At 45.6% G+C, this 144,179-nt stretch overlaps 3 protein-coding genes across 8 annotated transcripts in view; 1 reads left to right on the top strand and 2 right to left on the bottom strand.

Annotated features, from left to right (window-relative positions):
- Nucleotides 1–40,235, bottom strand: part of rab3ip (RAB3A interacting protein (rabin3)) — an 86,345-nt gene extending 46,110 nt beyond the window's left edge. For 2 of the 6 annotated variants that reach the window (XR_011936541.1, XM_072485098.1), the window contains exons 1-5: nucleotides 40,020–40,234; nucleotides 21,813–21,905; nucleotides 19,496–19,765; nucleotides 17,997–18,252; nucleotides 7,717–7,812 (exon numbers count right to left, since the gene is read on the bottom strand). Coding sequence is in view for 5 of the 6 variants with exons in the window: in XM_072485098.1 (XP_072341199.1) it covers nucleotides 7,717–7,812; nucleotides 17,997–18,252; nucleotides 19,496–19,740 (597 nt within the window). In the remaining variant the exon portion in view is untranslated. Of the gene's footprint in view, nucleotides 1–7,716; nucleotides 7,813–17,996; nucleotides 18,253–19,495; nucleotides 19,766–21,812; nucleotides 21,906–40,019 lie in introns of all 6 variants that reach the window. The other 4 variants (XM_072485094.1, XM_072485095.1, XM_072485096.1 and 1 more) reach the window with 4 other exon arrangements.
- A 28,082-nt stretch (nucleotides 40,236–68,317) lies between these two features.
- Nucleotides 68,318–122,657, bottom strand: LOC140395968 (cathepsin E-B-like). Its single transcript, XM_072483995.1, has 9 exons — nucleotides 122,571–122,657; nucleotides 96,588–96,771; nucleotides 89,858–89,975; nucleotides 87,451–87,569; nucleotides 80,109–80,308; nucleotides 77,790–77,912; nucleotides 74,387–74,528; nucleotides 68,755–68,943; nucleotides 68,318–68,640 (listed from the first exon to the last, which is right to left on the bottom strand). The coding sequence occupies exons 1-9, from the start codon at nucleotides 122,624–122,626 to the stop codon at nucleotides 68,449–68,451; spliced, it is 1,323 nt and encodes a 440-aa protein (XP_072340096.1). The 5' UTR covers nucleotides 122,627–122,657; the 3' UTR covers nucleotides 68,318–68,448.
- An 8,330-nt stretch (nucleotides 122,658–130,987) lies between these two features.
- lrrc10 (leucine rich repeat containing 10) lies at nucleotides 130,988–135,731 on the top strand. The gene has a single exon (XM_072485091.1). The coding sequence runs from the start codon at nucleotides 131,174–131,176 to the stop codon at nucleotides 132,002–132,004; it is 831 nt and encodes a 276-aa protein (XP_072341192.1). The 5' UTR covers nucleotides 130,988–131,173; the 3' UTR covers nucleotides 132,005–135,731.
- The last annotated feature ends 8,448 nt before the right edge of the window (nucleotides 135,732–144,179 follow it).

Below are 144,179 nucleotides of genomic sequence, written 5' to 3'. Positions count from 1 at the left end.
GCCACGGAGCAGTTCATTAGCCACAAAGAAACTCACTGCTAGGAATTCTGGGAAGGAGGATTGTAAAACTCCATTAGATGGAAATTATTTGTATGGATTTCAGAATCAAAGAGTTATGTTGAAGGTATAATAATTGATTTACATTTCTGTTTGCTGCATTGTCATAGAGAAGGGCTATGGGAGTAGAAGGTTATTTTGTTTAGTTATCTGGGTGCTTCCTTAGAAAGCAGGCAGGTGCAATTCTTCTTTGGTCTAAACTACATTTCACTGAATTGAGTGTGCAACCAGAGGTGATTCTCAGTCAGGCCTGAGCTTTAAACAGAGAAAATATAACTTCACCATGCCAGATGCAGAAAGGCTCAGTTTGAATAGAAGGAAAAAGCAGCTGGAAAATATGTCTATTTTGCAGCTAGAAGAAGAAATCTACAGTGGTCCTCACAGAACCTTGTGGCAGAAATCAGTTAGCAGAATTAGCCTGGAAGCGGTGAGAAGACAGCTGGGTATCTGCTTGCAACCAGAACATGGAGCTGAGGCATTCACAGTTGTGTGGTATTAAATAAAGGTTGGAGAGTCACTAAGCCAAAAAGCTAATGGAAGGATCCCCATAAAATATTACCGTGGAGAATATCTGAAACACGGAGGAGAATTAAAGTGAATTCAGGAAGACTGTGTCATATCTTGTGAGTTGGTCCAGAAAGAAGTGAGTGAACTTTCAAGATTCTTGTAATTTACACAGGAAGGGGTTTTTTGGGGGGTTTTAGAGCATAGGCTTTATAAACTATAGTGTTAGGTTAGTGGTACTTGTTTGGTAAATGTCTTTCTGTAATACAATAACATTTGTTTTCTTTTAAGAATGTGAAAAAGAGCATGATAGTTATGTCAACTTCAGATGTTTCTTTAAATGTCTCTAACAGGATCATAACACAAACCAATGGCAGATGGCAACCATGAAACATTATTACAGGGATACAGTGGTGCCAATGCTATACTTTTTTGAAATTTAAAATCAAGGTCGATAATGTTAACACTGGAAAATGTAACACTACATCCATTTCAGAAGCCAATGTCAGCATCAAACATTGCAGGATCAACAGAGCATGTTTAGTTGTAGAGCATATAGAGCACAACAAAATAAGCTTTTAGAAAGCATTGCGTTCCCAAGTGTTTTTGTACCTTCTATTATATAATTTAAGTATGCCGTTAAAATATTGTGAATTTTTGACATGAAACTGTATCATAGTATAAGCCAAACTCAATCACCTGGTTAAAATGTGGACTCAGGTTGTTGCCAAGATAAAAAGCAGGGACCATTTGCCAGGTGTACACGCTGTGTGGACCAATTAGATTGGTACGGGTATTTGGCTCCTCAAGAGGAGGAAAGAGGAATAGCTTTGGACATTGTTAGCAAGTTCCAGGGAAGGACGAGACAAGAGAGGATCCAAAAGAACAAAAGGCAATAACCAAATGCTGCTGATTGACTACTGCCGTTTATGTATCGATTTGTGTTTATTAACGGAACTCAAAAAATTTGTTTTGATAAAAAATATCATTCAGTATCTGTACCAGTGGGTTTGAGAGGGGTCAAGATCCTGAAATCTTACAAACATACTTTTTCCTCAAAATAGGGAATAAATCGCAATGTATCAACAAGACATTGTCCATGTGGAAAAAACAAATGCTAGTGAGAACAATGAAATTAGTGGTGAAGAATTCTATAATTAAGGAGATTGATAGCCTGTTTTGGAGCTGTGCCCAGGAGTCTTAGATGGTCTGGTACCTCCCAGATGTTAGGTTATGTAACAGCGCAGGTGAAAACATTTTTGCAAAAAGAACATTTCTATCAATTTATTTTCATTTCTTACATGGATCTGTTTTTCCATCGCCATTATGCCCCTCCTCCTATCCCACCTGGCTGGCCACCTGCTCCCTGTTCCTAGTTTTTAAAAAAAAATTAAATTTAACGTACCCATTTTTTTTTTTCCAATTAAGGGGCAATTTAGCTACCCTGCACATCTTTGGGTTGAGGGGATGAGACCCACAGACACAGGGAGAATGTGCAAACTTACACAGTGACCCGGGGGCAGGGTCGAACCCAGGTCCTCGGCGCCGTGAGACAGCAGTGCTAACCACTACCCACTATGTCACCCTCCCTGCTCCTAGTTGTTCTTTGACACACTGCTTACCTTTGTCCTGCCACTAACATATTCTAATCTGTTAACGTGCTACTATCAGCACCCTTCTTAGCCTTGACCAGTCTTGTACATTCCCTTTGCCTTTCTGTCCATGACATGTTTGTCAATCTCTACCTATCGCTGATCTACTATCCAGCGCCCCTTTGTCTGAAATAGATAGAACAGGGATGGAATAATTTGGTCTGGTGCAGATAAAATGAAATGGGGTGAGATGCAAGATTACCTGCAGACTACTAAGTTAAGAGGAAGCAGGGACCAAAAACATTGTCGCTAATTAGAGGACGCGCATGCAGGAAGAGATTTACGAGGCATAGACAGGGAAATCTATAAAGAATACATCACGATCGTGAACACATCACTGGACTCTGGCATAGAATAACTCGTCATGGAACCTACCCAAGTTGGGACACTACTGGTCCTGATATTAAGTAACAATATATGGTGGAGTAGGTCAGCCTCAAAGCAACTTAGGAAGCATGACCACAACTTATGAAATTTGTCAGACTGACAATGGAAAGGAAATGGAAACATTCAAAAGATTTAAAGGTACGAATAAAGGAAATTTGACTATCAACACTGCCAAAGGGAAAAAGCATGGAAGGAAAATGGATATTTAGTACACACAAAGCACAACAGCTCTATGTTATTACAAAAAAAAATGCAAAAAAATGTAATGTACACAATCATGGAAGGAATACATATTGTACATGCATGTAAGTGTACAGCAGTGGGTAGCATGGTGGACCAAGTTAAAAATATAAAAGCAAGGCAAAATAAACTGGTCTGGTGAACACAAATTTTTTAAAATAGTAAAATAAATTATAAAAACTTCTGAAAGTAGAGGTAAGCAGAATTAAAAAAACATTGAAGCTACTGAAAGATAAAAAGTGACACGAGTATGGGCTTTGTCTGGGTGGGGAAGTCCCCGTGGGTGAGGAGGGCGATGCTCAAGAGGAACCGTAGCGAGGGGGGGCTGGCGATGCCGAACCTCAGCAACTACTACTGGGCGGCCAACATAGCCATGGTAAGGAGTTGGATGGTGGGTACGGGGTCTATTTGGGAGCGAGTGGAGGCAGCTTCGTGCAGGGGCACCAGTTTGGCAGCCATCGGTCTGGTCTCCGATATGCGACAACCACCGATTTGCCCCTGGGAGTATGGACGGTGGATTCAGTGTGGCGACGGGCGGGGGTAGGAAGGATGGGCGATATGTTCTTGGGGGGGGATCTTCTCGAGCATGAAGGTCTTGGAGGAGAAATTTGGACTAGTCAGAGGGAATGACTTTCGGTACTTGCAAGCGCATGACTTCATACGTAGAACGGTCCCATCCTTCCCACGCCTCCCGCCAAATGGTATCCAGAACAGAGCAGTGTCTTGGGGAGAGATAGGAGAGGGGAAAGTCTCGGATATTTACTGTGAACTTATGAAAGGGGAGGAGTCCCAGAGGAACTGAAGCTCAAGTGGGAGGAGGAACTCGGCGAGGAGATGGAGGAGGGGGCATAGGCGGAAGTCCCGAGTAGGGTAAATTCAACTGCAACATGTGCTAGGCTCAGCCAGATTCAGTTCAAGGTCGTCCACGGTGGCCCACATGAGTAAATTTTTTGGGGTGGAGGATAAATGCGCTAGGTGTGCAGGAGGGCCAGCGAATCACGTCCACATGTTCTGGGCATGCCCAAAACTTAGGAGATACTGGGAGGGATTTGCAGACGTCATGTCCCAGGTACTGAAAACTAGGGTGGTGATGAGTCCAGTGGTGGCAATGTTTGGGGTCTTGGAAGACCCGGGGGTCCAGGAGGAGAGGCCGACGTCTTGGCCTTTGCTTCCCTGGTAGCCCGGCGACATATACTGCTGGCATGGAGGGACTCAAAGCCCCCAAAGACCGAAGCATGGCTCTCGGACAGGTTGAGCTTTTTAGGGCTGGAAAAAATTAAGTTCACCTCAAGAGGATCTGTATTAGAGTTCGCCCAAAGGTGCCAACCATTCATCGACTTCTTCGCAGGGAATTAAATGTCAGCGTAGAATAGGAGGGATAAGTAGGTGGGTACTGTTTATGAGAAAGGAGTGGTCTTTTGCACTATGTTTCTGCTTTGTGTTGATATTTGCACATTGCACGTATACTGTAACTGTTTACAATGCCAAAAATACCTCAATAAAATTGTTTATTAAAAAAAAGTGACATGAGGGAAATTATATAAAAATAGATTCTCCTTTGCAATGATTCCCCAGCATAAAAGTTACATTTCTTTGGGGTGGAGATGAGTCAGTCATAACAGAAATAGCATGAGCATAAAATACATTTCAGATAAGACAGTACCAACAGACTAAGGAACTTAAAGGAAAACATTGCACCAGGCACAGATGGGCTTCATACAAAAATGTGCAATAATGTTTCAATCCCAGTGTTGGAGGGGCTGTTCGTCGCGGGGATGCGGGGGAGGGGGCGTGAAACTGTACAGACTGTATAGTTCATTGTTGGGAAGTATGTTTCCCTGGGTGTTTATTCGCTGTAACCTGTTTTGATACAGGTTTGTAATAAAATGCATTTTTTAAAAAATGTTTCAATCCAAAAGGCACAATTCCAGAATCTAGTGAATTTAGGAAAATTATGACTGACCCATCTACAATTTCTTCTCTTTCTGGTGTGGAAACCATCAGGACCCAAGAGATTTGTCCATCTTAAGGCCCATTATTTTATTCCATGACTTTTTTGCTGATATTAAATCGACCGCGTTTTTTTTAAAACTTAAATCCCCCGGTTTTTTTCACCATTGTGAAAATAAATGCAAAAAACTCCTAACCAGGCTTCCACTTCCATACTGTTCAGTACTGTGTAGCATCTGTCTTCAAAGGGCCCACATTATTCTCTGTCACTCTCTTTTCACATAATACATTTCTAAAAACACTTGCCATGAGTTTAGATATGCCGTACAAGTTTATTTTCCATTTTTGCACCTCAAAATTGTATACCATAGTTGGCTTAACAGCTCTCATCCACCACATCTTCACTTTCCCTTGCATTTGCTTTTTATCTTCTTATTGTTACTTACCTCATTATTATTGACCTTGGTTACTTTTTAAAAAAAATATTTTTTATTCTCCTTTTTCACATTTTCTCCCAAATTTACACCCAACAACATTAAACAATAATCAGTAACAAATATGTCAATCCCCATATCAATAACGATCCCATCCTCCCAGCAAACCTCAAACATTACCCGCATGTTCACATAAACAAATAACAAAAAGGAATCAGGAATCACCCATAGTCACCATTAACACACACCGCCCCCTCCCCCAATCCTCCCACCCACCCCCCCCAACTAATGTTCGATGTTATCCAGTTCTTGAAAGTGCACAATGAATAATGCCGATGAATTGTAGAACCCCTCCATCCTTCCCTTCAGTTCAAACTTGACCTTCTCAAAAGTCAAAAATTCCCAACAGGTCCCCCCCCGCCACGCCAGGGCACAGGGTGGAGAGGTTGCTCTCCAACCCATCAGGATCCGCCTTCGGGCGATCAACGAGGCGGAGGCTACAACATCTGCCTCCGCACCCGTTTCCAACCCTGGCTGGTCCGACACCCCGAATATGGCCTCCCGGAGGCCCAGGTCCAGTTTCACGTGCACCACTTTAGAAATGACCCTAAAAACCTCCTTCCAGTAATCCTCTAGCTTTGGACAGGACCAAAACATATGATTAGTGCACCCCTCCTGCCCCTCAACGTTCACACATCTTCTATTCCTTCAAAGAATCGGCTCATCCTCCCCCTCGTGAGGTGTGCTCTGTGTACCACCTTCAGCTGTATCAGCCCCAACCTCGCACACGAGGTGGAGGCATTCACTCTCCGGAGCACCTCACACCAGAACCTCTTCTCCATATCCTCTCCCAACTCTTCCTCCCACTTTGCTTTGATCCCTTCCAGTGGTGCCTTCTCCTCTTCCAAAATAGCTCCGCAAACTGCCGACACTACCCCCTTCTCCAGTCTCCCTGTCGTCAGTACCTCCTCCAGCAATGTGGAGGTCATCTCCACCGGGAAGCCTTATATTTCCTTTCTGGCAAAATCTCGAACCTGCATGTTCTAAACATTTCCCCTTGCTCCAGCCTATACTTCGCTTCCAGCTCCCTCAGTCCTGCAAACCGACCCCTAAGAAACAAATCTTTTAGTGTCTTAATCCCCTTCTTGTCCCATTTCCGAAAATTTCCATCCCACCTCCCTAGCTCAAATCTGTGGTTCCCCCAAATCGGCATTTCCCTTGACCCATCCCCAACCCAAAGTGTTGGCAGAACTGCCTCCACATTCTCAGTGAAGCTATTATTACCGGACTCCCTGCTGCTAATGCTTTCAATCCCGACCCCCTGCGCAAACTCTCCTCCATTCTGACCCATGGAAATTAACCCCTCTGACCCAGCTCCGCACCTTCTCCACATTCGCCGCCCAGTAGTAATACATCAGGTTCGGAAGTCCCAAACCCCCTGCCTGCCTTCCCCTCTATAGCAGCACCTTTCTAACTCTGGCCACCTTCCCTCCCCATATGAACGACGTAATCCCTCCCTCAATCTCTCTGAAAAAAGCCTTTGGCAAGAAAATCGGCAGGAATTAAAAAGTAAACAGAAATTGCGGCAACACGTTCATTTTAACCGCCTGTACCCGACCCACCAGTGACAGAGGGAGATCATCACACCTTCCCAGATCAGCTTTCACTCTCCCCACCAAACTAGAAATGTTGTACCTGCGGAGCCCCCCCCCCCCCCCCCCCCCCCCCCCCCCCCAACGCCCGGGCAACCTAAAGTGAGTCCCTGCCCTACGGAATGACAGCCCCCCCCCCACGCCCCCCGATTACTTAACTACACAAGGAACCTTTGCTTTTCTGGATATGGATTGATTTTGTATCATATCTCATGTTTTTTAATACTAATAATCTTTATTGTCACAAGTAGACTTATATTAATACTGCAATAAAGTTACTGTGAAAAGCCCCGAGTTGCCACATTCCAGTGCCTGTTCCGGTACACTGAGGGAGAATTCAGAATGTCCAACTCACCTAACAAGCACGTCTTTTGGGACTTGTGGCAGGAAACTGGAGCACCCGGAGGAAACCCACACAGACACAGGGAGAACTTGCAGACTCCGCACCGTAACCCAAGAAGAAAATCGAACTTGGGCTCCTGGCGCTGTGAAGCAACAGTGCTAACCACTGTGCTACCGTGCCGCCCATTTGAATACTCTCCAGTTTGTTTGTAGGTTTACTCATTAACAGTTTATTCCAGTTTACTGTAGTTTCTTAATCTATTATGGTCGGATTCTAGTCAATTCCAAAAATATAATTCTAGAAAAAAAACTTCCCGACCATAATCAGTTCAATCAAACCGAGATATTAGCAGGAAGTAAGCACATCTGACACTCAATCTCACTGCATAGTGCACAAAACTGAGGTTTTGTAAAGGTGATGTCAAACTGAATGATATAGAATCAGTTCTATTCAACATGGCCTAGGTCATTGCTCAGCTTGTACTGGTTAATACAAACCTCAAACAAACTAGCCGTAAGTTCTTCTAACTCTTGGCCCAGTTGGTCTCTAACTTTGGATAATCGCTCACATTCTTCATCTTTTAATTTCAGCTCCTGTAATGCAGCAATTACAAATAATTAACATTTTATAATTTATAAGTTCTTCTACTTCGAAATACATGCAATTGTGGAATTTTTATAACTTTATCTAAATATTTGAATCCTCAAAGAGGAGATTGTCACTTCAATATTTTTATATGGTTTTTGTCTTTAAGAAAGAACGAGCGACACAGTAGCACAGTGGTTAGCACTGCTGTCTCTCAACGCCAGGGACCTGGGTTTGATTCCAACCTTGGGTGACTGTCTGTGTGGATTTTTCACATTTTCCAGTGCCTGCGTGGGTTTCCTCCAGGTGCTCTGGTTTCCTCCACAGTCAAAAGATGTGCATGTTAGATGAATTGGCCATGCTAAGTTGCCCCTTAGAGTCAAATTGTTAGGTGAGGTTACAGGGATAGTGTGGAGGAATGGGCCTAGGTGGGGTGCTCTTTCAGAGGGTCAGTGTAGACTGGATGGGCCGAATGGCCCTCTTCTGCCCTGTAGGGATTCTACGAAAGATAGAGGAATATAAAGCCATCTTGGTACCCCTTTCCCTCTACGAAAGAAATTCCAAACATTGAGGTTTCAAATTGCTTTCATATTAAATTTTCAGTTAATAGCAAAAATTGCAAAACCATGGCTACCCTTCATTCCTCTGGGAATAAAGCATAACATTTGTGCATACACTATACAAGAAAGAAAATATCTCAAATACCAAGTCTTATACCCTATTTTGTTTAAACAAATACCAAAAGAGAGAAAATATACCTCCTCTGTTAAAATCAGTACAAGTGCAATCTTTTTGTTTAAAGAAAGGAATATAGTTACCTTATCTTTCAATATTTTAAAATTATCTTTTACTTTAAAGAAAACACAGTACCTAATCTCCCAGACCAGGTCTGCCAATTTAAGGCAAGACATGGAGTATCTTCACCTAGACTGGACTCCCTATATCTTTCTCCTCAGCACTTTTGAAAGCACTTTCTAAATTGCATGATCTTAGTCAGTGGGAAACAGACAGCTTCACTGTCCCTTACACAATGAAAAATGCAGTTAATAGAGAACAAAAACAGCACAGTACCCTGCACAGTGCTAGCAATGTGTCTTCATCAGTCTGTGAGGATCTTTACTCTCAGAAAAAGAGTCTGAACCAGGGTGTCTTAAGTTTAAAAAGCTAATTCAATGTTAAATATATCAAAATAGGAGAAGCGAAAATAGTGAGAAAGGAAAAAAGCAGAGGCAAGGAGAGAGGAGACGGAAACAGACAAGAAAATGAAATTTTAATTGATCATTTTAAAAATCTTGAACAGCAATTAAAATCGCCACACTCTTTCAGGGGCAGCACGGTGGTGCAGTGGTTAGCACTGCTGCCCCTCGGCCCCAAGTTCGATCTCAGCCCTGGGTCACTGTCCATGAGGAGTTTGCACATTTTCCCTGTGTTTGCGTGGGTTTCGCCCCCATCAAAGATGTGCAGGACAGGTGGATTGGCCGTGCTAAATTGCTCCTTAACTGGAAGAAATGAATTGGTACTCTAAATTTATTTTTACAAAAGTACATTTTCAGTGCCAGAGAAGTTGCTTGGTAGTAATTAGGATTTACAGTTAAAAACTCACTTACATGTGAATGGACAAGACCAAATCTTTTCTGGTGAGCTTATGTAGGTAAGTACCATAACTTCCCTTCCAATTATTTGAATACCAAATCTCATCAAGGTACCTGTAGAGCATAGCTTCTGGAGGGTAATCAACCGCATTTCCAAATTTAACTGCACATGTTAGAAACTGCTATCGGATTTGCTCTTTAATAAAAAGGGGAGTATGCATAGCCACACTGTTATCCTTACTGGAAAATCTAAATCATTGACTATTCTTCGGAATAAAGACAATGTTTAAAATATAGATTAAACAATAGGAAATAGTTTTCCTGAAGTCTGTTGAGGATAAATTTAAGTAGACAGATCCATTAGTAGATTCGCTGAACAGTAGAAAAAGTTGTATTTATTTTAGATGCCAATTTTAATCTCAAATTCACAGGAAGAACTGGATACGAAACATTATACAGGGTGAAGAAACCCTACTTCCATTCCATTCGAAATTTTTGCCCCGAGGCAAGAATAAGACCTTGCGACTAATCACCTCTTGCTAATCATGTCAAATATGTGCTAAGTAGGAGTGGCACATCAGGTGACTAATTCCTTTGATTACATGCTTCCTTTATATATTTCCAAAGTTAGATTGACGGTTAACATTTTGAGATGTGCTGTTAATCAGTACAAGCGTTCCGCAAACTACATTACATTACTACAACTACATAAAGGCTACATTATGAAATAAAAAGGCTATTTCACTACTGTAAAAATTACATTCGGAGATGAAAAATGCTTATCTATAATAAACTTGTTTTATGAACTTGTGTACATGTGAGGATATTAGTGTGACAAATTTAGCTGCATCTGTCTCTGTTTATTTTGTTCTAATACACTGGTAATTTTCAGCAGTAATTACAGCAACTTTGCGATGAAATAAAACATATTTTTATGACACCTTTATCATATTGACACATCACAAGGTGATTCACAAGTCCATTATAAAACACAAAAAAAATGGAGATTTAGGTCAGATGACCAAAAGGAAGGCAGGTGTAGGAGGCAGAGCTGCAACTGAAGGGAAAGCTGCTAATGGTGGAGCAATTACAAAATAAATTGGGGATTCTTAAAAGAGCAATACTTGGATGGGAGTAGATATCTTGGATTACAGAGATAGTGAGAGGGGAGATTACAGAGAGATTTGAAAACAGGATGAGAATTTTAAAATAAGACATCACTTGATCAGGAACCAATTTAGGTCAGTGAGAACAGGGCTGGGACTTGGTTCGAGTTAAGACACAGACAGCAGAGTTTTGGAGGACCTCAAATGGATCTAGAGAAGGCAAATATGGGAGACCAGCTAGGAGTACTGCAGAAGTCTAGGAGGTAACAAAAGCACAATTGAAGATTTCAACAATGGATGAGCTGATGCAGGGGTGAAGTTTCAAAGGTGGAAAATGGCAGTCTTAGTGATGGTACGAATGCATGTTTTGGAAGCTCATCTCATGGTCAAATATAACGCCAAAGGTTGCACAAAAGACTGATATAGTCTCAGACTGTTGCTAAGGAGGAGGGATGCAGTTGTCAGCTAGGGCACAGAGTTTACGCAGAGATTGAAAATAAAAGCTTCAGCTTCCCAATATTTAATTGACCTAATTTTCTGCTCATCCAGTACTGAACCAAAAATTAAAATGTGAAGGGCGTAAACTTCCCATTTGCACAGCCTTGGCTAAATCTCTCGTTTTAAAAAAATTACATGGGGCATGGGCCTCGCTGGCAAGACTAGCATTTATACAGCCCTTCCCTAATTGCCCTTGAGGTGGTGATGGTCAGTTGCCTTCCTGAACCGCTGCAGCATGTGGTGTAGGTACACCCAGTCTTGTCAGGGAGGGAGTTTCAGGATTTTGACCCAGCAACAGTGTGGGACAATGATATAGTTAGATTTGTATGTAGTTTGGAGGGGAACATGTAGGTGATGGTGTTTCCATGCATCTGCTGCCCCTGGCCTTCTAGGTGGTAAGCGGTCACGGGTCTGGAAGGTGCTGTTGAAGGAGCTATCAGAGATGTTACATTGCACCTTACACATGGTATGCACTCTGCTGACACTGTGCATCAGTGGGGTAGGTGAAGGTGTTCGATGGTATGCTAACCAAGTGAGCTGCTTTGTCCTGGATGGCGTCAGGTATCTTGAAATGTTGTTGGAGCTGAACTCATCCACACATGTAGACTTCCGCTTGTGACCATAGAATGATTGGTCACATAAAGGGCTGTTACTGTTCAAAGTCACAGAAAAGGGCTCTTTTTACCCAGATCCGGGTGGAATTTTGATGAAAAGGCGTAGGTGAATGATAGAGGAGTAGTTTACCCCTGGAATGGTAGGTCTTCTGATCACCGGACCCGGCAGTCAACAGTGAGGGGTTTGGCTGGAAAGTTGAAACAGTCTTGTGCTTCACAGACAGTCTCTTCCAGCATGCAGGCAGGGGAGGGGCAAGCTGCAAGGCCCCAGATACAGGAACTGATGACATTTATCAAGGAGGAATTCCATAAACAGAGGAACGAAATGCATGAGGATCATGCAAAGGCCATTGCAAAAGCTGTGGCACCCCTGAAGAGTACTTTGGAGCGAATGGAGAGGTATTTGGAGGTCCAGGGATCACAGTTTCGGGAGATTGAAGGAGTGATCTCAGACCACAGCGGTCGTGTGGTGGCTCTGGAGGCGGAAGTGGGGCTCCTAGGAGACCTTTGTAAAACGCTGAGGGCAAAGGTGGAGCAGGAGAATGCCTCGAGAAAGCAAAACCTGCGAATAATAGTGCGCCTGCCTGAAGGAGTGGAAGGTGTGAGTGCCACGAGGTACGTCTCGAGGATGCTGGTGGGACTGGTGGCAGAAGGGGTGCTAGATAAGGCACCTGAAGTGGACCGAGCGCGAAGGTCTCGGAGGCAAAAGCCTAGAGCTGGGGAGCCGCCGCGGGCAGTGATCGTGAGGCTCCATAAATTTGTGGAGAAAGAGAAAATTCTACGGTGGGCCAGGGAAAAGCGTAGCTGCGACTGGGAGGGAAATAACGTCAGGACATTGGAGCAGAGTTAGCAAAACGGCGGGCAGGTTTCAACAAGGCCAAGGCGGTGCTGTACGGACGGCGACAGATCAGATTTGGGGTGCTCTAACCAGCAAAATTATGGGTCACGTTCGGAGGCCGGGAGTATTATTTCGAGACCCCAGAAGCGGCCGAAGACTTCATTAAGGAGCATAAACTGGGGGAGAACTGAGTGGACAATGCTTGGGAACCGGGGTGCTGGCACTATGTAATGGCCGGGAGCATGTTTGAAGTGGGTGAGGGATTGGGGAATTTTTGCCTTTTTTTGTGGAGGGCGGGGTTTCTGTTCAATGTTGAGAGTGTAAGGAGTTGTAGGGGTGAAAAGTTTATGTGGGGATGGATGTTCCCATCCCCCTTCCTGTTTTATGGGACTGTTTGTGTTTAACATCGGTTTGTTTGCTTTTGGAGAAGGCTACCTGGAGTTCAGGAGAAGTCCCTTGTTTTGGTGGGGGAAGGAGAAGGCCAGCAGGAGGCCTTCTTCTTTGAGTGGAGGAGCGGGATGGGGGTCTTTAGGATGTGCTTTTGGACAGGGGCAGCCATGCTAGCAGGTTATGCTAGTGAACGGAAGTGAGGTGGTGGGGAGAAGGCCAAGGGGGGTGGGGATTTCTGCGATGCGGCAGGGGGTGAGAAATGACATGGTCAAGGGCGAAGAAAGGGGCCACCTGGGATGGGCTAGGTACAGAATGGATTAAAGGGGCAGGAGTTAAGTGGGGAAGATGATGGACGGTAGAGCGGATTGGAGGCGCAAGCCTCGGGTAAGGTTGGTAACGTGGAACGTCCGGGACTGAATAGGCCGGTTAAAAGGTCGAGGGTGTTCACGCACCTCAGGAGCTTGAAAGCGGGGGTTGTCTTTTTGCAGGAGATACACCTCTGTGTGAAGGACCAGGTTAGGTTAAGGAAGGGGTGGGTCGGGCAGGTTTTTCACTCGGGGTTTGATTTGAAATGGAGGGAGGGGTGTGGCGATTTTGATGAGCAAAACAATGGGATTCGTGAGTGCGAAGGAGGTGAGGGATCCAGGTGGGAGATATGTGATTGTGAGTGGGGTATTGGAAGGGGCACCGGTAGTGTTGGTAAATGTGTATGCCCCAAATTGGGATGATGTGGGTTTTATGAGGGAGTTGCTGGCAGCAATCCCGGATTTGGCCACGTACCAGTTGATCATGGGAGGAGATTTTAACTGTGTCCTGGAGCCGAGGGTGGATAGATCGAGCCCTAGGTCGATGGGTAGGGTACGAATGGCAAGGGAGCTGGGGGGGGGGGGTTTATGGAGAGGATGGGTATGGTGAATCCATGGCGTTTTCAGAACCCAGCGGGAAGGGAGTATTCCTTCTTTTCACACGTCTATACGGTGTATTCGAGGATTGATTACTTTGAGTGAGTCGGGAGATTTTGGTTGGGGTGGAGGGGGCAGAGTATGCGGGGATAGTTATCTCGGACCATGCACCCCACTGGCTGGATATTCGGTTCAGTACGGGACGAGAGCAGAGGCCGGGGTGGAGGTTTGACTCGGGGCTGTTGGCGGTTTTTGTGACAAGGTGCGGTTGGCGATTAGGGATTATGTGGAGTTCAATCAGAATGGGGAGGTGTCGGCGGGCATTTTTTGGGAAGCACTGAAGGCAGTGGTCCGGGAGAAATTCTTATTTACGGTTCATGCGAATAAGGAAAGGAGGACAGAACATGACCGTCTAGTGAGCGAGATAGTGGAGGTGGACAGGGAATATTCGAGGGTGCCACTTTGGAGGGATTGGCGAGGAGGAAAAAGTTGCAGGGGCAATTTGACAGGCTGACAACAGGGAGGGCGGTAGGGCAACTGCATAGGGCAAAAGGGGTGCAATAGGAGTATGGGGAGAAGGCGAGCCGCATGCTGGCGCACCAGCAGCGGAGGCAGGCTGCGTCCAGGGAAATATTGAAGATCCGGACTGGGGATGTGGTGTCAGAGCCAGGGAAGATAAATGAGGCATTTAGAGAGTGAGTATTACCAGGGACTTTATGAGGCAGACCCAGGAGGAGAGGAGGGGGACATGGGGTGGTTTCTGGACGAGCTGGAATTTCCCCAGGTGGAGGAAGCAAAGAGGCAGGCGTTGGAGGAGCCCCTGGGGCTGAGGGAGGTGCTGGGTAGTATCAGGGGTATGAAGTCGGGGAAGGCCCCTGGGCCAGATGGGTACCCGGCAGAATTTTATAAGGAATTTGCAGCGGACCTGGCACCACATCTGTTGGGGGCGTTTAATGAAGCACTGGAGAAGGGCGAGTTGCCGGAGACGATGAAGCAGGCAGTAATCACACTAATCCCAAAAAATGGGACGGATCCGGTGGAATTGGGTCGTATAGACCCAAATCACTATCGAACACGGATGTGAAAGTATTGGCTAAGTTGTTGGCGAGGAGGATGGAGGATTGTGTCCCGGGGGTGGTTGCAGAAGATCATACAGGCTTCGTGAAGGGCAGGCAGCTCGCGAGTAATATAAGATGGCTGTTGAATGTGATGATGAATCCGTCGAGAGCTCTGGTACCGGAGGTGGTGGAGTCCATGGACGCGGAGAAAGCATATGATCGGGTGGAGTGGCGGTACCTGTTCGAAGTTTTGAGACGGTTTGGGTCGAGATTTGTGGCATGGTTGCGGTTGCTGTAAGTGGTGCCAAGAGCGAGGGTGAGGACGAATGACATGAGCTCACAAAGCTTTGACTTACACAGGGGTACGAGGCAGGGGTGCCCACTGTCAACACTGTTGTTTGCGCAGGCAATAGAGCCATTGGCGATGGCTCTCAGGGGGTCGGCAGAGTGGCAGGGGATAATGAGGGGACAGAGGGAACATCGGGTGTCGTCCTATGCCGATGACCTCTTGCTGTATGTTTCGGATCCGTTGGAGAGTATGGGAAGGATTATGGGCCTGTTGGGGAGGTTTGGAGGGTTCTCGGGGTACAAGCTAAATGTAAGGAAAAGCAAGGTATTCCCGGTGAATGAGCTGGCACAGCGGGCTAATTTAGGGGGGGATCCCATTTACGGTAGCGAGGGATAGGTTTAGGTACTTGGGGATTCAGGTAGCGAGGGAATGGACGGGGCTCCATAAGTGGAACTTAACGAAGCTGGTGGAGGAGGCCAGGGAGCATCTTAAGAGGTGGGATACATTGCACTTAATGTAGGCGGGGAGGATCCAAGTGGTGAAAATGAATATTCTGCCGATGTTCTTGTTCATCTGTCAGGCTCTCCCGATCTTTATACCAAAGGCCTTTTTTCAGAAAGTGGACACAATCATCTCTGACTTTGTATGGGCGGGGAAAGTGCCGAGGGTGGGGAGGACCCTGCTACAGAGGCAGAAGTGCGGGTTGGCTTTGCCAAACTTGCTTCATTATTATTGGGCGGCGAATGTTGACAAGGTGCGACGGTGGTAGGAAGCAGAAGGGGTAGATTGGGTTAGGGTGGAGGAGGAATCTTGTAAGGGGTCTAGTTTGAGGGCTATGGTGACGGCAGCATTGCCAATGCCTCCGAGTAGGTATTCAGGGAGCCCAGTGGTGCAGTCCACGGTGAAGATATAGAATCAGCTGAGGAGGCATTTTAGGGTGGAAGGGATGTCGGTGCTAATGCCGCTGTGCGAGAATCATGGGTTTGAGCCGGGGAGGATGGATAGTGTATACAGCAGGTGGAGGGAAGTGGGGCTGGTCAAGGTGAGGGATTTGTATTTGGAGGAAGGGTTCGCCAGTCTGGAGGAGCTAAGGGAGAGGGTAGAGCTGCCGAGGGGTGGTGAGTTCAGGTATCTATAGGTTAGGGACTTTGCACAAAAGGTCTGGAAGGGGTTCCCTAGATTGCCGGGATACACCCTGCTGGAGCGACTGCTGCTTCCGGATGTGGAAGGGGAGGGAAGAGGGTGGTGAATCCAAACTAAGCATTAATGGGCAGGCTATTTCTATGCAAGAACCATTTAATAGCACTGTCGACGACCCCTTCCATCACTTTGCTGATAGTCAAGAGTAGACTGATGGGACAGTAATAGGCCAGGTTAGATTTGTGCTGTTTTTTGTCAACAGAACATACCAGAGCAGTTCTCCACAGTGTAGATGCCAGTATCATAGCTGTTATGGAACAGTTGGTTAAGGATGCAGGTAGTTCTGGAGCAAGTCTTCAGTACTATTACCAGAATGTTGTCAGGGTTCATAGCCCGTCTCTTGACATCATCAGCAGTCTCTTGATATCATGTGGAGTGGAGTCAAATCAAATTGACCGAAGACTGGCAAACATTCACTCGGCACTTCTGGCTGAACACAGTTGCAAATTCTTCAGCCTTGTCTTTTGCATTGATGCGCTGGGCTCGTCTGCCATTGAGGATGGAGATACTTGGGAAGCCTCCTCTTCCGAGCAACGGTCTCCCAGGCATTGAAGTCATGTTGCATGAAGAGGGATGTCTTCAGGGTATCTCCGAAGACCTTCCTTTGTCTCCCTCGTGTTTGGGAGCCTTCATGAGTTCCACAATGAAGATTTGTTTTGGCAGTCGGGGCTTTGATATCCTAAGCACATGGCCAGCCCAGGAAGTTGGTATCGGATGATCATGGCCTCGATGCTGGTGCTCTTGGCTCCTTCAAGGATGCTGATGCTAGTACACCTGCCCTCCCAGCTGATGCAGAGAATTGTCTCAGACAGTGTTGATTGTACCTCTCCAGAGTCTTGAGGTGATGTCTGTATGTAGTCCAAATTTCTGTGCTGGATGGAAGAGTTTGAGAGGATGACCGCCTTGCACACGAGGATCTTGGTGTCAGTATGGATGTTGTGGTCATCAAAGGAGGCACTCGTGGATCAGATACGATGTTGGATATCTGGATCGATGTCAGTCTTAGATGAGAGATGGCTCCCCAGATATGCGCAATGTTCCACGTTTGGTAGAGTTTCTCCTTGATCTTGGAGGGAGACCAGATCTTGCCCTGGGGCAGGTTGGTAAAGGACTCAAGTCTTTTTTGAGTTTGAGACGGAGACCGGTTCTTTGGTATGCTTCCGCGAAGGCATCAAGCATGACTTAGAGATTCTCTTTTGAGTGGAGATGGCAATGTCATCCGCATAATGAGGTTCCACAAGCAAAGTCAGTGTGGTTCTCTTCTTGGATTTCAACTCCAGGTTAAAGTCCAACAGGTTTGTTTAAAATCACTAGCTTTCGGAGCTCGACTCTTTCATCAGGTGAATGAAGAGGTGGGTTCCACAAACACATATATAGACAAATTCAATGATGCAAGATGATACTTTGAATGAGAGTCTTTGACGCTAAAGTAAGTCTTTACAGGTCCAGACAGTTCGGCGGTCAAGTGTTTAATGGTCTGGGCCTCTGGATTACTAGTCAAGTGACATCATCACTATATGTTACTGCCTTCCCCTTATACCAACAATGGTGCAGAAGAAAGAAAAATAAAGGCATGATAAATCCTTCAATTTGTATTCATGTCAGCCGTATTAAAGTCTGATCCTGAAACATTGTGACTAACATTTATAATAATCCTTATATTAAATATACTTTTAAATATTGACAATTAAGCAGTTAGCCTTACCCTCTGAGCCTTGGCAAGTTCTTCTTTCAGTCTTTCATAGCCCTTCTCCCTTACTTCCAGTACAAACGGACTTCTCAAATGAGACAGACTGTCTGTACTTTGTCCCAAAGCATCCTCTGCGTCTTCTTGCACTTCATTTGCTAGCACACCTTGCAAAAACTCCACCTCCGCACGATGGTTGCCAATCTCACTTGCCTGCTGTTTTGATGAGCCATGCACTGCTTCAGTGGTGGCACATGACATTGAGAATGGATTGCTGGAATCATTAATACCATTATGAAAAGATGACAAACACCTATATTTAAAAAATGAACTAACTGATTTCAGCCTAGTCAGTCTGAAGTGCAGAACCATTGAATTAAAGGGATAAATTGCACAGTAAGGTTAGCAACAGGTTGCTGCAGCACAGCAATTGCCTCTGTGTTGTAAACTTTTACAGTCTATATGTGCAACATAATTATAGTTGTATTTAGAAGCAGATTGTGAGCAAAACGTCAGAATTCCTTAGACCGAGGACACACATTTAGTATTTGACAGCTGCACAAAACAAATTTCAAGTCTCAAGTAGACAAACTAAAAGAACATTCTGCAGGTGAAAGCCGAACAATGCATAAAGTTAATGCACCTGGACTCCAATAAACAGTATGAAAGACATTCGCAGTGCACAATTATAACAGTAATGAATCTCAAGTCTCCTAAACAAGTAAAGGCACGTAATTTATTCAGCAAATTGCCATTTTTTTTTTTTAATTGCCATTTTTTTTTTTTAAAAGCAACTTTCTCTCCTGTTCTACTAAAGGTTTTAACATTTAGGACAGTATAGATCCATAAGTGCCCACTTAATTTAATAACATTTGGCAAGCTCTAATGATGGGTAATTTAGTAAAGTAAAGGTGCAATGAAGTTGCATAAGTGCCCTCTGGTACCTCACACGTGTTTTTTTTTAAATGAATGTGCTTGAAATTAGGATAAAGATTATATCTGCCATAAGGGACATCACAACCAAATGTAACCTAGTCCTCACCTGCTGTGCATAGAAGTGACTTTGTGGATAAGATAGGAATGAGTGGGAAACCTGCTATCATTTTGTGCTCCATAGCCCAAGGGTGCTAAAAGACAACTAGCTTTTTATGGCCACCCCATGGAATCATTCCTGGGACCTTCCACCTTCGTTGCACCTTTACTTTGCTAAATTACACATCATTAGAGCTTGGCAAAAATTAAATTAAGATACCACCCTTTTACTACTGGTCCAGAATAACATTATAATTTAAAGGTTAATATGTTACATTAAACTAATCAAATACTGTACCTGTTATAAAGTAGCCAAAATAAAGGCTAAGTTCTAAAGTTCTAATTCTAAAGAACCCCTATATGCCTCCTAAACCTATGCTTTCTCAACATGAACATAGATTGTTTTGGGGTTTTTTTATTTTATTTTACACAGCAGTGCAGTAGCATAGCAAAAACTAATAATCAAACCTGGAAGTTATACATACCTAACATTTCTTGATTCTCCACTACTAAGATGTTGAGAGGATGGATAAATTGGCTGTGTTGGAAGGTCTACAGCAATCAATGCACTGGTTTGAACTGGGGTTGAGCTCACCAATGAGTGAGGGTGATAAGAAAGGCCTGACTCAGCAGTTTCTGCAGCTTCGAGTTGAGCCAGTTCGGAATAATCTGGAGAGGAAGGCGAAGCCAAGTTCACTTCATGGAAGCCTTCAAGAGCGTTGCTTGCCATAGCAGTAGGTTCATTATTTAAAGCCCTATGCACATAAAAAAAGAAAATTTAGGAAGTTCGAGAAAAATTAGGCCCCTGATAAAATCCAATTACTTTCAATATGGTCTTTTAGCTCTTAATTCTGGAATGCTGGTGCACTTAACTGGTACAAAACAAACACCAAAGATTTATTCCGAAATAAGAGATCGAATTAGTAAAGCTATTCTAAGAAAAAGAGCAACAGAAATTCAAATTATGCAGCAGACCAGCCAAAGTGGCCACGATAAAAGTATGATCAGATAGGTAACATCCTAACATCTCGACATCATGGTCTATTAAAGGGAATGCTTCCTTATTTCCATGGTTGACAACTGAGCTGGATTCTATTAAAGGGAATGCTTCCTTATTTCCATGGTTGACAACTGAGCTGGATTCTGGGGGTATAATACTCGAGAAGAATACATTTTCCCTATCACGCTAGTACTTCTACCATAAAGACCATGGTTCTTTCTTAATGTAGCAGCTACTAATCTATTGAGTACCCAATTCATTTTTTCCAATTAAGTGGCAATTTAGAGTGGCCAATCTACCTAGCCTGCATACCTTTGGGTTGTGGGGGCAAAGCCCACGCAAACATGGGGAGAATGTGCAAACTCCACACAGACAGTGACCCAGAGCCGGGACTGAACCTGACTAAATAATTAATTGTCACATTTCCTCCATTAGTGAAAGACAAGGGGGCATGCAGATCAAGTATTCAACAACTAAACCATGGGATTGTCATACCACTCTTATAGTCTCTGAAGTATCATTACAGTTAATGTAATGAGGGGGAGAAGCAGTTTTACTGTTACAAAGTGCTACTCACACTGCAGAGTAACAAAACTAAAAGTGACATGGAACCTCAGTATTACTAGATTAAAATTTTAACAACCAATGCTTAAACTAATTTCCTTCACTCCTGAAGGTTTGAACTGTCACTATTAAAGTTCGAAAGCACTAGTGAACTTTCATGATATCACATTGTAGCTAGCTATTAGTCAGAACATTGTTGATACAATAAAACGACAGATCAGTGTTTTAGCAAACATTCATTCAAATTGTTACATCACATTATTATTCTTAGACTCAATTTACTTAACAAAGGATTAAACAAGGGTTTTATCAGAGACAACCTTGCAAACTGGCAAGATCACCAGTAGGACCAAAGCACATCTCTGTAAGGAGTTATGCCAGGTTCTCCTAAACCTTCAATACTGCATGGCAAAAATAAACAGCTGGAATTGCTAGCATTTAGATCAATGGTTCTACATTTGGCTGTAAATACTGTCTGCATGAGCCAGGAATTAATTTTGTGCATTGAAGGCTTGTATGGACCTTTCCCTGACTCCAAGAAGGTCCTAATCAAACATACAAGGTTGTAAATGCATGTTGAACAGCAAATGAATCACACAAAAGCATGAACTAAGTATTTTCTCTTCCATCCATCTCAATTAAAATCTCTAAAGTCCATTAATACCACTTATATTTTCCTAAGATTGCAGCTTTGGTACTATTAATAAGTTTTATATAAATGAAGCTTTGATAGTAAAAGTCATATAAGTGAGATATGACTTAACCACAACATGGCTCCAGCAAGAACTTCATTTTCAAGGTTTAAACGTTTAAAAACACAGTCACTCATTTTATCAGTGCAATCTGGGCAAAATTGGCTGAAACAATGTGAAAAAAAATTGGGTAATTTTAAATGTATTACTTCAAGCATGAATGGAGTATTAAAACTCATTTTCTGAAATCCAATCCAGCCACAGATCAAAATATGAAGATGGCGCATTTCTGTGTACTGAATACTGATGAGAGTAATTTTAAATCAGGTTGTTCAGTGGAGCACTAGACACATGTTGAGAATATTTGTAACAAACTTACCTTCAGTTTACCAACATAACTGTTTCAAGTTAATGCTGTCAAACACATGTATATCTTTTAAATGCAAATAAGTAACAATTGGATTCTTTTACATTAGTCCATTGCTCTGGTTCATAGAAAATTACACGTTTATACAAGCACATTTTAATACAAACTTGAACACTAACCTCACCAGTGCACACTGTTCAACCAAGTGGTGCTGAATATGCCAATAATTTTAGATTATCCTGATGAAATTGCTTTCAAGATGATCATTGACCCTGTTAGGAAAACAAAGGTAATTTTAATGGATTTGTAAACATTAGAAATAAAGTACAGTTTTTAAAGTGGGCTTAATTTAAGGTTTCTATGGCTGGAAGGGTAAAACCTATCGTTAGATTAAAGCTGGACAATGGTGTTTTGTATGTGTGGGAGTTGGTTAAGTTCCAACTGTGTTTCTATTGTGCTTAGAGAGGACTACGGCATGAACAATAAGTAAAAGGCCCAAGCATGTTGGTGTTGCTTAGCAACTGGGGACTTGTAAGGGAGAGAAGCTTTCCAGTTTTAGTTTAGCTAATTGATGTTAGTTGGAGACATGTAGCGAGTGAGAAGGCAGCTCTCACAGCTCTGCTGGAAGCAGTTGGTTTAGAAGGCTGGAGAGGGAACATCTCATTCAGCGTTGCGAGAAAAGCCATACCATGGAATAATGGTTAAAATAAGTGCAGAGATTTTAAGAGCAACTAGTTAAGGAAACTAGAGAAATACAGAGAAGTTTCCAAGAAGTTTGATGTTAAATGTACTAGAACAGAGAACTGCTCAGTAAAGTCACAGTTTAAAAGGCACCTCCCCGCTCCCTTAGAGCCAATCTGTTTTGGGGTATATTTGAATTAAGAATCTGTGTCTTCATCCTTCTTTGGCCTGGACGAAGGGGCGGCACGGTAGCACAGTGGTTAGCATTGTTGCTTCACAGCGCCAGGGTCCCAGGTTCGATTCCCGGCTTGGGTCATTGTCTGTGCGGAGTCTGCACATTCTCATTGTGTCTACGTGGGTTTTCTCTGGGCGCTCTGGTTTCCTTCCACAGTCCGAAGATGTGCAGGTTAGGTAGATTGGCCATGATAAATTGCCCTTAGTGTCCAAAAAGGTTAGGTGGGGTTACTGGGTTGCAGGGATAGGGTGGAGTGGGCTTAAGTAGGGTGCTCTTTCCAAGGGCCAGTTCAGACTAGATGGGCAGAATGGCCTTCTTCTGCACTGTAAATTCTGTGGGGTTTATATCCTGGAGAGGACTGTGTTCCTTTTGTCTCCTTCTTGAGGCTAAGTTGTTCCTTCTTCTCTTGGCGTCCCTCTTCATGTTCCTCCCTTGGGTTTCTGTGGTGGTCAGGCACGTGGAGTGGGAGGTTGCTCTGGGTATCCCTTTTGCGATGGTGGCTGCTAGGCTAAGTGTCTGTTCTCTGGGGTTTTCTAATCAGCTCTCTGGGGTTTTCTGATCATCTCTTCATTCAAGTGAGTATGGTGTCGATCTTGGGGGTGATCTCGGTTTGTGTCGGGGAGGATGGAGTCGGCTCTTTCTCCCCCGCCCCCCCCCCCCCCCACCCCCCCCCCCTAACCCGAACACCTAATTTTTGGGTGTCGACAATTCCTCTTCTGCTCGGGCGAGAGCACACACACCCTGCCTCTGGGACAATCTTATGATCCATTGCTCTGGGTAGGGCTGGAAAGGTACGTGCGCAACTAAGGTGTAGGTTTTTTCTTCTTAGGTGTGCGGAGGGTTTCGTTTTATGTATCGGTTGGTGCTAGGCTAGGCCAGGTCCAGTGCTGTGTTCTGTTCAATGGTACCTCTCATCAGAATTGGTCACCAAAACCAAAAAAGCAACAAACACTTTCCCAGATTTTTAATCAACTAGGATCAGCAACATGGTATTGTTTTGCTACCCCATGCTTTATCGAATTGAATATATTCCATTAGAATGTTGGCTAGGCATTTACCAACAAGAGTCAAAACTCCAAATATATAAATTAACTTGTTTGTGACTATAGTTAATGGGTTGCTCAGTGCTATACATAGTAAAAGCGGCCAGAGAACATGACCTACATCCTACAATATAAAACATGTTTTTGACGAAGTTTGGCAAAGGTTTGAAAATAAAACTAGATTGGATTTCACACACAAGTGAAAACAGGCTCGTTTTTGAACAGCGATTAGAGGAGTTTTCCCCATTCACTCAGCTGTTTTGGTTATTACTGTAATGGCAACAGGGATCATAACACATCATGGAATTTCACGTACAGAAGACAGCTACCCAGCAACAGAGAGAACTATAATGCATGATATAGAGAGCTATAATGCAACAAATTGTTTTTTTAATTCTGTGAATGAAACGGACTACAAAGTAATCTGTCCATAGTTAACTGCTAATAATCAAACCACAATAGCCATTTTAAGTCAAATAAAATTTGTAAAGAAAATCACTGATTCTGCAAGAATTTTATGATCTTTCAAACTATTCTTTTAAGCATTACCACTTTTATACAGATCGAACCATTTGATTCAGACAGACAATGATTCCATCCAGTTTTATACAGATCGAACCATTTGATTCAGACAGACAATGATTCCATCCAGTTAAAAAATTCCTACTTAATATGTACAGGGAACAGGAACCTGAAAAAAATCATATGAGAATAACTCAGCTTGCTTCGAAGTCAGATAACTCACTCCAGAACTTCAACAAGTGATCTCGCCTTACCAGTACAATAATGTATGAAGAGACTAGTGTACTTAACTTGAGACATTAAACCAAGGCCAGTCGGTTCTGGTTAAAAATCGAATTCCACCATTCAGGAGTGAGCAAGAAGCTCCCCTGATATTTCAACAAACATTTATTCCTCAAACACCTCCAAAATGCAGTTAACCAGTCATTTATCTCAGAACAGTTTATAGTGATTGTGCAGTGCACAAAATGACTGCTTTGGTTTGTCTTCATGATAGGTTCACTCCAAAAAAAGTTATTCATGGTGAAGTGGTTTGAAATGCACAATATAAAGCTTTATTTAGAAAGTCCTTCTTTTTTATAAAACTGGGATTCTCTACCATGGGAAATAATTCACAATCAAACTTATCCCCATGGGTAGAAGTGAAAGCTATACCTGTGGGGAGGAGCGAAAGCTGTAGCAGTAGGTTACATGATCAACTCTGTTGGGTGTGTCGGCATCTACCTTTCAGTTATCCTTCATTGCACAAGACCAACAAGAGCCTGGTACGTTTGACAGATCCAAGTAGCCAATAAGAATAAAGGTAGTGAGTCGATATTCCACCTAAAACATCTGTTATTCCTCAACAGACTCTCCCCCCCCCCCCCACCTTTCCCCAGATAAAGGCTTCTACAATGGGAAAATATCAACAAGGTTCCACTTTTTATTTTCTGCTATATTTCACACAAAGTGAGAAAATACCAGGTGTGAAATGCAAGCATCCCATCTCAGATTTCCAGAAAAAGGTGAGAAATTGTTATTTCGGGATTTTATCAACTTTTAAGACACCTTGGGCGGTCAATTCCAGTTCCATGTGTCCCAGAGTCACAACACAAAAGTGAATTAACCAATAATTCTTATAAAAATGCCCGAGGCGTTTGGCTGCCCAATAATTACAGGTTTATACATTTACACACAATTACTGTTTTATGTTTAACAAGAAATATGAAATAATTGCAGTAAATACAACTGGTTAATCCCCTACTCAGACTAACTGCCCCACCCTCTATCCACACACACAAGACAGACAAGCACAGGGGGTGCTGAAACAAATAATATGGATGAGTCAAAAGAGTCTTTGCTTCAGATGGTGATTCTTCAGCACACTTTCTTCACAGCAAGCTTGCAGATGAAAGTCCTTGGTTTGCAGCCTGTAGTTATCTTCTTTGTAGATTGATTCACTCAGGGGCCCTGCAATTTAGAAAAGTGCAGTACGCACAGGTAGCAGGCTTTCTGGAGAGGCACCCAATTGCTGTGTTTTCAGTTCAAGGTTCACATTCAGGCCTCTATCTTTCTGTAGAGAGAGTTGGTTGGTTCTGCCTTTGCCTTTTAGGAAAGTGTAGGTTAGTTCTGGAACCTGCCTGTACATGAATTCATCCAGGCTCTCTATCAGTTCAGGAACACAGCCTTTCTGGAGAAAAACGAGAGGAGAGGATAGCAGACCTTCCTCAGGGCTGCCAGGAGTCAAAATGAAACCAACACAACCCTTGAAGCTCTGAAAAACATTCCAATGGATCAGATCCAATCACCACCTGTTACCAGGCAGAGCACAGCCTTTTGGGATAATTCACTGGCCAACTTGTCACCTTAGTACTGCCAGTGCCAGGGTGCCCCAGTGGCACCAGCAGTATCAGGGTGCCAGGCCTAGCCAGAGGCCCACTACCCAAGAGCCTCCGATCGCCTGAAAGACCTCCACCCAAGTGTTGTTTCACCTAGTCCCTATTCAAGACCTTATAATAGAGTGAAGATCATTGATGGAGTTTCAGAAGATGGTGGGATTAGGATACAGTACTACCCTGTAGAAACTCGGGAGTGATGTTCTGGGGATCAGATGATTGACCTGACCTCCAACAAGCACAACCATCTTCCTTTGTGCGAGGTAGGACTCCAGCCAGTGGAAAGTATTCCCCTCAATTCCCATTGACTTCAATTTTACTGGAACTCCTTGATGCCATACTTGGTCAAACACTGCCTTGATATCAAGGGCGTTCACTCTCGCCGACACTTCTGGGAGTTCAGTATTTTCCATGTTTGGATCAAGGTTAGAATGAGGTCCTGAGCCGATAGGCCCTGGCAGAACCAAAACTGAGCATTAGTGAGCAGACCATTGCTGAGCAAATGTTGCTTGATATCACAGTTAACGACCCCTTCCATCACTTTGCTGCTGATCGAAAGTAGAATGATGGGGCGGTAATTGGCCAGGTTGGATTTGGCTTGCTTTTTGTGGACAGGGCACCTAGGCAACTCCCCGCATTGTCAGGTAAATGTCAGTAATTCTACTAGAACACCTTTGCAAGGGATGAGGCTAGCTCAGAAGCACAATACTTCAGTACTATTCCTAGAATGTTGTTAGGGAATAGATACCTTTGCAGTATCTAATGCCCTCAGCAATGTAGTGAATCAAATTGGCTGAAAGACTGGCATCCGATGCTGGGGACCTCGGGAGTCAATGAGATGGATCATCCACTTGGCATTTCTGGCTGAAGATTGTTGCAAATGCTTCAGCTTCATCTTTTCCACTGAAGTCCTGGACTCCCCCTTTATTGAGGGGGATATTTGTTGCAATTCCTCGTCTAGCTAGTTGTTCATTTGTACACCACCATTTACGAGATATGGCAGGAGTGCAGAACATAGATCTGATCTGTTGGACTCAATCTCTCACATGCTGCTTCCGCTGTTTGGCATGCTAACAATTCTGTATTGTAGCTTCACCAGGTTGGCACTTCATTTTTAGGTTTGCCCAGTGCTGCACCTGACAAGCCCTCTGGCACTCTTTATCGAACCTGGGTCATCCGCTGGCTTGACAGTAATGATAGTGTGGGGGATTTACCGGGCCAAAAGGTTACAGATTGTGGTTGTATTCGATTCTGGTGCTGCTGATGCCCACAGCACCACTTGTATGTTCAGTTTTGATTGGCTGGATCAGTTTGAAATCTATCTTATTCAGCATGGTGGTGGTGTCATACAAAGGAGGGTATCCAAAATGTGATGGAGGAACCTCGTCTCCACAAGAACAGTGTGGTGGTCACTCATATCAATGTCGTCATGGACAGATGCATCTACGACAGATAGAAAGTTGGTGAGGCCAAGATCAAATAGGTTTTTCCCTCTTGTTGGCTACCTCATCACCTGTCGCGGACCCAGTCTCATAGCGGTGTCATTTTGGACTCGGTCAGCTCTGTCAATAGTGGTGCTCCCAAGCCTTTCTTAGTGATGGACATTGAAGTCCTCCACCCAGAGTACATTCCGTGCCCATCTCACTATCAGTGCTCCTGAGATTTTTGTTTGTTTTCCAGTGCCTCCCTATTTTTATACCAAAGGCCTTTTTTTAAACTGAATAGGGTGATCTCTGGTTTTGTGTGGGCAGGTAAAACCCTGCAAGTAAACAAAGTGCTGCTGGAGAAGAGTCGAGGGATAGGTGGGCTGGCACTGCCTAACTTTAGTAACTATAGCCACGATCAGGTAGTGGGTGGGGAATCAGTATGGGAGCGGGAACGAGTAGAGGCTGCATTGTGTAAGGACACAAGTTTGGGGGCATTGGTAACGGCTCCTCTACCGTTCTCTTCGGCCTGGTATTCCACAAGCCAGTGATAGTGGCAACCCTGAGAGTCTGGGGGCAGTGGAGGAAGCATATGGGAGTGGGGGGAGCATCGGTGTGGGCTCCAATTAGTGATAATCACCGGTTTATTCCGGGGAGGTTTCGGAGATGGCAGAGAACAGGAATTGAGAGGATGGGAGATCTATTTATTGATGGGAGCTTTCCCTGTTTGGAGGAGGAGTTTGAATTGCCGGGAAGGAATGGGTTTTGATAGAGAAGGGATTCTGTGCGAAGGCAGGTTTCGACCTTTCCGCTCCTGCCACAGGGGATACAGGACAGGGTAGTTTCTGGAACGGAGATGGGGGAGGGGAAGGTTTTGGATATCTACAAAGCTTGTGGAGTGAGAGGAAACCCAGATAGATGAGCTAAAGGGTAAATGGGAAAAGATCCATCATCTGCCAGTCCCCTGTCCTTGACAAAGTTCATTGCCTCATCTGGCGTTCGGAAGTAAAGTTGCTGGCCCTCCTAAGTAATCCACAAATGTGCTGGGTACAGCATACCAAACTTCACCCCCTTTTTTTAAAAATATAAAACATTTTATTGAGGAATTTGTTATTTTGTAAAAACAGAAGAAACCGTGTACATACAAATATAAACATAGTGCAAAGGCCGTCTTCCTCCCTCACAGGTCTCACCTTTCTTACACAATAATTTGAGCTAAAAAATAAACTTCCAGAATGACGGGGAGTGGGATAGCTTGATCTTAGTTTCGGACAATGCTCGGCACAACATCGAGGGCCAAAGGGCCTGTTCTGTGCTGTACTGTTCGATGTTCTAAACTAGATTCTTGGATAACACGGCCAATGTCTGCAAAGGCCATTAGATTTAATGCAACAGGCCCCTTTCAGGCCAGAGCAGGCAACATCAGTGACAGGTCCCAGTTTTCTGTTCATTGTAACAGAGAAATCACTACAGAATGCTAACATTTCCTTACAGAGGAAAGCAGGGTCAGGCTACTCCAGGTTGCCAGGTACCACAGACTGCACCCACATAGCCTTGTGTGTGTCCTATCACAGTTCGGATAGCTTTTATGAATAGAAAAATATTCCACTCCCTCAACATCAAGTTGTTTGTTTGTGACAGGCAGTACCTCATATAGGCTTGCAGCCAATAGTGTGGATGGTGCTGGTTGCTTTCCTAATAAAAATAAAATTGCAACTAGAAGTGTGTTATCCCTGGGGCCCCATTAATGGAAATTTTCATTATTGAATTTCTATCTCCCATGCTTTGATTTACTCTTTAATTTTATAAACCTTCTTTCTATTCCTTCATAATTTCAAAAAGAAAGCATTTTGCAAGGAACAGCAATTTCAAAAGTAATTCTGAAAAGTAAAAAATTAACACCGACAATAGCAATTAATGGTATTAATCTCAAAACAAGTGGCAGCACGGTGGCGCAGTGGGTTAGCCCTGCCGCCTCACGGTGCCGATATCCCAGGGTCGATCCCGGATCTGGGTCACTGTCCGTGTGGAGTTTGCACATTATCCCCGTGTTTGCGTGGGTTTCACCCCCACAACCCAAAGATGTGCAGGCTAGGTGGATTGGCCATGCTAAACTGCCCCTTAATTGGAAAAAAAAAATTAATTGGGTACTCTAAATTTATTAAAAACTAATCTCAAAACATCAAACTCTTCAATTCTTACCACTATATCCACTTTTTAAACCAATATTTCCAAGTCATTAACTGTGCCTGCTTTCAACAGGTTACAAATGCCAGCTGTCACACAAGCTTATGTGCCTTCTTTATTTATTTAAAAGCATGAAGAATAGAAAATAAATTATTTACAGTTCAGTACAAAGAATTGGTATAAACACTCAATTACCAAATGCAAATTAGAATGTAAAAGAAACCACTATATACAAATACATATTGTCCATTTAAGATAGAAAACATCTCACCACTATAGTATTCAGGAAGCAGTGTATTAATGAAAATTAGCAGCAGCAGCAGCAACCTTGGGGGGGGGGGGGGGGGGGGGGGGGGGGGGGGGTGGTGAGCAAGAGATAACATGAAGGGTTGGGGAAACTGGCACGTACGGGTGAGGGCCAGTGTACAAAGCTGTGTAAATATATAATTTTGCCATGTATATATCTTGCTCTGCGCGATTTCTCGTTTGTTTTTTTTGTTGCGGGGGGGGGTTATTGTTTGTAAGGGAGAAAAATTGTGTTAAAAAACTTTAATAAATATATTTTAACTAAAAAAATTAATGAAAATTAGTTTGAGAGAGATCAGGAAGAACTTTGAAAATGTCACAATTGACAAAAAAATGGGCTGTTTTATTAAGTAGGTACACATCATTCCAAAGGAAATTAAACTTAAAATCATATAAAACGCCCTCCAATCATATAAAATACTCCTCCAGAACACGTGCAGAATAAAACTTCCTTTCACACTCCAATAGGAGCAGTAATTTTTATCTCCAATGACGGTTGTTACCCAACCTGGTATTTCCGTCACCCGCAGTCAATTCTTGTGGTTTCTAAACGATATTGGCAATTCAAACAAAGCCATACTGGATATATCCTCAAAATAATGTATCTGTAGCAGTAATTAATTATAAAATAGACCATTTTGAAGCGATTGTCCCCATTTAAACAGGATATATCCATGTTTCTGCGGCAATAATTAATTATAAAATGGACCATTTTGAAGTGACTGTCCCCAATTCGTTTAAAGAAAACTTATCAGACAAGGTGTTAAGCCACCAATTTCTAAGGTTTCCCATGATAGTGTACCTAGAGTCAAGAGCAAGTGCAGTCTTCACGCAAAGCACAGTTAGAGAGTGGGAGATTATTAGACTAGAGCATAGAGAGATACGTCAGCTCCTATTTTGAATAGTTCCATCCTCTGGCCTTATTTTTACAGTTTGTGTCCACACTTATAAGGATAACTGCCAATGGACATTTTTCACACTTACAAAAGGTGTTTTCCATTATAAATGTGCACATCAAAAATTACTGTAGAGATTTTTATTATAGGTGCAGATACATAGCATATAGGTCGATAGAAATATATATACAATTCCTCGGGGTGGGGGGGGGCGTACTTTATCATTAAATAACTGAGAAATCAATCCTACTTCCTTTGACCCAGCTCTAAGTCTGATGAAGTGAGACATAATCAAGGCGATTACTGCCCGAAAAACACATTTAAACTGAAAATCACCAGAAATGAGCAGCTGCAGCCTACTGGGTAAAGCTAGCAGGAGTGCTACAGTGTTTCCAATTTTTAATTCCCACCTTTTCATTAAAGGAATGGGGTGAAGGGAGTGACAATATGTAACGAATAGCAAGATATACTGATCATTTAAAATTTGTTCTGAGTTTTAATATTTAAAAACTTGCATTTAATTAGCATATTTAATTAGTAAAGTCTCAAAAAGGTGTATCTGTAAAGGAGTTTTATCAAACAAAATTTGACACTTGAGTCATAAGGATAATAGGACAGGTATCCAAACGTTTAGTCGAAGACATGTTTCTTAAAGGAATGTTTTAAAGGAGAAAAGAGGTAGTAGAGAGCTTAGGAGAGTGAATTCCAGAACATAAGGCAGAAGCTGCTAAATGCGAGGCGCCAATAGTGAAGTGATTCAAATCAGGGATGCTCAAGGGAAAAGAATTGGAGGAATGCAAAGATCTGAGGATTACAGTGCTAGAGGAGGTTTCCGAGATAGAAAGGAATGAGGCCATGGAAGAATTTTAAAACAAGGATGAGAATATCAAAATGGGATTTGGTGCAAATTAGGAGGTGGGCAGAGTTTGAGATGAGTTCAAGTTTTATATCGAGTCAAAGATGGGAGGTCTACCAGGAAAGCACTGGAATTGTTAAGTCTAAAGATAACAGAGACATAAAAGGCATGCATGAAGGTTTCAGCAGCCAATATGCTAAGGCAAGGCAGAGATGAGCAATGTTCTGGAGGTGGAGGTAGGTAGCCTTAGTTATTGAATTAATGTGGTTGTGAGCTGGAGAAATCAAATACGACACTATGATTATCAAGAGTTTGTTTCAGCCTCAGATATAGTCAGTGGCTCAGAAACAGAGACCAAAGAAAAATAAGTAAAAATACATACTATAGTAGCTGACAGGCTATTTAAAAAAATTCAGCTTAGAATAAAATACACTCTTAACTCAACACAAAAGACAATTCTTTAAATTTGTATGAAAGGGAAAAATTAAATAGAAAAAAGTGAAAGGGAAAAGCTGCAGCTGCTCTTTTTCAGGTATTTGTTTCTTAGACAATGATAGACCTGATGGCCTTTTTAGCCATGCTTCAGACAAGTCCCAAGATGGGATGAACGGGATGTGGAATGATTTCAGGTTTAATATTTTAAAGCACCATAATGCAGGAAATGAAATTAAATGAAAATCGCTTATTGTCATAAGTAGGCTTCAAATGAAGTTACTGTGAAAAGCCCCTAGTCGCCACATTCCGGTGCCTGTTCGGGGAGGCTGGTACGGGAAATGAACCGCGCTGCTGGCCTGCCTTGGTCTGCTTTAAAAGCCAGCTCTTTAGCCCTGTGCTAAACCAGCCCCAGGAGTATATTGTTCTTGTATATTTAATTTTTAGAGCTACTACATTCTTGTGCTGGAACGATCGTGGTTTTCACATTTCCCATTATGACGTGAATTTGATAGAACACAAGAAATAGGAGCACACCATGTGGCCCCACGAGCCTGCTCTCCTTCAATAAGATCTGGCTAATCTGATAGTAACCTCAACTCCACTTTCCTGCCTGCCCTCAGAAATCCTCAGCTTCCTTGAATTTCAAAAACTAATGACCCTCAGAGGAAACTCCTCAATTCCACCTTAAATGAAAGATCCCTTATGTTAAACTGCGCCCCTAGTTCTAGGTTCCTCAAGTGGAAACTTTCTCTCAGCATCCGGCCTGCCAAGCACCCTCAGAATCTGTTTTAACAAGATCACCTCTTATTCTTTTAAATGCCAGCGAGTACAGACATCACCTGCTCAATCTTTCTTCCTGAGTCAACCCCTACATCCTGGGAATCAACCCAGTAAATCTTCTTTGAACTGACTCCAATGCAGGTTTATCCCTCCTCAAGTAAGGAGACCAAAGCTGTACACAATGCTTTAGGAGTGATCTTACCAATGCACTGTACATTTGTAGCAAGACGTCCCTACTTTTATACTCCATCCCCAATGTTAGTAATAAAGACCAACATTCCATTTGCCTTCCTAATTACTTGCTGATAGTAAAAGGGTCAGTCTTACTATAAGACTGCATTTCCCATTTTGCCGTTGGTTCTCAACGCTAAAGTATGAACAAATCTCAATAATAGTACAGAATAATCATTCATTAAAATAAATCAGAGGGGAGACTCCAGTAGAACATTAGTTTATGACACTGACTTGCTTTTTTACTGATGATTTCCTGCTAAAAGAATACGTTTCTCACCTTAAAACAATAGTAATTTAAGTGAGTGGCGAGACACTTTTGATTAAGTTGAACTGGACTACAGATATTGTTAGATCAGGAATTATTTTTCACAAGTCTATGGTAAAGGCGTGAAGAATGGATGTGCACACTATTGAGAAGGCTACTGGAAATTATTGAGTTATAGCCAATAATCTTGAATAAATTAATAATGTCTGATAAGAACATATTTTAAATTTAAACTTCTCATATATTGTCTAGATTACTTCCGAGCAATGTGCTTATGCATAATTAAATTCTAACAGATCAATGTTTGCCTCGGCAGCCACAGTAATCAAAAATGGTCCACAACTTCAAAGTCATCACAGGATCGCAGTAACCAAATGTTGGATCACACAAGATTAGGGTAATATCACAATTTTAAATCATTGAACATCATCCAGAAGCAGTGAGAGTGAAACTACAAATGATAACAAAAAGGTGTATATTCCACAATTCCAATACAAGGAAATTCACAATATAGATCATAATATGTTGTGATAATCTCATTACTCCTATTGCCCAAGCCTCCCAAACCTAACCTAATGTATTTCAGCTCTACTCTTGACTATTAATAGGGTTTTTTTTAATTTATACAGCATACACAGACATATCTATTACAATCTATTACATAAAGGACAAATAAAAGACTCTGTAATATAGTTTGCGTACATGCATCACAAAAGCTTTATTTTCATTGATGTCAACAAATGAAAGCCTTGAAAGCCCTATTACACAATCGTTATTCTAACATATTAGAAATAAAGAGGGGCCCATTTCCCTCCTGAATGTGGATGCTAAGATTCTGGCCAAGGTAATGGCAATGAGGATAGAGGATTGTGTCCTGGGGGTGGTCCATGAGGACCAAACGGGGTTTGTGAAGGGGAGACAGCTAAATACAAATATACGGAGGCTGCTAGGGGTAATGATGATGCCCCCACCAGAGGGGGAAGCGGAGATAGTGGTGGCGATGGATGCCGAGAAAGCATTTGATAGAGTGGAGTGGGATTATTTGTGGGAGGTGTTGAGGAGATTTGGCTTTGGGGACGGGTATATCAGGTGGGTACAGTTGCTGTATAGGGCCCCGATGGCGAGCGTGGTCACAAATGGACGGGGGTCTGACTATTTTCGGCTCCATAGAGGGACGAGGCAGGGATGTCCTCTGTCCCCGTTATTGTTTGCATTGGCGATTGAACCCCTGGCCATAGCACTGAGGGGTTCCAGGAAGTGGAGGGGAGTACTTGGGGGGGGGGGGGGGGAGAACACCAGGTATCTCTGTATGCGGATGATTTGTTGCTATATGTGGCGGACCCAGCGGAGGGGATGCCAGAGATAATGCGGATACTTGGGGAGTTTGGGGATTTTTCAGGGCATAAACTGAACATGGGGAAAAGTGAGTTATTTGTGGTGCATCCGGGGGAGCAGAGCAGAGAGATAGAGGATTTACCGTTGAGGAAGGTAACAAGGGACTTCCGGTACCTGGGGATCCAGATAGCCAAGAATTGGGGTACATTACATAGGCTTAATTTAACACGGTTGGTGGAACAGATGGAGGAGGATTTCAAGAGATGGGACATGGTGTCCCCGTCATTGGCAGGTAGGGTGCATGAGGTTAAAATGGTGGTCCTCCCGAGATTCCTTTTTGTGTTCCAGTGCCTCCCGGTGGTGATCACGAAGGCTTTTTTCAAAAGAATTGAGAAGAGCATTATGAGTTTTGTGTGGGCTGGGAAGACCCCGAGAGTGAGGCGGGGATTCTTGCAGCGTAGTAGGGACAGGGGGGGGCTGGCACTACCGAGCCTAAGTGAGTACTACTGGGCCGCCAATGTTTCAACGGTGTGTAAGTGGATGGGAGAAGGGGAGGGAGCGGCGTGGAAGAGATTGGAGAGGGCGTCCTGCAGGGGGACTAGCCTGCAAGCAATGGTGACGGCGCCGTTGCCGTTCTCACCAAAGAAATACACCACAAGCCCGGTGGTGGTGGCTACATTGAAAATTTGGGGGCAGTGGAGACGGCATAGGGGAGGGACGGGAGCTTCGGTGCAGTCCCCGATAAGAAACAATCATAGGTTCGTTCCGGCGAGAATGGATGGGGGATTTGGAACATGGCAAAGAGCTGGGGTAGTACAACTAAGAGATCTATTTGTAGATGGGACGTTTGCGAGTCTGGGAGCACTGACGGAGAAATATGGGTTGCCCCAAGGGAATGCATTTCGGTATATACAATTGAGGGCTTTTGCGAGGCAACAGGTGAGGGAATTCCCGCAGCTCCCGACGCAGGAAGTGCAGGATAGAGTGATCTCAGAGACATGGGTAGGGGGCGGTAAGGTGGAGGACATATACAGGGAGATGAGGGACGAGGGGGAGATCATGGTAGATGAGCTGAAAGGGAAATGGGAAGAGGAACTGGGGGAGGAGATTGAGGAGGGATGTGGGCTGATGCACTACGTAGGGTAAACTCATCATCCTCGTGTGCCAGGCTAAGCCTGATACCATTGAAGGTGCTACACAGGGCGCATATGACTGGAGCACGGCTTAGTAAATTTTTCGGGGTAGAGGATAGGTGTGCGAGATGCTCGAGAGGCCCAGCGAATCACACCCACATGTTCTGGTCATGCCCGGCACTACAAGGGTTCTGGGTGGGGGGTGGCAAAGGTGCTTTCGAAGGTGGTGGGGGTCCGGGTCGAACCAAGCTGGGGTTGGCTATATTTGGGGTTGCAGAAGAGCCGGGAGTGCAGGAGGCGAGAGAGGCTGACGTGTTGGCCTTTGCGTCCCTTGTAGCCCGGCGTAGGATATTGTTAATGTAGAAGGAAGCCAAACCCCCGGGGGTGGAGACCTGGATAAACGATATGGCATGGTTTATAAAGTAAGAACGGATTAAGTTCATGTTAAGGGGTTCGGCTCAGGGGTTCACCAGGCGGTGGCAACCGTTCGTCGACTACCTCACAGAAAGATAGAGGGAATGGAAAAGAAGTAGACAACAGCAGCAACCCAGGGGGGAGGGCGGGGGGGAGGAATCGGACGGTCTCTCAGGGATGTTATTGTATATGTGTAGGTATTTGGTATATGCAATTGTATATTGGATTGTTGGATTGTATTTTGAGTGTATTTATTTTGGACAAGGCAGTTGCCATTTAGTTTTTTTTTATATATTACTTATTTATTTGTTTAAAACTGGCCACGGTTATTTATATTGCTTTATTGTTGTGTAAAAGAAACACTACGTATTGTTATGTTTGGCCAAAAAACTTGAATAAAATATATTTTTTTTAAAAAAGAAATAAAGAGGGGTTGCCACATGATACAAGAGCGAGAGCGGCTGCGTTTGAAAGCTCCGGCGCTGCTCATCATTCAATCTTTTTAAGTGAATCCGCAACCCATAATTATTTGTTCACAGTGTGTATACCCTCTATGTTCCTGGAAGATCCTGGCTAGATTTCGCCAATCAGGAGCAGAGTTAAATCGAAAAATCCTTATTTGACTGGAGTGGTCGAAGGCGACTGGGGTGGTCGGAAGTGACCAAGTTGGGGCCCGACTTGCAGTGGTGGTTTTGCTGGTGAGCAAGCCCGGTTTTGTTGGTTAACCCTTTATCAGCCAGGCTTTCTTGGGTTGGTCATGGTTAGTGGCAATGGTCGTTTGATTGAGTAGGTTGTGGCAGTGGTAACTCTGCTTAACTGGGTAGGGTAGAGGGTATGATGGGTGGTAGAGAAGGTTACCCTTTCCCTACTTGTCTCCTTTTGGGGGTTCCAGGTCTTCTCCCCTTCTCGAAACAGGGTTCCATTTGGGAGGCTTTTAAATACGAGTAGCGCCACTGCCAGGAGGTCGGCGAGTGGTGCAAGTCTTCATTGATAGGGTCAAAATGCAGAAAGGGCACTTAGTACCATTCCCACATTCTGGCTTTCCATTTTTTTTGTCTTGTGCACCATAAGGCCAGGTGCTCATGGCTATGCTTCTGGTAACCTGAGACCCCCTGCTCTGGGTAGTATCTTCTTATCCTGTCATTGTAGGGTTGAGGGAAATGCCAACTGCAATGATTCCAATCTGAACCAAATGTATGAATATTTGCTGGTCTTTATGTATAAATATGTGAAACAATGATCGCTCTGTACTGTGCTGATATTTTGGGATTTTTTGCACCAAAATGTAAAATATATCCTTTTAGAAGTAATTTTTTTTCTGTATTTCATTCAGTTATTTTTGGGTTAAAATATTATTGACTAGTTCCTGCAAAAGTTCAGGCAGGTCTTTACCTGAGAAAATTATGTTATAATGTGGTATTGTTGCCTCTAGTATAATTGGAGTTGGAGGAGGTGCGTACTTGTGAGCACATAAACCGGCACGGAAATCTTATCCTATATATTCTTTGGCTAAACGAACGTTCGTTATATGTGAAGGTGTGTGTTGGTTGACCATATTTTCATGGCTTTAATCCTCCTTTTCCTTAGTCTTCAGTTTATCCATATATTGGGCAGAATTCTCCGAGCCTCCGCGTGCGAAATTGCAATCGGCGTGGGGGCGGAGAATGGGCTTTGACACCAAAAACCAGCGCAACGCCGCTCCCGCAATTCTCCGGTCCCTGGAGAATCGCCGCAAATCGTGCGATTGGTCTACGCAGCGAGGGTAGAGGGCCATTGACAGAGGCAATTCACCGAAGAAAACTGGCCGAGTTCCCGACGGCTTGGTTCTAACCACATTTTGCCTGTCGGGAACGGTCTCAGTCCACGGCCACCCTGGGGGGGGGGGGCCTCAGGGATGGCCAGGCTAGCGATCGGGGGCCACCAATCCACGGGCGCATGCGATCTCAGGAGGGCCTATATGTTTTCGCCCGCTCCGTGTTGTGAGTCCATCATGTCACGCTGGGCAGCCTCCAAAGGCCGCCGCCGTGCGCAGACTCTCGACCGGAGTGCAGGGCCCCGGATCGACAGGCAGAGCTGGGAGGAGTACTGCGGGGCCCTGGTAGCCCCCTTCAGGTAGGAGAATCACTCTGCATTTCTTGAAGAAACGCCTGCGTTTTGATGGAGTGGGGAGATAGCCCCATTGTTTCTCCTTATGTAAACGCAGGCACTAGCTTTAATGATTGAGCGAGATCAACTGTTTTGTTGTTCTCCTATCTACTTCTGTATTAGATAATAGAATTTACAGTGCAGAAGGAGGCCATTCAGCCCATCAAGTCTGCACCGGCTCTTGGAAAGAGCACCCTACCCAAGGTCAACACCTCCACCCTATCCCCATAACCCAGTAACCCCACCCAACACTAAGGGCAATTTATCAGGGCCAATCCACCTAACCTGCACATCTTTGGACTGTGGGAGGAAACCGGAGCACCCGGAGGAAACCCACGCACACACGGGAAGAACGTGCAGACTCCACACAGACAGTGATCCAAGCTGGGAATCGAACCTGAGACCCAGGAGCTGTGAAGCAATTGTGCTAATCACCATGCTACCGTGCTGCCCCCCTATTCCGGTATGCTGAAGCATTTATATTGTGCTGTCCTAATCTTGAGGATTTGTGTTATTTATAAAAAGGGAAAAAGCCTGAAATATATTTTTAAAAAAGAATATTGTGATAAAAGATGACAACAGCCACACAGAACTTCCATGCAGTGAGGAAGCGGTTTATAAACAAAGATCAAGTGGATTCAGAAAGCCTAAAGGTTTGTCATCAAATACGGTCATAAAGCTATCCCACCAAGGATTCGCACAAGAATGCAAGGACATGCAAAACACTACAATTGTACTGTAAGGAAATGTTCCAAATTTATGGATGATCCAGAAATCTAACCTCAAGTGTGTTTTGTTAACTATTCAAAGAAAAATGAAATTGCATACTGTTAATATTTTAGACACACTTCTTGTCAACAGAGCAGGAGGGGGACTGCATGCAGAAATTATGTGCAGTGTGACTGGGTGATTTTTTTTTTTTCTTTGCAGTCAACTAACCTGAATCCATTCGCCTTCCTGATGCCTACACCACTCTGCCAACGTACAGCAAGGTTTGCAACATCCCAGAATTCTCGCAACTCTCATTAACTGCAAATCCTTTGCAGGTGATCCTCTCCTTTCATCAATCGCGCTGCTAAAACACATTTGCTTTTACAAACCGCCCCCCCCCCCCTTTCAATTCATAATAGAAAACAGATTCTTTCTCGGGAACTGCTGGGTTTTTACACATAATCTCCCCCCCCCCCCCCCCCCCCCAAAAAAGAAAAACCTTCGTTCAACCTGATGCACCATCATAAATTGACAGGACATTTCCAGCGGGCAGCGGGCTTTGACCGCTGACACAAGGCCGGGAGATGCGAGAGGCAGCAGGAGGGCTGGATCGACCAGGCTCGGCTGCTGGCAGCATCTCCGCGGCGGCCAACAGCTCGGTCCATTCATTATGAAATAAATCAGAACCCCGCCACTTCCCCTCCAATGGAACCAAGTTGGAAAATAATGGAACCTCACACCGTTAAAACCGTTGGTCGCGCGGCAGGTCCCGGATCCTGCAGACGGATGGACACAAACAGGGCCCCGCGGATGCTTCCCGGGACTCTCCAGGTAAAAAAAACATCAGGTTTCATCTAACGTCACAGCCGTTTCCTCATCTGACACCTGTCGAACAACAAACCTTCCTCACCGTAAACCGCCGTGAGGGGGACAAAAACGTCCAGAGTCGATGTTGCAGTCACTGATTTGTTTTCATCTCGGACGCGCTATCGTTGTGCCCGGCCACAGACTCAACTTTCCTCCACCGGCTCTCCCCGTTTCCTCTCTCGGCTTCGAGACTTCAACACCTCAGCGACCGGCTGCGCAGTACCGGCTGTCCGCTGTCCCCTTTGCGGTTGCGCGGCACCGGCTGGCTTCCCCTCCTCCACCCTCTGCGGCTGCGCATCATCGGCTGTTTCTCTCTCTCTCTCTCTCTCTCTCCCCCCCCCGGTACCAGCAGCCTCCTTGCGGCTGCGCAAATCCGACTGCTTCCTCCTCCCCCTGCCCCTGCGACAGCGTTTAACCAGCTGGATTTTACCTTTACCTCTGCGGTTGCGCATGCGCAATACAGGACGCATCCCCCCCCCCCTTCACCTCTGCGGCTGCGCGGCAGGGTCTGTCTTTCCACCTTTGATGTGGAGATGCCGGCGTTGGACTGGGGTGAGCACAGTAAACCTGTTGGACTTTAACCTGGTGTTGTAAGACTTCGTACTGTTTCCACCTTTGGTGTGCACAGTACGAAGACTTACAACACCAGGTTAAAGTCCAACAGGTTTGTTTCGATGTCACTAGCTTTTGGAGCGCTGCTCCTTCCTCAGGTGAATGAAGAGGTTTGTTCCAGAAACACATATATAGACAAATTCAAAGATGCCAAACAATGCTTGGAATGCGACCATTAGCAGGTGATTAAATCTTTACAGATCCAGAGATGGGGTAACCCCAGGTTAAAAGAGGTGTGAATTGAACTTCCGGGTGCGGCGATGACCAGCTGAGTCGCACGTTTCGGCAGCTCCCGGTGGAACGGACTTTTGGGCTCTTAATAAGAGCCCCAACGGCAATTTTAACGGCTAAAAGTACTGTGCGGTGAACCAGAAGGGAATCCCCCCTGGATACAGATGAAAAAAGGAGAGGAAGGTGGCCGGATTGCGGTGGATCCTTTAGAGCAGCGGCAAGGAAGGCCAGCAAAAACCAAGATGGCGTCGGAAGGTGGCAGTTTAATATGGGGCCCTGAACAACACGAGTTTTTGAAATGCTGCGTGGAAGAACTCAAAAAGGAAATGAAGAAGGAGCTGTTGGCCCCGATATTACAGGCGATCGAAGGGCTAAAGGAGGAGCAAAAGACCCAGGAGCGAGAGCTTCGGGTCGTGAAGGCAAAGGCTGCCGGGAATGAGGACGACATACAGGGCCTGGTGGTGAAGACGGAGATGCACGAGGCACACCATAAACGATGTGTGGAAAGGCTGGAGGCGCTGGAGAACAACGCGAGGAGGAACAACCTAAGGATTCTTGGTCTTCCTGAAGGTGCGGAGGGAGCGGTCGTCGGGGCATATGTGAGCACGATGCTGCACTCGTTAATGGGAGCGGAGGCCCCGGCGGGTCCGCTGGAGGTGGAGGGAGCATAACGAGTGATGGCGCGAGGACCGAGAGCAGGAGAAATTCCCAGAGCCATAGTGGTGAGATTCCTCCGTTTTAAGGACAAAGAGATGGTCCTTAGATGGGCAAAGAAAACTCGGAGCAGTAAGTGGGAGAACGCGGTGATCCGCGTATACCAAGACTGGAGTGCAGAGGTGGCGAGAAGGAGGGCGAGCTTTAATCGGGCCAAGGCGGTGCTTCACAAAAAGAAGATAAAATTCGGAATGCTGCAACCGGCAAGACTGTGGGTCACATATCAAGGGAGGCACCACTACTTTGAGACGGCGGATGAGGCGTGGACTTTTATCGTGGAAGAAAAATTGGAATGAGCGGGTTATTAAAAAAAAGAACGTTTGAAACAAAGTGGTGGGGCGAGTATGGGGGGCGAAGAGGTGGGTAAAAAAGGGGGGAAAGAGGAGTTTTATGTTATTAATCCTGCGATGTGGTAACTTTTCTCTCTTCCACAGGAGGTGGTGGGGGGAGGAAAGGAGGTGGAGGAGATGGGGCGTTGACCATTGGGGGCGGGGCCAAGGGGGAAGCGCGGGCTCGGTTCCCGCGCTATGATAATCATGGTGGGAATAGGGAAGCAGGAAGGACGGGGCGTCGCACGGTGCGAGCCGAGGTCACGGGGGGAAGCCAAGGTCGGCCAGAGTTTGCTGACTTCTGGGAGCAACATGGGGGGAGTAATTACGCTAGTGGGGGATCTAGCGGGGGAGGGTGGGAGGGGGAACTATTGGGCTGCTGCTGCTGGGGAGAGGGGGGAGCTGGTATGGGGTGGGATGGGCGGGGGGGCACCGCCAGGGGGGGACACAGCTGAGTGGGAACCGGGTGAGGAGCTGGAAAAAGGGGATGGCTAATCGACAAGGGGGGGGGGGTAAAAAGCCCCCCAACCCGGCTGATCACGTGGAACGTGAGAGGGCTGAACGGGCCGATAAAGAGGGCACGGGTACTCGCACACCTTAAGAAACTTAAGGCAGACGTGGTTATGTTACAGGAAACGCACTTGAAACTGATAGACCAGGTGAGACTACGCAAAGGTTGGGTGGGGCAGGTGTTCCATTCGGGGCTAGATGCGAAAAACAGGGGGGTGGCTATATTAGTGGGGAAGCGGGTAATGTTTGAGGCAAAGACTAGTGGCGGATAGCGGGGGCAGATACGTGATGGTGAGTGGCAAACTACAGGAGGAGACGGTGGTTTTGGTAAACGTATATGCCCCGAACTGGGATGATGCCAATTTTATGAGGCGTATGCTGGGACGCATCCCAGACCTAGAGGTGGGAAAGTTGGTAATGGGGGGAGATTTCAATACGGTGTTGGAACCAGGGCTGGACAGGTCGAGGTCCAGGACTGGAAGGAGGCCGGCAGCAGCCAAGGTGCTTAAAGATTTTATGGAGCAGATGGGAGGAGTAGACCCGTGGAGATTTAGCAGACCTAGGAGTAAAGAGTTTTCGTTTTTCTCCTATGTCCACAAGGTCTATTCGCGAATAGATTTTTTGTTTTGGGAAGGGCGTTGATCCCGAAGGTGAGGGGAACGGAGTATACGGCTATAGCCATTTCGGATCACGCTCCACATTGGGTGGACTTGGAGATAGGGGAGGAAACAGAAGGGCGCCCACCCTGGAGAATGGACATGGGACTAATGGCAGATGAGGGGGGGTGTCTAAGGGTGAGGGGGTGCATTGAAAAGTACTTGGAACTCAATGATAATGGGGAGGTCCAGGTGGGAGTGGTCTGGGAAGCGCTGAAGGCAGTGGTTAGAGGGGAGCTGATATCAATAAGGGCACATAAAGGAAAGCAGGAGAGTAGGGAACGGGAGCGGTTGCTGCAAGAACTTCTGAGGGTGGACAGGCAATATGCGGAGGCACCGGAGGAGGGACTGTACAGGGAAAGGCAAAGGCTACACGTAGAATTTGACTTGCTGACAACGGGTACTGCAGAGGCACAGTGGAGGAAGGCACAGGGTGTACAGTACGAATATGGGGAGAAGGCGAGCAGGTTGCTGGCCCACCAATTGAGGAAAAGGGGAGAAGCGAGGGAAATAGGGGGAGTGAGGGATGAGGCAGGAGAGATGGAGCGGGGAGCGGAGAGAGTGAATGGAGTGTTCAAGGCATTTTATAAAAAATTATTTGAAGCTCAACCCCCGGATGGGAGGGAGAGAATGATGGGCTTTCTGGACCGGCTGGAATTTCCCAAGGTGGAGGAGCAGGAAAGGGTGGGACTGGGAGCACAGATTGAAATAGAGGAAATAGTGAAAGGAATTAGGAGCATGCAGGCGGGGAAGGCTCCGGGACCGGATGGATTCCCAGTTGAATTTTACAGGAAATATGTGGACTTGCTCGCCCCGCTACTGATGAGGACCTTTAATGAGGCAAAGGAAAGGGGACAGCTGCCCCCGACTATGTCTGAGGCAATGATATCGCTTCTCCTAAAGAAGGAAAAGGACCCGCTGCAATGCGGGTCCTATAGACCTATTTCCCTCCTAAATGTAGACGCTAAGATTCTGGCCAAGGTAATGGCAATGAGGATAGAGGATTGTGTCCCGAGGGTGGTCCATGAGGACCAAACTGGGTTTGTGAAGGGGAGACAGCTGAACACGAATATACGGAGGCTGCTAGGGGTAATGATGATGCCCCCACCAGAGGGGGAAGCGGAGATAGTGGTGGCGATGGATGCCGAGAAAGCATTTGATAAGAGTGGAGTGGGATTATCTGTGGGAGGTGCTGAGGAGATTTGGTTTTGGAGATGAATATGTTGGATGGGTGCAGCTGTTGTATAGGGCCTCAGTGGCGAGTGTGGTCACGAATGGACGGGGATCTGCATACTTTCGGCTCCATAGAGGGACAAGGCAGGGATGCCCTCTGTCCCCATTATTGTTTGCACTGGCGATTGAGCCCCTGGCAATAGCATTGAGGGGTTCCAAGAAGTGGAGGGAAGTACTTAGAGGAGGAGAAGAACACCGGGTATCTCTGTATGCGGATGATTTGTTGTTATATGTAGCGGACCCGGCGGAGGGGATGCCAGAGATAATGCGGACACTTCGGGAGTTTGGAGAATTCTCAGGATATAAACTGAACATGGGGAAAAGTGAGTTGTTTGTGGTGCATCCAGGGGAGCAGAGCAGAGAAATAGAGGACTTTCCGCTGAGGAAGGTAACAAGGGACTTTCGTTACTTGGTGATCCAGATAGCCAAGAATTGGGGTACATTGCATCGGTTAAATTTAACGCGATTGGTGGAACAAATGGAGGAGGACTTCAAGAGATGGGACATGGTATCCCTGTCACTGGCAGGGAGGGTGCAGGCGGTTAAAATGGTAGTCCTCCCGAGATTTCTCTTTGTGTTTCAGTGCCTCTCGGTGGTGATCACGAAGGCTTTTTTCAAAAGGATCGAAAAGAGTATCATGAGTTTTGTGTGGGCCGGGAAGACCCCGAGAGTGAGGAAGGGATTCTTACAGCATAGTAGGGATAGGGGGGGCTGGCACTACCGAGCCTAAGTGAGTACTACTGGGCCGCCAATATCTCATTGGTGAGTAAGTGGATGGGAGAAGAGGAGGGAGCGGCGTGGAAGAGATTGGAGAGGGCGTCCGTAGGGGGACTAGCCTACAAGCTATGGTGACGGCCCCATTGCCGTTCTCACCGAAGAAATACACCACAAGCCCGGTGGTGGTGGCGACTTTGAAAATTTGGGGACAGTGGAGACGGCATAGGGGAAAGACGGGAGCCTTGGTGGGGTCCCCGATAAGAAATAACCATAGGTTTGCCCCGGGGAGAATGGATGGGGGATTTGGAATATGGCAAAGAGCAGGAGTAACGCAACTGGAAGATCTGTTTGTGGATGGGAAGTTCGCAAGTCTGGGAGCGCTGACCGAGAAATATGGGTTGCCCCAAGGGAATGCATTCCGGTATATGCAACTGAGGGCTTTTGCGAGGCAACAGGTGAGGGAATTCCCGCAGCTCCCGACGAATGAGGTGCAGGACAGAGTGATCTCAAAGACATGGGTGGGGGACGGTAAGGTGTCAGATATATATAGGGAAATGAGGGACGAGGGGGAGATTATGGTAGATGAGCTGAAAGGGAAATGGGAAGAAGAGCTGGGGGAGGAGATTGAGGAGGGGCTGTGGGCGGATGCCCTAAGTAGGGTAAACTCATCGTCCTCGTGTGCCAGGCTAAGCCTGATTCAATTTAAGGTGTTACACAGGGCGCATATGACTGGAGCACGGCTCAGTAAATTTTTGGGGGTAGAGGATAGGTGTGCGAGATGCTCGAGAAGCCCAGCGAATCACACCCACATGTTCTGGTCATGTCCGGCACTACAGGGGTTCTGGATGGGGGTGACAAAGGTGCTTTCGAAAGTAGTGGCGGTCCAGGTCGAACCAAGCTGGGGGTTGGCTATATTTGGGGTTGCACAAGAGCCGGGAGTGCAGGAGGCGAGAGAGGCCGATGTTTTGGCCTTTGCGTCCCTAGTAGCCCGGCGCAGGATACTGTTGATGTGGAAGAAAGCCAAGCCCCCGGGTGTGGAGACCTGGATAAATGACATGGCAGGGTTTATAAAGCTGGAACGGATTAAGTTCGTCCTAAGGGGATCGGCTCAAGGGTTCACCAGGCGGTGGCAACCGTTCGTTGAATACCTCACAGAAAGATAGAGGGAATGGAAAAGAAGAAGGTAGCAGCAGCAGCCCAGGGGGGGGAGGGGGGGAGGGGGGAGGGAGGAACCAGAAGGACTCTCAGGGTTGTTAATATATATGTATAATATGTATAGGTCGTTGCTATAAATAATTGTACATTGGACTGTTAAATCATATTTTTGGAGAGTGTTTATCTGAGACAAGGCAGTTGCCATTTAGTTTTAGTTTTCGTTTTTGTTATATATTATTTATTCTTTGTTTATAAAACAGGTCATTGTTATTTATACGGTTATATTATTGTGTAAAGGATACACAATGTACTGTGATGGTTGACCAAAAATTTTCAATAAAATATTTTTTTTTAAAAAAGAGGTGTGAATTGTGTCAAGCCAGGACAGTTGGTAGGATTTCACAGGCCAGATGGTGGGGGATGAATGTCCACCTTTGGGGCTGCGCAGGCACATACTTGTAGTTCCGGTGTAAGCACAGGAATAAAATATTGGGGATGCTGGAAATCTGAATTTGTTATATTTCTTTGTATAAAGAGAAAAGGTATGGAGATGCCCACACAAACACTCTGCTGACATCACTACACATCTCGTGACGCAGAACCTGCAAGAATGTAATCCCAGATACAGAACACGGATCCCTCTTCATTAGAGCAATGACAACAATTAACATTAATACAATTAACAGATCTCCTGACATGTTATGTCTATGCAGGTGTACATTTCAAAGCGACAGTCTGTGTGGCAACAGACGTCTATTCTTTTTTGGTAGAATTTGGTATTCTTGAACTTGGCTACTTGCGACTCTTAAGTGTCTTCATTCTTTTCTGTAGATGGTACTTCTTGAGTAGTTATTTCTGTCACTATAGGCATTGAAAAGTCCTCAGAAACAGAATCTAAACTCATCACTGTCTCTGGTCCCCATTCCAAAGTATAGTTTTAGATCTTCTAAAGATATTTTTGCAAACTCACTTTGTGCAGCAAGTAACACATCAATATGACATCACCAAACTCTTTAATCATCCATCTGTACAGTGGATCATATTGGACCTGTCTTTGCTATGATCATAGCTGGTACCCATTTCTCGTTACTGGTGTGTCTCCTAGCTAGCATTTTCTCTCCCTGTTTGAATACTCACTTTTTAGAGATTTTCTCCCTCCTTTCAATTTGGATTGGATTTGTTTATTGTCACGTGTACCGAGGTACAGTGAAAAGTATTTTTCTGCGAGCAGCTCAACAGGTCATTAAGTACATGAGAAGAAAAGGGAATAAAAGTAAATACATAATAGGGCAACACAACATATACAATGTAACTACATAAGCACTGGCATCAGATGAAGCAAACAGGGTGATAATGAAGTCAGTCCATAAGAGGGTCATTTAGGAGTCTGGTGACTTTGTGCTTGTTGTTGTCGTTTCTCTGAAGTATCTGAGTTAACAAAGCAATCTTGTTTTTAGTTTCTTCTTAACCAACAACATTATTGGTGAACATTGCATGGTAGTATGTACAGTGTTCCGATACGATATTAGAAATTTGTTTACTTTTCCTGCTGATATCCCTTGGTCCTTCAAGATACTCAGTGATTTGGCCTCCACAGCCTTCTGCGGCAAAGAGTTCCTGATCCTTCAACGCATTGATAGAATGCTTTATTGATTGCACAAAAATGTTCGACCGACCTATTCCTTGCTGGATGGTTTGGAGCTAACCTGAAATGATGGAACTCATTCCCTTTCAAGTAGTTCTTAACTCCTTCGAAGTAAACTGCAAACCATTATCACTGACAATCTGCTCCGGTGTTCCAAATCTTGCAAATATTTTGTATAGTTTTTCAGTGGTCTGCTCAGTCGTCATTGACTTCATTATCGCGACTTCTGGCCATTTCAAGTATGCGTCCACAATCACTAAGAACAATTGTCCCTCCAGTGGACCAACAGTATCAATATGTATCCTCAACGCGGTGAGCGGCGAGATAAAGGGGGACTCCCGTCTGCACCAGGAAACTTCTCTCCCAAACCCCCTTGAGAAGGATGGGGGGGGGGAGAAGGGGGAAAAATAAAAGTAAATAAATAAAGAGGCAAGGAAAAAGAGAGAAAGGAAGGAAGGGAGGAACGGAACCAAACACAACCCCCCACCCCCCCCAACAAAAAAAAAGGAAACCCGAAGCCCGAAAAGACCCAGCGAGAGCAGAGGAGCGGGGGAAGTGAGAGCAAACTCACGGTAAGGAACAGCAGCGGCGAAAGAGACAGACAGATGGCTGGAGGAAAGAAAAACGCGAAGGCGAAGGGATATTGAGACGCAAGCAGCAGCAGCGAGGGAAAGCACATGAGTGGCGGACGCGCAGGCAGGCGGCCCCACAAGACGAGACGGAGGTACAGGCAAGCCTGAAAGGGAAAACGATGGCGGGCCAAGCAGCGGAGCGTGAGCTGGATGAAGGAGGTGCTCTGGTCGGAGTCCAAGCAATGATGAAGGAGACGACGCACAAAATGCAGCAGAACATCGAAGGCCTGGAAAGGGAAGTCAAGGCGCATAAAAAACGATTCTGGAGTTGGAGAAAGCCGCCTCGGACCAGAGTGACAGGGTGATAACCCTAGAAGCCGAGGTCAAAAGGTTAGTAATGGTCCAGGGGAGCCTAAGAAGGAAAGTGGGGAAAAGTGTGACTTTTTCAAATCATTGACAAAGACGGTTTACACAAAAACCGAGGAAATGTCAGCAATCTTAGAAGCACTACACCCTCATAATGTGACACAATTAAGATCGATTTGGGATTGATCAATTATTATGGTAAATTTGTGCCGAATTTAGCAATATGATTGAAGCCTTTACTACCGTTACTATGTGTCAGACAGGCTTGACACTCGTCCCCAAGGAGTCAATTCTCTAAACGCTGACATCCCTCAAAGATCTGTGGCACCTGTGAGTGAGTCAAGATATAAGAGTTCTGAGACCTCCCTGGGTATGTAGCATGCAGGATTTGCCTTCTGTGATCACAGATTAGCTGGACATTCAGAGAGTGAAATCCTTATCTGTATATGAATATCACTGGCTGTCGTCAGGGAGCTCTCAAATTTACAGGAAACCTGAGATTGCAGCGAATCCAATGGTTCCGGAAGCCAGGCTTGCATCATCCATGTGGAACTGGGGGTATTGATGAGCTTTATTGAGAAGAGTATTTGTCACCTCTTATGCATTTGTATGTCGCCAGTGGGGCCCTGGAAGGATTCACAGGCAAAAATGTGGCAGTCACCTTCAAAGCAGCTGGCATGGGATGCCCACCAAGTCCTTTTGGCATGTGTTTCTCATGGTAAAGGTAGCAAATATGAACTACCACTTCCCTAGACAAGGGAAAGTGCCTGCGGCACTGTCTTTCGCTCATCTCTGTGTGTAAGCTGTGTCTTCTGTAGACCCTTGGTTGTGCCAAACATCTTCAATGGCTGTTCCCCTCTTTGGCATCATCTGGAACTTCTTGGGGCCCTGCTGCCTCTTGCTGCTCAGACAAGACTTTCTTCCCAGAGCTGTGCCAATTAATGCTGGGCTCTTCTCCTCACTTAAATCACAGCTAGCAACAATCTAGTATTGCATTGCCTGCATTCTCCACTCCTGCTTGGAACAGTGAATTGAGACATTATTGCAAATTCCCCTTGAATGGTTTCTCTCCATCTCAAAGAATCCATCTCAAGCCTGCCTTATAGAACATAGAAAATACAGCACAGAACAGGCCCTTCGACCCACGATGTTGTACCGAACATTTGTCCTAGATTAAGAACAAATTAATCTACACCCCATCATTCTACCGTAATCTATGTATCTATCCAATAGCTGCTTGAAGGTCCCGAATGTTTCCGACTCAACTACTTCCACAGGCCGTGCATTCCATGCCCCCACTACTCTCTGGGTAAAGAACCTACCTCTGACATCCCCCTATATCTTCCACCATTCACCTTAAATTTATGTCCCCTTGTAATGGTTTGTTCTACCCAGGGGAAAAGTCTCTGACTGTCTACTCTATCTATTCCCCTGATCATTTTATAAACCTCTATCAAGTCGCCCCTCATACTTCTCCGTTCTAATGAAAAAAGGCCTAGCACCCTCAAGATTTCCTCTTAAGATCTACTCTCCATTCCAGGAAACATCCTGGTAAATCTCCTTTGCATCTTTTCCAAAGCTTCCACATCCTTCCTAAAATGAGGCGACCAGAACTGCACACAGTACTCCAAATGTGGCCTTACCAAGGTTTTGTACAGCTGCATCATCACCTCAAGGCTCTTAAATTCAATCCCTCTGCTAATGAACGCTAGCACACCATAGGCCTTCTTCACAGCTCTATCCACTTGAGTGGCAACTTTCAAAGATCTATGAACATAGACCCCAAGATCTCTCTGTTCCTCCACATTGCCAAGAACCCTACCGTTAACCCTGTATTCCGCATTCATATTTGTCCTTCCAAAATGGACAACCTCACACTTTTCAGGGTTAAACTCCATCTGCCACTTCTCAGCCCAGCTCTGCATCCTATCTATGTCTCTTTGCAGCCGACAACAGCCCTCCTCACTAGCCACAACTCCACCAATCTTCGTATCGTCTGAAAATTTACTGACCCACCCTTCAACTCCCTCATCCAAGTCATTAATGAAAATCACAAACAACTGATCCCTGCAGTATGCCACTGGTAACTGGGTTCCAGGCTGAATATTTGCCATCCACCACCACTCTCTGACTTCTATCGGTTAGCCAGTTCGTTATCCAACTGGCCAAATTTCCCACTATCCCATGCCTCCTTACTTTCTGCAGAAGCCTACCATGGGGAACCTTATCAAATGCCTTACTAAAATCCATGTACACTACATCCACTGCTTTACCTTCATCTGCGTGCTTGGTCACCTCCTCAAAGAAGTCAATAAGACTTGTGAGGCAAGACCTACCCCTCACAATTCCGTGCTGACTATCCCTAATCAAGCAGTGTCTTTTCCAGGTGCTCAGAAATCCTATCCCTCAGTGCCCTTTCCATTACTTTGCCTACCACCGAAGTAAGACTAACTGGCCTGTAATTCCCAGTGTTATCCCTATTCCCTTTTTTGAACAGGGGCACGACATTCGCCACTCTCCAATCCCCTGGTACCACCACTGTTGACAGTGAGGATGAAAAGATCATTGCCAACGGCTCTGCAATTTCATCTCTTGCTTCCCATAGAATCCTTAGTCTAGCGATGACATCCCCAAGCCACCCCTTACTGGGTAATAATGTCCTGGAGGTCCTCAGGCGGCTGCGCATTCCATCAGACATGGCTGAACATTTACAATGAGGTTCTTGATTAAGGTGAATGCATCCATAACCCTCAGTCAGGCAATTGTCAGATCGCCTCTGGTATCCTAGACGCTAACGATCAATACATCAGCCTTGTACCAATGTCATGACTGGAAGAATGATGCCTTGTAAACCATGACCTGTACAATGGAAATATTGAAGCTTGTAGTGTGCATGGAGCTTCTATCCAGCAACCGTGGCCCTGGATTGTTTGGGAGAAGCCCAAATCGGGCTTCGTGCCAGTCACCGGGCCAATCGTGAGTTACTCGACGCTACCTGTTTCACGCCCTCACTATGTATGATCCATATAATGATATTTAAATATCCGGACGCCATATTTACTTCGGCCCAGGAATCAACAGCTGTGCCTGCAAGGCCTCAACCGACGCTGTTTAGCATTGGTTTCCACAATCGTCGACCAGGTGTGATGGCAACCGGGCACCTTGGTACCAGCTTGGCAGACGGGCAGTTCGGCCATTTCAGAGGACATTTTAAGAGTCAACCACACTGCTGTGGGTCTGGAGTCACATGTAGGCCAGACCAGGTGAGGACAGCAGATTTCCTTCCCTAAAGGGCATTAGTAAACTAGGGGCGGGATTCTCTGAGACCCACTCTGGGCCAGAGAATCGCCGCAACCACGCCACGCAGCCCCGATGGCGGCATGCGATTCTCCAAGGAGCGGAGAATCGGCGCTATTAGTGCTGCCGCGTTTAGCGCGGCACCGGTCACTGTCCGCGGCCGGGCTGCCGATTCTCCAACCTTGTGGGCTGAGGGACAGAATCCCGCCGGCGTCGCCCATACCTGCTCGCGGCTGGCGGGAACTCTGCGCGCAGGGTCGGAGCACGGCCTGTGGGGAGGGGAGGGGGCTCCTTCACCGGAGGGGGGGTGGCTCCAATGGGGTCTGGCCCGCGATCGGGGCCCACCGATCGGCGGGCCGGCCTCTCCAGCCCCGGCCCTATTTTGTTAGCGGCCGGCCCCTGAACGCCCGAGCCATGTTGCGTCGGGGCCGCCGCGTTGAGGAAGTCCCCCGCGCATGCACGGGTTGGCGTGGCACCACTGCGCATGCGCTGGTTGGCGCGGTGCCTGGTTGGCGCCGGGAAGGGAGGCTGGAGCGGCTTTTACGATGGCGCGGACACTCTACCTCCATTTCGGAGAATCCCACCCAAGATGTTTTTTTAATGGGTTTTTCAGGGTCATCATTAGACTTTTAATGAATTTAAATTTCACCATCTGCCATGATGGGATTCAAACACAGGTCCCCAGAGTTTTACCCCAGGTCTCTGGATTAACTTGCCCAGTAACAATACTGTGGTGATATGAAATGAAATTAAATGAAAATCACTTATTGTCACAAGTAGGCTTCAAATGAAGTTACTGTGAAAAGCCCCTAGTCGCCACATTCCGGCACCTGTTCGGGGAGGCTGATACGGGAATTGAACCGTGCTGCTGGCCTGCCTTGGTGTGCTTTAAAAGCCAACGATTTAGCCCAGTGTGCTAACATCACTGTAAGTACACAAGGGGTTAATGTAAATACACGTAGACTAGATAGACACTAGAGGGAGCACTAGAGACATGACACACAGACAGTCAATCAATAGGTCAGTAAGATAGGACACGACCAATGGGCATTCACGATACACACAGAGGTGACACTACCACAGGAGGGCATTACACCAACCCATATAAAAGGACACACCACACATGCTCAGTCTCTTTCCAGTGGAGACACTCAGTGTGTACACAGGGTTGATTTGAAACACATCACACCCACCACATGGATTGTAGCAGACTGGTTTGTCAGTCTGACTAGCTATAGCAGGATCAACAGTAGAGTTGATTCCAAGTAGGAGAATTGTTAACAGTTTAATAAACATGTTAAAGCTATCTCCAAGTCTGAACCTTCCTTTGTCAGAGTGCACATCAAGGAAGCAGCTTATGCCACGTCAAGAGCATAACAAAACAAATACCACTATGCCACTGCCTCTGCGGCACAGTGGTTAGCACTGCTGTCTCACAGCACCATGGACCCAGGTTCAAATCTGGTCTCGGATGACTGTCTGTATGGAGTTGGCACTTCCTCCCCATGTCTGCGTGGATTTCCTCCAGGTGCTCCGGTTTCCTCCCACAGACCAATGATGTGCAAGTTAGGTGGACTGGCCATGCTAAATTGCCCGTTAGTGCCCCAAAGGTAAGGTTAGGTGGGGTTATTGGGGTAACGTGGATAGGGTGAAGGCGTGGGCCTAAGCAGGGTGCTCTTTCCAAGGGCCAGTGCAGACACAATGGGCCAAATTGCCTCCTTCTGCACTGGAGGGATTCTATGATTTCCCCTATAAATTGGCAAGATGAATCAGAGGACTGACTTAGGTCAGCGACTTTTTTCTGATTTTCCTTCGATTATTTTGAAATTGTGATAAAGGATGACATTTTGAGGTGCAAGGACTTTCCTTTTTCTTTTGGTAATTCGCTGCCAAATGGTAACACAGGAACTGAGCTATAAGCATTATGTAGTGCCACATGGCATCAGTTCCTCCATAACCACTGTTTTTACCATTTAATTGATGGTTTTTTGCCTCTACAATCTTTGGCCTCCCTGTTGTATATTAATTTTTATAAATTATTTTTCATATAAATTATAAACTCCATAGCATGAGGACAGCAACTATTTGCTACATACACCTGCAACAACCATAGATTCACACCAGCGCTGACAGACACCACCTTCAAAAAGTGGGGACAGGACGGAGGGACGCTGACAGTCAGGGACCTATATACTGACGGCAGGATCGCAACACTGGACGAACTGACAGAAATTCCAGCTAACTAGGGAGAACGAACTAAGGTACCTGCAACTCAAAAACTTCCTACGAAAGGAGACAAGGACGTACCCACAACCACCACGACAGACGATACAGGAAGAGTTACTGGATGCAAGTATCCTAGATAAAGGGAACTGTAGAGACATGTATGACCGACTGGTAGAAGGGCTGACACCAGACTGGACGCAACAAGAAATAAATGGGAGGAAGACCTGGGGACCGAAATAGGGTGGGGACTCTGGAGAGAAGCACTGCATAGGGTCAACTCCACCTCCACTTGCGCAAGGCTCAGCCTGATGCAACTAAAAGTGGTAGTAGAGCCCACTTAACAAGAACTCGTATGAGTAGGATCTTCCCGGAGGTGGAGGATAGATGCGAACGGTGCCAAGGAGACCCTGCCAACCACGCCCACATGTTCTGGTCTTGCCCCAAACTTGCGGGGTACTGGACAGCCTTCTTCAAAGCAATGTCCAAGGTGTTGGGCATGAGGGTGGAGACATGCCCGAAAGTGGCAGTCTTTGGGGTATCTGACCAGCCAGATCTATTCCTGGGGAGGAGGGCGGACGCGCCCTTGCCTTTGCCTTCCTGATCGCCCGCCGTAGAATCCTGTTCAGTTGGCGGTCGACAGCACCACCCAAAGCTGCAGATTGGCTGTCCGACCTCCTAGAATCTCTCCAAATGGATAAACCTAAGAGGAAGGAAAGGCGAACCACAGGAGGGGGGGAGGGGGGAAGAGTGAGGAGACAGGGAACAATAGAGGGGAACCAGAGAGGTGGGGGGGAGGCAGAGGAATGATAGCCGGAAGGAAGGCACGGGAAACAATAACAAACTTGGCATCTACAGGGACAGAGATCAAGGTAAATCCGAGCGAAAGGCGGGACGAACGGCTGAAGCGGAGGTGAACGTGAGACGGCAACGGCAGCGAGATCCATCCGGGAGAAGCAAGTGACAACACCAGCACCAGACTCACTCGTGTATTACCCCCTGTAATTGTTTCTCTGGCACCCAAATCTACCTCCCAAGTCTCCCCCCCCCCCCCCCCCCACACACACAAACAGATGCTTACTTGTGTGTCAAAAATAATATTGCTAATAGTACAGAGTTGCTGCTGTTGTGCATAATACCCGACCAGTTATTTTATTGGTTTGTTATTTTTGTGGTATGTTTGTGTGTGCTCTTCTATATATAAATATATATATATATCTTATTCTGTGTACATAATGGTAAATATACTTTGTTCAAAAGCCCAATAAAAAACATTTATTAAAAAAAAAAGAATTTATTACCTCCCATTCATTTTTCATGAATATGCCAATGCAAGTTCTTGCTTCATGAGGTCCTAGTTTAAGCTTTGCAATTAAAAGGTGGAACCAAGTTGAGATCAGGTGCTTCCAAGCACACAGCAAAGGAAAATTCCAGGTCAATTCAGCCTAAGCTGCAAGCATGTTGCTCACGGCAATCAATTCCTGATCCTTGGCAGAGACCTTGGATCAGGTTGCCTGCCAACCATCTCAGCTGACTAATGGTGAACGATGAAACCCAAAGACAAAAGGGAGGAGAAAGTACCAGTAAGTAGTTTCTGTGTAAAATCAAATGTAAAATGTGACACTTTATTTTCAGCCCACTTTGTTTATTTATAACAGAAACAGTCATTGAAGGATTCCTCTGTAATGATCATGTGGTAACCAATACACAGGAGAGAAATGAACCAGATGTGCTCCAATTATGTCAGCCAGTAGAATAGCCCAGGGAATTAATTAAACTATTTTGTAACTGAGCAGAGTTAAGTTAAGCAGAAGTTCAGGTGCAAATGTAGAGTGCAGTGCATTTTCATACTCTGCCTAGTTGAGCCAGGCATTGGACACCCTAATTAGCGATCCTTGAAGAGACTTTGGAGGCCACTCAAAGAAAAGTGCCGGAAATACTCCTCATGAACCCTGCCTGCTGCCAGCGGGATGGAGGCTCACCCCGGGAATGCTTCAGCTCCTCCCCAGGCCAGATCTGACCTGCTGTCCAGCTCAGTGTGGCAACCAACCAGTTTCCTGCCTTTTCCCCTGATTAATGAGCTGCACCACAGCTCACTGGCAGCATTTAAACGAGACCTAATGCCATATCTAATCTGAACCACAGGCCCGCATGGACTACCAATTTTGCACCAACTTTGAATTTGTCTTCTGATGAGTTTTCAGACTTTCGAAAATATTAACAATTTACTCACCGAATATTCTGCCCTGCCAAGTCCCTGATTTCTACTATTTTAACAACTAATTTCATATCCACGGGTCTAAATCAATTTTAGCTAATAATCTCTGGTGCAGAAATTTGTCTTCTATAATTATGATGTGTTAATGATGTATGCACTGGACAATCATATTGCTGTATATAAATTGGAAGATATGCATGTTGCTAGAAACGTGGGAACTGAAGTAGGCCATTCTTCAAGGCCTTCAAGCCTGTTCTGCTATACAATGAGATCATGGTTGGTCTGTGATCTAACTCCATACACCTCCCTTTGCTGACAGAAATGTATCAATTACAGTTTTCAAAGTTAACAATTAATCTAGCATGTATCAAGGGAGGCAATGACGTAGTGGTATTGTCACTAGACTAGTAATCCAGAGACCCAGGGTAATTCTCTGGGGACCCAGGTTTGAATTCCACCAAGGCAGATTGTGAAATTTGAATTCAATTTAAAGATCTAATGATGACCATGAAATGATTCCGATTTAAAAAAAAAAAACATCTCATTCACTAGGGAAGGAAATCTTTCATCTTTACCTGATGTGGCCTACATGCGACTCCAAATTCACAGCAATGTGCTTGACTCTTGAATGACCTCTTAACGCCAGTTAGGGATGGGCAATGAATGCTAGCCCAGTGAGCGATGCCTACATCCAATTAAAGAATTTTGAAAACATTGACATTTGGCAATTTGGAAGGAAGTTCCAGTCTTCTACCACCCTTTTCATGAAGATATGTTTCCTAATTTCTCTCCTGAAAACTCTGGCTCTAATTTTAGATGATGTCCCCAATTCCAAGATGCCCCAGCGAGTAGAAATAGTTTCTTCCCATCTACCGCATCTTAAAATCTACAATCAAATTATTCCTTCAACTTCTAGGTTCCACTGGACTCTAATTTCTGTAATCTGTCCTCGTACTTTAACCCTTGGTCTTCAGGTACCATTCTGGTAAATCTATGCTACACTCCCTGGCCAATAAATCTTTCCTAAGATGTCATGCCCAGAACGTCTGACAGTACACTATGTATGGCCTGACCAGGGCTTTATATAGCTGAAGCATGATTTCTATCCCTTGGATTCTATTCATGGACTTTCGAAAGGCATTCGATACTGTGCCACACAACAGATTTGTTAGAAAGGTTACAGCACATGGAATAAAAGGACATGAGCTGTATGTATACAAAATTGGATGAATAATGGGAAGCAGAGAGAAATGGTCAATCGATATTTTTCAGGATGGAGGAAGATTTGTAGTGGCAATCCCCAGGGGTTGGTATTGGGACGCTAGCTTTTCCTGATATATATTAATGACCTAGATCTTGGTGTGCAAAGGACAATTTCAAAGTTTGAGGATGACACTAAACTTGGAAATATTGTAAAAATATTAAGAGGACAGTGCAAAACTTCAAAAGGACAAAGACAAATTGGTGTAGTGGGTAGATAGGCGGCAGATGAAGTTTAGTGTGGAGAGATGTGAGGTGATGCATTTTGGTAGGAAGCACATGGAGAGACAATATAAAATAAGGGTAAAATTCTTATAAGGGTGCAGAAGCAGAGGGACCTAGGCACAGATATTCATAGACCATTGAAGGAGAGAGCAGTTAATAAAGCATACAGTAGTCTGGGCTTTAATAGGGGCATAGAGTACAAGAGCAAGGAGATTATGCTGAACTTGTACAAGTCACTCGTTAGACCTCAGCTGGAATAGAGTGTACAGTTCTGTGTGCCACACTATAGGAAAGATGTGAATGCATTGAAGAGAGTGCAGAAACGGTTCAAAGAATGGTTCCAGGGATGAGAAACTTCAGTCATGAGGATAGTTTGGAATGGTTGGGACAATTCTCCTGTGCTGTACTTTTCTTCCTGTGCTGTACTTTTCTTTGTTCTTTTAGAAGATTGTAGTTTAGTCGGGCAGCATGGTCGGCACGGGCTTGGAGGGCCAAAGGGCCTGTTCCTGTGCTGTACTTTTCTTTGTTCTTTGTTGTTCTTTGTTAATTCTCCTTGGAGAGAAGACAGCTCAGAGGAGATTTGATAGAGATGTTCAAAATCATAAGGGGATTGTCAGAATAGATGAGAAACTGTTCTCACCCGTAACCGGGTCAAGAATGAGGGGGCACAGATTTAAAGTGATTTGCAAAAGAAATAAATGTGATATGAGAAAAAGCGTTTTCACACAACGAGTGGTTCGGATCTGGAATGCACTGCCTGGAAGTGTGGTGGAGGCAGGTTCAATCTAGGCATTCAAGAAGGTATTAGATGACTATTTGTTCAATGTGCAGGGTACGGGGAAGGGACAGGGGAATGGCACCATGTCATGCTGTCCACGATAGGCCAAATGGCCTCATTCTGCACTGTAACAATTCTATGATTCTGTATTAGGGGCAGCACGGTAGCATGGTGGTTAGCACAATTGCTTCACAGCTCCAGGGTCCCAGGTTCGGTTCCCCGCTGGGTCACTGTCTGTGCGGAGTGTGCACGTTCTCCCCGTGTGTGCGTGGGTTTCCTCCGGGTGCTCCGGTTTCCTCTCACAGTCCAAAGATGTGCAGGTTAGGTGGATTGGCCAAGCTAAATTGCCCTTAGTGTCCAAAATTGCCCTTAGTGCTGGGTGGGGTTACTGGGTTATGGGGATAGGGTGGAGGTGTGGACTTGGGTAGGGTGCTCTTTCCAAGAGCCGGTGCAGACTCGATGGGCTGAATGGCCTCCTTCTGCATTGTAAATTCTATGTATTCCTCTTGATATAAAGTCAATCGTCCATTAACTTTAATAACTAAGTCGTACTCCAATTAAAACCATGTTGTTTAAAATAAATCACTTCTGATCAATTTTTAATTTTAGTCAGTAAGGGAATCAAGGATTATGGGGATAAGGCAGGAAAGTGGAGTTGAGGATTATCATTTCAGATCAGTCATGATCTCATTGAATGGCAGAACAGACACAATAGGCCAAATGACCTGCTTCTGTCCCTACGATTCATGGTCTTTGGAACACAAAAAAATACAGATTGGTCTCCAAACCCTGAATGATTAGCTTGATGTAATTGATTCGCAAACTCGCCTGGGGGAAGATTTATTCTATGCATTGTACGTAACAAGACTGTAAACCTATGCTTTATAAATGGGTTTACCAACGTTGTTACATGCCACAAAGAGAAAATGCTCCCCAACATTATAGTGACCATCCACTAGATGGAGCCACTGCGCATTATCTTTTTAAAAAAATATATATTTATTAAAGTTTTTAACACAATTTTTCTCCCTTACAAACAATAACCGCCCTCCCCCCCCCCCGTAACAAAAAAAAAACGAGAAATCGCGCAGAGCAAGATATATACATGGCAAAATGATATATTTACACAGCTTTGTACACTGGCCCTCACCCGTACGTGCCAGTTTCCCCAACCCTTCATGTTATCTCTTGCTCTTCCACCCTCCCAGGCAGTCCCCCCTCTCCCCCCCCCCCCCCTCCCAGGACGTCCCCTCCACACCCCCACCCCCCCCCCCCCCCCAAAATGGTTGCTGCTGCTGCTGACCGACCTTCCTCTAACGCTCCGCGAGATAGTCTAGGAACGGTTGCCACCGCCTGTAGAACCCCTGTGCAGACCCTCTCAAGGCAAACTTAATCCTCTCCAACTTTATGAACCCAGCCATATCATTTATCCAGGCTGGGGGGCTTCGCCTCCTTCCACATTAGCAAGATCCTTCGCCGGGCTACTAGGGACGCAAAGGCCAGAATGCCGGCCTCTTTCGCCTCCTGCACTCCCGGTTCGTCCACTACTCCAAATATTGCTAGCCCCCAGCTTGGCTCGACCCGGACTTTCACCACCTGCGATATTGCTCCTGCCACTCCTCTCCAGAACCCCTCCAGTGCTGGGCATGACCAAAACATATGGACATGGTTCGCCGGGCTCCCTGAGCACCTTCCACATCTGTCCTCTACCCCAAAGAACCTACTCAACCTCGCCCCCGTCAAGTGCGCTCTGTGAACCACCTTAAATTGTATCAGGCTGAGCCTGGCACACAAGGAGGAGGAATTAACCCTACCTAGGGCATCAGCCCACAGACCTTCCTCGATCTCCTCCCCCAGATCCTCCTCCCATTTACCCTTCAACTCTTCTACCAGCGCTTCCCCCTCTTCTTTCAACTCCTGGTGTATTTCCGACACCTTGCCCTCCCCGACCCATACACCCGAGATCACCCTATCTTGAACTTCTTGTGCCGGGAGCAACGGGAGCCACTGCGCATTATCAACAGTCCCCTGTGAGGAAAGGTGATGTCCCAAGTAACAGTGATAGTTTCTTTCTGTTCATTTCCATTGAAGTAAAGTAGGGTAAAATGTAACTGTTGGTAGCTATATAAAAACAAAGACCTGGTAATGAGAGACACATGGTTTAAAAGTAGAAAACTGGATTAGTGTTTCAAGAGTGAAATTCTTTATGAATTAGTTTATGTATAATACATTAACATTTAGAAAATGATGCAATCCAGTTTATTTCTAAGTAGTATTGGTTAGATCTGCATATAAATGAAGCAGCAACATAAACAGGAGCAGATGGTTTACATGCACTACCAGTACGTAAAGGTACCTTCAAGACACTTGAAGCAGGAACGTATGTGATCACTGGACTGCAATCACATCACACTGAGAGAGCTATATCTTCTTACTTTTTGTACCTTTCCTAACATATCCAGAAACATTCTCACTTTTACAACTACAGCAATTAGATTTGAACCTAGGAATAACTAATTCAGCATCAAAATTTGAGGCTGATGCCAAACTACGGCGGGGAGGAGGGGGCGTGTGTGCACAGGATGGTGGGGGGGGGGGTGGTTATAACTGACACTGAGGATAAATGCAACATAATTTTTTTAAAGTCATTAAAAAAAAAATTTAGGGTACCCAATTCATTTTTTCCAATTAATAGGCAATTTAGCATGGCCAATCCTGCACATCATTGGGTTATTACAGTGCAGAATGAGGCCATTTGGCCTATCGTGGACAGCATGACATGGTGCCATTCCCCTGTCCCTGGGAAACACAGGGAGAATATATAAACTCCACACTGACAGTGACCCAGAGCCGAAATCGAACCTGGGACCTTGGCGCCGTGAGGCAGCAGTGCTAACCACTGCACCACCGTGCTGCCCCAATTCATTTTGTTAAGGGATATTGGTTTATTTATTGCCCATCACTAGTTGCCCTTGAGAAGATGAAGGTGAGCTGCCTTCACAAACCCCTGAGGTCCCTGAAGTGTAGGTAGATCCACAGTGCTGTTAGGAAGAAAGTCCCAGGATTTCAACTCAGTGAAGGAATGGCAATATATTCCCAAGTCAGGATGGTGAGTGATTGGAGGGAAACCTCCAGGTGGTGGTGTTCCCACGTGTCTGCTGCCCTTGTTCTTCAAGATGGTAGTAGTGGTCGTGGGTTTGAAAGGTTCTGCCGAAGGAACATTGTTGAGTTCCTCCAGTGCATCTTGTAGTTGGCCCACACTGCTGCTACTGTTCGTAGGTGGTGGAGGGATTGAATGTTTGTAGAAGGAGTAGGCATCAAGTGGGCTACTTTGTCCTGGATGGCGACGAGCTTCTTGAGTGTCGTTGGAGCTGCACTCATCCAGGCAAGTGGAGAATATTCCATCACACTCCTGACTTGTGCCTTGTAGATTGTGGACAGGCTTTGGGGAGTCAGGAGGTGAGTTACTCGCTTAGGTTTTCCGAGCCCCTGACCTACTCTTGTAGCCACACTATTTAAACAGCTAGTCCAGTTCAGTTTTTGGTCAATGGTAATGCCCAGGATGTTGATAGTGGGGGATTTAGCAATGGTAATGCCATTGAATGTCAAAGGGAAATGGTTAGATCCTTTCTTGTAGGAGATGGTCGTTGCCTGGCACTTGTGTGGCACGAATGTAATTTGCCACTTGTCAGCCCAAACCTGGATATTTTCCAAGTCTTGCTGCATTTGGACATGGACTGCTTCAATATCTGAGGAGTCGTGATTGATGCTGAACATTGTGCAGTCATCAGTGAACATCCCCACCTCTGACCTTATGATGTAAGGAAGGTCATTGATGAAGCAGTTGAAGATGGTTGGGCTTAGGCCACTATCCTGATGGATTCCTGCAATGATGTCCTGAAGTTTTGATAATAGACCTCCAACCACCACAACCATCTTCTTTGTGTCAGGTGTGACTCCAACTAACACAGGGTTCCTCCCTTATTCCTATTGACATCATTTTTGCTAGTGCTCCTTTATGCCACACTCGGTCAAATGCTGCCTTGATATCAAGGGCAGTCACTCTCACCTCACCTCTGGAGTTCAGCTCTTTTGTTCATGTTACGTATGTATATAGCATTACAACTGTATAAAATGTTGGTTAGGACGCAGCTAGAGTATTGTGTGTGATGTTCTTGTCAGATGGCTTGATTTATATTACTAGAGAACTTGTAGCTAAAGCTATAAATGATTTATAAACATTAACTGTGGGTCAACTATATACTAAACAACAGATGAATAACAATATGAACATGCACAAGCAACCTCTCTCTTCCAACTTCCCAGTCAGTCTGAGGTCACCTGACTCTAACATTCACTTATATACTAATGAGGCTCCTAGTAGTCAGTCGGTGAATTACAACACAATCATGATATCACTACACTACAACATGAAACATTGAACAAAATTTTATAACACCTGGGTGATGGGCTAGGAAGTGGGGCGGCTAATTAGGGAGACAGGCAGAGGCCTCAAATTGAGAGCTCTCACTCATACACCTCGCAGCCTCAGCAGTCATCAACTCTGTCAGTGACACTGCTGATGCTGCAGAGTTACCGCCCCTCTGAGTAGGGCAACAATGTGAAGGGTCAGTCAGCCATCAGGATGATTCCAACTTTCTACCTGCATTTAGTCCGAACATCAGGATTTACTTGGGGCCAAGACAATCCCAACGTTAACTCTGTTTTTCTCATTCCGCAAATGCTGCCTGGCCTATTGAATATTTCCAGGGTGTTTTGTTTCTATTTCAGGTTGCTATTGGATTGAAAGCAATGGGTATGCACCATATTACTCAGAACCTTGAGAGGCCTTTCACTCTCGGGGCGAAATTCTCCGTTATCGGCGCGATGTCCGCCAACCGGCGCCAAAAATGGCGCAAATCCCACCTGCATCACGCCGCCCCAAACGTCGCTAAGTCTCCGGCCCGGAATGGGCTATCAGCGACGTGACGCTATCCGCGCTGGCTCATGTGGTTCACGCCGTGCGGCGTCATGCACGCCGCACGGCGTAACGGCGCATAAGACGCGCTGCTCCCCCCCCCCACCCGACCAGAAGACCCGACCGGATGACCGCCCGCCGCTCAGCCCCGAGGTTCCAGTCCCGCGACATTGAGGCGCTCCTGGATGCAGTGGAGCAGAGGAGGGAGGCCCTGTATCCCGGACACGGCCACAGAGTCACCCCACACCACAGCCGGCGTCTGTGGAGGGAAGTGGCAGAAGCCGTCAGCGTTGTGGCCCTGACACCACGGACAGGCACCCAGTGCCACAAGAAGGTGAACGACCTCGTCAGGGCAGCCATGGTGAGCCCCCCACATCCCCCCCTGCCCGATATCCATATCCCCCATATCCCCCCTCCCCCATATCCCCACTCCCCATATCCCCCCTCTCCCATATCCCCCCTCCCCCATGTCCCCCTCCCCAATATCCCCCCTCCCCAATATCCCCCTCCCCAATATCCCCCCTCTCCCATATCCCCCCTCCCCCATATCCCCCTCCCCATATCCCCCTCCCCATATCCCCCCTCCCCCATATCCCCCATCCCCCTCCCCATATCCCTCCCCCCATATCCCATCTCCCCCATATTCCCCCCTCCCCCATATCCCCCCTCCATATCCCCCTCCCCATATCCTCCATTCCCCCATATCCCCCCTCCCCCATATCCTCCATATCCGCCCTCCCGCATATCCCCAAGTGAATCCAGCCCTAACCTTAACCTCTGCAATACACGCGCAACCGATGGCGTGCATTCATATAGCTGTCTAACACTGTTGCCTTTTACCCCTGCCACCACGCCCCACAGGAGAAGCGCGCACACAACACCAGGCAGCATGTGAGGACTGGAGGAGGCCCAGCTGATGAGAGGCCACTGACCGAACATGAGGAAAGGGCCCTGGAACTGGCTGGCGGACCTGAGGACCGGGAGGTTGCTGATGCAGAGGTCGGGGGCCCACCAGCAAGTGAGCCACCGACAGCCCGACCCGATATCCCACCTCCCCCATATCCCCCCTCCCCCATATCACCTGATCACCGCCTGCGTGTCTAACCATGCATGCTTCATTGTGTATCGCAGGAGCAAACGTCGAGGCACCCATCCCCGCAGATGCAGCCCACCCGGATGATGCCCCTCGGAGACCACGGGAGACGGAGAGACCCGGACCCTCTGGCATGCGACGCCCACACGATGCCCCACGGAGACCACGGGCGACGGAGAGACCCGGACCCTCTGGCATGCGACGCCCGCACGATGCCCCTCGGAGACCACGGGAGACGGAGAGACCTGGAGCAACAGGGAGACGGCGCCCCCGTCTCATGCGGGTGCGGCGACGCAGGCGTGTGCCACCCAGCGATGAGAGGGGCAGCCACAGGCCCCCGTCACAGCCGAGCCACGAAACCACAACCCAGGACACCCCTACCCAGGACACCCCTACCCAGGAAACTGAAATACAGGACAGTGACACAGATTGGATGGGCGGAGACGAACCTCCACCCCAAAGTGCCATGGACTCAGAGTCGGACGATGCGCATGGCACAACGCCACTGCTGTCACCAACACCCTCCACCATCGCAGAGACGCTCACCTCGGTTGGGCACTTTAGTGATGAGGCGTCTGGTACACTCACTGGTGCGCACAACACAGCCGTTCCGGTACAGCAGGTGGAGGTAGGAGCAGCAGAGGGGCCGGGCGGTCGGAGGGCAGCCCGGCGCATGCGAACATCAGCCGCCCAGATGGATCCCGGGTTCCTGGAGTTACCACACCCACCCATAGGTCCGATGCAACCACCGAACCTGAGACGAGCAAAGAGGGTGACGGCCAGCTTGCGGGGGCTGCAGTCGCAGGTGGAGGAGTCCACCCGCGTCCAGGAGCTGGCAGTGGTGCCGCGAGAAAGCGTGCCACCCAGGCCGACACCGCACGGGTGGCGTCCGCGGTGGACGACATGTCATCATTGCCCATACCCCCACCTCCCCACAGCCAGGGGGCATGGACCGCATGGGTCCGACTGTTGGAGGCTGGCACCTGGCCAGGTGGACCAACTCACTTGCCCTCGCACCCACCCTCCCCGGCATGGACCCCCCCCCACCCCCGCGTCCCTCCCCGGCACGGACCGTCCCCCTCCCCGGCACGGACCCCCCCCCCCCCCCCCCGCCCGTGCGTCCCTCCCCGGAATGCACCTCCCTGCCCCCCTACCCGGCACGGACCCCTCCCCCCCCCGCGTCCCTCCCCAGCACGGACCCCCCCCGTTCCCCTCCCCGGCACGGACCCCCCTGTCCTCCTCCCCGGCACGGACCCCCCCCCCGTCCCCCTCCCCGGCACGGACCCCCCCCCCCCGTCCCCCTCCCCGGCACGCACCTCCACGCCCCCCTCCCCGGCACAGACCCCACCCCGTCCCCCTCCCCGGCAGTCATCCTCCCGTCCCCGGCACTCACCCCCCCCTCCCGGCACTCCCCCGGAGCCCAGCCCACTCTAACCACCCCCCCCCCCCCCCCCCCGCCGCGCACACACACACACACACACAACCCTACACACACCTCTCCCCCACAAATACAGACTGCGGCCATGCCATCGCCTCTCCAGTGGCCAACCCCCCAGGCCGTCACCTATCTCCACGCTGGTCGGCGTCAACCATGAGCATTGGTTGACGCCAATTAATAGGTGGTTTGATTTACGCCGACGTGACCCGTGATCACGTCGGCGGGACTTCGGCCCATCCGGACGGGAGAATATCGGCAGCCCCGAAATTCATTGCCTTGCGCCCACCCGTGCCATTCTCCGAGGTGTGCGGCGCGATTGACGCCCCGCCGACTTTCCTCCTTTCGGAGAATTCGGCGGGCGGCAGGGGCGGGATTCACGACGGCCCACGGCGATTCTCCGATCCGGTGGGGGGGGGTCGGAGAATCTCGCCCTCAGCTTTCTAATTTATAAAAATGATTATGTATCCAGTGAAATTTCTTTTGGGAGTGGAATTGTTTCAGGGTGGGAATACCTGTATTTCAGTCCAAAGAAGATAAAAGCTTGCTGGAACACATTTTATGTTTATATTTTGCAAGCCCACTTTCAGATTAAACACTGTAAAGTGCCAAAACCGACCGAGTATTTTGCGAACATGTTCGCTAAGTTGATGGGTAGAGGGAAGAGTCCTCCCTCTATGAGCTGGACAGGACGCATCAGTCGCTCTGGCCAAAGCCGAGAACATATGAGCCACCAAGGATGGTCATACTCTGCTTCCCCAGATACCACATGAAAGAGAAGGTTTTGAGCTGGGCAAAGCAGAAGTGGGAAGGCATTGATACACGTATATACCAAGATCTGATGGCGGAGTTGGCGAGAAAGCGGGCGTCCTTTGGATGGGTGAAGGTGGCATTGTACAGCAGTGGGATGAGGTTCAGAGTGGTGTACCCATGAAGCTGAGGGTGACTCACAATTCGAAAGACTTTTATTTTGAGATGGCGGACGCGGCAGAGGTCATCGTTAAGGCTGAAGGACTGGGGTTGAGATAAGAGTTGGGATCTGGACTTTGATGGTGTGGACTGGGAATGTTTTTTCTTTGACTTTTTTTCCCCGTGTGCCTTTGTTTCTTCTTAGAGATGTGTTTTGGTTTTGTTTAGGGGGTATGGTCGAATGGGGTGCAGGTCAGTGCCGACTTTATCATGGATGGTGTTTTTAGAGCTCGACTCATTCACCAAGTGGATATTATTCAATCACAATCCTGACTTAGACCTTGTAGATGATGTGCGGGCTTTAGGGAGTCAGGCGATGAGTTGCAAGTCACATAATTCCTAGCGTCTGACTTGCTCTTATATCTATAGTATTTATATGGCTTGTTCAGTTAACTTTCTGGTCATTGGTAGCACCAAGGATATCGATGTAGGGGAATTCAGTGATCGTAATGCTCTTTAACGTCAAGGGGAGAATGGCCCTTGATAAGGAAAATTCTCAGCTGGTTGGAGTCATACCTAGCAACAGGAAAATTGGAAGATGTTTGTGTTTGTGGGATGTTTGGCTTCTCTTGAATTCAGCTTTTTTGTCCATGATTGGACCAAGGCTATAATGTGGTCTGGAGCTGAGTAAATCTGATGGAATCCAAACTGAGCATCGGTGAACAGGTTATTGCTGAGTAAATGCTGCCTGAGAACACTGTCGTGACACTGTCCATTCGCTGATAATTAAGGGTAGACTGATGGGATGGCAACTGCCTGAATTGGATTTGTCCTTCTTTTTGCTGACAGGATACAATTGGGCAATTTTCTACATTGTTGGCTAGATGCCAGTTTGTAACTGTACCTGAGCAGTTGGCCGGGGACACAGCTAGTTTTGCCTTCAGTACTACAGGCAGGATGTTGTCAGGGCCCACAGCTTTTGTTGCACCAGTGCCTTCAGCTTTTTCTTGATATCACCTGGAATGTATTAGAATTGTTTGAAGCCTGTCGTCTGTGATGCTAGGACCTCAGGAGAAGACCAAGATTGCTCATCCACTTGGCATTTCTGGCTGAATGTGGTTGTAAGTGCTACAGCATTGTCTTTTGCATCTAAGCTATAGAATGCAGTCTCTGATAACCTGAGAGTTTAAATTTATTGGTTTTATTTCAGTAAAACAGGGTTACTAATTTTTCAGTGAAAACAATCCGAAACATAGTACTGAACCATTGAAAACAATTTTACTGAAAATAAATAGGTACAGTCCCTTTCTGATGTTTCAATCTTCTGTGCTCTCACGGCTGTCCAATGAATGACGAGATTTAGCAAATCCCACTCTATCATTTCCCCGGTCAAAAATGGTGTAGAACTTTGCAAGAAAAACATCTCCCAGAATCCAAAGAGGTCCTTTAGAAGAATATACATTTATTGCCTGGATTCCGTATAGACACACTGCCTTTTCTTCTTGAAACTTGCATAATAGAAGAACAAAAGGTCATATTAAAAATGTTACAAGAAACTGCACAATTTGTATTCATATTAATATTTTCCAATGGAAAAAAATTATTCCATTTGAAAGGCGTACCTTTTTAATGTAGTCTTCTGCTTCCAATGTATATTCCACCCCTCCTATAGTGAAAGTCAGATCTGGCAGCACAGGTAATTTTTTGCAATCTACTATAATCTGACAATTAAGAAACAAGTTGTGTGTGAAAGTGTTCTCTTCAAACATCTTCATACTATTTAAATGGCTTTGCGTAGAATATATATTTGTCTATATTTTTACCGTAGTATCAAAGTGAATGCAGATATAATCCTGGCTGAAATTATTGATCCCAAAAAGATCGGGCTGCAGGCCCTGCTTGTATTGGTAAATGTTGGTAATTAAGTTGAAATTATCTATCTTGATCTTCAAAAAGCTTTTGACAAAACACAAAAGGCTGCTAAATGAAATGCTAAATGAATATTTTGCTTCTGTATTCACTAAAGAGAGAGACCTTGTTCCTCATGAGAACAGCGTGAACCAGATTAAAAGACTTGAACATGTTGATAGTAAGAAGGAGGATGTGCTGGAAATTTTGAAAAGTATCAGGATAGATAAGTCCCCTGGGCCTGACGGCATATACCCAAGGTTACTACGGGAAGCGAGGGAGGAGATTTCTGCGCCATTGGTGATGATCTTTGCGTCCTCGCTCTCCACTGGAGTATTACCGGATGATTGGAGGAAGGCAAATGTTGTTCCCCTGTTCAAGAATTGGAATAGGGAAGTCCCTGGGGATTACAGACCAGTCAGTCTTACGTCTGTGGTGAGCAAAATATTGGAAAGGATTCTGAGAGATAGGATTTATGATTATTTAGAAAAACATAGTTTGATTAAAGATAGTCAGCATGGCTTTGTGACGGGCAGGTCATGCCTCACAAGCCTCATTGAATTCTTTGAGGATGTGACGAGACACATTGATGAAGGCCGCGCAGTGGATGTGATGTATATGGATTTCAGTAAGGCATTTCCCCATGGTAGGCTCATTCAGAAAGTTAGAGGGCATGGGATACAGGGAAATTTGGCTGTCTGGATACAGAATTGGCTGACCGAAAGAAGACAGCGAGTGGTAGTGGATGGAAAGTATTCCGCCTGGAGGTCGGTGACCAGTGGTGTCCCGCAGGGATCTGTTCTGGGATCTCTGCTCTTTGTGTTTTTTATAAAAGACTTGGATGAGGAAGTGGAAGGGTGGATTAGTAAGTTTGCCGATGACACGAAGGTTGGTGGAGTTGTAGATAGTGTTGAGGGCTGTTGCAGGTTACAACAGGACATTGACAGGATGCAGAGCTGGGTTGAGAAGTGGCAGATGGAGTTCAACCTAGATAAATGTGAAGTGATTCATTTTGGAAGGTTGAATTTGAATGCTGAATACAGGTTAAAGGCAGGATTCTTGGAAGTGTGAGGAACAGAGGGATCTTGGAGTCCACGTACATAGATCCCTCAAAGTTGCCACCCAACATTGATAGGGTTGTTAAGAAGGCGTATCGTGTGTTGGCTTTCATTATCAGGGGAATTGAGTTTAAGAGCCGCGAGGTTTTGCTGCAGCCTTATAAAATCCTGGTTAGACCACACTTGGAATATTGTGTCCAGTTCTGGTCGCCTCATTATAGGAAGGTTGTGGATGCTTTGGAGAGGGTGCCGAGGAGATTTACCAAGATACTGCCTGGACTGGAGGGCATGTCTTATGAAGAATGTTGAGGGAGCTAGAGGGATGTAGAGGGAGCGAATAAGGAAGAGAGGTGACTTGATAGAGGTGTACAAGATGATGAGAAGCATGGATAGAGTGGATAGCCAGAGCCTTTTCCCCAGGGCGGAAATGGCATGAGGGGACATAATTTTAAGGTGATTGGAGGAAGGTATAGGGGAGATGTCAGAGGTAGGTTCTTACACAGAGAGTGGTGGGTGCGTGGAATGCGCTACCAGCAGAGGTGGTGGAGTCAGAGTCATTAGGGACATTTAAGCGACTCTTGGACAGGCACATGAACAGCAGTAAATTGAAGGGGTGTAGGTTAGGTTGATCTTAGATTAGGATAAATGGTCGGCACAAAATCATGGGCCGAAGGGCCTTTACTGTGCTGTACTGTTCTATGTTCTAAATGAGTTTAAGTCCTGTGTAATCGGTGGTCAGATTTTTTGTTGGGTACGGGACTGATGCATTCCCGTAAGAACAGAAAGTTGCTCTTACTGGTAAATGTTTCTGTAACAGACAAGTCAGCAGAGGAATCTGGCAGAAATCTTTCTCATCCAGAAATATAGAGGAAGATGCCTGGAGAACTGCTGCAAATTCATGGATGACTCAAAGGTCATGTGTATGTAAGGACCTGGGATTAAAATAATTGGTGGCAAGCAAATTTAGACCCTACTTGTGCAGGGACAACCCCAGCACATGTACACAGTTTAAAGTTGTTTGTGCTCAAAACTGCTGATGGGAGAAGGAACTAAGGTTACAGTCCACAGGACATTGAAGATCAATAATCAATGCTGCAGAACTGTTATAATACAGGAAGAGGGGGGCATGGTAGCAGAGTGGTTAGCACAGTTGCTTCACAGCTCCAGGGTCCCAGGTTCGATTCCCTGCTGGGTCACTGTCTCTGTGGAGTTTGCACTTTCGCCCCGTGTGTGCGTGGGTTTCCTCTGGGTGCTCCGGTTTCCTCCCACAGTCCAAAGATGTGCGGGTTAGGTGGATTAGTTATGCTAAATTGCCCTTAGTGTCCAAAAAGGTTGGGGGGTTACTGGGTTACGGGGATAGGGTGGAGGTGTGGGCTTAGGTAGGGTGCTCTTTCCAAGGACTGGTGCAGACTCGATGGGCCGAATGGCCTCCTTCTGCACTGTAAGTTCTATGATTCTATAAGATGGGCTTATTGCCAGAATCTTTAATTATAAAGCAATAAATATTTCCCCCTCTACATCCTTGGTGATGACGCACGTGGTTAAGGGTACTGGAGAATTTTTCTTTATAATAATAATAATAATATTTATTAGTGTCACAAGTTGGCTTACATAAACACTGTAATAAGGTTATTGTGAAAATCCCCTAGTGCCTGTTCGGGTACATTGAGGGAGAATTTAGAATGTCCAATACACCTAATAGCATGTCTTTAGGGACTTATGGGAGTAAACCGGAGCACCCGGAGGAAACCCACGCAGAGACGGGGAGAACGTGCACAGGCAGTGACCCAAGCCTGGAATCGAACCTGGAACTCTGGAGCTGTGAAGCAACAGTGCTAACCACTGTGCTACCATGCCGGCCATCCAAGTGGATAGGATATTGAAGCTGGGTGGGTTAGGGTGATACAGATATGAACTATAAATAGAATGGGGTTAGATGCAAGGAAGCACTTATTTTTGAAAAAAATCATTGCTCTCTGAAATAAAATTCTACCACATGCAAAAATGCCAATTTGCTGCTAGCTCCTTGCACTGGACAAGTTCCTAGGAGTGGCAAGCATATCGATATGTAGAGATTAGGTTGGTCTTTGGGGATTGTAATACCCAGGAACCATCATCTTCCACAGCTTATTTAATAACCTTCATGGGCCTGAAAGGTATTCCGAGACACTTCCCAAATTGTCCCATAATTTGTTTTTCTCTCTTGCGTCATCCAGGAGGGGATGTGTCAATATGGGTAGGAAAGTAGGGAGGTGAAGACATCACATTATGCCAGGGTAGGAGAGGTTGATTTAATTTGCTGTTTTTTACCCACGCCTTTTTGCATGGTTTTTATATCCTGGAGCCAATCGACTTTCTGTTCAAATGTTAGTAAATATTATGGAATCATTAATACATTCCACAAACAACAGGAACTTCAGATGAAGGAAGTAGTTGATATTGCCCACTTTTGTTGTCTAATGACAAACAGCAAGGAGTACTGGTTTTTTTTAAGTTCTGTTATACCAAACAGCAAAAACTTTGATAATAAATTGACAGACTATAATACAGCAGAAATAAATCAACTCAATGATGACCTTTCTAGTTGTATGTCTCAATTTCACACAATGCAGTGCACATTTTCACAGATCCATTGCGAATAGGTAATATTGTGAGGGTGAAGCAAAGCCCGATAGTGGCAATCTTCGGGGTATCGGAGCAGACAGAACTACACTTGGGGAAGGGGGCTAATGCCTTTGTTTTTGCTTCCCTAATCGCATGCCGGAGAATCCTGCTCGGTTGGCGATCGGCAGCACCACCCACAGCTGCAGACTGGCTCGCTGACCTTTCAGAATTTCTCCACCTGGAGAAGATGAAATATGCCATCCGAAGGTCGGAGGAAGGCTTCCTGGATACTGGGGGCAGTTTGTCGGCCTGTTCCAAAACCTGTTCGAGGCCAGCAACGAGGAGTAAGTTACGAATAAAAAACCAAGATAGATGAGGAACCCAGGGGGTTGGGGGGGGTGGTAAGATGGAAGAAAGGTGGAGAAACCACAAAATAAAAGAGGAGGGAGGGAGTAACCCCCCTCCCTTTCCCCTGAGAACAAAAGCAAAACGCAGTTGAAGCCAAGGGGGGGCGGGGGGGGGGGGGGGGGGGGGGGGGGGGAGATGGGGAGGGACCATAGACCAATCCAGAGGTCTATGTATATAGGGTTGATTAAATGGAAGATAAAATAAACATCTCTGTACAATAAAGTAAATTAACGCAGGTAAGAAAAATGTGATGTGTATATATACAATTGTTTATAAATATGAGAAATGCTAATAAAATGATTTTTTTTAAAAATATTGATATTCCTTTCAATGGCTGTCATCCTTTAAGTAGCCTGAAATGTATTATTGAGCATTTTATCCAGAAATACAATATTAATTGGTTTGCTAACAATTGAATTTGATTAGGAGCCTGATTTAATCACCATGTTGCACCCGCGCGGATCTGGGCGCGCCAGGTAAACAGCGGGAATGATGAATTCCGGATCACGCCCAAATATGGCAAGCGTTATCATTAACCCTCATTGGCATTCATTTAGATCCCATCAGCAAGATTGAAGTTGAGTGCAACGGCCTCCCAGGAATTAACCGGCTCCGCAGTGAGAAATGTTTCTGTTAAATGGCGCTCTAAGACGCTGAAAACTGATTAATGGTTAATTGTATCCTGAAAAATCATCATTCAATCAGTAAATTTGTTGAGGATGCCACGGTTAATAAGTACCCAAGAGCAAAATTCTGAGAAATGATAAATACCTAATTTCATAACTAATATCACCATCTAATTTTAAATCTCCCAAATGCTTTAAATACAAATGTTCTTAAAGTGCAGATAAATGTTTACGACTGGTGTTTCTGTTATACTTCAAAACATGGTAACTCTCCATTTGCAGAATATCATATTTTTCAAGCATCACTTAAGTTTTCTATTGATTTCTAGTGCAGTGGCTAGCATTGCTGCCTACTGCGCTGAGGACTGGCATTCGATCCCGGCCTTGGGTCACTGTCCGTGTGGAGTTTGCACATTCTCCCCGTGTCTGCATGGGATTCACCCCAACAACCCAAAGATGTGTAGGTAGATATGTGGACGGGCCATGCTAAATTGCCCCTTAATTGGAAAAACATAATTGGGTACTCTAGATTTATTTTTTAAGTTTTCTATTGATTTGCATGAACAATTAGAATTTAGCATGAAGCTATATATTCCTGTGTCTTGTAAAATCAACTGGATATGATCAAGCATCAAGTTAAAAATTCATACCTCTCCCATGCCAAGCTCCATTTCAGGATGATCAGGAAACATTGTTCTTAATGAGGTGTAAGGACCAGCTATCAAAGAGGTTCCAGTGTCAACTATTGCAGAGCACCCATTCCTACAGACCACGGTGTTTCGAAATGTTATACTGGATAGAAATCATTGCAAAACGTAAGTAATCCCTGAATCATTGGCACAGATCTTTACTCATTCAATATGGCTGTAAATTCAGATACAGATTTTGATTTCTGATTCTAAATTGGCACTGTTATGAATCAGAGGGTTGAATCTCAACTCCCAATAATGGGTGAATTGACATCATGTTAGAGGTTAAAAATTTAAAAATCAGAAATAGGAACCTCCCTCAAAATTATCCATTTCTGGTTTTAATGGAGGTAGAAAGAGGAGCATGTGACCCATTAGTCAAATGTCACAATGAAGGTTTCTGCCTTCATTGTACCAGTCATTCTATTTTTAACTTGTGTCAGCTGAGTTTCCAGTCCTCAGGAGACCTGACAAGTGAAAAAAGGTAATGCCTTTACAGCACTCTCATAGGGCCAGGGGGAGTAGCATTGATGTCCATCAGACCCAACAAGTCACTCAGTTAACCACCACGCCACAGTTTGACTCCTCTGCCTCCCACACAATCATCTGACCTCTCCGTGATCACTATCTGACCATTGCCCCTTCCCCTTGATATGGGTGTGCCCACCACCGCAATCAACTCATCCAAATCACTGCCATAGCAAGTTTGATTAGGAGCTCCCAAACTATAGGACATTCAAGAAACCCATTCCTCCAGGTTTCCCGAAGTCAAAACAATCCCCAAGTGTGAAATATGTCTCTGGACTAAAATCCTGCCTATAATGCTTTCCCAACTCAAAGCAATGGGCAGAGCCAATACCCAGAGGAAAATATTTGTTTTGGGCAGGAAATGGTACAGACCAAAAATTGCTGCATTGCCTAATTTGTTCAATAAAAACATATTGCTTAGAGATGCAACGGTAACTGAGACCTCAGCTTCAATGATTTGGTTACTTCACCAGAGTATTTCTTCATTCCACATTCAGGATGGATCAAATTGAAGGCATTTACAATTGCACGCAGTTGCACTTAAGAAAATTTTACTGATGCAAGTATATCTTACTGCAGTAGTAGACACACCCAATCTTCTATATAAAAGAAAATCTTCAATTTGTGTTTCAACTCACTTTCTTTCCTGTCTTCAGATGTTTAGATATGCTGACTATCAAAAATAAATATCCATTTCTGGCCATTATAATGCTTTTTTTATGAATTCACGTAAGCAGGCATTACTGGTCAGGCCAGTATTCAATGCCCATTCCAAATTGCACTTAAACAGCTGGTGATGTGGACTTGCTTGGTCATTTCAGAGAACAGTTCAAAGTCAACCATATTGCTGTGGGGCTGGAGTCATGTGTAGGCTTGACCAGATAAGGATGGCAGAGCACATTCCCTAAAGGACGTCAATGCCCAGGTGGGTATTCATGACAATCCAGTCATTTCATAGTTACCAATACTGATACTAGGGCCTGATTTTTTGCCATGAAGGAGAGCCTCCATGTCATGGTGAAAATGGTGGAAGATGCTTATATACAGAAGTTTCAGCCCAAATGCAGCACCTACCATTTTAGCAGGGGTGGGAATGGGCCTGGGGCCAAATTTGTGTATTCCTGTTTAACAGAGTCAGCTAGCCATAGAAATCAGCAGCTGCCTCCACTCTCACTTTTGGAGGGAGAGGTGTCTGAAATCCAACATACATAGATTAGATCTGGTAGGAGAAGGCCTGAACTTTGTGGGTTTATTTGGACAACCAGGGTACCCATTAGGAGAGGAAAGATACCCTTTGGATATAGTCTTGGAATCACTTTGGGGGAGTCAAGTACCGTTTGTGAAAGGTATGGTGCCATTTGGGATTATTAAAATTAGGCATGAATGTGCATAAAAAGTGTACAAACTCATTGTAACTGTGAAGCTTATTGGAACTATCAAAACAACTGTTAAACGTGTCGCGGCTATCTGTCAAGAGGAGCTGTCAAAAATAATGGTCAAAAGTATCAAGATAAACTGTCAAAGGAAGCTGTCAAAAAAGGTGGCACAGTTGCGAAGTGGTTAGCACTGCTGCCTCGCAGCACCAAGGACCCGGTTTGATCCAGGCCCCGGGTCACTGTCCATGTGGAGTTTGCATGTTTTCCTCGTGTCTGCATGGGTCTCACCCCCAGAACCCTAAAGATGTGGAGGGTAGGTGGATTGGCCACCCTAAATTGCCCCTGAATTAGAAAAAAAAGAATTGGTTACTCTAAATTTATGGTGAAAAAAGGAAGCTGTAAAAAACAACTGTCAGAAGTGTCAAGGTGAACATAATAATAATCTTTATTAGTGTCACAAGCAGGTTTACATTAACACTGCAATGAAGTTACTGTGAAAATCCCCTAGTCGCCACCTGTTCGGGTACACCGAGGGAGAATTCGGAATGTCTAATTCACCTAACAAGCACCTCTTTCTGGGAGGAAACCGGAGCACCAATAGGAAGCCCACGCAGACACAGGGAGAACATGTAGACTGTGCGCAATGACCCAAGCTGGGAATCGAACCTGGGTCCCTGGCACTGTGAAGCCAAGAGGAGCGGTCAAAAATAACAGTTTAAGATGTCAAGATGAACTGTGAATAGGAGCTGTCAAGACATTTAAAATTCCTGCCCTTTTGGGAACAAAAAGTCTGGAGTGTTGGAAAAAAAGATTGCTTGCTATTTCACTCTGTTGACCTAGCCATTACTATATTACTGCGGGATGACGGATTTTACAACAATCCATTATCACAGACGTGTGCCTGCCATTTCAGTTTTATTGACAGCTCTAATGGTTATGGACCCTTTGAAGTGGAATAATTAATGCCAATGCATTTTTAATGAGGGATTATGCAATTAGAAACATTTGTTATTATAAGGGATAATGTAGTTGAAGGAATGTATACATAGTAAATGGTTTTTATAAATTGGTATTTTTTAATGTCTGCAACAGACACATGGAATGTAATTTTCTTTAATCTCAGCATGGATCCTTGCCCACAGTGGAAACTAGGTGATTTGACATGATAGGCATAAGAGCAAAGGAGGATGAATGGGGGCATGGGCTGGCATGAGTTGGCACCAAGTAATACAGGGGCTATGGGGATAGGTTGAGTGTATGGGTTGGCATAGAGGCTATGAGTAGCCCTGGGGGGAAGGGGTCAAAACTGTTAAATGACCTTCCGTAACAATAATTGTGGAAGTTTCCAGGTACTATCAATATGTATCAACTAAACAATAACTACACACTCTCCACAATTGTACCACATTGATGAGGACCTTACAGATTATTTATGGTATTGTGCTTTCACAGTCACTTACTTTTGTACTTCTATTTGCCAGTAACCCTTCTGGGAGACACTGACCCAATTAATTGAGCCTGTGTAGCGTGAATGGTCGATGCCTCCCAGGAACAATTCGCCACCATTTTCACTATCAGCTTCTCTAGAAAAAGAAATTATGGGTTTAGTGTAGAATTTTTTTTTAAAAAAGCTTCATGTGCAAATTGAAAGTACAGAATTTCTACATTAGCATGATTTGAACTTGCATTATAGTTCAGTTCAGAAACTTGTGCTTCTCTCATTTTCATTGCACTTGTGGTCCCTCTCACTTCCGCATTATTGCACAATTATTTGGTTTTAATTAAGAATAAGAGTTTAATTGGTATGCATTGTGCACCATTTTTCCAATACCATTACCAGCAATGAAGATAGGATTAGCTTGGTTTGGGGAAACACAACTTGCCAATGTAGAAATTTAAGGTTAAATTTGGAGAAGAGGTAGCTTAGGACTAGGAAAATAAATTGCAACCATCAACCAAAGGGGATCACTGGTATTATTTCCCAATATATAATTTATTGAGAGAAAAAAATATCATTATTCAACATTGCAGATTAATAATTTGTTGCCTTGCAGAGATATTTAGCAGTTTAGGATCCATAAGAACACATCAATGTAATTCTGATCATGTTGCATTGATTCCTCTTCTGGCTGTTTGTCTGTAACTTCAGGATCATGATGCATACACAGGTGCTGTTAGGATTGCCTGCAGGTGAACCTCCTCCCTGTCAGATACCTTTTGGAGCTGCCTTCGGTACATGCAAATGCATGTTTTGCTGTCATTTGTAGAAATCATCCAGAATAGCCATGGAATGTTATTCTGAGTATTGCTGAAAAAAGAATCATGCTGTCGAAGCTTTCCATCTTGCAGCCAACAGGTCAGATTTCCAAGAATGTCAATTCTAAAGAGAACAATAATTTAGACTGCATGAGAAGAGAGTGCTGTGTGGTTGGCAAGTGGAGTCTGATTAGTAGAGGCAATATTCCATGGCTATTCTTGATGATTTCTACAAATGACAGCAAAACATGCATTTGCATATACCCAAGGCAACTCCAAATAATACCATAGAGGCAATGCCATGGAGAATGCATCAGGGCACAGTTAACTGCCAAGCATTTGTTTAAATTCGAACCAATTCTATGATAATTATAGATTCTTAGCATAATCAGGATTGTTTAGCAAATGTCATCCAATCACAGAATGACATCTAATAATGGACTCTATGTTTTAAGTTGATGCTGTTCGGAGTCATTCGCTGGTTCATATCCCATGACAATGCCTTAACCAGTCAAGGTTTACCGGCTTGTTTTGAATTTAACCATAAGCTTGGCAGTTAACTGTGCCATGGTACATTTTCCATGACAATGCCTAAACCAATGAGGGTCCATTTGCCAGCCAAACAGCACTCTCTTCTCATGCAGTATAAATTGTTGTTTCCTTTAGAATTGGTTCTTGCGAATCTGTCCTGATGTGTGGAAGACGATAAATTTCAACAGTATGTCTCTTTTCAGCAATACTCAAATACCAAACAACTATATTAGCGTGAATGGACAGAAAAAAACTCTGATGTCTATTAATCAGTTTTTGGAAGACATTCCATACAATCCATGAATGACTATTGAGCACAGCTAATGTTTACATTCCTATATAATGTCATTCCTATCACTTTTACATAAATAATGTTGGCGAAACCTAAAGAATATATTTACTTTGAAATGGACCAATTTACCAAAGTTATCAGGAATACTGGATCTTACTTTTCCATTTTGCTTCTATGCATGTTACCCTGAAAAGCTGTTGTAAATGTAAACATTAGAAATGATGATGACCTACCACTTGCAGCCTACCACAATGGCCTATAATGGGAGATTCAAGACTTCACTTTCAACTTGAAGTCACAGGTTCTGGCCACCAGGTGATGTAAATAAAGCTACAGTCCCAGAGACTGCTCTCCCCTTTGAGAGAGAACTAACTGGTGGTGATGTAACCTGAGGGTCATAACACCTCAGGTGAGGGACAAAGTCGAGAAGGTGGGGTCTTCATGCATAACCTCAGTCGGTCCAGGAACTGAAACTGTGCTATTGGTGTGACTCTACATCATGAACCAGCTATCCAGCTAACTGAGCTAACCAACAATCCCCACCCGCGAAGGTGATTTTAGGTAACTTCTTGCTTTTACTGTCATATTCTTCAGCTAATTTGGTAGCATGTGCAATTTTTGTTAATTTTTTTTAAGGTAAAGATTATTGCATTACAAAACAGGATTTGTTTTTATAAGATGTAGATGCTGTAAAACAAACCTGTTTATTAGGACAGAAAATATAGGTTCTTCCAACAGATTCTGGTACATCATTCTGTCAAACACAGGAATGGCTCCACCTTCAGCTAAAGAAGGATATCCTAGACCTAAAATACCATCAAAATGTGCGAGAGTAAATGTCGAACCTGGCTCATAGACAGATTCCCCAAATTCCTGTCCATTTACAGTAATGTTTCCAATCTGTAAAACATGGAAAGAAACAATAACAGATGTGTCATTGTCAGGCTGAAATCCAACAAATACAAAGATTTAAATCATGAAAATTGATAGGTATTTTCACCTTCAAGTCATGTATGTTACATGAATCTTATTTCTTATATTACATGCTTTTAATGATGTGTTGTTGGAGTCTGAAAAAAAATCATTAAGAGAACCACAGTTTGAAAATTATTGCATCTCTATAATAATTTGAAGTAACCACCATACTAAAAAATTATTTAAATAAAAATATATTTTGGTGAAGTTGATTGAAAATTCCATCTTGGTATTTATTTAATTGGCCTTGATGCAATTTTCAGTTTATATGCAGAATAATGTCCAGACTCACCACAGAATACATGGCAGCAACAGTGTGACTAGTAAGAGGCATTGTGGCATCAGACAATCATCGTGTTGAACTTGAACAGTAAAATAAAATACATTGTGATGAAGTAGGTGGAGTTATGATAAGTAAGTCAATAAATGAGGAAGGGAGGCATAAACAAGAAAAACAAAGGGAGACAGAAAAGGTACAGGTAATAAATAAAGTTGAATGAAATTCAGAAATGAAAGTGGATTAGTGAGACTTCCTGGAACTCGTGCAAATATGCATTGCCATGAAATAACACTAATCAGAATGTTTGTTTCTTTCGGGTAATTTTCTTGACTGTCATGCAATGCAGCACTCTGCATGTTCAAAGCATTATAGTATTGATTGTTCCTTCTCTGCAGAGGCAAGAACTCTAAAAGCAAGGGTTTTTTATATTCAATCAGTATACCCTTCTAATTACCTGTATAGAAGTTTCTGGGAATCTGCAATGATTCAAAAGTTAATTTATTGTTGAGGGTTATGATACTCTGACAGAAAATGCTGGACAATCTCAGCAGATCTGACAACATCTGTGTCATAATATACATCTATGTATATAATGGAGTGCAGACAGGCAGTGATTGACACAAGGATGACCAGTAAGCGCACAGAACAGAGCAACCAATCACCAGGCAGGACCACAATAAACCAGTTTTCCCGCTCTCTCGGGACCCAGCCTCTGGGACAGTCAGAGTTAGTGAGCTGGCCAGTGCAAGCACCATGTGGTAGCTAGTAAGTCTGGTTAGGCTAGTATCAGGTTTCCAGTCAAGTCAGCATAGTGTCAACCCACAGTTGAACATGTATAATAGTTTAGATGTTAAATAAAATCGAGTTGCATCTTATCAAGTGTTGGAGGTCTGTCTCTTGCTACACTGCATCAAGTGCAGTCCACATCGACCCAGCCTACCCAACACAACATACCAGTGAGTGATGCTGAAAATTGACGGACCTACCTTGAGTGAATCAGCGTTGACCGGCAAACAGGCGGACCTACCTTGAGGGAATCAGCGTTGACCAGCAAACAGCCATCCGGTGACATGGAAAACGTCCACCCTCCTCCGTAGCTCCGCATCGCCGGCAACCTCGGTGCAAATTGGAAGATCTTCAAACAAAAGTTCCAACTCTATCTAGAAGCCACCGACCTCGAGGCCGCATCGGACGCCAGGAAGATCGCACAATTTCTCTCCACAGCCGGGGACCAAGCCATCCACATCTACAACTCCCTTACATTCGCTGAAGGCGAAGACAAGACAAAATTTAAAACAGTCCTACTGAAGTCCGACAGCCACTGCGACATTGAGGTGAATGAGAGCTTTGAACGGTACTTTTTCGAACAGAAGCTTCAGGGTAAGGATGAACCTTTTCAATCCTTTCTGACCCATCTCCGCATCCTCGCGCAGTTCACTCGACCACTGATTCCATGATCCGGGATCAGATCGTTTTCGGGGTCCACTCCGATTCCCTTCGCCAGCAGCTCCTGAAAGTCAGGCAGCTCACCCTCATCATTGCCATCGAAACGTGCGTTCTCCACGAACATGCTAACAATCGGTACTCCCACATCAGGGCGGCAGAAACGGCAAAGATAACCTCCCACAAGGCAGAACGGGTGCAGGCCATCGGACAAATGCAGGGCCTAAGTATCGACGAGAGTGGTCATTCAGCGTGCTTTTCCCGGGGCCCTGCGCATGCGCGCCACGACCGAGGGGACGGCGAGACCAACGACCAGACTGCGCAAGTGCAGACGTCATTTGACCGCACTGCGCATGCGCGATGGCGCACGGAACGCGCTGACTTTGGCGTCATGACGTGTCCGAATTGTGGCTCCACCCATTTAAAGCGGCAGTGTGGCAAGCTTGGGCAGTACACAGCCCTTTGCAGATCTGCTCCACTGCCCAGCATCCAGCGATCCCAGCCGCGGCGCAGAAGCGTCTGTTCAAACAGCAGGCCATGCCAGACTCCGACCCCGACAGCCCAACAGACCCTGATGATGCATACCTCAAATCTCCATACCGGGTGGGCATCATTACAAAGCATAAGCTGCCTTTCTCCAAGACAGCGAAGCACCTCCCGATCCTCAGCGTGGATCCCGACGACGAGTGGTGTGCTGTCCTCACAGTTAACAAGGCTCGCATCCTGTTCAAACTGGACACCGGCGCATCGGCGAACCTCATCTCCAAATCCGATCTCGACACCATCCGCGTCAATCAAGCATTCTTCCACCGGCCTGCCAGCTCCTTGACTACAATGACAATGCCATATCTGCCAGTGGCTCATGCCAACTCGGAGTTTCCAATAAGTCATTCAAAGCGACACTGCGATTTGAGATTGTGGGACCTGACAGAGCATCCCTGCTCGGTGCTCAGGCCTGCAAACTCCTGAACTTGGTTCAGCGAGTCCACACCATGTCATCCTCACAGGCAACGGCCTCACCTGATGAGAACTTCCAGGCTGAAATTGATGGCATCATCATGCAGTACCACAGCGTGTTCGACGGAATGGGCACACTCCCATACTGATACAAAATCCTGCTCAAACCAAACGCCACCCCTGTGATCCACGCACATGTCAGGTGTGGGCACCCCTCAAGGACCGCCTCAAGCAGCAGTTATAGGACCCCCAGGACCAGGGCATCATATCAAAGGTCACAGAACCCACGGACTGGGTCAGCTCCATGGTCTGCGTCAAGAAGCCGTCAGGGGAGCTTCGAATCTGCATCGACCCCAAGGATTTAAACCGAAACATCATGAGGGAACATTACCCGATACCAAATCGAGAGGAGTTGACCAGCGAGATGGTTCATGCCAAACTCTTTATGAAGCTGGATGCCTCCAAAAAGTTCTGACAAATACAGCTGGATGCATCCAGTCGCAAGCTGTGCACATTCAATACCCCGTTCGGTCACTACTGCAACAACCGGATGCCTTTTGGCGTCATCTCCGTCTCAGAGGTATTTCACCGCATCGTGGAACAGATGATGGAGGGTATCGAGGGGGTGCGAGTGTATGTTGACGATGTCATAATCTGGTCCACAACTCCTCAAGAACACATCGATCGCCTCAAGCAGGTATTCCACAGAATCCATGAGCATGGCCTCCGACTCAACAGAGCCAAGTGCTCGTTCGGTCAATCAGAAATCAAATTCCTTGGTGACCACATCTCGCAGCAAGTCGTGTGCCCAGATGCTGACAAGGTGTCGGCGATCAATGCCATGAGGACCCCAGAGGACAGCACGGGGCAGCACGGTAGCATTGTGGATAGCACAATTGCTTCACAGTTCCAGGGTCCCAGGTTCGATTCTGGCTTGGGTCACTGTCTGTGTGGAGTCTGCACATCCTCCCAGTGTGTGCGTGGGTTTCCTCCGGGTGCTCCGGTTTCCTCCCACAGTCCGGAGATGTGCAGGTTAGGTGGATTGGCCATGATAAATTGCCCTTAGTGTCCAAAATTGCCCTTAGTGTTGGGTGGGGTTACTGGGTTATGGGGATAGGATGGAGGTGTTGACCTTGGGTAGGGTGCTCTTTCCAAGAGCTGGTGCAGACTTGATGGGCCAATTGGCCTCCTTCTACACTGTAAATTCTATGATAGGACAAGAAGGTGGTTCTCCGCTTTCTAGGGATGGTCAACTTCCTAGGGAAGTTCAGGCGGCACACACCACAGCCCTCCGCCATCTCATCAAAAAGTCGAGGGAATTCCAGTGGCTGCCCGCTCATGAGAACGAATGGTGTGAGCTGAGGGCAAAACTCACCACAGGTTCTGGCGTTCTTCGACCTTACCAAAGAGACCAAAATATCCACTGTCGCGAGCCAGGACGGTATTAGGGCGGTGCTCCTCCAACAGGATGACTCCTCCTCATGGGCCCCAGTTGTGTATGTCTCCAGAGCCATGACGCCCACTGAGCGACGTTACACTCAGATTGAGAAGGAATGCCTGGGCCTCCTAACGGGAATCGACAAATTTCACGACTATGTGTATGGCCTCCCAAAATTCACGGTTGAAGCGGACCACGGGCCATTAGTCCACATAATACAGAAGGATTTGAATGACATGACGCCTCGGTTACAACGAATCCCTCTCAAGCTACGCCGCTATGACTCTGAACATGCCAGGCAAAGAACTCATTATTGCAGATGCCCTTTCCAGGTGTATCACCACACCGTGTGAACAAACTGACTTTGTCTGCCAAATCGATGCGCAGGTGCAATTGTGTGCCTCCAACCTTCCGGCCACTGATGAGAGGGTCATTCAAATTCGTGAGGAAACGGCCAAGGATCCTCTGCTACAGCGTGTGATGCAGCGCCTCACGAATGGCTGGCAGAAGGGACAGTGGCCCAGTTTTACAATGTCAAGAACGACCTGATGGTGGTGGACGGCATCCTCATGAAGCTTGATAGGATTCTGATTCTGCAGAGCATGTGAGCTATGGTGCTCGGCCAACTCTATGAGGGTCACCTGGGGGTCGAGAAATGTCAACGCAGAGCTCGAGAGACAGTCTATTGGCCGGGCATCAGCCAGGACGTTGCTAACACGGTCCTCAACTGCCCCACATGTCAGGAATTTCAGCCAGCTCAACCCAAAGAAACTCTGCAGCAACATGAGATAGTGACCTCCCCATGGTCCAAAGTCGGTGTCGACCTTTTCCACGCCAACGGGCGTGACTATGTCCTCCTGGTCGACTACTTCTCCAATTACCCAGAAGTGGTGAAACTGTCCGACCTCACGTCGAAGGCGGTAATTAATACATGCAAAGAAACGTTTGCCAGGCATGGAATACCGCTCACGGTGATGAGTGACAACGGTCCCTGTTTTTACAGCCAGGAATGGTCTGATTTTGTCCACCTATACAACTTTTGTCACGTAACCTCCAGCCCCCACTACCCGCAGTCAAACGGGAAGGCCGAAAAAGGTGTCCATATCGTCAAGAGATTACTATGCAAGGCTGCTGACTCAGGCTCCGACTTCAACCTGGCGCTGCTGGCATACAGAGCATCCCCGCTGTACACTGGGTTGTCTCCCGCGCAGATGCTCATGAACCGCACTCTGCGAACCACTGTTCCGGCCATCCATGTTCCAGACCTTGACCATCTCACGGTCATACAAAAGATGCAGCAGTCTTGGGCCTAACAGAAATCAGCATACGACGCTCATGCCACAGATCTCCCCGAGCTGGTCCCAACTGATCGTGTTCGTGTGCAGTTGCCTGACGGCGGCTGGTACGCCACAGCTGTGGTGGTCAAGCAAGTGGCTCCGAGATCGTTCCTCGTCCGCATGGCTGATGGCTCCTTCCTACTACGCAACAGACGGGCGCTGCACCGAGTTCCACGCCTGCCACCCAACCATGATGTCCCGCCTCACACAATGCTTCCTCTGGACGTGCCCTACCACGAGGCCACCGATCTACCAGCAATCCTGCCGACCTCTGTGACCACCACATTGGCGGCGGACCCGCCTATCCAAGTGCAGGCGGCCCCTGATCCACCCTTGAGACGGTCAACCAGAATTTGTCGCCCGCCGCAGAGACTAAACTTATAGACTGAACGTTTGCACAACTGTGTTACCTTATCGTTTTGACCTCTGTAAATATCGTTTTTTACCATTATATCTGCACAAGCGACACCTTCCTATGTACATAAGGACATTTTAGCACATTCTGTATATAGTCATGCACATATATACATCCACACGCACATGCACCTTAATATTTATTATCTCAAATCACACAGTACAAAACAAAAAACAAAAAAGGGGGGGAGATGTCATAATATACATCTATGTATATAATGGAGTGCAGACAGTGATTGACACACAGGATGACCAGTAAGCACACAGAACAGAGTAGCCAATCACCAGACATGACCACTATAAAGCCAGAGGGCATCAGTTTTCCTGCTCTCTCGGGACCCTGCCTCTGGGACAGTCAGAGTTAGTGAGCTGGCCAGTGCAAACACCATGTGGTAGCTAGGTTAGGCTAGTATCAGGTCTCCAGTCAAATCAGCATAGTGTCAACCCACAGTTGAACATGTATAATAGTTTAGATGTTAAATAAAATCGAGTTGCATCTTATCAAGTGTTGGAGGTCTGTCTCTCGCTACACTGCATCAAGTGCAGCCACATCGACCCAGTCTACCCAACACATCAATCTGAGGAGAGAGAATGGAGCTAACGTATTGAATCTGAATGACTCTTTGTCAAAGCAGTGATACTCTAAATGATTAGCTTAGTTGGCTGGACGGCTGGTTCAGGATGCGGAGCGATGCCAACAGAGCGGGTTTAATTCCTGTACCGGCTGAGGTTATCCAAGAAGTCCCATCTTCTCAATCTTGCCCCTCATCTGAAGTGTGGTGACCCCCAGGTTAAATCACCACCAGTCAGCTCTCTCTGAAAAGGGGAAAGCAGCCTACGTTCCTCGAGGACTGTGGTGACTTTCATTTCATTTCATTCTGAACGAAAAACATTTTGACATATGACAGCAAAGAAATTTAACGTCATTTATGAAATAAGTACATTAATTAAGTACAGCTGTGAAAGAACTGGAGATATGTTTCAATTATCTAACAGTTCACATTCTCCAGTTTAGATTTATTTTAAATAAAAACCTGTTAATTGACGATGACAAAGATGTAGAAATAAGAAAAGACACTTGGCCCATTTGGGTCACTCTGTTAATTTGCATGTACAGGGCTCACTCAAACTGTGCCTCATCTCCTGTTGTAATTACGGAGTTTCTTTACAAGTTAATAACAGTTTTAATCAAACTTACTGTGACTTTATCTTTACCTAACACTCCCATAAGTTGCCCCGTGCCATATCGTATGGTAAAAGAGTTTCCTCTGGGAGAATATGATGATGAGAAAAATGATTGAAAGCGTTGATGTAGTTCTATAAAAAGAAAACAAGAAACAATTATAATTTGTAGATTAGTATTTCTAGCCTGAAAACTGACAATTGCAGTCCTGTTTGATGATGCTATTGGCCAGTCAGCTGATCTCAGCCAGGACGGCAGTAGAGATACTACAATTAACCTTAATATTGTAGCGCACAATGACTTACGAGAGAGACGAGAAGTGATGAAGTCGATTGAGGCTTTATTAAGCGAGACTTGTCCCCAGCAGTTCAGCAACAGAATGAAGCGGCGGGGAGAAGCTCGGGTTCTTATACTCCGCCTTCAGGGCGGAGCCAGGAGTCAGCAGCCAACCAGGATCCGGGATCTGTCAGCCAATAGCATCACGGCTTCACAGTCCCACATGACCCCTAATACATACCACCACAGTGTTGAGCTGAGAAAGAGGAAAAATAGCAGCCAGGGCTATCACCTTTGATAATTATCCAGTGTTTGCTGCTGGAAAGTGGATGTGCATAGACATAGAGCGAGGAAAGAACTGGACTCAGCTATGATGCCATCCACAATGCCTTGTCTGTCAAAAATCGGTGTTCAGGCGAACACTCATAAAAGCTGAAAGATGCTCCCTTAGCTAAGGTCCTGGAGGCCTGTTTGCACTGCTAGAACATTCCACCAGGATAAATGAGAACTTTCAAAAGGGAAGAAATTTAGGGGAATTGTTAATTAAAGAAACATTCACTTTTGGCTGGCCCCAGGGGTGGCACGGTGGTGCAGTGGTGAGCACTGCTGTCTCAGGGTACCGAGTACCTGGATTCAATCCCAGCCCCGGGTCACTCTCCGTGTGGAATTTGCACAGTCTCTGTATCTGCGTGAGTTTCACCTCCACAACCCAAAGATGTGCAGGTGGCACAGTGGATAGCACTGGGACTGTGGAGCTGAGGACCAGGGTTCGAATCCTGGCCCTGGGTCACTGCCCGTGTGGAGTTTGCACATTCTCCACGTGTCTGCGTGGGTTTCACCCTCACAACCCAAAGATGTGCAGGTTAGGTGGATTGGCCACGCTGAATTGTCGCTTAATTGGAAAAAAAATAATAATAATTGGGTACTCTAAATTTATTTTAAAAAAGATGTACAGGCTAGGTGGATTGGTTGCACTAAATTGCCCCTTAATTGGAAGAAAAAATGAATTGGGAACTCTAAATTTTTCAAAGATGTTACATTTGCCCAAGTCAAAAATCTGCAAAGAATTTTTCAAAATACTTTTACAATTCATCAGAATATGCTTGCTGCAGCTTGCATATTTCTAATTTACAACAATTCTATTTTAAACAATACAGTATTTTTTAAAAGTATATCAAAATAAGATTAGGATATAGAGACAGAGGTTACATGCCTGCCCAAACCAGTTCATTTAAATTTCCCTCCTTATAAATTATGACTTCAAGATTAGTTCCATGCTATTGTTGACTCAGGTGTAAGTGGGTTTATCAACAATGAAAGGGAACAATGCACAAATCTTCACATATACGCTCTTCTTGTAGCTTATCCTACTACTAATAAAAAAATACATTTTTGTGCATACATCCCACCAATAGCATAAGCAACGCCCAACATGTGTATTTAAATAAACAGTACATGAAAGTCACTTGCTGTATTCAACAGCGCAGCTTCACTAATCTCTTAGAATTCAAATGTTGAGCCTGAATTTTAACAGTCTGAGCATAAACAAGATATTGGACTCGAGTGGGAAACATGAGTAAGTTGTTTAATTATATTCACATTTAGCATCTTCCCCAACATCAGGATTTGTTGATTTTAGGAAGGCTTAGGGCAATACAGTCACTTTAATGCACCAACACGTAAGAGGGGGAAGGTGGTTGAGGCCATTTTTGGGTTTTATTTCCATCCACAATTTCCGAACCCAGATTCTCAATATAAAGTTTCAAACACTGGGGTTGGGATATTTTTCTTTGTTAGGCGAGATTATCAATGGTTACAGAGCCTAGGCAGCAAAATGATCTAATTGAATAGCAGAACTGGTTCATGGAGCTGAAGGGCTCTAACCAGGTAGTCTAAAGAAACAAACAAGTATGGACCTACATGAAGGTGGAATGTATATGCTGACAAGCATTGCTCAGTGAAGCTCCAGACTGACCAAACAGAATCCAGATTTGTTGCTATAATAATGAAAAGAAAAGCAGGGTTGCCATATATGCTGTTGGTTTGAAACCTGCAACATACACAACTCTACACATTTTTGTTTTAAATCAGATAGAATCATTTGTTTTGACAGAATACGAATCAATGTAACTCTGGTTTTACTCACGGCATGCCTCGCTGACACAGTAGGATGAAGGCACCCAGAGATTCGATGAGCCAGTGTCAAACACTACAGCAAATGTCTGTGGTGGAGTTCCAATACTAATCTCTCCATAATATTGGGCCTAAGTGTTCAAAAACACAACAACATTAAACCATGGCAACGTTTTAATTATTTACAGTAAATTAAGTATTCAAAACATCTAATAATCTCTTATTGGATGCTACTGAGCTACTTCCAGAAGTAAATCTTCCATGCTGGTTTGTGTTCAGAAATATTGGGCAGAACCTTATCAGAAAATGACAAAGTGTCAGTCCCGGCGAGAAAAACGGAGTGAATCTCATTGACCGAGTCGACGGGATTGCTCACGGAATCTTACGCCTCTCAAAGAAAGTTTTTTTTCCCCCCTCGAGAATCACACCAGGCTCTTGGAGCCCTCCCTCTGATTTACTCGCCCAGGGGAAACATAATCACTGCAAATACTGGGGAACTCCATGTAAAAGCTTCCCAGCACCGTCCAGCACTTGTTCCAGATTCATTCAAGGGGGATGGTAGCACGAATGCCAGCACCCTGTTTCACGGAGGGAGTCCTGACCAGACTCCTGGATGCTGTGTAGCAGATTCAGGCAGTCCTTTAACTGCAATCTGGGAGACGGCCCACCAGCAGGCTTTCCACCCTCGCCTGGGTGGCCAGCATTCTCCAGAGGAAGATGGAGCAGCAATGACAGGATGAGTGACCTTTTTCATGCGGCCAGAGTAGGTTTGCCGCCTCCAGTCTCTCACTGCGACCCCTCACCCGCCCCTCGCACCCCCAAGGTGATCTCTCAGCCAGTCACCTCGCGGGTTCCCACAGGTGACGGGGCCCTCTTCTCCTCTCCCTGCCCCCCCAGCCGCCACCACCTTAGTCTGAACTCTGCTCCTCACATCTCTGCTCCCACTCCAGTCCCACACATGCCACTCCTCAACTATCTGACCTGGCTGTACTCCCGCCTACACTCTCCCCAACTGATCCTCCGCTAGACAAACTCAAGGACAATTGACATGAGAGGGCACATGTGGGTGCTCCGAAGCCTGACCCGGCATGAGGAAAGATCCAGGAGCTTTGTCCGTGTGGAGTTTGCACATTCTCCCTGTGTCTGCGTAGGTTTCACCCCCACAACCTAAAGATGTGCAGAGTAGGTGGGTTGGCCATGCTTAATTTATTTATGTATTTCATCTTTATTGTCACAAGCAGGCTTACATTAACGCTGCAAAGACGTGAACAGCCCCTAGTCACCACATTCCGGCACCTGTTCGGGTACACAGAGAGAGAATTCAGAATTCTCAGCTGGTACGGCAATTGAACCCGCGCTGCTGACCTTGTTCTGCATCACAAACCAGCTGTCTAGCCCACTGAGCTAAACCAACAACCTTGTCATTTAATTGGAAAATAAAAGAATTGGGTACTCTGAAAAAAATAATTAATTAAAAAAGTCAGTAAGGCACCGCGATAGTGCTAGTGGACACCGCATGCTCCCTCTCCAGGGGCAACCCACCTGAATTTAGCTGTGGTCGAGGGGCAGACAGCTGGGTCGAATGATCCCCTCAGTCATCGGGTGTGCTAAGGACTCAAATCAGGGGACAGCTCTCTTTAGCTTTACATATCTCATTGGCACTGTTGAGTTGCCAATGAAGTGTGAAATTGCATTCCAGTCAATTGAATGTCTCTTGTGACTGATGAGGTACAACTGATTAAAGCCTGCAATAAGCATAACAACTACACATCGAGAGTGCACCCTCATTCTCCCATTTCACACCCCCAGACAAGTGTAATTGATATTCCTCAGAGTGCTGGCAGATTGTGGGGTTCTATGCAGTTTAGTTGTGCTTCATTAATCATGAGGCAGGGATGCAAACCAATTCTGAGGCACCAATTCTGCCCTTCCAACCTGGCTTCTCATGGGGCCCCACTCGGTTATCTCACCATCACCCCCAGTGCTGACCCTCAGTATTCACCTCTTGACACCCACTTTCCAGCTCCCACTAAAGAACGGGTACACCCTCAGCTGTGATTTGGCCATAAGCCGAACAAGGAGAACACAGGAAGCAATGCCTGCATGCCAACCTCCCAACCCCTCTCTTAAAGCAAGGAGCGACTCAAAGTGAATGGAAGGTAAATCCTGCTGGCAGCCTTTCCCCCCAAGAATGAGTGACTGACCCCACCCCCCCCCCCCCCCACCCCCCCCCCTCTGGTCCCGAGTTGAACTTACCTGTGTCTCTCACATCCTCTCCAGTGCACCCTGAGCTGTGAAGACCTGGGGAATCATGTCATGGCTGCCTGAGTGCTCACCTTGGATATCCCCTCGGAGGTGAAGCTGCCAGGTTCACTCTTTTGTAGACCTGTTGAAAATGATGCTGTTGTGATGCCACACCGGCCCCCGGTGAATATTCTGTGAGGGGTGAAGCTCTGGAGAGGGAGTACTCACTAATGGCATGATAATGTATTACAATAAGCTTCCCAGGCTTGTGCGGTGCAATTTGCACTTCTCCACGGGGCGGAGCGGAGGGGGGGTGATTCCAAAAGCCCATCATGCCGGGTTTCCCGATTTTCTCTGGATTTTAAGCCCACGCCGCGTTTCTCGGACACAGAGACGGCTCATAATTGCCCCCATTGAAATCTCAGTTTATAATGTCCTTGCATTATGGAAACAATACATCTTTCTGTCGTGTTAGTCTCCTAGTATCATGTCGTGTTAGGTACACTGGTCTAACACTGGCTGCAACTAGATGCAGTTTAGATCAGAAAGATACTCCAGACCTTGAAGTTAGTTCAATCAGGTTTATTGAACTAATGGCACAGTTAGCACAGTTCTCTGCGAGTTCAACTCTCTGCTAACTTAAGTGTGGTTACTCTGTCTGACTGAACCAGACTAGCTCTTAGCCACGTGGTAACGGTGTGACATTGTAACAACACCCTTGACTGACTCTCTAGATGTTCATCAGTGGAAAGGGGTGGAGTGTGAGTGCCTTGTGTCTTTTATAGTCAGATCCCACCCCTGAGTGTCCTGCCTGCTTATTGGTCATGTCCTGTTCTCTGTGTCCATTAGCTGCTTGTCTGTATATCATTATGTGTGTGTCCGCATATCATGACACTTCGTTTACACAAGCTGAGGTTATACCCATGACTGATGGGAACCCCAAAGGGGGAGAAAATTGCATAACACTCCGAGTCAATTGCCCACTACGCTGGTTCAAATCATAAAATATTTTCTTTAGAAATGTCTCAGCAATTACAGGCTAATATTGACCATGATAACTTTGCAGGTGCAGGATATTTCCAAACTGGAGTGTTGTGAAAACAATAAGCACTGGAATTTTGCCAAATGCTAGCCTTGTCATTCAAATGGAAATGTGAATGTATATTATTATTCCCTAAACCTTGCCACCCTGAAGATTAAGAATTCTAAGGGGATTGAATTTCAAGATTGTCAAGTTCAAATGGTGCACTGAATTACTTTGTATTCACTTTCTTGTGACAAGGATTTACTTTTCTCAACATCCAATTGACAGCAAAAAGGACAGTCTCCCCCCGCCCCCCCTCCCCCCCTCCCTCCCTCTCAACCTGCCCTTGGTATGCTCCACCACCCGGTGGATTCTGAAGTCATTTGAGTTGCAGACTTAGGTATGATATAGCACAGCCTTTCTGAGGAGATCTCATATCATTCTTGTGAGCCAGTTTGACTTCAGAGTTATACAATAGCAGCATCTTAATTACAACCTTGAGCATGGAGGCCTGGAACTCACTTTGTCTCCAATGCATTCAACAGCACACTATGAGAGAGAAGTATTTAATCCATTAGGAGCCTGAACATAGGCTGTGCGTAAAACTATTTACAGTCACTAATTCTCTCTGCAAAATATATATAGCACATACCTATCACAAAGGAAGATGATTGTGCCTGTTGGAGGTCAGGTCAATCATCTGAACCCCAGCAAATCACTCAGGAATTTCTCCAGTGTAGTACTGTATCCTAACCCAAACAACTTCAGCAACTCCATCAATGACCTTCACTCCATTACGAGGTCAGAAGTAGGGATGTTTTCTAATGATTGCATAATGTTCACCATCACTGCAGGAGTTCCTCAGGGAAGTGTCCTAGGCTCAACCATCTTCAGCTGCTTCATTAATGACCTTCCTTCCAACAGGTATGGGGATGTTCACTGATGATTGCACAATGTTCAGCACCATTCGCGACTCCCCAGACATTGAAGCAATCCACGTGCAAATGCAGGAAGACATGGACAGTATCCAGACTAGGGCTGACAAGTGGCATGTAAGGTTCGCGCCTCGCAAGAGCCAGACAATGACTATCTTCAATAAGAGAGAATCAAACCATCGCCCCTTGACATTCAGTGGCGTGACCATCACTGAATCCCCCAAGGTCAACATCCTGAAAGTTACTATTGACCAGAAACGTAACTAGACTAACCATATAAATACTGTGGCTACAAGAACAGGTCAGAAGCTAGGAATTCTGTGGCGAGTAACTCAACCCGACTCCCCAAAGCCTGTCCACCATCTAAAAGGCACATGTCAGGAGTGTGATGGAATACTCCCCAGTTGCCTGGATGAGTGCAGTTCCAACAACATTCAAGAAGCTTGACACCATCCAAGACAAAGCAGCCCACCTGATTGGCACCCCTTCCATAAACATTCACTCCCTCCACCACCGATGCACAGTAACAGCAGTGTGTACCATCCACAAGATGCACTGCAGGAATCCATCAAGTCACCTTAGGCAGCATCATTCAAACCCAGAACCACTACCACCTCGAAGGACAAGGGCGGAAAATACAAGGGAACACCATACCTGGAGGTTCCCCTCCAAGTCACACACCATCCTGCCTTGGAAATATATCGTCGTTCCTTCAGTGCCACTGGGTCAAATCCTGGAACGCCCTCCCTAACAGCACTGTGGGTGTACCTACACCACATGGAGTACAGCAGTTCAAGAAGGAAACTCACCGCCGCCTTCTCAAGGGCAATTAGGGAAGGGCAGCAAAGCCTACATCCCGTAAAAATATATTTTTTTAAATAGGCTGAAACACCCAAGGGGTGACTTGATTGAAGTATGGAAGTTCCTGAATAGTCTTAACAAGATGGACGTGGAGGAATGCTCCCTCTTGTGAGTGAGCGCAGAACATGGTGGCACGGTAGTACAGTGGGCAGCACTGTTGTTTCACAGCTCCAGGGTCCCAGGTTCGATTCCCGGCTTAGGTCATTGTCAGTGTGCTGTCTGCATGCTCTCCCTGTGTCTGCGTGGGTTTCCTCTGGGTGCTCCAGTTTCCTCACACAAGTCCTGAAAAACGTGCTGTTGGGTGAATTGGATATTCTGAATTCTTCCTCTGTGTACCCGAACAGGCGCCGGAATGTGGCGACTAGGGGCTTTTCACAGTAACCTCATTGTAGTGTTAATGTAAGCCTACTTGTGACAATAAAGATTATTATTATAATGAAATGAAATGAAAATGAAATGAAAATCGCTTATTGTCACAAGTAGGCTTCAAATGAAGTTACTGTGAAAAGCCCCTAGTCGCCACATTCCAGCACCTGTTCGGGGAGGCTGGTACGGGAATTGAACCTGCGCTGCTTGGCCTGCTTGGTCTGCTTTAAAAGCCAGCTATTTAGCCCTGTGCTAAACCAGCCCCTATTATAAATATGGGGTCACCCTTTTCGGACAGTGATGAGGAGAATTTGTTTTTCAGAGAGTTGCGTGACGTTGGAACACCCTGCCTCAGAAGCTGGTGGAGGCGGGGTCATTGAATATTTTTAAGGCAGCAGTAGATAGATTCTTGTTAGGCAAGAGAACCAATCAGTGGTGAATGGGAATGTGGAACTCAAAACACAAGCAGATCATCCATGACCTTATTAAATGGTGAAACCGGCTTGAGGGACCCAATGGCCTACCTCTGCTCTTATTTCATATGTTTGTATTTAACCCAACTGTCCATGCCAGTGTTTATGTTCCAAATGAGTCTTCTCCCACCCTTTTTCATCAAACACCATCAAAAACCTTTCTATTCCTTTCTCCTCATGCTTATCTAAAAGTTCTCATCTCACTTCCCCTATGCTATTCCTCTTAACTAACTCCTTGTGGTAGGGAGTTCCTCCTTGTAACCATTATTGATGAAAATTGAGACATGTTGCTGAAGCGTTTCTTCTTATCATCAGGACAAACACAAAAATGCGAAATTTCAAATGATCACAACAATTGCTGGTACAGGAGAAAGAGGTGCTGATTGGTTGGCGACTTACTCTGACTGGCGGAGATGTTGCCATGAAGAAAGCAATGGTTTAAATCAGATGGCTGGACAGCTGGTTTGAGATGCAGAGAGACACCAACAGCACAGGTTCAATCCCGAACTGGCTGAGGTTATTCATGAAGACCCCGCTTTCTCAATCTTGCCCCTCACCTGAGGTGTGGTGATCCTCAGGTTAAAGCACCACCAGTCAGCTATCCCCCTCAAATGGGAAAGCAACCTATGGTCATCTGGGACTATGGCAGCTTTACAGTACATTGATGGGTCTATGTTTGATCGAGGCCCCCTCTGGGAAATTAAATTGCCCCAGGTCCTGATGAAGATTGTCCACCAAGATTGCTTAAAATTTTCCTCTTGCCAACATTTTCTGTTTTTATTTCAGATTTTTGGCACTTACAGCTCTTTTTATCTCCAATCAATGTTAACGATAACTTACATCCATATAATTTGATAAATGCTCAGAAGTGACGCCAACATCACGAATCATTAAAACTTCAGAAGGATAACAACTATTGTATTTGCGGGCAAAGGTATCTGAATTGTGATGTAGTAGAAATTCTTCAAGTTTGTTGCGTTCACCCAGGATTCTTCTTATTGTCTTAAAGCGGATTAGAGGAATCCTGTAATATGAATTAAATTCTCAATTAAATATATCACACTTGAACAAATGCAAATTACAGATCACAATATGCAGCTTCATTCTTCCATTGTATTAGAATGCTACCAACTCAGAATTTTCAATTGATCTCCAATATTCTCCCTTCCCTGAAATCATCTTAGACTACACACCATTACACACCATTCTTTGATGGTGTTATGGGCCAGGGTTTAGAGAACCCCAAAATGTATCACCTGATCCACAACTTTTAATAGCTTGTGGTATGGGGAGCACACGGCCCACTCTACAGGTGTGGTACAGCAGAAATCTAAAAGTATTTTTTAAAGCAAAACAATGTTTATTCTATGAACTCAAGTTAACCTTTTTAAAACATACAGTGAACATCTTAGCAACCATCAATTCAACAACAGCCCCCCCCAAAGAATACACTAAGTAATCCTTTAAGCTTTCCTTTTAACATCCATAAGACTTAAAACACCTTTTACCAGAAGCACATCAGGTTAAAGTCACTACTGTTATTAGTTTTAAATCACCAGGATCGATTTACAGTCTTTAGATTACAGAGAGAGACTCTAATGCACCTTCTGGCTGTGACTGCAGCTATCCAGCTCTGAAAATAAAACTAAAACACACCCTGCAGCAAACAGCCTAAAACGAAAGAAAAAGCTGACAGACAGCCCAGCTCCACCCACTCTCTGACATCACTGCAGTAGTAAACACCCATTTCTTAAAGGTACTCTCACTACAGATATTTATATACACACCCATTTGTTGGAGCGGTTTCTAGGCCTATGTATTGAGTTGGATTCCATGTGGGCTTTTCTCCTATGGCTCAACTCAGTACAAAGAACAGCAGACACATCAACAATCTGAAGGCGGTTTAATTCCTACAAGCTTGATTTCATGTACATGAGAGATAAGACCTGGAAAGCTGCCAAGGTCCTGTCTACAGAACAAAGGCATGAACTCAACACATATACAACATTCAAAAATCAATAGCCCGTCCCAGTCGACTGTGACCCAATCCCTGAAGCTGCTATATTTAAACTCACCCAATAGAATTGCAAGCAATGTTTAAACTTCAACCAATAGAATTGCAAGCAATGTTTAAACACAACCAATAGAATTGCAAGCAATCCATGATTGATGCCAGGATGCTCAACCTGACAGCTATGTAGAATCACAACTTCCTGTGCTGTTTGAAACACTGATTGTTTCACTATCAATTGCTCATTACTGCTATGTCCTAAAAATACATGTTTAATGGTTAATAATGATTACTCGGTACTCTTCCGATAATTCATCCCAATCCTTAATAAAGTAACTGATGCAAAATTAATCTAATGGATGCTAACTATTTAGTGTTTAAAAGGTATCATCACTGAACCCCTCCTTCACCATTTATAAACACCCATTTCTTAAAGGTACTCTCACATGACACCTCCCCTCATAGAAAAAAAAAATAAACCATCAACTTCAAGATGGTTTCATTTTTCACCTTTTCACTATCCTTTAAGAAATACACACAGTAAATATACCTTTTTGTTTCAAAAAAACAACACACGCAAACAGGTATAATAATATAATCCATTAATTTTCATTCTTCTTCTTCCTCCAACTGAAACTGCTTCCGTTCATCACATTCGTGACAAAGCATCGGCTATCACGTTTCTCGTCCTGCCACATGTACTATTTTTAAATGAAATGACTGCAACAATAAACTCCAGCGAAACAGCCATGCATTGTTATTCCGGAATCACTCCAAAAATGTCAACGGATTACGATCAGTATATATAACGGTGTCAGACGGATTGCTGGTCACAAAAATGTGAAAATGTTGCAAAGCCAGCACCAAACTCCAAGTCTCCTTCTCAATCGTGGAATACTTTTTCTGGTGAGAATTCAATTTCTTTGAAAAATAACCAATAGGCCGTTCTAGCCCTTCGTCGTTGTCTTGTAGAAGCACCGAATCTACACCCACATAACTCGCATCAACCGCCACTTTGAATGGTTTCGTATAATTTGGGATGACTAACACAGGAGCAGTGGTTAACACAGCCTTCAGGGCGTCAAATGCCTATTGACACTCTGCTCTCCACTGGAATTTGTTACGCTTCTTGAGCAAGTGGAGAGACCACACTGCTAAAATTGGGTACAAATTTCCGGTAAAATCCACTCATACCAAGAAATCGTATTATTTCCCATCGTGTCGAGGGTATCGGAAACTCCCCAATAACTTTTGTTTTCACATCCCATGGGACCATTCGATTGTATGGCCAAGGAAAGTGACTTGGGCCTTTCCAAATTCACTTTTGGCTAGGTTTATCACCAAACCCGCCTCCTGAAGTTGATCGAATAACTCCATCAGATGTTTCAAATGTTCTGTCCATGTCTGGCTGAAAATTACCAGATCGTCGATGTATACCGCACAATTGGGTAATACTGAAACGACTTAGTTAACCGGTAAAATGTGGCTGGTGCGTTTTTCATGCCAAATGGCATAACTTTGAAGTGGTATATACCATCTGGAGTCACAAAAGCTGAAATCTCCTTCGGCCTTTTGGATAAAGGTACCTGCCAGTAACCTTTAAGTAATCCAGTTTGAAAATAAAAGCTGATTGTCCCACTTTCTCAATGCAATCCGCCAAACGTGGGATAGGATAAGAGTCCGTTCTTGTAACTGCATTCACCTTTCTATAGTCCACACACAACCGTTGGGTACCATCTGGTTTAGGTACCATCACTATGAGTGAGCTCCATTGGCTGCAACACACTTCAATTATGCCATTTTTAAGCATGCTGTCAATCTCTTTGTTAACCTGTGCCAATTTTAAAAGGTTAAGTCTTTATGGATGTTGTTTGATTGGAACAGCATTTCCCACATCTACATCATGTATAGCCATTTTATTACTTCCCAATTTATCTCTACAAACTTGGCCATGTGATATAATATAACTCTTTCAGGTCAGTTTGTTTTTCCTCTGGAAGGTATCTCAACAATTTATCCCAATTTTTAAGAACATCCTCATTTTCCAATTTAATTTGAGGTATGTCAAATTCACAGTCATCTGGATTTGGTGCGTCACTTTAAGTTAGAATCATTAAGACCTCCTTTTTCTCTCTTTCCCTATCAAAGTACTTTTTAAGCATATTCACATGACACATTCGGTGAGTCTTCCTTCTATCTGGTGTTTTTACCACATAATTCACCTCACTTAATTTCCTTTCAATTTGATAACCTAGCTTTTAAAGGTTCACCTACCACTGGTAACAACACTAAAACTCTATCTCCACTGGCAAAACTACGAACTTTGGATGTCTTGTCCGCTACCCGTTTCATCACATTTTGTGCAACTTTTAAATGTTGTCTAGCTAATTCACCTGCTCTATTTAATCGTTCCCCAAAATTTGACAGGTAATCCAATAATGTAAGTTCTGATTTCTCACTCACCAATTTTTCCTTAATCAATTTAAGTGGTCCTCTTACCTCATGACCAAAAATTAGTTCAAAAGGACTGAATTTGGTTGACTCATTCGGTGCATCCCTAATTGCAAACAGTTCAAATGGAATTCCTTTATCCCAATCCTCTGGATAATCTTGACAATAAGCCCTCAACATTGTCTTTAATGTCTGATGCCACCTTTCTAACGTTCCCTGTGATTCTGGATGGTACGCAGTTGATTTAAATTGTTTTATTCCTAAGCTATCCATAAATGCTTTGAATAACCTTGAGGTAAAATTCGATCCTTGATCCGATTGTATTTCTGTGGTTAGTCCATATCCAGTAAAGAATTTAAGTAACTCCTCCACAATCTTTTTAGCTGTAATATACAAACTGGAATGGCCTCTGGAAACCTAGTAGACACATCCATTATAGTCAAAAGATATTGATTCCCACTTTTTGTTTTAGGAAGCGGTCCTACGCAATCAACTAGGACACTTGTAAAAGGTTCCTCAAATGCTGGAATGGGTATTAAGGGCGCTGGTTTTATCACTGCTTGGGGTTTCCCTATCACTTGACATGTGTGACATGATTGACAAAATTTAACGACATCTTTATGTAGTCCAGGCCAATAAAAATGTTTTTGGATTTTAGCTTGAGTTTTCTTTATTCCCAAATGATTTCCCACTGGTACCTCATGTGCAACTCGCAACACCTCCTTTCTATACCCTACCAGCAACACTACTTGATGAACTTCTGCCCACTTTTCATCCCCCTGCATATGTAAAGGTCTCCATTTTCTCATCAAGACATCATTTTTACGGTAATATCTCTCGGGTATTCACTCAGATTCCTCTTCCGTGTATGCTTTCTGATACATTTGTTTTATTTCTACATTTTTTTGTTGTAACTCCGCAAATTTTCCTGAACTAAAAATATCTGCCTCATCCTCCACCTATTCTTGTTCTTTTTCAACCATCTGATCAAAAATCGTTTCTGACAATTGCACTTCAACGTCATCTTCACTCTTTGATTTCTCCTCTTGGTAACTGTGACTTTACGACCTTGTTACTACACAATCCGGAAAAATCCCAGGACATTCGTCCATCAACACTTCAGTTGCCTGATTTTCCACTGGCTTATCAACCACAGTAGGCATTACTCCCACCTGCGATCCAGCTATATCATTACCCAAGATAAACTATATTCCTGGACAAGATAGTTTCTCGATTACTTCTACTACCACTTCACCACTCTTCACTGGACTTTCCAACCTTACCTTATATAATGGAACACTACTCCTCTCACCCTGAATTCCACATATTACCACCTTTTCTGGCAAAATTCTACCAATTCTACATAACTCCTCATCTCTTACCATTAAAGATTGACTAGCTCCCGTATCTCTTAAAATTGTGACTTCTTTGCCTGCTCCTCCTGATGCACATGAGTAAACTTCACCTACACAAGTAAATCCTTTAAAGAGATCTGCAACCTTCTTATCAATCTTGATCAGGCTGTACAATCTTTTGTACTTCCTTCGCCTCATTTGGGCTTTCCTTGACCACTTTAACAAACCCCACTGTCTTATCCTGTTTTACCACATCAGTCTTCCCAATGCTTTTCTTCAACCACCAACACTGTGACTTTACATGGCCTAGTTTATTACAGTGAAAACATTTGAAACTTTTCATTTCTTTTCCACCCTCCTGGATTTCTTTTTTAGTCTGAGGTACACTCCCCTTATTATCTCCCATCAGATCACCTTTACCTTTACCACTTGAGTATTTCTCATGTCCCCAGTTTCTATCCATCACAGGCTGAAACTGATGATGGAAACCAAACTTTGATTTATGAACTATTTCATAAACTAATCTCGCAGGTTTAACCCTCTGCTCTTCCACATGAATTCTGACTACATCAGGAATTGAATTTTTAAACTCCTCCAAAAGTATAATTTCTCTGAGAGCTTCATACGTTTGGTCTATTTTCAAAGCCCTTATCCACCTATCAAAATTACTCTGTTTGATCCTTTCAAACTCCATGTATGTTTGACCAAATTCTTTCCTTAAATTTCTAAACCTTTGTCTGTAGGCTTCAGGCACTAGTTCATATGCACCTAAGATGGATTTTTTCGCCTCCTCATACGTCCCAGATACCTCCTCTGGTAGAGATGCATACACTTCACTAGCCATACCTACCAGCTTTGTTTGAATCAGTAATACCCACATCTCCTGTGGCCATTTCATTTGTTTAGCTACCTTCTCAAATGAAATGACAAAGGCTTCTACCTCCTTCTCATCAAATCTTGGCAATGCTTGGACATATTTAAATAGATCCCCACCAAGCCTTCGACTTTGACGCTCTTGATCACTATCCTCATCACTATCATCCAACTGTACATTTCCCTTTACGCCTGTCAATTTTAACTGACTGTCATGTTACTTGTCCATTTTCTGAAGTTCAAACTCTCTCTCTTTATCTTTTTCCCTGATCTGTATCTGCCTTTCTCTTTCTTTTTGTTCTGCTAGGGCTATTCTTTCTGTTTTCCTTTCTTCGCTCTCTTTTTCCTCGCTCTCTCTTTTGTATTCAAGCTGCTTTAACTCTTTCTCATGTTCCATTTGTTTGATTTGTAACAGAATTTTTGTCATTTCCAATTAGTCAAACTGTATCTCAGGCAACTTTAAATGCTTAGCCACCGCCATAATTACCTCACCTTTTCGCATTTTATCAGGTAATGTTAACTGCAATGTATTTGCCAAATCTAACAGTCTGCTTTTAGTCTCTGTCCGTAAGGTACTGCGTGTGACCGTCTCCACCCCCAAAAACTTCAGAGCCTCTGAAAGAGACATTGTCCACAACACACTCCCTACTTAAACTGAAATACCACACCTGAAAAGCTCACCCCTCACTGTCTTTAAGTTCACAAAGCCAATCCAATAGATAGACTTTTATCCCCCTAGAGCCCCCAATTTGTTATGGGCCAGGGTTTAGAGAATCCCAAAGTGTATCGTGGAGTTCATCTGACTCACAACTTTTGATAGATTATGGTATGGGGAGCATATGGCCCACTCTACAGGTGTGGTAGAGCAGAAATGGAAAAGTATTTTTTAAAGCAAAACAATGTTTATTCTATGAACTCAAGTTAACCTTTTTAAAGCATACAGTGAGCATCTTAGCAACCATTAATTCGAATACAACCCCCAAAGAATACAACACTAAGTAATCCTTTAAGCTTTCTTTTTAACATCCATAAGACTTAAAACACCTTTTACCAGAAGCACATCAGGTTAAAGTCACTACTGTTATTAGTTTTAAATCACTAGGATCGATTTACAGTCTTTAGGTTACAGAGAGAGACCCTAATACACCTTCTGGCTGTGACTGCAGCTATCCAGCTCTGAAAACGAAACTAAAACACACCCTGCAGCAAACAGCCTAAAACGAAAGTAAAAACGACAGACAGCCCAGCTCCACCCATTCTCTGACATCACTGCAGTAATAAACACCCATTTCTTAAAGGTACTCTCACTACAGATATTTATATACACACCTATTTATAAACTCCCATTTCTTAAAGATACTCTCACATAACAATGGGAAAGGCAGGTGTTGGTGTGGACAATTTATGTTGATGTATCTTGGCATGTATAGTCAGAGTTAACACTTCCCCATTATCCATCTTTCTCTCCCTCATTCACTCACGGCATCAGCTGCCATAAGGAAATCAGCATATCTTCACACAAACCTATGTATAAGGAGTTTAGGACATGGGCCTATTGCCTTTCATTAACATTTAATTTTTGAGGGCAGCACGGTGGCGCAGTGGATTAGCCCTGCTGTCTCACGGCGCCGAGGTCCCAGGTTCGATCCTGGCTCTGGGTCACTGTCCGTGTGGAGTTTGCACATTCTCCCCGTGTTTGCATGGGTTTCGCCCCCACAACCCAAAGATGTGCAGGCTAGGTGGATTGGCTGCGCTAAATTGCCCCTTAATTGGAAAAAAAATGAATTGGCTACTCTAAAAAAAAATGTTTTAACATTTAATTTTTGAAAGCATGACAGACTCTGTAACATTGCTGCAAAATCACCCCAAGGTTTATAAAGCAATAGTTGAAAAGACATCAGGGCCAAATCATTCCTGTAAAATAACTAACCCAGAATATTAATGTAAGAGTTTAACATGCCAATAAACACTCATTTAAATTGCTATCTTTCAAAACATATATATTCTCAAGGGCAATTAGGGATTGGCAGTAAATGATGGCCTAGCTATCGATGCCCATATACCATGAACGAATATTTTTAAAATTGTGTGACCCACATCTGGTTTTATTTATAAGCAGACACATTAATCATTTTTTGTATACTCTTGAAAAAGAAGCATCAGCAAAAAAAAACAATTTTAAAATATGTTATTTTTCAGCCAAGTTCTTCATAAAGTACAAGGGACCAAACACAACACACACCAGTCCCTTCATGGTCTGCTTCCTTTTGCCAGCCTCTGTATGTCTAAGTAAAATCCATGTCACACATGGCATGTTGCACATCACGGGTGGAATTTTGAGCTTGCGCCTGCCACAGGCATAAACAGCGATGCAGGTACAAAATCCCGTGAGAGTTGAGAAACAATATTCGCACCGGCTAGATCTCATTTCCCAAATTTCCCTCGTCGGTGATGTTTTTCTAAATAAATTTAGAGTACCCAATTCTTTTTTTCCAACTAAGGGCCAATTTAGCATGGCCAATCCCCCTACCCTGCACATCTTTGGGTTGTGGGGGTGAAACCCATGCTGGTTTAGCACAGGGCTAAATCGCTGGCTTTTAAAGCAGTCCAAGGCAGGCCAGCAGCACGGTTCAATTCTCGTACCAGCCTCCCTGAACAGGCACCGGAATGTGGCGACTAGGGGCTTTTCTCAGTAACTTCATTTGAAGCCTACTTATGACAATAAGCGGATTTCATTTCATTTCATTTTAACATGAGGAGAGTGTGCAAACTCCACATGGACAGTGACCCGGGGCCGGGATCGAACCCGGGTCCTCCGTGCCGTAGGCAGCAATGCTAATCACTGCGCCACCGTGCTGCCCTCTTGTCAGTGATGTTTGAGGTTCCTGCTCACAAAGGGTGGGAACTTCATTTAAATACATTTTAACATTATTAACCGCATGATACCTCTCTCACTGAATGTTCAAACTGCATCGGCGAGGTTTACAACAGTTTTATAAGAACGGAATTCAGTTGAGGGGATCCCACTGGGGACTCCAAGGTAAGTATGCACTCCGGGGGAGAGGGCAATATGCCCAACCTCTGCCAGGAGCCAGGGCTATGGGCAGTCCCCATATATGTGGTGGGGGATAAGTGCCAATGTCTGTGAAGTGCGGAGGGGGCCTGCCTGTAAAGGGGGGGGGGGGGTAGCAATATCTATGGGGTGGGGCGATGGCTGTGAAGGGGAGGATGCCTATGATACTGCCGTGGTGGTGGTGGGGGGAGGGGGGGTGGGGGGGGGGAGAAAGAGGGGTGGGGGAGGCGGGGGCGCTGATTCCCGATACCTCTGTGGTGGTGGTGGGAGTGCCCTGATGCTTATAGGGGGGACTGGTTTTCCGTGTCTGTGTGGAGTGAGGGAGGGGGGGTGGGGGGGGAGGGCGTGGTGAGGGGAGCTTAATTCCAGCACTGATCAGGGCACCCTTGAAAGGTGGCACTCTGATCTCTGTGGAGCCAATATTATTGGCTCTATCAGGTCCCACCCCACCAGAGTGGGAGTTGAGAAACGCTATTCTCACCGGCGAGATCTCGTTTCCAAAATTTCTCTGCCCCTCGTCGGTGATGTTTATCTAAATAAATTTAGAGTACCCAATTCTTTTTTTCCAACCAGTGTGTCAACCACACTCCCAGATTTCTTTTGCACTAAATGCCAGAAAACCTGCTCTGTAAACTCAGCTGTGCATCTCGAGCTATACACACCTGTTTCCAGTCAGAGCTCGACACTCTGACAAATTATGGTAGAATACCACCCCACACCTGAACCTTGATCTTAATCTCATCAACGCAATGTTTGCTGCACACTCTCATACAAGAGCTCTAAACACCAGCAATCCTTACATCAAATATTTCAGTGATATATTGCAACTATTTATGAAAACTTTATTTGGATGTTAACTGTATACCCCAGGGATAACATGAGATTTTCCCTGTCCTGTTCTAAAATTTCCTCCTTGGATATGGGAGCAGATCCAGAGGACTGAATAATTGTAAAGACTGCACCCTTGTCCAAATAGGGCAGTGTTTTCAAACTTTTTTTCCGGGGACCCATTTTTACCAACCGGCCGACCTTCGCAAACACGCCGGCTGACCTTCGCAGTCCATGCCAGCCAACCTTCGCAGCCCAAGCCGGCCGACCTTCGCAGCCCATGCCGGCCGACCTTCGCAGCCCATGCCAGCCAACCTTCGCGACCCACGCCAGCCAAACTTCGCAGCCCATGCCGGCCGACCTTCGCGACCCACGCCGGCTGACCTTCGCGGCCCACGCCCACCGACCTTCGCAGCCCATGCCGGCCGACCTTCACGGCCCACGCCCGCCGACCTTCGCGACCCACCATTTTCTCTTACCGTGTTTGTTGCAGACAAAAATGGAGGAAATGGTTTTGGGTCCCTTTGGCCCCAATGGTCCCCCGAACTTGGAAAAAAAAAGGCTGAGACCATATTTTTAAAAATGCGACCGCACTGCGCATGCATGCCCGATCACTGGTGCGTATGTGCATAGTTTTGCGCATGCGCATCAATGATCGGGCATGCATGCGCAGTGTGGCCGAATTTTGTTTATCTGTTCCTGGCCATTTTGGAGGCCGCTTGCGCCTGCATTATTAAAAGCCGGCTGCTGCGGCTGTTGCGCATGGATTTGCGCGATCGGGAGTGCCGCGGCAGACGGCTCCACCCGCGGGTCGCGCCCCTGAGTTTGACAATGCCTGAAATAGGGTGTAAACCCAACAACTACAAGCTAGTCAGTTTAACCTCGGTGGTGGGAAAGATTTTAGAGACAATATTCTGGAACAAAATTAAGTCATTTTGATGAATTGCAAATTAATTAGGAAGAGCCACGGATTTGATAAAGGCAGTGTTATAACCTGCCTGCTTACCATTGGCTGGGGACTAATGACAATCCCACAATCCTGTGGGAGTATGAGCTTCCCCAATGAGGGTGGTGGAGAAATCATTAGCAGACTCCCTGTATAAATAAAGCTGGCCAGTTTGGAACCGGCAGGAAGGAGTGAGCAGCAAGCGAAGTTGCTGCTGCTGTTGTATATATATGTTATTGTAAATAAATGTTATTTCTTTGTATCCTTAAAACTCGTGCTGGATTCTTCGTGACCATCACAAAACTGGCGACGAGGATGGGATAGTTCCCGCAGAACTCCTAATAGGCCGGAGACTTCGCACCCGCCTTAGCATGGTTTACCCGGACATTGGCGCAAAAGTACGCCGCACACAAGAACGGCAGGGACATGGTTTTTCTCGGCATCGGCCGATTCGGCAGTTTGCGCCCGGTGACCCAGTGTTCATTCAGAATTTTGCTGGTGGTGCCCAGTGGGTCACTGACGTAATCTTTCGCCAAACGGGCCCTATATCTTACCAGGTGCAAGTCCAGGGTCATCTCCAGTGCAAACATGTAGACCACGTTCAGTCCAGAAGACTATCCCTTCCAAAAATCCCCTGTCCCCGGAGCTCATTTCTACAGCCACAGAGACCAGAGACAATGGAAAGTAGTCCTCACAATCTTCCTCTGGTGCCTCACTCAAAGCCTGCGCAGGTCGTTACAGAACCGCGTGGAGATAGAGGCTCCGAGATGACGGAGGCAGCAGACTCTGACTCCGAGATGGAGACACAGGACGCATCAGAGGGGAAATCCTCAGGCCCATGGACCTTGGATGTACAACCTTTATGCCGTTCATCACGGAAGCGCCGGTCTCTGTCTCGTTACACGCCGCCCGATCCTGCGCCTCGTGCAAATGGTGTCCGGCCTGCGGCAAAATGAGTCCGACGCCCTCTTTCGCCAGGGTCTTCGATGGATTCCTTGAACTTTGGGGGGAGGAATGTTATAACCTGCCTGCTTACCATTGGCTGGGGACTAATGACAATCCCACAATCCTGTGGGAGTATGAGTTTCCCCAATGAGGGGGGGCGGAGAAATCATTAGCAGACTCCCTGTAGAAATAAAGCTGGCCAGTTTGGAACCGGCAGGAAGGAGTGCGCAGCAAGCGAAGTTGCTGCTGCTGTTGTATATAAAAGTCATTGTAAATAAATGTTATTTCTTTGTATCCTTAAAACTCGTGCTGGATTCTTCGTGGCCCTCACAAAAGGCAGCTAATGTTTAACTAGGTTAATTGAGTTTTTTCTATGAGATAAGAGAGATGGATGATGAGGGTAATACAGTTTATGTGAGGTAAATGGACGTCCAAAAGGCATTTATCAAAGTGCCATATAATTCTTTCCAGAAAAGTTGAAGCGTATGAATTGAAAGGGACAGTGGCAGCATTTAATGTGAAGTTGGCTGAGTGGGAGGAAACAGAGAGTAGTAGTAAATGGTTGTTTTTCATACTGGAGGATGGTATTCAGGGGGCTCCATAGGGGTCAGTACTAGCCATCGGTTTTTTATATATACTAATGCTAGACTTGGCTGTGTGGGCCAAAACTTCAAAATTTGCAGATAACACAAAGCCTGTAGACCGTGCAGAGGGTACACTTCAAGAAGACAAGCAGGCTGGTGGAATGGGTGGTTAAGTGACCAATGTAATTTAATGATACATTTTAGTACGAAGAATGATGAGAGGCAATAGAAAGTAAGGGGCACAATTCTAAAAGGGGGGCAGAAACACAGAGTCCTTGGGTATATGTACTCAAATCCGTGAAGGTGGCAGGGCTGAATGATAAAGTGGATATTAAAAAGGCCCACAGTATCCTCGGCATTCTAAAACACTGGTGCAGTGTATCCAAATCTGGGTGGGGGCGGGTTACTCTAGGAAGATGTGAAATCCTTAGAGAGTGTGTACAAAAGGTTCCAGAAGGACTTCAGTTATGTGGATGGATTGCAAATGCTCACCCTTGTCCTCCTTAGAGAAGGATCCCGTTGCAAGTAAATTGAATAGGCGTCTTAAAAGAAAACATTGCAGGCTACAGTGTGCGGAAATGGGACTAACTGATCCTGTTGAAAATCCTGATGAATCTGTCACCACCACAGTCATGGCCAGTGCATTTCAAATTCCAACCATTTACTGCGTAAAAATGTTTTCCTCATGTCACTATTGGTTCTTCTGCCACTCACCCTAAATCAGTGTTCTCATAATTTTAAATACTTTCATCAGATCTCCTCTCAGTCTTCTCCTGTAGAGGGTTGACAGAGAGTGAATGGGCCAAATGGCCTCCTTATGTAACCATTCCACGATTCCATGATTTCCTTTATGTCCCACCAGAGGGACTGAGATCTGAGATGGAGACAGCTGCTAAAAGATTATGAGTCTCGAGGAATGGAGGCTGCCTTTCTTTCAGAGACCCAGGGTTGAAGTTTAAGTAGGCGGCAGAAGTCCCTGAAAGTGAGGGGCAAGCTAATTTCGGCAGGCAGTGTGGCTTGGGAATATATTTCGCCATTGGCAAACAGTTAAGTGGCTGCCTCCAGGGGTTGTTGGCATTATGAAAATGGTGGCCGACTCCCAAGAGCTGCTGCCCAATCAGAGACTTGCAGTGGACACTGATGAGGGCAGGTCAATGGCCGTTCCTCAGCTACACTGCCTGAATCCCCTTGAGTATGTGTCTCTGAGCTGCTAAGTGCAGGGAAATGATGGGTTGGATGAATGACAACTAATGTTTCCATTGGTAGAGGGCATTGTAGGATCCTGTTCTTCAGCAACTTTCTGATAAGTCTCCTTGTTTGCAGCTCTGGAAGATCCAAACAATACTACTACCTTGAATCTACCTGATCAGAATTTAATCATAATCAGCTACTTTGTGGGATCTCTTCTGAGAAAGGTGGTGGCTGTTAAAGAGATTGGAGACATTAAATAAGAACAAATGATACATTCTAATGAACTCACTGAAGGCACTGGGACTCCTGTTACTCTATCCCAAGTATCAGGGAAAGTTGAACCTAATTAACAGCGCATGAAGTGGAAACTGTGGTAATAAGTGTCAGATATTAAGGCAGAAACAGAAGAACAGAGAAGGCTTGGGCTGAAGCTGCAGCAGGAGATAGCATGGCGGATGACCGGAGCTCTGGCTTGTTGACCCAGCGGTCAACAGAACAGCGGATGCAAGTTATCCAGGAGGGCTTCGCCAAGCAAAGCAGGACTGCTTGGACCCGATTAAAGAGGGAATTGCGCGGCTGGAGCTGAGATTGGATGCCCAAGATCGGGCGATCCAGAAAGTAGAGAAGGCGCTGGCTAACCAGGGGGAACATCAATCTGCAGTGGAGTTGGAGGTGGGGATACTGAGAGACCAGCAGAAAAGGCTCCTGGAGAAGGCGGAGGACCTGGAGAATAGGCCCCGACGGCAGAACTTGAGAATCGTTGGGCTCCCCGAGGGGTCCGAAGGAGCGGACGCTGGGGCATACAGAGCGGGCATGTTCGAGAAGCTGCTGGGGGATGGGGCATTCCCCCGACCATTAGAGGTGGACAGGGCTCACAGAGCACTCGCGAGGAAGCCGCGAATGGGAGACCCCCTGAGGGCAATGGCGTCGAGATTCCACAGGTATTTGGATAAGGAGCATATTTTACAGTGGGCCAAGCAGACACGGAGCTGTAAATGGGACAACAGTATCCTGCGGATCTATCAGGACCTGAGTGCGGAGGTGGCCAGGAGAAGAGCGGGCTTGAACTAGATAAGGTCGACCCTTTTTAAGAAAATGGTGAAGTTCGGACTGTTGTATCTGACCCATCTCTGGGTCACATACGAGGAGCAACATTTTTATTTTGAGTCGCCTGAGGAAGTGCTGGACTTCGCGAAAAGGAAACGACGGTGGCAGACTGAGAACTTTGAACTTTGCTGCAACATTCATGTGTAAAATAGTTTCTTGTTTTTCGTTTTGCGGACGTTATTTGTAATGCCTTCTGTATTGATTTGAGGCCAGTTGCAGAGCTGAGTGAGTTAAAGTTTTCATTTGCACTTTTGGGGGATGGAGGTGTGTTTGTCTAGATGCTGAATCTTTTGCTTCATCTTTTCTTTGTTTGGGGGGGGGGGGTTCTCTGTCGGGCAATTGTATTGGGATAGTTTTTCATTTGAATATGTATGTATGAGTGGGGGGGGAGGATGGGGAGGGAACAAAAGGTGGGAGAATGTCTGGCAACAGGGGCGAGGGCCACCAAGCTAGCTGGGCGGGCTAGGTCACAGAAGCGTAGTGGGGGGTGAGCAGATGTTAGACTTATCAAAGGGGTTGATTTATATTGTGCTGATACCAGGGGGGGGAGGGGAAGAAAATGTTCTGCTGACGAGGGGACTTTTGCTGAGGGACAGAGCGGAGGTTGGGCGGGCCGGTGGAGGCATGGGGCGCAGGCTGGAGACTGGCCCAAGAGAGGGGATGGCTGATCGACGAGGGGGGGGGTGTCGATGAGCCCCCCATCTAGACTGATCACCTGGAATGTACAAGGGCTAAATGGGCCGGTCAAGAGGACAGGCGTTTTCGCGCATTTGAGAGGACTGAAGGCAGACGTGGTAATGCTACAGGAGACTCACCTTAGAGTAGCTGACCAGATTAGATTAAGGAAAGGTTGGGACGGACAGGTTTTTCACTCGGGACTGGACTCGAAGACTAGAGGGGTCGCGATCCTGATCAATAAGCGGGTGGTGTTTGAGGCAGGTAGAATAGTTTTGGATGTGGGAGGTCGGTACATTATGGTCAGTGGCAAATTGGAGGGGGTGCAGGTGACACTAGTAAATGTGTATGTGCCAAATTGGGATGATGTGGAGTTTACAAAGAGGATGCTGGGGAAGATAGCGGACCTGGATTTGCATAAGTTGGTCATGGGAGGGGTCTTCATCACAGTTATTGACCCTGGCTTAGACCAGTCAAGCTCAAAAACGGACAGGTTGCCAGCAATGGCAAAGGAACTAAAAGGGTTCATGGAGTAGATGGGGGGTGGGGGTGAACCCGTGGACCCGTGGACCCGTGGAGATTTGGGCAGCCGAGAGTGAAGGAGCTCTCCTTCTACTTACACGTGCATAAAGTGTACTCCCGGATTGATTTCTTTATTCTGAGGAGGGCTCTACTGCCGGGGTGGTGGACACGGGGTACTCGGCGATCACAATCTCAGACCGTGCCCCGTACTGGGTTGACCTACAGGTTAGTAAAGACGGTAACCAGTGCCCGCACTGGGGGTTAGACGTGGGACTTTTAGTTGCCGAAGAGGTGTGCGGGCGGTTGAGGAAATGTATTCAGAACTACTTGGAAGTCAACGACACGGGGGAAGTTTCGGCAGCGGTGGTCTGGGAGGCATTGAAGGCGGTAGTTAGAGGGGAGCTGATCTCGATATGGGCCCACAGGGAGAAGATAGACAGGGCAGAGACGGACCGACTGGTAACAGAGATGGTAGAAGGGCTGGAGACCCCGATCGAGATCGAAGAGATAGCAGAGAGGCTGAAGGCCATGCAGTCGGGTAAAGCCCCAGGACCAGATGGGTACCCAGTGGAGTTCTATAAAAAGTTCTCTGGGATATTAGGGCCGCCCGGTGATGAGGACATTCAATGAGGCAAGGGAGAGAGGGGTGCTTCCCCCACGATGTCACAGGCCACAATTTCACTGATCCTGAAGCGGGACAAGGACCCGGAGCTGTGTGGGTCCTAAAGGCCAATATCCCCATTGAATGTGGATGCCAAACTGCTGGCCAAAATTCTGTCCTCTAGGATTGAGGATTGTGTTCCGGACGTTATTGTGGAGGACCAGACAGGGTTTGTTAAGGAAAGGCAGTTGGTGGCCAATGTAAGAAGGCTGTTAAATGTGATCATGATGCCCCCAGGGAGGTGGAGGTAGTGGTCACAATGGACGCAGAGAAGGCCTTTGATCGAGTAGAATGGGAATATCTTTGGGAGGTACTGGGACGGTTCGGATTTGCGCGGGGCTTTATTGACTGGGTCAGGTTGCTGTATCAGACTCCTGTGGCGAGTGTACAGACGAATAGGACAACATCGGACTATTTTAGGCTGCATCGGGGGACAAGACAGGGATGCCCCCTCTCCCCACTGTTGTTCGCGTTAGCCATAGAGCCATTGGCAATTGCACTGAGTGCTTCAAGGGGCTGGAAGGAGCTGGTCCAGGGGGGGGAGTGGAACACAAAGTCTTGCTTTCCGCAGACGACCTGCTCCTGTATGTATCGAACCCAGCAGAGGGGATGGAAGAAATCATGAGGATTCTGGGGATAGTTGGTCGGTTTTTGGGGTATAAACTAAATATGGGGAAAAGTGAGATGTTTGCGGTCCAGCAAGGGGACAGGAGAGGCGATTGGTGAAACTGCCGTTTAGAGTGGTAGGGGGAAGCTTTCAATACCTAGGCATCCAAATGGCATGGCAATGGGAACGGCTGCACAAGCTAAATCTGGCCCGACTAGTAGACAAAATGAAGGACGATTTCCGAAGGTGGGACAAGCTCCCGTTGTCACTAGCTGGGAGGGTGCAGAAGGTGAAGATGACGGTCCTCCCGAGATTCCTGTTTGTGTTTCAGTGTCTCCCCATCTTTATTGCGCGGTCCTTTTTTAATCGGGTCAACAAAGTGATCACTGGCTTATTTTGGGCGGGCAAGACCCCGCGAGTAAAAAAGTGGATGCTTGAGCGGAGTGGGGGAGAGGGTGGACTGGCACTGCCAAACTTCAGTAACTACTATTGGGTGGCGAATATAGCCATGATCAGAATGTGGGTGGTGGGGGGAGGGTCGGCATGGGAGCGTTTGGAGGCGGCTTTATGTAAGGGCACCAACTTGGAGGCGTTGATAATGGCGCCTCTGCCGTTCCCGCCGGCACGGTAGTCTACCAGCCCCGTGGTGGTGGTGGCCCTGAGAGTCTGGGGGCAATAGAGGAAACATGTGGGAGTGGAGGGAGCATCGGTCTGGTCTCCAATTTGTAATAATCACTGGTTTGTCCCGGGAAGGATGGATGGGGGGTTCCGGAGATGGCAGAGAGCAGGGATTGAGAAGATGGGGGATATGTTTATAGAGGGGAGCTTTCCTAGTTTGAGGGAGCTGGAGGAGAAATTTGGATTGGCAAGGGGAAACAAATTTCGGTACCTGCAGGTGCAGGACTATCTACGTAGGCAGGTCTCAACCTTCCCGCTCTTACTACCAAGGAGGATACAGGGTAGGGTAGTTTCCAGAGTGTGGGTGGGAGAAGGGAAGGTTTCTAAAACCTATAAGGAACTCATGGGGTCAGAGGATACGCAGATTGAGGAGCTGAGGCGCAAGTGGGAGGAGGAGTTGGGAGGAGAGATAGAGGATGGTCTCTGGGCGGATGCGTTGAGTAGAGTCAATGCTTCCACAACATGTGCCAGGCTCAGCCTGATACAATTCAATGTCGTTCACCGGGCTCACATGACAGTGGCCCGGATGAGCAGGTTCTTTGGGGGAGAAGATGGGGGATATGTGTGCGCAAGGTGTGCGGGAGGACCAGCGAACCATGTCCACATGTTTTGTCCACATGTTTTGGTCATGTCCGATGCTTAGGCGGGAGTTTGTAGGTGACACCGTGTCGAGAGGTGGCGAATTTCGGGGTGTCAGAGGATCCGGGTATCCAGGAGGAGAAAGAGGCAGACGTTCTGGTCTTTGCTTCCCTGGTAGCCCAAAGACGGATATTATTAGCTTGGAGGGACTCAAAGCCCCCAAAGTCGCAGACCTGGCTATCTGACATGGCTAGCTTTCTTTGTTTGGAGAAAATCAAGTTCGCCTTGAGTGGGTCAATGTTAGGGTTCACCCAGAGGTGGCAACTGTTCGTTGACTTCTTTGCGGAAAATTAATCGTCAGTAGAAGGGGGTTAGTATAGCTTAGAGTAGGGGGTTAATAAAGGGGGGACCTGGGACTTCCGGGTGCGGCGATGACCAGCTGAGTCGCACGTTTCGGCAGCTCCCGGTGAAACGGACTTTTGGGCTCTTGATAGGAGCCCCAACGGCAATCTTGACGGCTAAAAACACTGTGCGGTAAACCAGAAGGGAATCCCCCCTGGATACGGATGAAAAAAGGAGGAGAAAGTGGCCGGATTGCAGTGGATCCTTTAGAACAGCGGCAAGGAAGGCAAAAACCAAGGTGGCGTCGGAAGGTGGCAGTTTAACATGGGGCCCTGAACAACAAGAGTTCTTGAAATGTTGTGTGGAAGAGCTCAAAAAGGAAATGAAGAAAGAGCTGTTGGCCCCGATACTACAGGCGATCGAAGGGCTAAAGGAGGAATAAAAGACCCAGAAGCGGGAGCTTCGGGTCGTGAAGGCAAAGGCAGCCGAGAATGAGGATGACATACAGGGCCTGGTGGTGAAGACGGAGTCGCATGAGGCACATCAGAAACGATGTGTGGAAAGGTTGGAGGCACTGGAGAACAACGCAAGGAGGAACAACCTGAGGATTCTCGGTCTTCCTGAAGGTGCGGAGGGAGCGGACGTCGGGGCATATGTGAGCACGATGCTGCACTCGTTAAAGGGAGCGGAGGCCCCGGCGGGTCCGTTGGAGGTGGAGGGAGCATACCGAGTGATGGCGCGAGGACCGAGAGCAGGAGAAATTCCCAGAGCCATAGTGGTGAGATTCCTCCGTTTTAAGGATAGAGAAATGGTCCTCAGATGGGCAAAGAAAACTCGGAGCAGTAAATGGGAGAACGCGGTGATCCGCGTTTATCAAGACTGGAGTGCGGAGGTGGCGAGAAGGAGGGCGAGCTTTAATCGGGCCAAGGCGGTGCTTCATAAAAAGAAGATAAAATTTGGAATGCTGCAACCGGCAAGACTGTGGGTCACATATCGAGAGAGGCACCACTACTTTGAGACGGCGGATGAAGCGTGGACTTTTATTGTGGAAGAAAAACTGGAATGAGCGGTTTATTAAAAAGAACGTTTGAACAAAGTGGTGGGGCGAATGTGGGGGGCGAAGAGGGGGGTTAAAAAGGGGGGAAAGAGGAGTTTTATGTACTAATCCTGCGAGGTGGTAACTTTTCTCTCTTCCACAGGTGGTGATGGGGGGAGGAGGGGAGGTGGAGGAGATGGGGCGTTGGCCATTGGGGGCGGGGCCAAGGGAGAAGCGCGGGCTTGGTTCCCGCGCTATGATAATCATGGCGGGAATAGAGAAGCAGGAAGGAGGGGGCGTCGCACGGTGCGAGCCGAGGTCACGGGGGGAAGCCGAGGTCGGCCAGAGTTTGCTGACTTCTGGGAGCAACATGGGGGAGTAATTACGCTAGCGGGGAATCTAGCGGGGGGGGGGTGGGAGGGGGGAATTACTGGGTTGCTGCTGCTGGGGAGAGGGGGGAGCTGGTATGGGAGGGGATGGGCGGGGGGGCACCGCCTGGGGGAGATACAGCTGCGTGGGAACCGGGTGAGGAGCTGGAAAAAGGGGATGGCTAATCGACAAGGGGGGGGGTAGGAAGCCCCCCAACCCGGCTGATCACATGGAACGTGAGAGGGCTGAATGGGCCGATAAAGAGGGCACGGGTACTCGCACACCTTAAGAAACTTAAGGCAGATGTGGTTATGTTACAGGAAACGCACCTGAAACTGATAGACCAGGTTAGGCTACGCAAAGGTTGGGTGGGGCAGGTGTTCCATTCGGGGCTAGATGCGAAAAACAGGGGGGTGGCTATATTAGGGGGGAAGCGGGTAATGTTCGAGGCAAAGACTATAGTGGCGGATAACGGGGGCAGATACGTGATGGTGAGTGGCAAACTACAGGGGGAGACGGTGGTTTTGGTAAACGTATATGCCCCGAACTGGGATGATGCCAATTCTATGAGGCGGATGCTAGGACGCATTCCGGACCTAGAGATGGGAAAGCTGATAATGGGGGGAGATTTTAATACGGTGTTGGAACCAGGGCTGGATAGGTCGAAGTCCAGGACTGGAAGGAGGCCGACAGCAGCCAAGGTACTTAAAGATTTTATGGAGCAGATGGGAGGTGTAGACCCGTGGAGATTTAGCAGACCTAGGAGTAAGGAGTTCTCGTTTTTCTCCTATGTCCATAAAGTCTACTCGCGAATAGACTTTTTTGTGCTGGGAAGGGCGTTGATCCCGAAGATGAAGGGAACGGAGTATACGGCTATAGCCATTTCGGATCACGCTCCACACTGGGTAGACTTGGAGATAGGGGAGGAAACAGGAGGGCGCCCACACTGGAGAATGGACATGGGACTAATGGCAGATGAGGGGGTGTGTCTAAGGGTGAGGGGGTGCATTGAAAAGTACTTGGAACTCAATGATAATGGGGAGGTCCAGGTGGGAGTGGTCTGGGAGGCGCTGAAGGCGGTGGTTAGAGGGGAGCTGATATCAATAAGGGCACATAAAGGGAAGCAGGAGAGTAAGGAACGGGAGCGGTTGCTGCAAGAACTTTTGAGGGTGGACAGACAATATGCGGAAGCACCGGAGGAGGGACTGTACAGGGAAAGGCAAAGGCTACATGTAGAATTTGACTTGCTGACTACGGGCACTGCAGAGGCACAATGGAGGAAGGCACAGGGTGTACAGTACGAATATGGGGAGAAGGCGAGCAGGTTGCTGGCACACCAATTGAGGAAAAGGGGAGCAGCGAGGGAAATAAGGGGAGTGAGGGATGAGGAAGGAGAGATGGAGCGGGGAGCGGAGAGAGTGAATGGAGTGTTCAAGACATTTTATAAAAAATTATATGAAGCTCAACCCCCGGATGGGAGGGAGAGAATGATGGGCTTCTTGGATCGGCTGGAATTTCCCAAGGTGGAAGAGCAGGAAAGGGTGGGACTGGGAGCACAGATCGAGGTAGAAGAAGTGGTGAAAGGAATTAGGAGCATGCAGGCGGGAAAGGCCCCGGGACCAGATGGATTCCCAGTCGAATTCTATAGAAAATATGTGGACTTGCTCGCCCCGGTATTGACGAGGACCTTTAATGAGGCAAAGGAAAGGGGACAACTGCCCCCGACTATGTCTGAAGCAATGATATCGCTTCTCTTAAAGAAGGAAAAGGACACGCTACAATGCGGGTCCTATAGACCTATTTCCCTCCTAAATGTAGATGCCAAGATCCTGGACAAGGTAATGGCAATGAGAATAGAGGAATGTGTCCCGGGGGTGGTCCACGAGGACCAAACTGGGTTTGTGAAGGGGAGACAGCTGAACACGAATATACGGAGGCTGTTAGGGGTAATGATGATGGCCCCACCAGAGGGGGAAGCGGAGATAGTAGTGGCGATGGATGCCGAGAAAGCATTTGATAGAGTGGAGTGGGATTATTTGTGGGAGGTGTTGAGGAGATTTGGTTTTGGAGAGGGGTATGTTAGATGGGTGCAGCTGTTGTATAGGGCCCCGATGGCGAGCGTGGTCACGAATGGACGGGGATCTGCATATTTTCGGCTCCATAGAGGGACAAGGCAGGGATGCCCTCTGTCCCCATTATTGTTTGCACTGGTGATTGAGCCCCTGGCGATAGCGTTGAGGGGTTCCAAGAAGTGGAGGGGAGTACTTAGAGGAAGAGAAGAGCACCGGGTATCTTTGTATGCGGACGATTTGCTACTATACGTGGTGGACCCGGCGGAGGGGATGCCAGAAATAATGCGGATACTTGGGGAGTTTGGGGATTTTTCAGGGTATAAATTGAACATGGGGAAGAGTGAGTTGTTTGTGGTGCATCCAGGGGAGCAGAGTAGAGAAATAGAGGACCTACCGTTGAGGAAGGTAACAAGGGACTTTCGTTACCTGGGGATCCAGATAGCTAAGAATTGGGGCACATTGCATAGGTTAAATTTAACGCGGTTGGTGGAACAGATGGAGGAGGATTTCAAGAGATGGGATATGGTATCCCTGTCAATGGCAGGGAGGGTGCAGGCGGTTAAGATGGTGGTCCTCCCGAGATTCCTCTTTGTGTTTCAGTGCCTCCCGGTGGTGATCACAAAGGCTTTTTTTAAAAGGATTGAAAAGAGCATCATGGGTTTTGTGTGGGCCGGGAAGACCCCGAGAGTGAGGAAGGGATTCTTACAGCGTAGCAGGGATAGGGGGGGGGCTGGCACTACCGAGCCTAAGTGAGTATTATTGGGCCGCTAATATTTCAATGGTGAGTAAGTGGATGGGAGAGGAGGAGGGAGCGGCGTGGAAGAGATTAGAGAGGGCGTCCTGTAGGGAGACTAGCCTACAGGCTATGGTGACAGCCCCATTGCCGTTCTCACCGAGGAACTACTCCACAAGCCCGGTGGTGGTGGCTACACTGAAGATTTGGGGACAGTGGAGACGGCATAGGGGAAAGACTGGAGCCTTGGGGGGGGTCCCCGATAAGAAACAACCATAGGTTTGCCCCGGGGGGAATGGATGGGGGATATGGAATGTGGCAAAGAGCAGGAATAACGCAACTGAAAGATCTGTTTGTGGATGGGAAGTTCGCGAGTCTGGGAGCGCTGACCGAGAAATATGGGTTGCCCAAGGGAATGCATTCAGGTATATGCAACTGAGGGCTTTTGCGAGGCAACAGGTGAGGGAATTCCCGCAGCTCCCGTCACAAGAGGTGCAGGACAGAGTGATCTCAAAGACATGGGTGGGGGATGGTAAGGTGTCAGATATATATAGGGAAATGAGGGACGAAGGGGAGACTATGGTAGATGAACTAAAAGGGAAATGGGAAGAAGAGCTGGGGGAGGAGATCGAGGAGGGGCTGTGGGCAGATGCCCTAAGCAGGGTAAACTCGTCGTCCTCGTGTGCCAGGCTAAGCCTGATTCAGTTTAAGGTATTACACAGGGCACATATGACTGGAGCACGGCTCAGTAAATGTTTTGGGGTGGAGGATAGGTGTGCGAGGTGCTCGAGAAGCCCAGCGAATCATACCCATATGTTTTGGTCATGCCCGGCACTACAGGGGTTTTGGATGGGGGTGACAAAGGTGCTTTTAAAAGTAGTGGGGGTCCGGGTCGAACCAAGCTGGGGGTTGGCTATATTTGGGGTTGCACAAGAGCCGGGAGTGCAGGAGGCGAGAGAGGCCGATGTTTTGGCCTTTGCGTCCCTAGTAGCCCGGCGCAGGATATTGTTAATGTGGAAAGAAGCCAGGCCCCCGGGGGTGAAGACCTGGATAAATGACATGGCAGGGTTTATAAAGCTAGAGCGGATTAAGTTCGTTCTAAGGGGGTCGGCTCAAGGGTTCACCAGGCGGTGGCAACCGTTCGTCGAATACCTCGCAGAAAGATAGATGGAATGGAAAAAAGAAGGCAGCAGCAGCAGCCCAGGATCGGGGGGCGGGGGGGGGGGGGGGGGGGGGGGGAGGGGGGAGGGGGGGGGGGGATGGGGGGGGGAGGAACCAGAAGGACTCTCAGGGTTGTTAATATATACTGTATAATATGTATAGGTCGTTGCGACAGATAATTATATATTGGACTGTTAAATTATATTTTTGGAGAGTGTTACTTGTAATAAGGCAGTTGCCAATTAGGGTTAGTTTTCATTTTTGCTATTTATTATTTATTCATTTTTGTTTATAAAATAGGTCATTGTTATTTGTGTTGTTATAATATTGTGTAAAGGATGCACAATGTACTGTGTTGGTTGACCAAAAATTTTCAATAAAATATTTATTAAAAAAAAAAATAAAGGGGGGACCTGTAAGGGAGGAAGCAGGCTTTTGCACTATATTTATAGATTCATGTACATTGTTTAATTTCTTGTTGTAAAACCAAAAATACCTCAATAAAATGTTTATTAAAAAAAAATAAGTGTAAGATATTAGCAGAACTTCTGTGGCTTGTCATTTCATGTCCTCTTCTTCAGCAGGAAGAATCCATAGCGTTAGTTGCCTAAAGAAGTCCCCACTTCAGTCAGGGGCTGTGTAATATATAATAGCAATGGTAGGTTCCAGGGAGCAAAGACCTACAATGGCAGGCTTCCATGTGCTAGTACTCAGTAGAAGATATGAACCACTTGACATCAATGCTATCAAGTGATTTTGCTTTTGAGGCAAAGAACATGGTGCCATGCAGTACAGACACTACTTGATTATTGTAGCAAGGAATTGTTTCTCTCTGATTCATTTGCCTGCCCTGTTACTCATCTTGATAACTTTTACTGACCCAATGTTTGGACCACAAATAGGCCATTCTGCCTCCCAAGACTGTACCGCCACCAGATCATGAGTACCTCAACTTCAGTGACCCAGCTTTGATCCGTACCTCATAAAAATCTTAATCTTCAATTGACCAGAGTCCACATCGTTTGAGGAAAAGAGCCCCACATCTCTTCCACCCTGTGGGTGAATAAAGGCTTCCCAATTTCACATCTAAAAGGAAAAAGTCCGGAGTGATTCTCGCCCGTTTTCCGGCAGGCGTGGGGACTTAGTCCCCAGAAGGGAGAAACCCGCCCCATGTGCATAAACCCCGTCCTGCTACGCTTGTGATGCTTTTGCCAATGACGTTCGATACTTTGGTTGCAATTACGTTTTTTGAAATGTGCAATGAGTAGTCTTGCATTCTTGAATGATCTTACAAACTCATGCTTGATTCGATGTTGTTTCTGATTTTACTAATAAACGTGAATGACATAAACATTTCTCACACTTTAAACCATGTGTGTGGAAACAAATTCCAAATAAAAGTCCTACTTATGAATGCACAGTGCCCAATATTCACTGGCAATTTCAAATTGTTGTTACGCGACTGAAAATAACAGCGGGTGGAAAACAGAAGTACATTTAAATTTTCACTATTTCTCATGCTGATCAAACAGTAACCAAAGCACTATTTTGAGTTTGGCATCCAACCATCAAAAACAGGCTGACAATTGTAATTTCAGTTTATTTGATTGCATTGGTATAAAAAGGCACCCGTGACTGTTGTGGCAGCTGAGAAACATTAACTGAAGCACTACTTCAAATGTGCCCAGATTTAAGGATAGAAGCCTTTGCAAGGCTTGGATACCAGGTGAAGGAATGATATACATGCCACATTTTATGTAACTATATTCAATTTCCTCATACTGTGGGCAATAGTCTTGTTTTCTTACTGAAATGCATTAGTGCCTTCGAAGCAAACAAGACAAGAATATTAACTACCAGCTCATTAATATATAATATACCTTCAAAATCAGACTTCATCCGTTCTTCTGGAAAAGTTGCAACTGTGAGTTTACTTCCATTCAAATGAATAGTTAGAAATATGGAATTGGCAACGAATGCTACATTCACTTCAATAACCTTAAAATAATTCAGAAACCACTCACCTGATGGCAGATTCTGTAAGATAAATTAAAACTAAAACTATTACCAGCCACTTCATTTCTGCTTTGACTGGACAGATGTAACTGGAGCAGATCACTTCAATGTACGTCAGTAGCAATGAAGTGGTTTGGTGAATTTATTGAACTTGCTTCATCAGGACCTCGTGGTAAACAAGGTAAACAAAAGGCATTATCCCTGTTTGGCAGCAAGAAGTCTACAGTTTACATTACGCAATAGAAATTTCATGATTTGAAGTTTTCAAGACCTCAAAATAACTACAGTATTTTAGATTACCAAAACAATGCCCAAATTACAGTCTGTTTCAAATTAATTGTGGGGTGAGTGTAATTTAATCATGGCAGTTTTTTATGTTGGCATATCTTTGTGCATTTTCTCCCATCATGTTGGCCAGAAAACATTATTAGCACTTTGTGTGTCCACCTTCCTCATTCTGTGCACCACTCTCCTGGTACCTTGAAGTGCCTAACAGGACAAATACTTCTTACTAATTTCCTGGAACAGCAGTCACATTTATCAATGCAGTTGACCTAAATTGAGCTGCAATATTTTTTTTTTCCGTTTCTGCAGTGTTTAAGGAGTGGCAGTTTAAGTCTCCTTATCTAAGGAAAGATATACTTGTCATAGAGGGAGTGCAGCAAAGGTTCACCAGATTGATTCCTGAGATGGCAGGATTGTCTCATGAGGAGAGATTGGGTCGACTAAACCTGTATTCACTGGAATTTAGAAAAATGAGAGGGGATCTAATCAAAATGTATAAAACTCTGAAAGGGCTGGACTGACTGGATGCAGGGATGTTGTTTCGTCTGGCTGGAGAGTCTAGAACAAGAGATCACAGTCTCAGGATATGTGGTAGGTCATTTAGGACTGAGATGCGGAGAAACTTCTTCACTCAGAGGCTGTGGAATTCTCAATCCCGAAAGCTGTGGAGGCCAAGTCACTGAATATATTTAAGAAGGAAATAGTTAGATTTCTAGGCTTTAAAAGTGTCAAAGGAGTATGGTATTGAGATAGAGGATCATCCACGATCATATTTAATGGTAATGAAAGTTCGAGGGGCCTATTGCTCCAATTTTCTATGTTTCTGTTGTTGTCTACAATTCACTCCTCCATTTTGAGCAAACATTAGGAATTTCAGTTAAACCGCCAGCAATAAACAATAACTGCTATTCTTTCAAACAAATGTTGTACCTGGAAAGGGGATTCTGAGTTGAAGTTAAGTACTGACGTGTACAGGTTTGGCATATGAGAGGTGCTTCTTGTATTTACTTATCATGGTGTTTCTATAGTCTCACACGCCAACTTCATGTAAATTGAACAGCATCACTTTCTGCTCACTTGGGAGTCCTGATGGGTACATGGCTACCCATCTCCTAAGCTCTGGACACTTGCCAACCTTCCGTAATGGGGAACGTTCTGTCCAGATGTTGTCGCCTTTTCACAAGGAATGTGATGAAAATATTACCCCTGACTGGTGTGTCAATAGATGACTGACTGGCCGATTTAGCAGATGTCCATTTTAATGGCATGGAAATATCTGGTAGAATTAAATCTCAATGCTACGGTAACCATATTTATTTGGAGTGCCTTCTCTGTAGTAAAAGATACCACAGGTCAGTCTGGAGAGGTGATATGATGAATCGCAACTGTCTGGTGAGATGGAGGCTGAAGCAACATACACATAACTCAGCATCTGATATGCCCAGATAGAATTGTCTGTAAGTACATGCTGTAGGTGTAGGATACTGTTAATTATAGATAGTACATCAAGTGTTGTTGCACCTGGATTTGGTATTCCAACATGAACTTATCTTCCTTATCTAATAATGTGAGACACCCTCAAAGCATTTCCCATCTTAAGTATTTTAATTGCTGCAACTTCAACAGTGATAGCAAGCAAGAAAATTGGGGGAAATCTTTTTGGGGGAAAAATTGCCCTAATGCATAAATGGGACCTTCATAGCAACTGAAACTAAATCTATAACCAAGGTTCAATGCTCTGATGAAAAGAAAACATCAGAATCTTAATATTAACTTATCTTAAGGCAGGCCACTGCATTAATTATTTGCTCATTTGGTGTGGTGAATTGAGTGACAGGGTTAAAGCTAGCTCTTCAGGTCTGCAATTTGAACTGTGGCCTGATTAATATAATTTGGATATTATATTGAGGCTGATGATGGCCACCAAATGCAGCCTCCTTTTCTCTGTCAATTTTCGATGCCCCAAAATGCAAACCTTATGAACGAAATACTCTTCCAAGAAGATTCTACATGTGTCATTAGAGCATGACAAGATACAGATTTCTACGTTGAGGGTCTTGGGCCTGACACATCTTAGGTGTCACATGTTAAATAGCAAAGCCGGCATAATTTGGATTTTGAGAAAGTTTCACCTGCTCAATTTCTGAAAAAGTTGCATACCTATTGAACCCTACATAAGTCCAACAATAGGATACAATGACAACTGGGAAAATTTCAACAGGTAGTTAAAATCAACATATTTTCCAGCGTATCTATGCTCTTCTTGTGAAAATGCATTTTATAAATATTTTAATATTTATGTTGTGGAAGACTTTTGACAAATTGATTCTGCATCAACGATATTGATCTGTAACCTTCACATGCAAACTCTGTTGGTTCAGCAGGAAAGGAACATCTTGACCTGATCCTGCTGATAGAACATTTTGATACAGCATGTTATGTTTGCTAAATTCAACAAAGTACTGGCAATACAAACTGGGAATGCAAACAATTTACAGGAAAATTAACCCTTATGGGTATAAAATTAATTCTTATTGTGCCAGCATCCCCAGAGGATTATATAGCCTGCTGTGCAGTGATTTTGTATACATTTGAACATTTCATTCTGGACACTGTTTTAAGAATGACATAATGTGGTTTAGCTCAGTGGGCTAGACAGCTAGTTTGTGATGCAGAACAAGCCCAGCAGTGTGGGTTCAATTCCTGCACCGGCTGAGGTTATTCATGAAGGCCCATCTTCTCAACCTTGCCCCTCACCTGAGGTGTGGTGATCCTCAGGTTAAATCATCGCCAGTCAGCTCTCCTCCTGGGACAATGGCGACTTCACATAATGCTACAGTGACAATACTACTGGGATCCTTTTTACACTTATAAATGTCAACGTAGGCTCAGTGGTAGCACTCTTGCCTCATGGGTTCCAGCCCCACTTCAATTACTTAATCTAAGGGTGGCATGGTGGCACAGTGGTTAACATTGCTGCCTCACAGTGCCAGGGATCTGGGTTCAATTTGGGCCTTGGGTCACTGTCTGTGTGGAGTTTGCATGTTCTCCCCATGCCTGCATGGCCTAGGTGGGGTGTTTCTTCAGAGGTTTGGTGCAGACTCGATGGGCCGAATGGCCTCCTACTGCACTGTAGTGATTCTATGGCCATTTCAGTACAATTATGAGGAATTGCTGCACTGTCCTTTGGATGCGATATCAAACATAGGCTTTTCTGCTCGCCCCAGGTGGATATAAAGCACCTCATGGCTGGGGCAGTGGGCAGGGGGGTGGGGGCCTGGTGGTGAGAAGTAGGGAAGTAGGGAGGGGTTGCATTGGTAGAGTTCTTTCACTTTGCTGGCCAACAGTCCTCAACCAATATTACGAAAGCACGTTATTCTTTAATTTAACTCATTACAATTTCTGAGCCTCTGCTGTGCATAAACAAGCTGCTATATTTGCCTACATTACAACATTGTCTATGCATCAGGGTAGCTCATTCGCTTAAAAACAATTTGGGAGCTCTGATGGCATGCAAGGTGCTATCTCCATTTCCATGCACTTACAGTGGGAACTTGCCAATTAGTTAATTGTGTAAAAACACATTGTACTTGGGCAGCACAGTGGCACAGTGGTTAGCACTGCTGCCTCAGAGTACAGTATGTAGCGCCTGGTCAGCCGGTGAATAAATTATTGTTTGGTTTTTTTAAAAAGCACTGCTGCCTCACGGCGCTGAGGACCCGGATTTGATCCTGGCCCCGGGTCGCTGTCTGTGTGGAGTTTGCACATTCTCGCCGTGTCTGCGTGGGTCTCACCCCCACAACCCAAAATGATTTGCAGGGTAGGTGAATTGGCCATGCTAAATTGCCACTTAAAAAGAACTGGTACTCTAATTTTTTTAAAGAAAAAAGAAATTAAAAAAAACATTGTTAGCACTTAGTTACTTCCCTCTGACAGAACAGACCATAATTTAACAATGACAATATAGATACAACGAATCACCTTAATAAATATTCAATATTCCTAGATTAGAGTTACTTAAATTTCTTAATGCAGTGGTCTGAGAAGATAGTCTAAAAGTATTGATATGGATAACATTATTAACCAAGTTAACAGGTACACATTATCATGGGAGGGCCGCAATGGTATCAATAATGATGAGATTATTTCAATGAATATAGTTTAAGTTAAAACCTGTTGTAGACTGGGTATTTTAGAGTCATGATTATTAAGGTTCCAGGAAATGGATAGAAAGCCAAGGGGAGCTAATAGAGGGAAGACAGATACAGCAATTCACCTGAGTGATAATAAAACATCCCTGGGTTAAACACAGCTCTCTTGGTATTCTAACATATACCTAGCTGTTACCTCCCACCAAAGGCATCTGATGTAAATATTCTCAAAGGTGACTCCAAAGGAAATCATCAACATGATGATTCCACTCAGTTCTGTGGGATTCTTTTTGGTGCAATATGCTTGAAATTGGCAGAACCAGCACAAAATATCATGGAATTTTAAGCACAAACTACATTCAGGGCAACTTGAGTCTCTGATCTTTTGCACTAGTTTAAAAAATCAACGCTGGCCAATTCATTCAGGATGAATGAATTACCATTGGGAATTTATATTGTTACAACTAGGGGAGAAGGGGTCAAATGGCTCCCTTCTTTGCACTCTCCCCATTTCACTGCCACAGGTATTTTGTTTGAAAGGGATGTATTTTTCAATTCAGTGAGTACTTAACTGTTTACACGCCATGATCATTAAATAACCAAAAGCACAGGTTTTCTTGAGTTTAAAAAAGAAAGAGGTTAGCTTTATTATACTTAAATCGATCTGGGTACTTTAAATTTATTTTTAAAAAGGACTGGAATAAAATAAAACTATTTTAGCTTTTAAAGGAGGCAACTAATAGGTGATGCCATAGAGATAGATTATAGTAACCAGCATGGGTAAGATACAGCAGGTCCTTAAAATTAATTCACAATAAATTGTGTGTAGACAGGTTCAATTTTGTAAAATTGCAATTTTTCATACACCAGGCGACCGACGCATGGAAGGAGCGTTTAGGTGCAGCAGTGAAGGCAAAAACGTTGAATCATTTAGTAACAATTAGGCACCGTGTTGGGAAAATACAATGTATTTCTGGATGTATGAGTTTTTTTAAATATAAATTTAAAGTACCCAATTCCTTTTTTTCCAATTAAGGGACAATTTAGCGTGACCAATCCACCTACCCTACATATCTTTGGGTTGTGGGGGTGAGACCCATACAGACGCGGGGAGAATGTGCGAACACCACACGGACAGTGATCTGGGACCGGGACTGAACCAGGGGCCTCGGCGTCGTGAGGCATGGATGTATGAGTTAAGAAAAGTCAAATGGCCCACATCCTCCGCATTGAAGTTAGAAACAATTGTACAACTGGAGTTTTTCATTGGTGAGGAATATGAGACCCTCTCATTGAAGGTCCAAAGCCAAAAAAATAGGCACATTTCTGACTGAGGCCTCCAACAAAGCTGCTGAATAATCAGCCTCCAGATGTTGTGCGACCCTGACCTGGGGATTATGTAGTCTTGAATCTTCGTCCATCGCTTGGTGCATCTCCATAACTGAGATTAGAAACACAACCTGTGCAGCTAGTGTAGCCAGTTAAAATGGCTAACTCCCGATTTAGAATGGCGAACGGCAAAGGCTGATGGGAAAGTCAGCCAACAGGACACAAACGAGCAGCTGCAGGTTGAGTGTGTATTTACCTCTGGAAAGGCCAGACAAGATCGATACCGGCAACCATCAACATAACAAAACACCAGCCATCTGCGTACTAATGAGCAATCCCCGGGAACAATGAGCAATATTTAGAAACATAAAGCCAAACCAGACTCTTTGGTGCCAGCAGAAGACTACACAATGGGAGGTGAACGACCACCTCAGGACCGACCATCGATCAGGGAACCGCTCCAGCATTGGAGAAAATCGAACCAAGTGATTGGGACAAAGTCCAATCACTTGGAACCAGGTACAGGGTCCGCCCCGAAAGGCGGGAAGCCCCTGGGGACTATAAGAATCAAGCCCAAGTTCAAATCGCCCCTCTGCTTCTCTGCTTGACCGAGTCACTCAGCAACGCGAACCAACCCTTGACAGTGACCGGTCCAGCCATCGCTGATATCCAGTAAGTCTTACTTCAACACTCGCTACGAGATAGGCGCTCCTAGCTACCAATCTGTACCAGCTTCGAATCCCCCAGGCTCAGAACCCGAACGAAAGGCCATTTGTTTCCCTGACCTGGTGGGCCAGTTCCAAGTTAAGTATTGGCCTGTTAGTCGTAGAAATAGCTTAGATGTAGAATTTATACATGAGTAGCGATTGCTGTGCATAATAAATGTGCTTTGATTTAAATCTTACTAAGCGGTGTATTGGATCATTACTCGGACTTGAACCACGTGGCAGAATCATAAAGATACCTGCCGACTCAAGAGCAAAGGTAATAAAACAGAGCAATTAAACTAAGGCAAAGTTAGCAACACTGGGAAGGTAATAATGTCTGTGATAGCATGTTGGAGGGTTAGCCACTTACTCCTCCATTAGATATATGTAACAATAAAAACTTGGTTTTATGAAATAGAAAATGACGACTTAACCCAACAGAAACTTAGGACCTTGCATGGTTAATATTTGATTGGACTTCTATTCTCAGTGATAATTTCACTAATTTATACTGGAAAAGAAAGAGACATGCTATCATAGCGTTTCATCTTGCACTCATCAGGATAGCCAGACAAGATAAAGCAACAGTAAAATGAACATCAATTTATGCCACATGAGAATAAACTGCTGATTGGTTGGACTCTGATTAGTAGAGGTGTTGCCATGGAGAAAGCAGCAGAAAATGTTTCACCTTAACTTGTTGTTCCCTTTATTGTTAGTTTTCCTTGCTTAAGTTTGGTATTACCAAATGACTAAGTTATACTGCATAGATGGTCGACACAGTGGTTAACACTGTTGCCTCACAGCACCAGGGACCCGAGTTCAATTCCGACCTTGGGTGACTGTCTGCTTGGAGTTTGCAAGTTCTCCTCATTTTGCATGGGTTTCCTCCGGGTGCTCCGGTTTCCTCCCACAGCCCAAAGAGGTGCAGCTGGTTTAGCACAGTGGGCTAAACTGCTGCCTTGTAATGCAGAATAAGGCAGCAGCGCAGGTTCAATTCCCGTACCGGCCACCCCGAACAGGCGCCGGAATGTGGCGACCAGGGGCGTTTCACAGTAACTTCATTGAAGCTTACTTGTGACAATAAGCGATTATTATAAACACAAGGTTAAGTGGATTGGCCATACTAAATTGCCCCTGAGTGTTCAAAGATGTGTAGGTTTCATGGGTTACAGGGGTGTGAGGATAGTGAGTGAGCTTAGGTAAGGTGCTTTGTCAGAGGGTCAGTGCAGACTCAATGGGCCAAATGGACTCCTTCTGCACTGTAGGGATTATATTAAAATAACTTCACAGATTAACAGTAGTACGATGTGATGAAATAAGGCGATTCCTGTGCCTATTCTTGTGTTTTCAAATTACAATCTACATTTGCTCAACAACCAGATCTCGCATTTCTCCTCTTGACCCAGGATTTGGTAGAATCGATTTGTTTTTCACAGACCCCGATCAAAAGAGCTCTGAAATAGAGGGGCGGGGGCAGGTGGGAGGTGGTGAGTTTGGGATAACAAATGCCCGGAGAGCAACCAAAAAAATAAGCAAGTATCACAGGCGGGTATTTTGGAAAGAAATAGCCAGAAGCAGAGTGGCTTCTGCGGTTGTCAACATTCCTACTCACCCAAACAAATAGTGCACTAGACAGAGAAGAATAAAGTTTCATTGATAAGAGAAAAACATATAACACTCCAGTGTTAAGACTGTTATTTGATGAGAATTAAACAAGTAATTTATAAGGACAATCATGTTGGGGTGTCTGGGTTGTATTAAACGTTAATGTGTGTGTGTGTCAGAGATGGAGAGATAGAGCTGTCAGCGGAGTGTAATTTAATACCCGCTGTTTGGAAAATGTCTCTGACGAACACCACTTAGCTCTGTAGATAAGGCAGGCGATGCAATGAGTGAGCTGGATTCTTACACTGAAACTTAACTTATATGGTCCTCGGTGTAAGGTCATGGTCAACTCGCTTTTTCAAAGCAGCATTCCTGCAGTTATCAGCAACACTTTCCCAAGTCTCGGAGACGTGTGTACAATCCCAAGCCCTTTAGAAAGAACTCTGAAGCTCTGAGCAGCGGTTTGCCTGCCGGGAGCACCGATAGGTTCAACGGTGTTGGAGCCGACTGGAAAATGTAGTGGAGGTTGGAATGGGGAATGCGGTCATGTCTGTCGTTGCATTTTTCCCATCGAAATCGTGCCAGAAGTTCCTTCTGGGAGGTGATATCGAGGAGATGCCGCCAGATAAGATGCTGGATTTGAGTGGGAAGCATTTGAGGAAGTTCCCCCTCCAGGTGTGCGCCTTCAGCCAGCTGCTGAAACTGTACCTGAGCAACAACAACCTGAGCAGCCTTCCTGCAGAGATCCACTTGCTGGACAGCCTGCAGATTTTAGCGCTGGATTTCAACAGTTTCCGGGAGCTGCCCCGGGCTGTGTGCCGCCTTCGCCAGCTCGCCATCCTCTACCTGGGCAACAACAGCCTGTGGGAGCTGCCGCCGGAGCTCAGCTCGCTGGCCCACCTGCACACGCTGTGGCTGGAGAGTAACTGCTTCGAGCAGCTGCCCGCCGTGCTGTGCCAGCTGCGGCAGCTGAGGGTGCTGCACGCCGGCTGCAACCAGCTGGAGAGCCTCCCCGAGCAGCTGGAGCAGCTCCGGCAGCTGCACAGCATCTGGATCCCGGACAACCTGCTCTCCGACTTCCCCCAGGTGCTGCTGCACATGCCCAGCCTGGAGATCATCGACGTGGACAGGAACCAAATTCGGTCCTTCCCCAGCTTGGCCCACCTGCCAAACCTCAAGCTGGTGATCTACGATCGCAACCCCTGCAGGAATGCCCCCGGGGTGGGCGAGGAGGTCAGGAGGGTGGGCAGGTGGGCAGACTACCGCCCCGAGCCCAGTGCCAAACCCCCAGCAGACAGAGTGACCGAGCCGGTGGGAGAGAGTGAAACTGCAAAGAGTGAGCTGACCCAGCGACCCGGCTGACAGGTGCCAGATTTAACACTGAGAGCAACAGAACCCCTCACCCCCTCCTTTCCCCACCGATGTCTCAGTCATTCTGCAACTTCCAATTTCGCTGTAATTATGTAGAAATATATGCAAACAATGCTGCTGTCCCTGTCTCTCTCTCCCTGGGGATAAATGAGATAGTACTGCGGAAATTCTGAAACTAAAAACAGAAAATGGCAGCATCTGTACAAAGTTCAATGGATTTGAAACGTTTCTCTTCTCCACAGATGCCGGCAGATCTGCGGGGTTTATCCGGCACTTTCTGTTTTATATCACGCAATGGGGCAATGTCCTGCTAGTAATATCTGCTCACACACAGGACCTTTTTCTTAAATTAAGAGGCAATATAGCGTGGTCAATCCACCTACCCTGCACATCTTTTTGGGGTTGTGGGGGCGAGACCCACGCAGACACGGGGAGAATGTGCAAACTCCACACGGACAGTGACCCAGAGCCAGGATCGAACCTGGGATCTCCGTGCCCCGTGAGGCAGCATTTCTAACCACTGCGCCAGCGTGCTGCCACTCATCCACACAGGACCTCACCACAAATAAAGACTCAACAGGCTGTTAACAGGACACGTAGATGAACATAACATGGATACAGAGGAGGTCAAAATAGAGCAGAATAATCACCAACAGTTACTGTCCAAGAATCAAGGTGGAAACAGTTATTATGATTTGAAATTGTTAAACTTGATGTTGAGTCGCGAAGGCTGTAAATAATTCTTAATCAAAAGCTGACGAGCTGTTCCTCAAGTTTCCCTTGCGTTTGACGGGAACAGTTTTGGAGTTTGTTGGACAGTCAGATCAGAATGAGGCAGAGACTGGAAGTTTGGGCTGGGGACTGTCATACCTGCCTCTGGACTGGAGGTGTTCTGCTGAGAGATCACCCAGTCTGCATTTGCTGTCCCGGAACTGACTTCTTTCTGTATTGACTCTCCCCTTGTCCATTCTCTTCCCACCTACATCTACAACTCTTGCTTAAAGCCTATTAAATCTCGTAACTTATACCAGTTCTGATGAAAGATCATTGATTTTTAACGTGAACGCTGTTCCCCTCTCCACAAATATTGCCTGACCTGCTGAGTATTTCAAGCAATGCGTTTTTATTTCAAATTTCAAGCATCCACAGTTTTTTTGCTTTGTAGTGTAATCTTTCCTATATTTGTTCTATTGTAAATGATGGGATCTATGAATGGTGTAGTATTGTACATTGATAATCACCTCTGATCAAAATAGAATAAAGACAATCTAAAGGCTGCCATGTAGAGCAAGAGAAGGGAGCTGTGGTGAAATGCAAATAGATTTACACGAATTGTGCATTTAAACTACGCCCCGTGGCCTTGGATAGTGGGAGACAATCCATTGATCTAACAATAGGAAAACCCATTACTGGAGAAGTCAGTGTTTCCATTACCAGACTCAAAATGTCATTCACAGTCCCAGAGGTCAAAAGTGCACCAAGAAAACTCCAATCCCAATGAGGCATGTGGTTCCTTTTTAAAAATTCATTTAGGGATGCGGGCATTACTGGCTAGGCCAGCATTTATTGCCCATCCCTATTTGCCCCTCAGAAGGTGGCCTTCTCGAACCAGTGCAGTCACTGAGGTATGGGTACACCTACAATGCTGTTCGGGAGGGTGTTCCAGAATTTTGTCCCAGCGACAGTGAAGGAACGGCGATATATTTCCAATTCAGGGTGGTAAGTGACTTGGAGGGGAACCTCCAGGTGATGGTGTTCCTAGGTATCTTCTGCTTTTGTCCTAGATAGATAGCAGTGGTTGTGTGTTTGGAAGGTGCTGCCTAAGGAACCTTGATGTGTTCCTGCAGTACATCTTGTAGACGGTACACATGGCTGCTACATGTGTCTATGGTGGATGGATTGAATGTTTGTGGAAGAGGTAGCAATTAAGTGGCTCCTTTGTCCTGTGTGGTGTCGAGCTTTGTGAGTGTTGTTGGATCTGTACTTTTCCAGGCAAGTAGAGAGCATTCCAATACATAGAACACACTCCTGACTTGTGCCTTGTAGATGGTGGATAGGCTTTGGGGGGTCAGGCGGTGAGTTCCTCGCCACAGGATTCCTAGCCTTTGCCCTGCCCTGGTAGCTCAGTATTAATATGGCTAGTCCAGTTCAGTTTCTGGTCAATGATAATTCCCAGGATGTTGATGGTGGGGGATTTGGCGATGGTAATGCCGTTGAATGTCAAGGAGCGATGGTTAGATCCTCTCTTGTTGGAGATGGCCATTGCTTGGCACCAGTGAGGCATGAATGATACTTCCGACAACACTGCCATGCTTTGTTTTACAGGGCTGCGTCTGATATGTATCCTTGACATTGGAGAGAAGATAGTGAAGTAAATGTAACAAATGTTGGATGTCTCTGGCCTGTGGTCAACTTGGTATTCTAAGTAGATATGTGTTTAGAACATAAGAACTAGGAACAGGTGTAGGCCATCTGGCCCCTCGAGCCTGCTCCGCCATTCAATGAGATCATGGCTGATCTTTGTGGACTCAGCTCCACTCTCCGGCCCGTACACCATATCCCCGAATCCCTTTATTCTTTAGAAAGGTATCTATCTTTTTCTTAAAAACGTTTTAAGAAGGAGCCTCAACTGCTTCACTGGGCAAGGAATTCCAGAGATTCACAACCCTTTGGGTGAAGAAGTTCCTCCTAATTTTTTTATTTAATAATAGTTTAATTCTGCAACATTCATAGTACCTGAGCACAGAAGTTCAGAATTTTGTTTTTAATATGATCACATTTGGGAGACTGCTCTTGACAACAAAAAGAAAGTCTTCACACAGTAGGAACTGGAATGGTGGAGACTAACATCGTTTTAGCAATTACACAAGTGGAAATTGATGGCTGTCGTGCCTTCCTGAATCAAATAGCATCTGCTGTTCTCAATTTCTTAAGAACAATTCAGAATGCAAGGTCACTATTTGGAAGTGGTTTTGCTTCCTCCAATACCAGTGCTACAGCCTTTACATAGCAACAGTGGAGAAAGTCTTGTAACAAATATCTCCGGGCTTATGCCATGCAATGTATCAACATTTTCCAAGTACTTTTTTTTTAGTAACTCCTAAGAAAATGCTCATGGAGGTAGATTTGGCTGAGTCTTCACAGCACCACTTGCTTTCATGCTACTTTGGCACAGCTGTTGGCATGACAATTCATGGCTAAAATGGCAAAGAACTTCAATTTCTGAGCAACAGGCCCATTCTCAAATCCTGTCTGTTCACAGTTGCCCTGTTGTTGCCATATCCATTCAGAAATAAGGTGATTTATCACCGTCTAGAGTGTATGCAATGACAGAAGCACTTCTATATTATAAAGTGTCATTACACTATCCGTCTGTACCAGTGTGCCGTAACATTGGCAAAGATGCAATGGAAATGACAGCATTAAGCTGCAGTGTAGATCTCATTTCAGATGATTTGTCTTTGATCTTCAAATACTAACATAACTCTTATGATCTATGACTTGTTTTACATCCATGTATTTACTAAAGCTTTAAAATTTGGAATGAATTAAAGATTTTGCTAAGATATGTGTTTGCATTTCATGAGGGTTGAGAGGGACGTGTACCTGCAGAATCATTGTGTTCACATGCCAGATGCTGAATTTCCAGTGTTGTCTGTTTTTGCTTCTGTGGTGATTTAATTTGCTTCACTATCAAAAATATATTTGCATAGCAATACTGTTTATGTTGACTTTTTGAATACCAGTGTAACATGCATTACCTGCCACCCGAAGAAAGCAGGCCAACAGTGATCACAGGTTGAAAACCCCTTTTCCCCTGTCTCCTTCACCCTTGTCTTCCAACAAGGGTGGTGGTGAGCTTATGGACTCAATGTGGCACCTCTATCTTCCTCTCCCATTTAAGTTATTGAAGGCCTATGGTGTTTCTACTTTCCCTTACATTCCTTCATTTTATGGGGTGGCACGGTAACACAGTGGTTAGCACTGTTGCATCACAGCACCAGGGACCTGGGTTCGATTCCCGGCATGGGTCACTATCTGTGCGGAATTCGCACATTCTCCCTGTGTCTGCGTGGTTTCCTCCGGGTACTCCGGTTTCCTCCCACAAGTCCCGAAAGATGTGCTTGTTAGGTGAATTGGACATTCTGAATTCTCCCTCTGTGTCACCGAACAGGTGCCGGAGTGTGGCAACTAGGGGATTTTCACAGTAACTTCATTGCAGTGTTAATGTAAGCCTACTTGTGACAATAAAGATTATTATTATAGGAACCTAATCATTACTTTTATTTAATTGAAAACAGTATATTTGAAAGAGTAAGTAATTTTAGATGAACATAGTATATGTGGAGTTGTCCTGAAGGCACAGTTGGTAAAGGTGACATGTTACGAAGTCACACAGATCCAAAAAGTTCTGACTTAACTGCTAGTCCCTGCCATCTAGACTGATGTCAAAGAAGAACAAAGAACAAAACAGCACAAGAACAGGCCTACGGCTCTCCAAGTCTGTACCGGTCATGATACCAACTTTTGCCAAAACTATCAGCACTTCCTTGTGCCATATCCCTCTGTACCCATCCTATCCATGTGTTTGTCAAGATGCCTTTTGAACACCGTTAATGTATCTGCTTCCACAACCTACCCTGGCAATGCGTTCCAGGCACTCACCACCCTCTGCATCAAAAACCTGCCTCGCAAGTCTTCTCTAAATTTTGCCCCACGGACCTTAAACCTATGCCCCCTGGTGACTGACTCCTCCACCCTGGGAAAGATGCTCCTGCCCATCCGCTCTATCCATGCCCCACATAATCTTGTAACCTCTATCAGGTCACCTCTCAACCTCCTTTCTAATGAAAACAGTCCGAGTCTATTCAGCCTCTCCACATAGGTAACACCCTCCAGACCAGCCAACATCCCGGTAAATGTCCTCTGCACCCTCGCCACATCCTTCTGGTAGTGTGGCGACCAGAATTGCGTGCAATATTCCAAGTGCGGCCTTACCAAAGTTCTATACAACTGTAGCATGACTTGCCAGTTTTCATACTCGATGTCCGGTCCAATGAAGGCAAGCATTCCGTATGCTTTCTTGACTATCTTGTCCACATGTGTTTGCACCTTCAAAGATCTGTGGACCTGCATGCCAAGATCTCTCTGACTTTCTATATTCCTAAGTGTTTTGCCATTTACGGTATATTTCCCCTCTATGTTAGACCTACCAAAATGCATTACCTCACATTTGTCCGGATTAAACTCCATTCGCCATTTTTCTGCCCAAGTCTCCAACCTACCTATGTCCTGCTGTATCCCCTGACAATCCTCAACACTATCTGACATTCCACTAACTTTGGTGTCATCCGTGAACTTACTAATCAGACCAGCTACATTTTCCTCCAAATCGTTTATGTATACTACAAACAACAGAGGCCCCAGCACAGATTCCTGTCACCACAAGTCACAACGTTCCATGCAGAAAAACACTGTTCTACTGCTACCTTGCCTTCTGTGACCGAGCCAGTTCTGTATCCATCTTACCACCTCACTTCTGATCCCATGTGATTTCACCTTTTGTACCAGTCTGCCATGAGGCACCTTGTCAAAGGCTTTACTAAAGTCCATGTAAACAACATCCAGCACCCTTCCCTCATCAATCATCTTTGTGACCTCCTCAAAAAACCCGATCAAGTTAGTGAGGTACGACCTCCTCTTCACAAAACCATGCTGTCTATCAAGGGCAGCACAGTAGGACAATGGTTAGCACTGTGGCTTCACAGCACCAGGGTCCCAGGTTCGATTCCCGCGTGGGTCACTGTCTGTGGGAGTCTGCACATTCTCCCCGTGTCTGTGTGGGTTTCCTCTGGGTGCTCCGGTTTCCTCCCACAAGTCCCGAAAGACGTGCTGTTAGGTGAATTGAACATTCTGAATTCTCCCTCTGTTTACTCGAACAGGCGCTGGAATGTGGCAACCAGGGGCTTTTCACAGTAACTTCATTGCAGTATTAATGTAAGCCTATTTGTGACAATAAAGATTATTATTATTATAATGAGTCTATTTGTTTCCAAGTGGGTATAAATCCTGTCCCTGTGAATTCTCTCCAATAACTTACCTACTACCGATGTGAGGCTCGCCGGCCTATAGTTTCCAGGATTATTCCTGCTATCTTTCTTAAACGGCGGTACCACATTAGCTGTTCTCCAGTCCTCTGGGATCTCACCTGTAGCCAATGAGGATACAAAGATGTCAGTCAAGGCCCCAGCAATTTCCTCCCTTGCTTCCCACAATATTCTGGGGAAAATCCCATCCGGCCCAGGAGACCTATCTACCTGAATATCTTTTAAAAGACCCAATACCTACCCAAGAGTCATCTTTCACAAAGTCCCTTTCTTTGGTAATCAATGATGCAAAGTAATCATTTAGTACCTTGCCCATTTCCTCTGGCTCAACACATAGATTTGAGAAAAAAAAAATTTTAAGTACCCAATTTTAAATTAAGGGCAGTTTCGCGTGGCCAGTCCACCTACCCTGCCCCCTTTGTGGGGGTGAAACCCACGCAAACACAGGGAGAATGTGCAAACTCCACACAGGCAGTGACCCAGAGCGGGATCGGACCTGGGACCTCAGCACCGCGAGGCAGCAGTGCAATCCACTGTGTTAGCTGTTTAGCTGCTGTTGTATAAAGAGTCAAAAGTTCTGCTCCTTCTCACAAACACCTTTATTTTCCTTTAACACAACTCTGGACAAAAACTCTATCATCACATCACATGCCTCAAAGGCCACCTGAAGCGTCTTTACATATCAGTGTCAATTATTGGATACTTAACATAAATGAGACATTTAATTGGAATGTCTCTTAACCCTTACTTAACAGTCTCCCCTTCGTTGGAGAAAAAAAAAATTTGGTGAAAACAAAATTACAAGAAACTCAAAAACACAAGCAATTTCCCCCCTTTTTTTTCAGTTTTGGAAGGAAAAAAAACAAAGTCACAGAAACAGGAGCCCTTCATTAACAATATCCAAAAGTTTCTGTGAACTAGCCCCTCTTTTCGTAAAACAGTCGGACAATTGATAGCTACTGTCTACCCATTTAATTTTTGCTATCTCCCCTCTGTCCAACATCTGCTTCAAACTTGCGATGTGTATCCTTAACCTTTTCTCATTGACACTCTTTGTAGAGTGCACATTTTCCCACAGGAATTTATTGTCAATGTGACACTCAATGGGTATGTTACCCAAATCCCCTAATCCCAAAATTTCTATCAATATCTGAGATATATAAAATGCCATATCCAGCGCCTCGACAAGGCTTAACATCTCAGCAGCCAAAGTGCTTTTGACCACTCTCCTTATTTTCTTTGTTTCCCACACAAGAGGGCAACATTTACCATTGTTACCCAAAAGGAAAATTATAAAACCTCCTACGCTTGAAACCCCATCACATAAATCTGCATAGGACGCATCATTATAAACTATGATTTTCATTTGCCTAAGGTCACCTAAAGCCGGGAACCTCAAAACACACTCCTGCATTTTTAGTTTGACCAACGCTTTATTTGCTCTTATTATGTCTTCCACTTTGGATTCATTCATTTTTGTACTCAACTCTAAGACATCAAAACTAACATCCGGTCTCGTCTGTCTACCTAACCAATTCAGTTGCCCAATTAAACTTAGCAGTCGTTCTTTTTCCTTTTTGAAACCACTGCGTCTTTTTGTGAAACCCGACCACGACTAATTGCTATTGGGCTGATGCTCTCCAAATAAGATTGCTGACGTAAAGTTGCCCCTAACTTAGTCTGTCCGATTTCCAGTCCAATATATTTAAATGCACCGGAAGCCTGACTTCCAACCCTGAATTCTTTCCTCAAACCAGAGATTACAATAGCTTCGAAATCACTAGTCCCACCTCACAAAAAATCATCGACATGCATCATAAAGATTCCAGAAAGATTTCCTTTATAGTGCCAGTAAAACATTGCCAGATCTGCTTTCGACTGGCAACAGCCTAACTTTAACAAAACTGACCTTACCGAAAAGTACCAGACTCTAGACACATCATTCAATCCATATACACATTTGTTCAACTTCCAGAGTACCCTTCTGTGTTTGTTGCTTCTTTAGGAGGACGGAGCAAAATGTCTCTCTGGAGCAGATTTCTCGGCAAAAAGGCAGCTTTTATATCTATAGATTTGCATTCCCATGCCTTTGTGGCTAATAGAGCCAAGAAGATCTTTAAAATAATCTTTCCTGCCGTAGGTGAATCTACCCTTAAATCCTGATCTTCTAAGTTTTCTTCTAATCCCCTTGCACAAGCCTGGCCTTTGCCAGGCTTCCATCCAGAAGAACCTTTTCCGTGCAAATCCATCGGTGGGATAGAGCTCGTTGTCCCCTATCCGGTACTTCCGTGTATACCCCAAATTCACTCCAACTATGCAGTTCTTGCTGTTTGGCATCTTTTATAACTTTTTCATCTAATTTATTGGAAGCCACCAAAATCTCACGTGCATGTGGGCTTCTACTCCCAGTAGTATTTATAGTCTTACCCATGTTCCTAGACCTTGATAAACTACGTCACCTATCCTGCCTGGTATCTCGTTCTGAACTGCTACCGCTTGATCTTTCCCTTCTGCTATGGGATGTCCTTTCACTAGTTCTCGACATCTCGCAAACACCTTTATTTTCCTTTAACACAACTCTGCACAAAAACTCTATCATCACATCACATGTCTCAAAGGCCACCTGAAGCTTCTTTACATATCAGTGTCAATTATTGGATATTTAACATAAATGAGACATTTAATTGGAATGTCTCTTAACCCATTCCTTAACACACTGCACCATTGTGCTGCCCCCCTCAACACATAGATCCACCTCACTGTCCTTAAGTGGTCCCATCCTTTCCCAGGCTACCCTCTTGCTTTTTAAATATGAATAAAAAGCTTTGGGATTTACCATAATCCTACTTGCCAAGGACTTTTCATGACCCCCTCCTAGCCCTCCTAATTTCCCGCTTAAGTACCTTCCTACTTTCTTTATACTCCTCAAAGGTTTCGACTGCCCCCACCCTTCTAGACTGTACAAAAGTCTCCTTTTTCTTTTTGACGAGATTCACAATATCCCTCATTATCCAAGGCTCCCTAAACGTCCCATACTTATCCTTCGTTCTCTCAGGAACGTGACTTTTCTGAATCCTAATCAACTGTTAGGAAGGTTAACACCAATAAGTAAGCCAGGTCTTTAGCTTTTACTGCTATCTGGTGACTCGTAGAAGAAAGTTCTGTGTATATGCTGGGTGAAGTAGAATTGAGACCAACAGAGATTTTTCCCTCCCATCTCCTCTCACTCCCCCACTCCTAGGGCCAAGTAGCAAAAACATTTGCACTAGAGTGAGCTTTAAGAATTATAATTTGAGCCAAATACCGCATGATTAAAAATCAAACTGCAACATATTTCAGTGTCTCCACGGGTTAAGGGATGAGGGATAAACGTGGCAACCATTAGTCCCAGCATAACCAGGATATAAATGGAACAAGAGAAAAATGTGGCAGAAACACCTCATACCCATCTGACAGATATGCTTAAGTGACGCTAAAACAAGGTCACCTAGATTCTACACTTCCACATGAAATCTTCAAGAACACCAGCAAACATTACTCGCTCTCTGTCAGCAGACATCTTTCCTTGTATGGAAACTGCTTATCCAACATAGTGACTTTATATAACATATGGATTTTCTTTAGTTATGATCTTATTTTCATAATATTGGCAAAAAGATTTGTGAAACAACGTTTCCTGCCGCAAACTTCAGCTTTTGTAGGATTTCAAACAGAAAAGTTCTGAATTTGAGAATGAAACCATTAATTAACATGAACTGATTTGTATGAGACAAGTTAAGGATTGTATTTTATCCTGTTCTCTTTTTAAAATGCAAGGTGCCACGGTAATCAGTTTCATGGAGAATGTTAAGCATTTTCATGCGCTATTTATACCAGGGTTTGGAGTTTGGAATCCTTCCAAATCCCTTATTGTTTCCCTTTGCAATTGAGAATATTAATGTCCATTGTTCCAGACCACGATTCTTTGCGTCTTGCAGTATCTAAACTAGAAAATAGGTTATCGGTAAACATTTGAGACTGGGGGACTTTAAGAGATGGGATGTGCAGACAGTGAAGCTGACAGTGCTGCCAAGGTTCCTGTTCATATTTCAGAACCTCCCAATCTTTGTCCCAAAGTCATTTTTTAAGAAGATCAATGCGCTGATCTCAGGATTTGTATGGGTGGGACAGGTCAAAAGGGCTTTTTTAGAGCAGGGGCGAGAAGTGGGAGAGTTGGCATTGCTGAATATAGTGAATTACTACTGGGCGGCAAACATCACTATGATTAGGCAATGGAAGTGGGGGAGGGGTCAGTATGGGGGTGGATGAAGGTGGCCTCTTGTAGGGGAACCGTGCTTGAGGGCATTGCTAACAGTGCCTCTGCCATTTTCGCCAGCCAGGTACTCGGTGAGCCCAGTGGTGGTGTCGGCCTTGAGGGTATGGGGGCAGTGGAGGCAGCATTTGAGACTGGAGAGTGCCTCAGTGTGGGCACCGATCTGTGATAATCATAGGTTTGCACCAGGGGGACTGGATGTGAAGTTTCAGGAGTGATGGCAGGCAGGGATTGAGTGATTCGGGGACTTGTTCGTAGGGGCAGCTTTGCAAAAGTAGAGGTAACCTGGAGGAAGAGTATGAGCTGCCCAGGGCGAATGGTTTCAGATACTTGCAGGTCAGGGATTTTGTGAGGAGAGAGGGGCCATCCTTTCTTGGGTTGCCGCCCTTGGGGCTGCAAAATAAGATGTTTTCGAGAGGATAGGCGAGGGGAAGGTGTCCGAGGTCTAAGGAAGTGATGGATTGGGAGGGGTTTCCGGTCGGGGACATTAAGTCGAAGTGTGAAGAGGGGTGGGGGGGTGTAGTGGAGGCCGAGACGTGGGAGGAGGCTCTGCGAAGAGTGATTGCATTCTCATCGTGTGCGAGGCTCAGTCTTATTCAGAAGTAGTCCACATGGACAGCACAGTAACACAGTGGTTAGCACAAGTTGCTTCACAGCTCCAGGGTCCCAGGTTTGATTCCCGGCTTGGGTCACTGTCTGTGTGGAGTCTGCACGTTCTCCCTGTGTCTGAGTGGGTTTTCTCCGGGTGCTCCGGTTTCCTCCCACAGTCCAAAGATGTGCAGGTTAGGTGGATTGGCCATGCTAAATTGCCCTTAGTGTCCGAAAAGTTGGGCTTACTAGGATAGGTTGGAAGTGTGGGCTTAAGTGGTGTGCTCTTTCCAAGGGCCAGTGGAAACTCGATGGGCTGAATTGCCTCCTACTGCACTGTAAATTCTATGATTCTATGAGTCTATAGAACGGTGGCGAGGATGAGTAGGTACTTTGAGGGAGTAGAGCACAGGATGTGATTGGTGCGCGGGGTGGCCTGTGAATCATGGCCACATGTTTTGGGCATGTCTAAAGCTAAAGGGGTTCTGGCAAGGGTTTCCGGGCATCATGTCCGAGGTGTTGGGGGTAAAGGTGGCCCCGAGACCAGAGGTAGCGATATTTGGGGTGTCGGAAGACCCGAAAGTCCAGGAGGCGAGAGAGGCCGATGTTTTGGTTGTTGCCTTCGAGATAGCTGAGAGTGGACTTTGCTTGGGTGGAGGGACTCAGAGCCGTGAAAGTGGGGGTGTGGGTGAGTGACCTGGTGGAAGATCTGAGGCTGGAGAAGGTCAAGTTTGGCCTGAGGGGGTCAGTTGATGGGTTCGCTCAGAGGTGGAAGCCGTTCATTGACTTCTTGAAGGAGGATTGAGGTGTCAGCAGAGGGGGAAGGGGGTTAAAATGGGGAAGGCCGGACGGGAGGAGGGGGTATAGCGGGGGGCGGGGGGGGGGGGGGGGGGGGAGAGAATGGGTGTTGGTTATTTATTATGTCGCATAATTTTACTGCTGCTTTCATTTGTTTTGTTTATTTATGCAAATTCCTGAATAATATATTTTAAAAAAACATTTGAGACTGCATACTTCTATTCCACTGCCCAATAATTTTGTATCAAAGCATTGTGACAATCAAATGTTCACAAGACTTCCTTATGAACTATATTGGCAATATCTCAACAAGGAAGGGAAGCCAGAGATGGATCATATAAAAAGGGGAGAAGGGTGGAAT

The sequence above is a fragment of the Scyliorhinus torazame genome, chromosome 19 (genome assembly GCF_047496885.1).
Source record: "Scyliorhinus torazame isolate Kashiwa2021f chromosome 19, sScyTor2.1, whole genome shotgun sequence".
In the NCBI taxonomy this organism is placed as follows: domain Eukaryota; kingdom Metazoa; phylum Chordata; class Chondrichthyes; order Carcharhiniformes; family Scyliorhinidae; genus Scyliorhinus; species Scyliorhinus torazame.
This window is presented reverse-complemented; position numbering and strand designations above follow the sequence as displayed.

Coding starts and splice junctions, on each gene's coding strand:
- LOC140395968 (XM_072483995.1), bottom strand. CDS start 122,626: ATGAAGTGGCTGGTAATAGTTTTAGTTTTAATTTATCTTACAGAATCT. Junction 68,944..74,386: donor TGGAGCTTGGCATGGGAGAG/GTATGAATTTTT, acceptor GTAAAAATATAG/ACAAATATATATTCTACGCA. Junction 68,641..68,754: donor CAGAAGACTACATTAAAAAG/GTACGCCTTTCA, acceptor CTATTATGCAAG/TTTCAAGAAGAAAAGGCAGT.
- lrrc10 (XM_072485091.1), top strand. CDS start 131,174: ATGGGGAATGCGGTCATGTCTGTCGTTGCATTTTTCCCATCGAAATCG.